The sequence below is a fragment of the Furipterus horrens genome, unplaced genomic scaffold (genome assembly GCF_987537825.1).
Source record: "Furipterus horrens unplaced genomic scaffold, mFurHor1.1.pri manual_scaffold_4, whole genome shotgun sequence".
NCBI classification, from domain to species: domain Eukaryota; kingdom Metazoa; phylum Chordata; class Mammalia; order Chiroptera; family Furipteridae; genus Furipterus; species Furipterus horrens.
In genome coordinates this window covers 24,979,308-25,123,486 of record NW_028327174.1, presented here as the reverse complement: position 1 = coordinate 25,123,486, position 144,179 = coordinate 24,979,308, and the positions used below count along the sequence as shown (strand labels likewise).

Here is a 144,179-nt window from a genome sequence, read left to right as displayed (position 1 = left end):
AACTTGATACTTTAAAAGAAATGCTGCTATAATAAAAACCTAAAATAAATGTATTTGACTGAACATTTGGGCAGCAGGTAGCAAAGAAACAGATGTCAAGTGCTAGAAAGATGGAGATCCATGTTATGCATTGGCAAAGCATTTTAAAAACTATGTCTATGATAACTTAAGAAGCTTAGTTCATTACTGCAGTGGACCGGTGACTGTTACATACTCCCAGTTCTTCTCTTTCTTAATAGGAATTTTTACTTTGATTATTTTGTCCCTTTTTTACCATCCTTTAATGAGAGATGCAGATAACTTCTCTATATGTTTCTATATCATAATACTGAGAATGAGCTTTAGATGAGAAAACTTCAGCTCACCCAAAGATGCCAGACTTTGAGCCATGTGCTTGAACTGATTAGACTATAATATGAGTCCTTCAAAGGAGGGAAAAAAAGGGTGAACATGAACATTTGGTCAAATGAATGGCAGACTGAGAAAGAGCCAACGTTTTGTTTCCTTTTCCATGTTATACACCAAATTTTATTGAAACTGGGATTTCACTGGTTGTCAAATACACAATTTAATGTATTACTGAGATAGGAAAATGTTGCCAAATAAATATGAATTTACACTGAATACGTATCCTTGATTGAACAGTACATTCCTATCATAGATGTTAAAGGATGAAAAAAATGTGTAGATAAGGAATAATAAAAAAATTACTTGCTCTCTCGCTCTCTCACCCCATCCTTGTGGCTTGGTGAAGGGGCCTTCTCCATGCGGAATAAAGAAGCTAAGTTCTCCATGTGGCTTGGAGAAGGGGTCTCCAGGCTGCTTTAAGAGGCTCTCGCCATGCAGTTTTGAGGAGAGGAGATCCATGCGGTTTGCAGGAAGAAGGCAGTTTGCAAGGAGGCTGAGAATCCGGGTGATTCTGCATTGAGAGCTGGAGGGCACCACAGCACAGAAAGGACCTCCCCAATCAGAACTGAGTGATTGGTAGCTGCTGGTAAAGCTGAACTGTGTTTGGAAAGTAGGGAAACGGTTTCTCTAACTTTTCTAAAACTAGCCTGGTTTGGTAGGGGGGAGGCAATAATATGTGTTTATGGGTGTTTTCAAGAACATAAGACTTAACAACAGAAATCCTCAAATAACTAAATCTATATAACTGTTAAATAAACAATTCTTTTTCTTTTTACTAAAAAAAAAAATTAATTTTTTTCTGATGACTATCTCATCTGAGACAATATTTCTTTATCTCTTTTGCACCCAGCTGTTGCCTTGAGACTGGTTCTTACCAATGAAGTATGAATGGAAGTGAGGTGTGTCATTTCTGGCCAGTCTTTAATATGTGAGTGCCTTATTTGTAGTCTCTTTTTTCTTCTGTAGCTAAGAGCAGATGACAATGAGATCTAGGAGATGGCAGAGCCACAAAGGAAAAAAAAAACTGGTTTCCTGAATCATCAAATGGAAGAAAGCCACCCACAGACCAGAGACATCCTTAGTGGCTTGTGATGTGACTGAGAAATAAACTTCAATTATATTTAATGTATGTCTTTTCAGCATTTATTTGTTACCACAGTTAATATGATCTTAATTAACAACTCTCTTACAGAGGTTGTTGCAATGATTAAAGAAATTATATGTAAAGCACTCAGAAACCTGTCTGGCATATAAGAAGCACTAAATGGATGTTAACTATTATTATTTAGAATGCTCTTGAAAAGTGAAAATAGCCTCAGCTTTTATTTTTGAAAGTTAGAAAGTTACACTAGAAGATAACTTAGGAGTCAATTAGTCCAAGCGCTGTCACTTTAGAGATAAGTAAATGAAGTCACTGGTAGGATGAATGGCTTGCTGTAAAGTCACTTTATCAGTCATAAGTACTTCAGTACAAACTGGTTGTTTGTTTCAGCCAGGAAAGAACAGGCTGCAATAGGAATGAGACTATAGTTGGAAAGAAGTGCAGATGCTTTTGGAATTGGGTTACTACCTGTGAGGGAAAGCCTGGGTTTGGGGCTCTCAGCAGCCAAAGTAAAGACCAACAAGATATTAGTGAGAGGGTTGGGAGAAAGAGAAGGAAAACTACACAACAACATTTTCATCCTGTTACTAAGTATAATAATATGTCCAAAGCTGCTTAGTAGAAGACAATAAATATATTTTGGATACTTGTTAGTACAAAGTTCCTTTCTCTGGAAATGACCCCCCAGAAAAGCTTCTGTAGAAGACGTGAGCGTAGGCAGCCATGTTGATAGGATGCATCCTGGTGCCTCAGCCATGGCAGCCTGGAATAGGCATGTCCACCTCACTCAAGCTGAGGCATCGGTAGCTTCTCTTGGAACCAATGTGGAATTGGTTCTCTGAGAATTAGACATGTTAGCTGTGTGGAGCCTATCTGTTATACATAACATCAGGCCTGGAGTCATTTTTATGGCCTGGAAAAAGCCCTGTGCAGGCCAAAATCATAGAAAAACAGAAATTATGAATAAGCGAAAGGGCCTGGTCTGTGGAGATAAGAATGGGGCAGATACTCAGAAAATAGCAAAGAAGAGAGGCCATGTGGCTCTAGGATTTATGGCGCATGACCTCCAGCCTGACAGCTTACCAGTTCCTATCTTCTGCTCCCATAAGCCTGGACTGAATAGTGTTTTCATGATTTTTCTCTGTCCTTAAAAATAAAACCGCTTAAATAAAATCTGAACTAACTGAGTTGGTGTCTGTTTTTTTCAATCAAGAAATTGGTAATAACATAGTCAGTGACTAAATCAATTAAAATTAAAATCTTCTAACCATTCTCAATTACAAATTGTCAAGTGACAATAAAAGTTCACCTTATGCCCAGAACAAAGGAATAATTAAAGCCACCACTACTGTTAGTACTATGTCCTCCAGGTTCTAGTTCTAAGAGTCTGAATCTGATGCTCTTCTGAAGATTCTAATATCTTAGAGATCATCTTAGTAATAATTTCAGTTGATGGGATAAAATTTTGCATAGTAATACCACAAAAGATCAAATAAACCAAATTTTTAGATGATATTTCAAAGAGGAAGAACGGTGGAGAAGATATGTTTATTTACCATAATAGCAGTGCATGTTCATTGTAAGAACTTTTTTTTAATCCTCGCTCGAGAACATGCTGATTGATTTTTGGAAAGAGGGGAAGGAAGGGAGAGAGAGGGAGAGAAACGTTGATGTGAGAGAAACATTGATTGGTTGCCTCCTGTATGTGCCCAGACTGGGGATCTAACCTGCAATCTAGGCATATGCCCTGACTGAGAATCCAACTGTGACCTTTTGGTTCATGGGATGACACTCCAACCAACTGAGCCACACCAGACAGGGCCATTGTAGAAACTTTTGATAATATAAATAAATAAAAGAAAAATTCTAAAAATCATAGTTTTATCATTAACCATTAGTAACTTTTAGGACAAAAACCCCAACAATAATGAAAATGTAATAACATCAGTATTGTGAACCTTGAAGGAGAAGAGATACCTACTAAGAAGGGCTCTTGGTGGTTAACTGGGCTCAAATAAAATATCTGATCTTAGAAAACGAGTAGGGGTCTCTCAGGCAAACTGCACTTTTGTAGAGAAACCTCTGTCCTGTTAAACTGCCTACCTGCACTGGGTTTCTGCCATCTGAACCAGCCTTTAAAAGGGAGTTCCTGAAGTCCTATTTCAGCCAATAGGACTGAGGCTTTCCCCATCTGATTGTAGCTGCACAGCTCTGACCAATCAGAGCAGCTCTGTTCTGACCAATCAGGACAGTGCCTTTGAACCACTCAAATTGTGTGGATTTGGAGTCCTCATTTACATGAAGACAGAACAATTAAGGACCAGGGGGTGGGGGCGTCTGTCCATATAAGCCACATCCCCTCCAACTCCAGAGTACAGTTTCCACTGAAGACTGTTTTTTCCTGGCTGAGCTAACACACCAGAAGACTTGCCAGAACAGAGTGAAGCAGACCATCACAGAGTGTAGTAGACTAGTGCAATGCCAAGCACAGAGCAGAGCAGAGCTGTCTAGCCTCCTGGCCCCAGAGCTATTCTACAGCAGTATCACAATTGAACTGAATAAAGTTTTGCACTGAATAAAGTTTTCTTCTTAACTGCATCCCAAATTTGGGATTTTTGTTGGTATTGAACATTAATGATCATTGGTTGACAGTATCTTGAATTGTCTTCAAGAATACATGAAATTTTACTGGTTATATTTCTTCATGTGCTCAAAGATATTTTTTTCCCCTGGGAGTTCACTGAAGACCAGGACTTGAATAGTTGGAAAATAGTTTTGGAAATCAGACTTCTTTATTTTTTCTGGTGAACAATAAATGCATTTACTTTCTTCAGTTCTTTTGTTCTTTAGGAAATGAAATCATTATCTAATTGAGATATTCTGTATGTTATAGAGACAAGAAGATTTAAACCATGTCCCTAGTTCTTTATATTCCCTCACCTGCATTTTATCAGCAAGTTAATTGAAGCATATTTTTTATTCGCTAGCTGTCCACTTGTGTTTCCGTTAAGGCACCAAATCTAAAATGACTTCAATTCCAGAAGGGTCTGCTTGACCACTGTAGAATCATGATCTCTTTTATCACCTCCTTATTTTGGGCTTTCACTGAGTTCATCTCTGTTCATTTTCTTTCTTTTTTTAAAAAAAATACGTTTTATTGACTATGCTGTTACAGTTGTCCAAATTTCCCTTCCCTCTGCTCCCCTCCACCTGGTGGCCCCCTCCCTCCAGATGTCCCCCCCTTTTAGTCCATGTCCATTGGTTGTACATAGAGTTCTTCTCAACCTCTTCCTGTCTATTCCATTCCCTCCTACTATGCTTCTTAATTCCTGTACCATCTCCCTTCCTCTCCCCCTTCTCCCTCCCTGCTGACCTCTCCCCAGTATGTTCCCCATACTTATAGTTCTTTTTCCACTCTCGTTGCCTATTTAGTTTGCCTTTGTTTCGATTCCCTAGCTTCTGTTGTTGGTTTTTGTGATGCAGTTTTCATTTTAATGTTCATAGTTTTGATCCTTCTTCTTCTAAACAAGTCCCTTTAACATCTCATATAATAGTGGTTTGGATCTAATGAACTCCTTCAGTTTTATTTTGTCCTGGAAGCACTTTCTCTGCCCTTCTATTCTGAATGACAGTTTCGCTGGATAGAGTATTCGTGGCTGTAGGTTTTTGATTTTAATTCCTTTGAATATTTCTTGCCAGTCCCTTCTTGCCTGCAGGGTCTCCCTTGAGAAGTCAGCTGATAGTCTAATTGGGACCCCTTTGTACATGATTCTTTTCTTCTCTTCTGCTGCTTTTAAGATTCTCTCTTTATCTTTAATTTTTGACATTTTGATTATAATGTATCTTGGAGTGGTTCTCCCTGGGTCCAGTTTTTCTGGAACTCTCTGTGTTTCCTGGACCTGTAAGTCTATCTCCTTCCCCAAGTTAGGGCAGTTCTGCTTCATTATTTTTTCACATAATTTTTCAATTTCTAGTTCTTCTTCTTCACCCTCTGGCAATCCTATAATCCGAATGTTCAATCTCTTATAGCTGTCCCAGAGGTTTCTGATCCTCTCCTCACTGTCTTTTCTTTTTGTTTCCTCTTTCTGCACTGGCTGACTGTTCCTTCTCTATGTTCCGGTTTGTTGATTTGATCTCTAAATTTTATTTCCTCAACACTTGTCTCGTGTGTGTTTTTGTTCTTTTCAGTATGAGTGGCTTTCTTTCCTTTCCTGTCCTGTTCCAAATCTTTGGTTAATTCTCTAAGCTACCTTATGACAATAGGTCTGAACTGAGCCTCTGAAAGGTTTCTTATTTGTTCGTCTGTCAGGTTCTTCACCTGCTGCCTGGTGAGCTGCGTCAACGGGATTTCGATCGTTGTCTCCTTCATTTTGACAGATTTGTGTTTTGCTTTGCTTCCTGGGCAGGCTGTGGGGGGCGGAGCCCTGTGTACTCGTCACTATCCAGAGACTGGCGGCAATCCCAACCTTTTTCACCGTGCTGCCGCGCTTTGTGTGGGGGCGGGGGTCCAAGATGGATTCCTGCCGTTATTCTCCTCTCCGAGACCGGATCCGTCCTTCCACCCCCTGGGCCTCTCCGTCTGATACAGTTGGGGGGGGCAGCCTTTCCCCGCGTTGGGGTTGCAAGCTGCCGGGGCTCGACTGCAGCTGGGATTGCTCCTCTGGCATTTCTCGCAGTCCCACCGCTATTCCCGAGGCTACCATGGACAGCTCAGCCCGGCCTTTCCGTCCCCATTCCAATTTCACGCCTCCTACCCGTCCAGGCGAGCACTGCTGGTTTATAACTTTATATGTTGGGCTTCCATGTAGTTTTATTTTCTGAAATTTCTAGTTATCTTTTGTTTTGAGGTAGTTGTGTTCTTTCTAGTTATAGGAGACCGAGCGTGTCTGTCTAAGCCTCCCTCTTGGCCAGAAGTCTCTGTTCATTTTCTAAGATCAGATATGTCATTCTTTTTCCTCTTGAGACTAACAGTTATGATCTTTGTTTCCTTTATTATTTTCTCTTGTTAGATTTAATTGACCCTCTTTTGTTTATCACATTTTGAAAATAAAGTATCCTAATCCCATGTTACTTGCTCCTAACACTAAGTATTTACCTCCTTAGTGAAATCCTACTCTTCTGATAACCAAAGTAGGAATAAGAGTGTTAGAGGTGCTTTGCTTTCTTTCACACATGTGATTTTAGCTATTAGCCATATTTATCTCTGTTTTCCAGTAATAAAAGAGATACAATTAAAATACTAAATTTCTAAAATCTGGTAACTCTCCACTGTGGTTTTCTGAGTTCTTTCCATTTTCAATTCCAAAGTTTTTGGGTGGGGCCATTTTAGGAGGACAACATTTTCTTGATTGGCTGCCAGGGGCTTATGTTTCCATTCTGCTGGATTGTGATCTTTTTTAACTAAGAAAGACTAACACTTTACTTGTTATATGAAGATTCAGGTAAAGTTTTGTTGAGGGAGTGGAAGAGTATGTACTTACACATGATTGGCAAGCACCATAACTGAATTTCAGAAATTTCAGTTACCCTCAGTAACTGGAACAGGTAGAAAAAAGGAGAATTAACAAATATTTATAAAATTTCTACTATGTCCTGAGCACAATTCACCTATGAATAGGATAGATATAACCCCTGACTATTATAAGCCTCCTTATAATAGTCCAGGAAAGCATATACCATGTTGCACTGGGTTATGGTGAAGTCCAGTAAAGGCACAAGTCCCAAGAGAGTCCTTTCCACATGTAAAAGTTCGTAAAGTCCAGTTCTGCAAAGAGGAGTCCTTGGCAGCTTTGGAGTCTGCTGAAGCAGGTATGATTAAAGTAGCAGTGTGCCTGCTTTCTCACTAGCCCAGGTCATGTGGCCAGATCATTCCTACAAACTGCATAGCTGCTCCCTCCTTCTCTCAGACCACATGGCCCTCCCTGAAAATGGCTGCCACTTTATTTTTAAATCCTTGATCTCAGTCTGTGATGCAGTGGGTAGGGTAACCGGTTCTGTCCATTAGCAAAACCTTGCACAGGCCCCTGAAACTCTTTTTGTCACCATCCTATGGTCAAAACCCCTCCCATCTCCTTGGCACCTTGGAAGGTCCAAAGCCACTTGCATAACTAAGACACTAGCTGTTGTCCATAGATATGCAAAAGCATCTCTTAGGAAAAATGGCTGTGCTCCACTGAGTCCCATCCCCAAATTTGGGAGCCGGTCTTTTATTACCCTGTAATACTTCCACCTCAGCCTCCTCCTTCTCTCAAGAATTCTCTTGAGAAACTCTTAAAACTTGAATAGTGTATGGACAATTTTAAAAAGTGCCAGTGAAAACTTTCCAATTTAGTTGTGAATGTCTTCTGTCCTTTTCTCCACAGTCAGTGTTAAATTATTTACTCACTGAATTTCCTTTCATGGATGCTCAAACCTCTACTTTCCCTTTTGCTATCTGTAACTCTTTATCACTATCCATTATCACCTTCAACATAGGAAAGGGAAAAATAGAAATTTAAGTAAATTGATTTTACTACTGACTTGTGGTTCTGATATAATGGAGTGCGGGGGTTGATCCCCAAAGTTCCCACAGCACATGGTTTTGGGAGGTAGATAGTGCAGCTTTTGGGGTGCTTTGTGTGTCTATGGTGGGCTGGTAGCCAGATCATAGCTTTACTACAGCCCAGATAAAAGGCCTGTAAAAAGGCGAGTGATACGGTTTGAGATATATACTTTGCTTACCAATGACAACGCGATAGCCAAGCCTTTCCTAAAGGGAAGCAGTGCTACTTCCTGAGTAAAAGGGTGGATGATGCAGCTTAAGATACTTTCCATGACAATGAGGTATGGGGCTCTGGGTTTGCATTTAAAATTAGGGGGAAATATGAGGAAGGGGCCCATGCTGTTTGAAAGGATGAAGAAGGGCCCTTCCATCTGCCATGTGAAGGAAGGGGAATTGCCATTTGAAAGGATGTAGAGAGAACCATATGGTTAGAAAGAATGAAAGAAAGGGTTCTGTCATTGAGTTCTGGTGTGGAAGAAGTAGCCATGCAGTTTTGAGGGGATGAAGAGAAGCCACATGGTCTGAAAGGGGGTAGATGGGAGTCAGCTACAAGGTCTGAGGTCTGACGTGTAAGTGAGAGAGCATGTTGTAGCAGCTAAGTAGTTTGTAGTCAGTATCTGGCCATGCAGTCTGAGCTAGTAAGAAATCAGGCATGCTACTGCTTTGATTGTTCCAGCTCCAGCTGACTCTGAAGACACCATGGACTCCTCCTAGTATACCTGGACTCTCTCTGGACTCTCTCTGGACTCTTGGAACTTGGGGCATATGGAGAGGACACTCTTAGGACTTGTGTCTTTCCTGGATTCACCATGATCCAGTGTAACATATCACGGGCCTTCCTGGACTATTATACAAAGGCTGATGACAACATACCCCAGATCTGGAAGGAGAGAGCTGATAGATAAGGAATGGGGGATTATTTGGCTTGGTTTTGGTTTATAGCCTTTTGTGGAGCAAGAGAAGTCCTGGGTCTTGTGGGAGAATAGGGCTCTAAGCAGAAGTGCTCCCAGCCCCTTCAAGGTTGGAATATTGTAAATAAAGACTTGCTTTCCTCAACACTAATTGTTGGGTCATATACCATGGTGCCACCTGAATGAACCCTTCTTTGCTTGGTGACACTGATAGAGAGTTTATTAGTAGAATGTGAAAACTTCAGGTGACTCATATGTAGGTCATAAAATCAATTTGGTGGATCATAACCTACATAAGAAAACAAGAGAGAAAGAAAAAAAGAAAGAGAAAAAAAAAGAGAGAAAAAAAGCAAACAAGCAAGTAGGCATAATCTACTAGAACAAAATATCAGAGTGTGCTGAATAGACAGTGTCAATATTTTTTATGAAGTTTTTGTTTCAGTTATAGGTATACATTTATTCATGTAGATAATATAAAAATATATCTCATTATGGATGGTAATAAAAAATTAAAATTTGAAAGTAAAAAGCAAATTTTTAAAAGTTTGAAAAACCCTTCTCAAGATAAACATTTTAAAATTATTTTAGTTTGAATGGAAATAGTTTTGTTTTGTTTTTTAACTAAGGCTTCTTTTGAAAAATTCTGAGTGGATCAGGCACTGTGTTCCATGTTGAGAATATAATGGTGAATAAGATAAGCATTGCCCTCTCCTCAGGAGGTTCCTATTCTAATGGAAAAGGTGACAAAAATAAATTATCAAAAGAAATTAATAAAATATCTTTAAACTGTGATAAGTATTATGAAAAAAAACATGGTTTTGGAAATTACAGGGAAGAATCCTTTTTATATAGAGTAGTCAAGAAGACTTCTCTGAAAAGGTAACACTTCAGCTGTGACTAAAAGATAAGGAAGTGTTTGCAGATAAAAAAGAAAGGAGAGGTGTTTGTGTGCTAAGGTTTTATAGCAGGAAAGGGTGATATGTGGTTTAGATACTAAAAGAACAAAGTTAATACAAGAACATCCAAACCTATAGAAAACTTTATGAGTTTATTTGAACCAAACTGAGGACATGCCCAAAGGTAAGATCTTGAAATGCTTCAGAGAATGGCAGTTTTACAGTTCTTTGTATATATTTGGAATCAAAGAAAGGACCATAAGGAAGATTACATAAAGTCCATTGGTGGTAGGTTAAGGAGGTGGAGAAAGCAAGGCAGGGAAATCCCTATGATTGGATAAAAAGTAAAATGGAGATGCTGAAGACTTCTGGCCAAGATGGAGGCCTAGACTGAAACACCCCATCTCCCTCCAAAACTAAGAAGGAATACAGCTACTGCAAAACAAGAAATAACCAGAAGTTCCAGAAAATAAAGCTACATGGAAGTCCAACATATGAAGTTATAAAGAAGTGGTGCTTGTCTAAATGGGTAGGAGGGGAGAAGCTGGGGCAGAGAGGTCAAGCTGTGCTGGCAGTGGCAGCTGCGGCGATGGTGGCAGGATGGCAGTAAACACAGACACCTGTATTTAAGGGGAGACAGGAAGTGCCTGGGGAGCACCCCTGGCTGCAGACCAAACCCTTCAGCTCACAATCCCAACTCCAGTGAAGGCAGACCCCCACTGCCTTGGACTGTGAGGGCCAGAGGACGTGGGGATGGTCTCTCAGCGGAGACTGAATGGCAGGAATCCATCTTGGACTCCCGCCCCCACACAAAACACCACAGTGTGGTGAGAAGGGTCGCCCAGTAGTGATGAGTGCATGGGGCTCTGCCCCCTATAGCATAGGAGGTGTGACAGCCCCACCCAGGAAGCAAAGGTAAGCACAAAACTGTCAGGGTGGCACAGATCATGATAGAGATCCTGGTGACGGAGCTGACCAGCCAGCAAATATCTTATCTAATGGCTCAGCAGATAGGAAATCTTTCTGAGGCTCAGTTCAGAGCTTTGGTTATAAAAATGCTTACAGATTTAATAGCAGATCTTAAACAAGATGGGGAAGAAATGAAGGCTAGGCCTGCTGAAATGAATGAAAACACATATGAAACTAATGGTGAGGGAAAGAAAACCAGGGATTAAATCAACAAATCTGAACATAGGGAAGGAACAAACAGTCAACCAGTGCAGAAAGAGGAAATGAAAAGTGAGAAAAATGAGGAGAGGCTCAGAAACCTATGGGACAGCTATCAGCGAGCCAAAATCCAAATCATAGGGTTGCCAGAAGATGCAGAAGAACTAGAAATTGAAAAATTATGTGAAAAAATAATGAAGCAGAACTTCCCTATCTTGGGGAAGGAAATAGACTTACAGGTCCAGAAAGCACAGAGAGTTCCAAAAAACCTGGACCCAGGGAGAAGCACATCAAGACACATTATAATCAAAATGTCAAAAATAAGGATCAAGAGAGAATCTTAAAAGCAGCAAGAGAGAAGAAGAGAATTACGTAAGAAAGGGTGCTAATAAGACTATCAGCTGATTTCTCAAAAGAAACTCTGCAGACAAGAAGGGACTGGCAAGAAATATTCAAAGGAATGAAAATCAAAAACCTACAACCATGATTACTCTATCCAGCGAAGCTGTCATTCAGAACAGAAGGGCAGAGAAAGTGCTTTCAGAACAAAGTAAAACTGAAGGAGTTCATCAGATCCAAACCACTGTTATATGAAATGTTAAAGGGACTTGTTTAGGAGAAAGAGGATCAAAACTATGAACATTGGAATGAAAACTATCACAACAACCAACAACAGAAGCTAGGCAACTGAAACAAAGGCAAACTAAGTAGGCAACAAGAATGGGAAAAGAATTATAGATACGGGGAACATTTTGGGGGAAGGTCAGTGGGGAAAGGGCAGAAGATGGTATAGGAATTAAGAATCAGTAGGAGGGAGTGGAGTAGATAGGAAGATGTTGAGAAGAACTATATGTACAACAAATGGGCATGGACTAAGGGGGGGACAACTGGAGGGAGGGGGTCACTGGGTGGAGGGGAACAAAAGGAAAAGAAATTGGGACAACTGTAACAGCATCATCAATAAAACATATTTTAAAAAAGTAAAATGGAGAGATATACTTCTTTTACATTAGTGGGTACAAGTTAGTTAATATTTAACAATTATCGTGAATAAGGATAGTATATAGGCAGTAAGATCGTGTGCTCCTTTGAGGGTGATTATGCCTCTGAGGGGTCTGAATAAAAGGATTATTCTGACATTTCAAAGGTGTATTAACCTAGATGCATAAGAACAATGGACAGGGCTTGCTTAAGGCAAAGGTAAACTTTTTGCTAAAGAAGCAATGGGCCTATACACCATGACCTGCCCAGTTAGGGACTTATGATCAGATCTCCCTGTGAGATTACTTTTGATCACTGAGCTTGCCTGATTTATTACATAACCCCTTTTTTGTTCACAACAATGTGCCTGGCACTTAGTAAGTGACAAAAAGAATGATGCAAGATGCAGTAGAACTGGTGACAGGGGCCAGATTATGTAGGGCATTGTAGGACGTGGTACAGGATTTGGGTTTTGTTTGGCAAGCCTGGCCTCCAAGTCCATACATTGCATTCAATGTATTATTACTTACTATACCCATGCATTGGCTATTTCTGTGCACTACTTCAGATCTCCTGGCGTCACTCTTCTCCAGAGACTGGCTATGAAGGGAAGAAAGTGATTTTTCCTCTACCTTCCCAGATTCACTGGCTGGGCCCTCTAATGAAACTGATAAAAAAACAGATTAGCAAGAGAGAGAAAATAACAGTTAGTTACATATACACCCAGCATGGGTTCACAAAGAAATAAAAGCTCAAGGAGGTGGCCAGATGATTGAGGCTTCTATATCATTTAGACCAGACAAAGGAAAAGGGGTTTTGAGTTTCAAAGAAGAGACAAATTATGGAGGAACTGTCCAGTAAAGAAGGGCTATCTTGCTAGGCATATAAGAGCCTGCCAGGTGACAAGAGTTGCCTCTGGGTGTAGCTCTCTCCCTGGTAAGAGACACCTTTACAAATGGAAATTTCCTTTTTAAATGTAAATTTACTTTACAAAAGAGGAAATTTATACTCTATTTTTAGGCAGTTAGAGGGCGGTAAAGAGCTTTTCTTGCATCTGCTGGTTCTCAATTGCCATTAGCTCAAAATAACCCTTATGCCAAATAGGTATATTTTAGGGTGACATATCTTGGTACCCTATAGTCTACACTTTGAAACTTTTTTTTTCCCAACAACATGCATTTCCATGGAAACAAAAGAAAAACAAAGTTAATGGATGAAGTAAACTATAAATCCAGTTTTGGAGACCAGAAGAAAATCAGCCAAAAAAGATTTCTAGATGTTGGGCTCACAGCATTTTTAGGTGATGCAGTGAGAATGGCAGTGACAATCCAACTTTTAATGTCCTGATTTACAGTTTGAATGTCTTTGGTGATGGGATATACATCAGTGTCACAATCATGGTTAACAGAAAAGAGAAAAAATGTTTTTTAATCTGGAAAATACAACTTTAAAGAACAAGCAAACAAAAAGCTATACAAAAACCATAATTATCCTCATGAGTTCATTCAGTCCTATTAAATTAATTCTTGTTTTGCTTGATTTTGGTTAGCAGTTTTATGAATCCAGCAGTTTCTGCATTAGTGTTTTGGAAATCTTTACCCACTCAGGTGGCATGATCTTAAAGTTATCAGAAACCTGTACTCCAGAGTACTTACCAGAGTCTTTTCCATGTATTTCCCTGAAGATGAAAACATTTTTACCTGTAATTGATTTCAAAAGCTTTCAGGGAAAAAAAAAAATCAGAGCAAAACATTTGCTGTGTGAATGACAAAAGACTTAAAAGCGGCCATGGTTAAAGATCTGATGGGAACTCATTATAGCACAATTGACAAATAAATTAGGTTATTTCCGCAACATGCAACATTTTATAATAACTGGAATTGTGACTAATAAAATTATACAAGGACATCATGAATAACAAAGACGATAAATTTCTAGGAATCTCACACAATGTCTGAGACACATATTAGTAACACATATCCATACAAGTGTAACTTAAAGAAGGTTAAGCATCACTTACTTCTTACTTGACAACGTTTCCCATATAACTTAATATATCAAATAAACTGAAGTAGTTTAAATCTCTCTTTGACAAAGTGATAGAACAAATCCTCTGAGATTTGCCAGGTGCCCTCTGTCTGGGAAGGCTCAAATTTATTTTGAGGAAAAAAACAGAACCTATTTAGATTTTGATTTTCAGAAATTTGTCATAATGTCAAAAAGTTTAAACACTTTGTCCTGTCCAATGTGGCTTAGTTCGTTGGAATATCATCCCATAATCCAAAAGTTGCTGGTTTGATTCCTAGTCAGGAACCTAACATGCCTAGGTTATGGGTTCAGCCCCCGGTCAGGGCAGGTACAAGAGGCAACCCTTTGATGTTTCTCTCTTGCATTGGTTTCTCTCTCTCTCTCTCTCTCTCTCTCACCAATAAGCATGTCCTTGGATGAGAATAAAAATTTAAAAAAAGGTTGAACACCTGATTAAACAGGATCACAGGCCAGTATGAAATAATACTTAGTTATCTGTTTAACCAAAGTGACAATAAAATATTTTATAACTGTAAAAAATAAGCCTTAGCAGTTTTAATATTAAAAAGACTCGGTTTTCTTAAGTAATCAAAGACATAATAAAGACAATACAAAGCACAAGAAATTATTTTGTTAAGACACAGAATCTTTGTTTCCTAGGTGGATTACTCAACAGGTAAAGGAAAACCTTTTACAATCACTTATTAAAAACAGAGCAGTAAGCAAAACTCCAGTTCTGTGTCAGCATGTTACCAGCATTGTGGTTCTTGGGTTCCCCAAGATAGAAATCAAGAGGAAACCCCAGAGAAATTTCCAGACAGATTTTATTTAGCTTATGCTTGGGCACAAGGGAGACAGCACAGAAGAAAGGAAGGTCTTGTGAATTGGTTTGGGACTGGCTCTACTTGGCTGCTTTTATAAGCTAGGGACAAAGGTGGGCTTTTGTAAAAAGGTGGGTTTTTGTGAAAGGTCAGGTTTGCAAAATTTTCCATTTAATTGTTGAGTGACTTTTTTCCTTCTGCATTGCCTGGTAATATATCCATGCCTACGCTGTAGGGGCAAGAAGGCAGAGTGCTCCTTACTGCCACCCTAGAAAGGTTGTGTAGCAGTTAAACCTCGGTCAGCTGTGTATACAGGTCAGTAGTTTAAGCAGGTATTTAGAAAGGAGATAAGATTAGTTACCTCTGTGTTTTTGAGAAGAGATTGAAGGGGTAGTGACATTTTTTCAGTCAGTTTTTACCTAGTGCCTTCTGACTACTTGGTCTTAACTTGGTTTCTTGGCCACCAGGTATTTTTCATTCCCCAAGACCCTATGTTGTCTCAAGTACTCTATTAATATTAAAGTTCATTTAATAACTTTATGACAAAATACATTTATTTTTAGCCAACTTGGCCACATGAGACAACATTGTCTTTCTTTTACAATTTCTTATATTATCTTGAGTTTTGTCCTTTATTTTCCTCTTTTGCATCAGAAACTACCTTTAAACAACCTTAAAGTACTTCAGGACAAAATTACTCTTCTTTTTCTTAAAAACAACACATCCTTCATATCTCATAACTTGCCTTAAGACTATCAGCTGATTTCTTAAAAGAAACTTTGCAGACAAGAAGGGACTGGCAAGAAGTATTCAAAGGGATAAAAAGCAAGGACATGCAACCTAGATTACTCTATCCAGCAAAGCTATCATTTAGAATGGAAGGGCAGATAAAGTGCTTCCCAGACAGGGTAAAACTAAAGGAGTTCATCATCACTAAGCCCTTATTATATGAAATGTTAAAGGGACTTATTTAAGAAAAGGAAGATCGAAACTATGAACTTCAAAATGGCAATAAATTCACAACTATCAACAATTGAATCTAAAAAACAAACAAACTAACTAATCAAACAACCGGAACAGAACCAGAATCATAGGTATGGAGATCTGGAAGGTTATCAGCTGGGGGGTGGGGTGGAGTGGGAGAGAAGTGCAAGGATTAAGAAGTACAAATTGGTAGGTGCAAAATAGACAGGGGGTTGTTAAAAGTAGTATAGGAAATGGCGAAGCCAAAGAACTCATATGAACAACCCATGGGCATTGTGAGAAACGCTCACAATAAAAACTGGGACACAGGACTTGAGCAGTAAAGCGAGGCCTTTATTCGCGAGTCTGCAGAGCCAGGCGCACCCTCACAGCCAGGAGAATGTGCGCGCCAAGTAGACAAAGGAAACTGGTTTTACAGTCTTAGCTTCCCCACCCTGAAATTGCCACCCTAAAGTGATTATCTTTTCCACCCTGAACTTGCCACCCTAAAGTGATTATCTTCCTTGCCCTACAGTGAGAGCGATTAGCTTCCCCGCCCTAACGCAATTAGCTCCCCCTCCCCGCTCCTTCTTCCCCGTTTCTCCATTACTGGTTACTCCGGAGTTACAATCTAACATGGTTATCTAAATGCCCCTTCTGTGGTTTGTAGATATGCCAGTGCTGTCAACTCCCTTCTCAGAGACCCTCTAATTACATTTGCCCTTAGGACCCTTTAATTACATTTGCCCTTTGTTACTAATGACTTTTTACTGGTTTGGGAGACACTATGTCCTTGTTTCTAACAGCATGAACTAAGGGGGGTGGGATTGCTGGAGAGCTGGGGGGTACAAGGCAGAGGGGGGCAAAGGCAGAAAAATTGGGTCAAATGTAAAGCATAATCAATAAAATATACTTAAAAAAGAATCCCATTTAAAACTGCAACAAGAAGAACAAAATCCTAGTGTTACCAAGCAAAGTGGGGTTTGCTTACGTGGCACCTTGGTGTAAGACCCAACAATTAGTGTTGAGAAAAACAGGTCTTTATTCCAACCTGGGAGGGGGCAGGCTGGGAGCACTCCTGCTCAGAGGCCCATTTTCCCCTGAGACCCAGCACTTCCCTTGCTCCCTAAAAGGCTATAAGCCAAAAACATGCCCAGAAGCTCCCCATTGCTTATCTATCAGCTCTCTCCTTCCAGATCTGGGGTACGATGTCATTAGCCTCTGTATAACAGTCCACAATGTCATCAGCCTCAATATAATAGCCCAGGAAAGCATATGCCATGTTGCACTGCATCATGGTGAAGTCCAGGAATTACACAAATCCTAAGAGAGACCTTCCTGCATGTCCCGAGTTACAAGAGAGTCCAGATAGAGTCTGGGTCTGCAAGGTGGAGTTCTCAGTGGCTTCTCAGTCAGCTAGAGCGGGCACGATCAAAGCAGTAGCATGCCTCTTTTCTTTCTAGCCTAGGCGGCGTGGTCCCCTTTCCTTCTTTCAGACCACGTGGCTCCCTCTACCTCCTTTCAAACCATTGGGGCTCTGCCCATCCTTTCAAACCGCTAGCCTCTCTCCTTGCCCAAATGGCTGCCGCCTTATTTTAAACCCTGATTGTGGCCAGTGATGCAGTGGGTGTGGTAACCAGTTCTGGCCATTAGCAGAACCTTGAGGAGGCACCATAAGCTCTTTTGTCTCCATTCTATGGTCAAAACCCCTCCCATGTCCTTGGCACCTTGGAAGAACCAAAGCCATTTGCATAACTAAGAAACTAGCTATCAGCCATAGATATGCGCAAAGGTATCTCTCAGGAAAAATGGCTGAGCTCCACTGACCCCTTCCCCCATCCCCCAAATTCTGGGGCTTCTGGCCACTCTCTTACACTAGGAATAAATTTAACCAAGTAGATGAAAGACATGTACATTGAAAACCATAAGACATTGGTAAAAGAAATTGAAGAAGACACAAATAAAAAGATATTTTTTATTCTTGGCCTGGAAGAATTAATAGTATTAAAATGTCCATACTATCCAGAAAGTCGATGTGACCTCTATAAAAATTCCAATGGCATTTGTCACAGAAATAGAACATACAATCTTAAAATTTGTATCGCACCACAAAGGATCCTAAGTTATCAAAGCAATCCTGAGACGAGCGAAACTGTAGATATCACACTTCTGTATTTCAAACGATATTAAAAAGTTCTAACAATCAACATACTTGATTCCCTTACTCTCTCAAGCACACTAGACATGTCCCTACTTAGGACCTTCCATTTCTTTTTCCTTTAGACAGACATGGGATTGCCTCACATCTCCATGTGCATGGCTCCTTGCCCTGCCCGAGGCCTTTGCTCAGATGCTATATTCTCCATGAGGTCTCCCTGACCTCTCTCCTTCCCTTCCAACTATAGCCGGTGGTCTTTCCCTTTCCCATGTTACTTTTCTCCAGGACATCCTATTATATTATGTACATTAACCCCAGATATAAGGCACCTAGCCCTCAGCCTACGCCCAGCCTCTATTCTTGGCTCATAATCAGCTCAAGTTCTTGTGGGCAGAGGCAGAGTAGAGGTGGGAAGAATTCCTAAGTGACTCCCTTCTAATAATTTCTCAGCTCAATTTCTGTCAACTGTATGTATAGTTTATTTTATTGTCTTTATATTCTCAACTACGAATATAATTCTACATTAACTTAAAGTAACGTGACCACAGATTTTACACAAGTGAATTTTTGCAGTGCTCCTTTGTTTATAACTAGTTTGTTGATTATCTCTATTCCGTCCACGAGGACAACAATTTTTATCTGCTTTTTTCTTGCAGCTGTATCTCTAGCACTTAAAATACTTCTGGCACATAGTATGTCATTAATAAACATTTGAATTAGTGTTCAATTAGTGAATGGCTCACCCTCTTCATACATGTACTATACATGACTCCCCTGCTCTCAGAAACTAGTAGATACCATTTGCTTAATCAAAATGTTAACAAGACCAAAGCCTAAAATTCATACCATCTTACATTGATGTAACACTTTAGAACTATTAAAATACTTTCACATACATTTTCTCATTTAATTCTCACAACTACTTTATATTCCAATTTTTCACAGGATGCTAAATCTGAGAGAAATACTGTTTTGTTCAAGGGCACAAGAAAATGAATTATGGAGAAACTGAGTGATTTGCTCCAAATCTACACAAGAGAACTGAGATTCAGATTCATGTTGCCCTGACCACAGATCTGATACAATCTCTACTCCAATATTCCAGGTCTTTAATTCTGTACTGGATCAGTTGCCTACATATTCTTTGACTCTATATCAGTAATATCTGTCTCCTCTCCTTGGCCAACCAGGCTCAGAACTCATAATCCAGTTGTTCAGGTTTGCTTCAGTTCTTATTAACTGCTAACTTAGCAAGACTGGAGTTGGCTGAATGACTCTGCTTGGTCATAAACCAGGATTAGCTAGTCAAAAAATGCATGGCCTCAATACAGCTCATTGCAAAAATATAAAGATTCAGGATGTAAATACCCAGAACCAAAGACTTTCTAAAACTCAGCTTATATTGAATTGAATGCAGATAAGAACTTAACCAAGTTACAGTCAAACATTTAAATATGTCATCTCATAGCTTTAAAAATATCATGGCTCTTTCAAAGACATAATTTTTCTTATTACTTCTTACTTCTAAGAAAGAAAGCCTATCTTTTAAGCATTATCCAAAATCCTTAAGTAAATGCTTATTAAATACCTACAATGTATGTGGAAAGTATGATGCTGTATCTTTCCTTGCTATCCATTCATAAGCAAATACTTAGCTTTCTTTATAAACTTTTATTGCTCGTAGTCATGCATCCTCAGTCTTCTTCTCTCTCATCTTTCATAACCTACTTCCACTCACAGAAAACATTATTATTGGGGGTTCACTCTGTTTTTTCTTTCCTTGTGGCTTCCCCACTTCAACTATAGTCAGTCTAGAGTTCAAAATTGATTTTCTTTTGTACTACCACAGATTGTAAATATTCAAAAGCTGGTGAATAAGATAAGGGAGAGGATAAGGGAGAAGAGCCCCATTAATGACTTTAACCAGAGAAGGGGAACAGATATTATCAGATGCCCCATTTTAATGGCATACAAATAGCATGACTCAAACTGGTTCTGGTGCAGTCTGCATGCATCAGAGAGGAGGAGATAGGCTGCTGACTTGGCAAAGGGGTGTAAATAAAAGCTGACTTTGGCTTGGCACCTGTAATTACACCCAAGCCATACCTTGAATTTTGATTGTCTCTTAGAAAAAAAAAAAAAGAAGAAGGAAGGAAGGAGACAGGAAGATGAGATTTTATTTTTTACTAATGGGACAGACTCAGACTTTCAGTGTTTTTACAGAATGTATTTTAAAGTGAGGTTTCTCTTACAGAGGACATCAATGAGAACGGTAGAATAGAAAACAATATAATTATCCAGACTTTCATAACTGTCTAACAGATTCCGTAGGAAGCATTAATTCCAACACTGAATTAAAATTTGAAATAATTAGAATAGAAACAATTCCTCTTCCCAAATCTACATGTCATAGCTAGATCAATTTAACAGATGTTTGGTGAAAATTTACTAGGTAGAAAATTCTATGTTGAGTACAGTAGAGGAGGAAAAACTTTTTTCCTTCTACCCTCTTAGGTTCATGGGCTGCCCCTAACCCCAATCAAATTGATAAGAAACAGATTAACAAGAGGAAGGTTTAAGTTAGAATTTTTTAAATTATAGAAGCCCAAGTTGATTCATCTAAAATGTAAAAAAGGGAAATTTGTTTACGAAATTAAGTTACTAACATCACTTTGGGAAGGACAGAGATAAAGCCAGGGAGTGACAATTGAATTCGGAGCTCCGATATCATTCTTCTTCCATAGCCTGTCTATGAAGGTAGCCTTTATAATTTCATATTATACAAAAGCTCTCTCCATGCTTGAGGATCATTGCCATAGCCAGTTTTTCTAGCTGAGGAACTAAAGAAGAACAGGGTCTTCTGCTGGGCCGGCTAGAACTTTCGCAGAGATGGACATCAATGGATGAACTTGGGTCACATATCTACCTCTTGGATCAGTCACTAGACCTGATATATGAGGTGCTGCTGATTTTGGCAGCTCCCACCAGAAACTTGTGGTTGGGGGTAAGGGGAGGTATATTAGCATGGTCATAGGGGGACTCCTTGTGGGTTGTGGAGTCACCTCAACTTTCCCAATGGAGGAGGCATAGAGAAGAGGGCAGAGGATTACAAAGTGTGACTGGGGTTCTGGGAGGGTGGTGATGTTTTTAACAAATAAATAAATAAATGGGTTTGGGTAAAGTGATGAGTTTTATTTTAGACACCTTATTTTTAAGGTTTATCAGGCTCTATATTTGGCATTGTGTCGGAGGCTCTTAGAAATTGGGGTCTGTAGTTCTTGGGAGAAGTTGCTTTTAAAATCATGATTTGGGGGTCATTAGCATTAGGTTATGATGAAATGAAATGGATAAGACTGTTCAAGGAGGATGTATTCAGAGAATAGTGTAGAGGGCAGATTCTGGGAAATTTACACTATTTGAATGCTGAGTCTGAAAGGGTGAAATGGAAAAGTAGACTGAGAAGAAGCTATCAAATAACAATACCCAAGAGATGAAAATGGGTAAGAAAGTGTAAGAAAATCACTGAGTATTTTGCAAGTTCCTTTTTACCTTCTTTATCAAGTCAACGGGTCTTCTCTGGAGGACCTATTATGATCTTTGCACTTTGGTAGGGCACCAAGGGAGCTAGAAAAGAAAAAGAAGACTCAGATCTTTCCCTGAAGTGAAGACAACTTACCTCTTCTCAAGGACAGGGTACGGTAATGGACTGAGGTAGGGACCAACACAGTTTTCGCTGGCCAGCACACTGGTAGTATTTGGCCCACTGGCCACCTTTGGCATATGTGCCAGAAATGGCGATAAGAGAATAAGGGGTGAAGTGAATGTGATAACCCGTGGAAGCATTTGCTTGTTAGTTTATTGTAATAGAAAATTACACATGGGACACGGTGCCTGATGAATAAATGGATGATTTCAAAGTATTCCTCCTGGCTCACAACAAGGCCAGGCTTAAAAATAGCATGTAATAATGGTCATTATTTTAAAGAAAGTAATCCCCTTAGTTTGGGCAGTTATTATTATTATTATTTTGGTTTACATGTATTTTTCCGGTTGTATTTCTTTAGTAAATGATAATAGATTAGTAAGAAGTGTCACTGTGTGGTGGAAAGATCACTGTATAAGAAGGGAGGGAACCAGGATTTTAGTTACAACCACCATGCTCTCCCCTTCCCATCACACATACACACTGTATGCTCCAGCTTTGCAAACTTAAATAAGTCACTGAATCTCTGTGTTTTAGTTGCCTCAACTAATAAAATGAGAATGATAATACTCCAGGGGCCTAAGGGCAGGGACTATATGAATGATTTTTTTGAGTTTCTATCTGCTATGATTATGATCATTCATCCATGTGACATGTGTGCAAGGGATACAAAGCTCAAAGGATTTTTCCTGCCTTCACTCTGCTCTTGGAAACAGGAAATGTATGCCTTAATACTTAAGTGCTGTGGTGGAGGCAAATGAGACAGACACAGGGCATGCACAGTCCAGGAGTCCCATGTCAGTACAGGGAATTTCGGGGACTTCCTCAGGGGAAGTAACGCTTGAGCTGAGCCTGAAAGGAGTTTCCATGATAATACAGAGAACAAGGGTTTCAGGCAAAGTGAACAGCACATGTTTTAAAAAGGAGATGCGTTTTGAAGAAGAACAAAAAGTAAACTCACAGTAATGGGATATAAAGAACAAAGTATGAGGTTGTGAAAATTCGGGGCTGGACAGATGGTCAGATATTACCGAAAAGAGTTATGGAGCGCTCCCTGGTTGAAAGGCAGTGTGCTAGCAGCTGGGCTGATGAGGAAGGAAAGGATCCTGGAGAATGATTCGAGAAGGCTTCAAACTAGAATTGCAAAGACTGGAAATGAACCTGTTGAGAGAATTCAGGAAAGACATAATAAAAGACAGTGGCTGTGGAGAAGGAGAGATATTTATGAGGTTGAGTCAGCCTTAGTTTATTGAATGAGGCATAAAGACAAGGGAAGAAAAAAGGATCACTTCCAACTTCCTGGCTTGAGAAACTGGGTGGATGATGGTGGCGTTCACCGAGATGAGAAGCAGCAGGACATTTTGACATTCATAGATTTTATCCTGCTTTTGTTTTATGGACGCAATGTCATTCTTAATATTTCTGAAGATACTAAAGTACTTTGGTTTTCTCATACTCTTGCCTTCTGTAAAATTTGGAGTCTGCAAATTGAGAGCATTTCTGGGTTCGTTCTGGGCAGTCTGACTCCTCCATTGGCTGTGCTTCTGTTTCAGGTGCCCTAGGGTGTAGATTACTTCCCTCTGATCATAGGCTACCCCTCTTCATCCATTTCCTGACTTCTTTGTTGGAATCTCCACTCCTCTCCATTCTCTTTGTTGAGGGCGGTTGAGCGTGTCCACACCTCTTTATTTCCTTACCCTGATATTGTGGTTTTTGATAAAAAGATAAGTCGATATACTCAATCTGTCATCTTAAACCAAAAGCTCCCAAATTTGATCTTTGATGTGATCTATTTAAAATAGCTACAGAATGTCTAGGTTGAGATGTGTAGCAGGCAATTAGCTGTGTGTATGGACTTGGAATCAGGAGACAGATCTACATTATAGGTAAAGAGCTGGAGTTACTGGTATAGAAATGATGGGTGGGGATGAGATTGCCTAAAGAAAGCATGCAGAATGAGAAGAGAATAGGAATTAAGCTTGATGCTGGGGACCATCTCTATTTAAGATAATTGTTTGTAGGATCCAATATTCCTCTACCATTAGGGAGACTAATAATAACTCAGTAGTTTCCCCTTATGGATAGAAAGGACTCAAATGGGCTCTTTGAGTTTAGGAAAGTTGCATTTAATATACGGGGTGGAGTAAATGGAGATTTACACATTTTTTTTGTATGGAAAATAATACAATAATTAATAAATAAGAATAAACTCTTTCACATACACACAACTGTAAACCTACTTTTGCTCCATCTGTATAATAAAGCTGTGAAAGCAGTACTAAAATGATTAGGTGTAACAACTTTGAACAGAGTAGAAATAGGAGTTCCAAAGATGAGAGAGATAATTAAGGGTGTCATCATTTCCTGATGATTCTATCTGAATTTTTTCTTTTTTTTTTTTTTTTTTTTTTGATTCTGAGCCCATTTTTATGAGTCTGCTGAATGCTGGCACTCATAATCTGCTCTCCTATTTTCTTCTGCTGAGAACATGGCTCTGATTCAAGTACCATTGTTTAGTGAGATATGTCTTGATAGTCTCCACACATTCAGTAAATATTTATTGAGGCCCTAAAATATGCCAGACTCTGGGTAAGGTGCCAGGGATATGAAAATATATAAGATGACATTTTTGCCCTAAAAAGCCCATACTCAACTCAGGGGTGCTCATTATTAGCAAGGTTTTGTCATTAGCTTGTAGGGAAAGCTTGGCCAGAGGAAGCAAGCAGATACAATGGGCTAAAGATAGTTTATTCAATAAATGGTGTTAGGAAGATTAGACCAATATGTGCAGGAAAATGAAATTAGACCACCTTCTTATACCACACACAATAGTAAATTCAAAATGGATCAAAGACTTAAATGTTAGAGCCCAAACCATAAAAATCATAGACGAAAACATAGGCAGCAAAATCTCAGACATTGTTCATAGCAATATTTTATCAGATATGTCTCCCCAAGCAAAGGAAACAAAAGGAAAAAAATAAACAAATGGGACTACATCAAACTAAAGTTTTTATACACCAAAGGAAATCAACAAAATAAAAAGACAACCCACTTTATGGGAGAACATATTCACCAATACATCTGATAAGGGGCTAATATCCAAAATCTATAAAGAACTTACAGAGCTCAACACATACATTGAAAAAAATAAAGTGGGCAAAGGACATGAATAGACACTTCTCCAAAGAGTACATGCTAATAGACATATGCAAACAGGTGTGTGAAAAGCTTCTCAATTTCCCATCAGGATGGAGGTGTGGGTAAACATGGCTTGCCTCTTCGCACAACCAAGCAAAAATTATAGCTAGACTACAAAATAAATATCCCCTAAAACTGTCAGAAAATTGAGCTGCATGGAAGTCTGACAGCCAAGGAATTAAAGAAATCACATTCATCCAGATGGGTGAAGAGTGGAGATATGGAGACATGTGGAGAAGTGTGGAGACCCGGAGACATGGAAAGGGCAGTCCCATCCCACTTGTGGTGGATAAAAATCAGGAGGGATATCTCAGGAGTAAGGGATACCAGCCCCACATCAGACTATCCAGCCCAGGGTTCCACTGCCAGGAAGATAAGGCCTTACAGTTTCCGATCATAAAAATGAGTGGGATTTGAGATGGTGGAAGAAACAGTGAGATTCTCAGTGTCTCCTCTTAAAGGGCTTGCAATGGGCTTAAGACTTACATAGACTCACTACTTCTGGGCTTTAGTACCGGGGATGCAGCTGGAAGGACACCAGTGGCATACGGGCAGAAATTAAAGTGTCTGGCATCAGGACAAGTGCCAGGGGACAGCTCCCACCTGGACAAAACTCCAGAGGCCAGGGAGCAGCATTGTACCCTTTCTGAGCCCTCCCCCACACAGAGCCATGGAGTGGTGATAGCATGTAGGAGACTTCATCAACCTGGTTCACAAGGGTTGCCTCACCCTGGCAATTATGTAAGGCTCCATCCAACTAAATGATCTGGTTTTCTACAATAGGCTATGCTACTAAGACAGAGAGTCAAAACAGCTCTCCTTAATACATAGAAACCACCACAGAGAGACTGCAAAAATGAGGAGACAAAAAAATATGGCCCAAATGAAAGAACAGAACAAAACTCCAGAAAAAGATGCAGAATTCAAAGCACTGGTTATTAGGATGCTCAAGGAACTCATTGGGTACTTCAACAGCATAAAAAAGATCTAGGCAGAAATGAAGGTTACATTAAGTGAAATAAAGAACAATTTACAGGGGACCAACAGTGGAGTGGAAAAATTCAAGATTCAAATCAATGATTTGAAAAATAAGGAGGGAAAAATATATTTAATCAGAACAGCAAGAAGAAAGAAGAATCTGGGGCTGGGGGTCAAGCACAAGGATAGGCTAAGGAGCCTTTGGGACAATTTCAAACATACCAACACTTGAATCATAGGGTTGCTGGAAGAAGAAGAGAAAGAGCAAGAAATTGAAAACTTATTTGAAAAAATAATAAAAGAAAACTTCTTTAATGTGGTGAAGGAAATAGACATACAAGTGCAGGAAGCACAGAGAGTCCTAAAGAAGATGGACCCAAAGAGGACCACAGCAGGACACATCATAGTTAAAATGCCAAAGGTTAAAGATAAAGAGAGAATCTTATAAGTGCAAGAGAAAAGCAGATAATTACATACAAAGAGAGCCCTGGCTGGTTTAGCTCAGTGGATTGAGCGTCGGCCTGCGAGCTAAGTGTCGCTGGTTCGATCTTCCAGTCAGGGCACATCAGAGAAGGAAAACTCTGACTCCAAAAAACCTCCGCTGCCTTGCGGCATATCTCTTCAGGGGAAAGGCTAAGGGAGTAAACCCCGACAGAAAATCCGGAGCCGGAGTCTCTAAGGCGGTTTGACGTTGTAGTCAACACCGGCAACTCCTGCGGCGCACCTGAAGCCAAGCTGTATTGACTCCGTCTTTCCCTTGGACCCTTCAGCTGCGAAGAGAGGGGGGGTCTGCTGCACGGGCAACAGCAGACCCTCCATATCACCCTGCCCAGGCTCTGTAGCTTCAGCTTCACTGGAGAGGACACTCCAGCGTCATCGCAAGATGTTGATTCAACACGAGAGGAGACAGATACCATGTCACTCCCGAGTCGAACTGCACAGCCATTCTCGGCAGTGCAGATAGACTCTTAAGAAGCTACACCATCGTCTCTCGAGACGGACGGCTGACGACGACGACGACGACGACGACGACGACGACGACGACGACGACGACATACAAAGAAGTTCCCATAAGCTGATTTCTCAAAAGAAACTATGCAGGCTAGAAGGAACTGGCAAGAAGTATTCAAAGTGATGAAAAGCAAGGACCAACAACCAAGATTACTCTATATAGAAAATTATCATTTAGAATCAAAGGGCAGAGATAAAGTGCTTCCCAGACAAGATAAAGCTAAAGAAGTTCTTCATTACCAGGCCATTATTATAGGAAATGTTAAAGGGACTTATTTAAGAAAAAGAAGATCAACACTATGAACATTAAAATGGTAATAAATTCACAACTATCAACAACTGAATCTAAAAAACAAACTAAGCAAACAAACAAAACAGAAACAGAATCATAGATATGGAGATCATTTGGAGGGTTATGAGTTGGGAGGGGGAAGTGGGAGGATGGGGGGAAAGTTGCAGGGATTAAGAAATACAAATTGGTAGGTATAGAGTAGAAGGGGGATGTTAAGAACAGTATAGGAAATGGAGTAGTCAAAGAATTTATATGCATCACCAATGCCCATGAATTAAGGTGGAGATTGCTGGAGGGAATGGGGGTACTGGGTGGAGGAGGACAAAAGGGGAAAAATCAGCACAACTGTACTAGCATAATCAATAAAATATATTGAAAAATATAAGATAATTTTATATATACACAAAAACAAAAGCTGCTCAATGTCACTAATCATCAGAGAAATGCAAATTAAAACCACAATGAGATATTATCTCACACCTGTCAGAATGGCTATTATCAATGAATCAATAAACAAGAAGTGCTGGAGAGGATGTGGAGAAATGGGAACCCTTTTCCACTGTTGGTGGGAATGCAGACTGATGTAGCCACTGTGGAAAGCCATATGGACCTGCCTTTTGATTCAGTGTTCCCACTTCTTGGACTATATTTGAAGGAGCCCAAAACATTAATTTGAAAGAATACAAGTACCCTTAATGTTCATTGCAGTGTTATTTACAATTGTCAAGATATGGAAGCAGCCCAAGTGTCCATCAGTAGATGAGTGGATAAAACAGCCATGGGACATTTACATGATGGAATACTACTTGGCCATAAAAAAAGAAGAAAATTTTACCCTTTGTGACAGTATAGATGGACCTGGGTACAATTAAGCTAAGTGAAATAAGCCAGTCAGAGAAAGACAAGTACCATATGATTTCACTCATGTGGAATCTAATGAACAAACTAAAACAAGGAAAATGGGGACAGACCCCTAGATGGAGAGCACATGACAGCTAGTGAGGCGGGGCAGGGGACTGAGCAAAAAGGAAAAAGAACTCATAGACATAGACAACAGTGTGGTGGTATAATGGGACTCAATGGTAGTGAAAAAAATATAATAAAGATTAAATAAAAAATAGTTTGGCTATTCCTCATTCTGATAGGTAAACATGAAAGATTTTATTTTTGGTGCCCAATGTGGCCATTTTGTGCCCCGGGTTAAGCAAAGGATGAGGATTTTTTTACCTTATCGTGTGTGATAGTCATCACCCTGCCCAAATATAGCACAGTGTACATGGTGAACTCTCACTACATATTTAGTCTTTCTTTATTTTTATTACCTTAAATTATTATCAAGCAAGGATTCCAAAAAGGCACAAGCCACAGCATAAAAGCATATTTCAAAGAAGTCAATGAGCCCTGGATAGTGTGGCTCAGTGGTTTGAGTGCCTGCTTGTGAACCAGAGGGTTGCGGGTTGCGGGCTGAGTCTCCAGTTGGGGGCATGTGAGAGGCAACCACACAGTGATGTTTCTCTCCCTCTCCTTCTCCTCCCTTTCCCCTCTCTCTAAAAATAAATAAATAAAGTCTTTAAAAAAAAAGGACAATGAGAGAAGGTTTTTTAAAATATTTATTTTATTTTATTTTTATTTTTAGAGAGAGGGGAAAGGAGAAAGAGAGGGAGAGAAACATCACTGTGCGGTTGCCTCTCAGTCACGCCCCCAACTGGGGACCTGACATGCAACCTAGTCATGTGCCCTGACTGGGAATTGAACCAGCGACACTTGGCTCACAGGTCAACACTCAATCCACTGAGCCACAGCAGCCAGGTGAGAGAACGTTTTATTAAAGAGTAAATTTAAAATAATCACAGTTGGCCAACAGGTCATTGCTTAAAAAAATACAGCTAATCAAAAAATGACTGTCTATTGCCTTCCTTACAAACATCGACATCCAAACATAGGTGAATTCTTTTAAACATGGAATTTTAGCTGTTGTGTCTCTCATCTCTGGTTTTTAAAAACCCATGATTTTTTAAAGTCTTCAAAAGAGACAGGGAAAATTTAATTAAGTAAAGAATAAGGATGTAGGCTGCCACAAGGGTGAGTAGAGAATTAATCTAGTATCGTGTTATTATTGTTACTAAAACTAATTAAATTTGTAATTAACATGACAATAGTAGTGATGGGATATGAAGTAGAGATCAGGACCACTTCAAATGATGGCTTTTTGTAGTTTAGGTGAATTTTCAAAATGTCTTCATTCATTCATTCATTCATTCTCTCAATCGATCCACTCACTCAACAAATATACCCAGCGTGTCCCAGACACTGTGCTAGGTACTGAGAATACAGAGGGGAACTCAAGGCCTCCTCCTTCTCATGGAATAGCCTCTGACAACTAAACGAAATCCCTCCCAAGGAAATTACAGTGCAGACGGAATGAGCAAGATCAACTGGAGTGTGGCCTTGCAGCCTTGTTTTACTCAAGTGATCTGGTGCTGCCACCTGCCGGGTGTTTTCTTTTTCACAGCCTTTAATCTTAGGCTTGGACAGAGAAACCAGAATTTCCTTGGTGGGCAAGGCTCCCATTTCCATGTTTGCACGCAGGACCATGTACTTTTTCTTCATGAGCACACCTTCCCTCTTCTTCTCCATCAACACCACGCAGCACCAACCCTAAGTCCTCCAGAATTGCAAGCTCCTTTTTTGCAGGTGTGCTGAGTCACCTGTGAAGTGTGCCAGGGTAATGGCCTCAGTTCTCTCCCTCCCACAGTTTGGCCTCTGAACTTCTGTTTGAAGGCTTTGGTCTTTGGTCTTCTTCCTGCTCTTGGGAAAGATAGAGTTTCTCACCAGGACACTAGTATTGTGTGTCTGAGTAGCTTAAATATGCACAGGAAGAGGCTGAAGGCCTTTGCAACAAACACTTCTGTACAGGGGAGCAGTGTCATGGGTGGGGGTAGTTGACTTACGTCCTCTGGGCTGCTTCAGCATGCTGAGCAGAAGCCAGGGCTCAGAAGATTAAGCATTAAATAGGTCATTGGCTTTGCATCATCAGTTCTTGAATTGAGTCAAATGGCTTAGCAAGGGTGTCATCACTGAAGAGGAGCCCAATAGTACCAAGTCCACCAGTGCTCACATGGCCTCGTGCCTCATTTGGCTCTACTTCCAGCCAAGGGCTTCCCATGAATTGCTAATGTTTTGCCCATAAAACATTAACCTACTTGGTTAGTAGACTTCTTGGTTGAGCACAAAATCATGGAAACCACAATTATTCTGGATTTTAGTAGATAAGAATGATTATTGAAGAATTAAAAAAAATTTTTTTAATATGATGCTTACTTTATTATTATTTTTAATCCTAAATTAATTCACAAAGTGGAAAATATACTAAGGCATGTACATATTTATTTCTCTCTGGTTGTCCAGCTACCCCCCACCCCCCAGATAGTTCTTCTTTAGAAATACCAGGTTTATTGTTCTTGACGGGTTTATTCTTTAAGAACATACCCTGAGCTCAGTGACCTGCACTGAACCCGAGGAAGAAGACCTGAGTGGACACAGTAAATACATTAATTGCCAAATTTCTTTTCTAACACTATTCCTTAGGGGCTCTTTTTCTCTCCTTGTTTAGCTTGAGAAACCATTCCGTCAACTACTTTAGTTCTTTCTCCTCATTCTGATCTTGTCCCAGGCTCTAATTAGTGTTCTTCTATCTTCCTCCTCCTTGCTAAAATTAGTAGCAATATGGACTCCTTCAACATAGCCTGGAACATTCCATACCTGAATTGTACTTGGACATAGCACAGCTCAGTCAGCCATGCCCCATTTCTTTATCCCATTTCTGAGAATGAAGTGATTTTTGTGGAAAAAGTAGTGCGGGAGTTGGTATGGACTCCAGGCCCCTCAATGTTCTGTCCAGGAGACTAATGTTCCCCATGATGGAGTTATGATGTCCAGCATGTCCTTGAGGACAAAAGAAGACACTGAGGAAGGGGAATGAGGAAACCGGGTGGGGATGGCAATAAGAAACAGGAGACAAGGAGACCAGGGGATGCGATTGTGGGTGACATGGGAAATAGGAAGGCAGGAGATGGGTGAAGAGGGAGGGTGAGATCATGCAGAAGTATTGAATCTTGAAGGTGAAAAGATGTTATCAGAGAAAAAAGGAATCAGCTCCCCAAACTGAAAGTGGCCCTTGAAAATTAGGACTAAGAAACAGTCAAGATCAAATCCTAATTCTTCAATATATTCCATAATGTGAAGGGTTTAGTTTAAAACTCCCCCCAGCCCATTTCACATTTCACATTTTATCACTTTCAGAGAGTTACAGTTAAGGGAAGAGAGGTAGGAGGAAAGCAAAGGTTAAATCTTTCAAAATCATTTTTGAATGTATGCTTTTGAGAGTATTATTTGAAACTTATTGCTAAACTGACATCAATTTTTTCTTTTTACATTTTTATTTTATTGCTTAATATATTACAAAGTTGGGACAGTTTCTTGGTTTCAAGTCAAACAATATTAAAATACATAAGCAAAACGTGATAGTCTCAGTTTCTTCTTCCAAAACCACCCATTTAAGAGCTCATGTTAACAGTCTGATGAGTCTTTTTATATTTTTATGACATATATGAGAACACTCTTTTTTTTTCTGAAAAAGAGATAATATATATACTCACATTATAACTCGCTTTTTCACTTAATATATTCCAACGTATTAATAGCTACATAATATTTCAAGCAATAGATACACAGTTCTTTATTCACCCCACTCTATACTGATAGACATTCAAGCAATTTTGGCACTACAAATATTGTCAAAATAAAAATCTTTAGGGACTTCTGGCCAAGATGGAGACCTAGACAGACATGCTGCATCTCCCTCCACAACTAAGAAGGAATACAACTACCTCAAAACTAGAGACAACCACAAGTTTCAAAAAATCAAACTGCATGGAAGTCTAACAAACAAAGATATAAAGAAGAAATACTCATCCAGACAGGTAGGAAGGCAGGAGCCCAGGTGGAGAGGATGCGGTGTGGTGGTGGCAGCAGCGGTGGCAGTGGCAAGCTGGTAGAAAATGCAGTCACACATTTTAAAAAGTTAGGAGGGACACCTGGGGAGCGCTCCCAGCACCAGACTAGACCATACAGCTCATGGTCCCAGCGCCAGGGAAAAAAAGAGCCTCATTGCTTTTGACTGTGCAAACCAGTGGCAGTTGGGTCAGAGGAAGAAACTGCTGGTCTTTCAGCAGAGTCTGCTGTTTAAAGGGCCCCCATAGTCCTAGAATGTCTGCAGGCCCACCCACTCTGGAAATGACAGCCAAGGCAATAGATAGAGAGGTGCCAGACCCATACAAAGTGGGAGAAGTGCCTGGAAAAGGGGCAAGTGCAGAACAAGTTGCATTGTTCTCTCTCAGACCCCTCCCCACAAACAGGGCCACAACGTGGTGAAACAGGTTGCCCTCTACTGATGAATACCTAAGGCTCTGCCCCTTACAATGTAACAGGTGTGACAGCTCTACCTAAGACACAGAGGCAAACAAACATAGGAGCCTGTCAAGATGAGGAGACAGAGAAATATGGCCCAAAAGAGGGAACAGATCAAGGTCTCAGTGGGAGAACTAAGCGATGAGGAGATAGCCAACCTAACAAATGAGGAGATAGCCAACCTAACAGTTGCAGAGTTCCAAACATTGGTGGTAAAGATACTCACAGGCTTGCCAGATATACTTAAGTATGGCAAACACATAAGGGAAGAAGTGAAGGCTATGCTAAATGAAACAAAGGAAAATCCACACAAAACCAATGGTGAAGGGAAGGAAACTGGGGTTCAAATCAATGATTTGCTACATAAGGAAATAAAAAACAGTCAATTAGTACAGAATGAGGAACCAGGAATTGAAAAGAATGAGGAGAGGCTTAGGAACCTCTGTGACAACTTTAAACATGCCAACATCTGAACCACAGGTGTGCCAGAAAGAGAAGAGGAAGAGCAAGAAATTGAAAAATTATGTGAGAAAATAATTAAGGAAAAATCTCCAGATTTGGTGAAGGAAATAGACATACAAGTTCAGAAAGCACAGAGAGTCTCAAACAAGCTAGACCCAAAGAGGACCACACCAAGACACATCATCATTAAAATGCCAAAGGTGAAAGATAAAGAGAGAATCTTAAAAGCTGCAAGAGAAAAGCAGAGAGTTTCCTTCAAAGGGGTACCTATAAGATTCTCAGCTGATTTCTCAAAAGGAACTTTGTAGGCAAGAAGGGACTGGCAAGAAGTAGTCAAGGTGATGAAAAGCAAGGACTTACAACCAAGATTATTCTATCCAGCAAAGCTATCATTTAGAATGGAAAAGCAAATAAAATGCTTTCCAGACAAGGTAAAGCTAAAAGAGTTCATCATCACCAAGCTATTATTATATGAAATGTCAAAGGGACTTATTTAAGAAGAAGATCAAAATTCTGAACGTTAAAATGAACACAAATTTACAACTATCAACAACTGGATCAAAAAATAAAAACAAAATCCAACTAAGCAAACCAGAATAGGAACAGAATCATAGATATGGAGATCATTTGGAGGGTTATCAGCTGGGAGCGGGACAGGGAAGAAATGGGGAAATGGTGCAGGAATTAAGAAGCATAACTGTTTGGTACAAAAATAGACAGGGGGAAGTCAAGAATAATATAGGAAAGGGTGAAGCCAAAGAACCTATATGCATGACCCACAGACATAAACTAAGGAGGGTGGGATTGCCGGAGGGAAGGGGGATACTGGGCAGAAGGAAACAAAGGGAAAAAAAGAGGGACTACTGTAACAACATAATCAATAAAATATATTTTTAAAAATTAAAAAAAAAATTTATACACATATTTTTGCATCCTGGCTCATTTAAAGAACAGGTTCTTAAAATTGAGATTGCAGGGTTAAAAGGATTGTGCATTTTTAATTTTAGTAGCTACTTCCAGGTAACTCTCCCAAAAGATTTGGGAGTGCAAACCTTGCATTATCACAGGATGGTTTATATAAAAATTTAGTAATTTTTCTATAACTGAACTCAGCTTATCACACAAGCCTGTGTTTTCACTTGTTTTTGATAACTTAATTTACTCTCAGTCTTTTACAAGGAACTCAAGTTAACCATCAAACCCTACTGTTCTAGTTCTTTTGCTCCTGGAAGGCCTCTGAGTTTGAGGGATGCTTTTCTGATATGGCAACATTAGGGCTGGGTGTGTGAGTTTGGGTCATGGTTCTCTGTCTGTGATGACCTGTGTAATTCATTTCTTCAGGCCTCGAGCTCTGCTCTCTGTTTCAGCTGAATGCTGCCCTGGCCCCCAGTTGTCAAGGCAAAAAACTGTCTCTTCCTTGTCCTCATCACAAAGGCACTTCTGGTGCACTCAGCTAGTCTAATGCCACTTAGGGAGGCTGGCGAATCCAGCTCCTTTCCCTGCACCAAGCTGGGGTGTAAGAGACTCTGTTAAAAACCCCAAGGGCCTATGTCCAGCCCCAGCCCTGATCCTTGCTAATTATCGTCCTGCTCAAGCAGACTCAGGTTGCCATCCGAGGTCTACAGTTACTCAGGTTGTCTGCGAAGGCAGGCAATAATTCTCTTTGCTCTGGAATGCCTCAGAATTATCTAAACCTGTTAGACCTTTGCAAAGATTTGGCCTTGCAGGAGGGAGCAGCATCCGGCAGAAGGCTCCACAACTAAGGCCTCAGCACAGCCCCACAATTCTATGGGAATTAGTGTAGGGCTGACACACAAACCCCAGCCATCACCAATGTCCAAGGCAGACCTTTTGGCTCATACACTCTTAGCATGTGGCTTTTATCTTTCTGGTTTCAAAACCACTGCTGCAGCTCCTGGCAGTTCATGCAGGAAGCAGGTAGAATTCGGAGAATGCACCAGAAGACTTACTTTTTATATCAACAAGAAATGGTGGAAATCAAAGTTTAGCTTTTGCCTCCTCCCTAGTAGAGTCAGGTAAGGGAGAAATATGTTGCAAAAGAAGATTGAGACTACCAAAATAGAGTGTCAGCCATATAGACACAGAATAGAGACAGAACATGGATAACATAAGAAATTAAAAGATATAGTCATCCAAAAATAATCGTCGTCGTCGTCGGCAGCCGTCCGTCTCGAGAGACGATGGCGTAGCTTCTCGAGAGTCTATCTGCACCGCCGAGAATGGCTGCGCAGTCCGATTCGGGAGTGACAATCCCTGCCGCACTTGGTACAGGTGAAGGCAGATGGCTGTTGTTGCTGCTGCTGACGCTGCTTCCGCCTCGATCTTTTCTGGTCTGCCTCCTCGTTGCGCGCAGCCTCCGCACGTGACGTACCTTGCCTGACCGCGAGCCTCCAGGCTAGGCGGTCGTCTGCTTGAACTTCCCATGTGTTGAGATTGATGGAGCATTGTGTCATGTCCTTTTTGCAGATGTCTTTGAACCGCAGTTTTGGGCGCCCTGTCATCCTCTTGCCTTCTGCTAGCTCGCTGTAGAGGAGGTCTTTGGGGATACGGCCTGCATCCATTCTTTTGACATGGCCGAGCCACCTGAGGCGTCTCTCGCTAAGAACTGCATGCAAACTGCTCATATTGGCTCGCTTCAGCACCTCGGTGTTGGGGACCTTATCCTGCCAGGCGACATGCAGGACGCGTCGCAGGCACCTCATGTGGAAGCTGTTGAGTTTCCTTTCGTGCCTTGTGTAGGTGGTCCACGTCTCGCTGCCATAGAGGAGAGTGCTGAGTACGCAGGCTTGGTAGATGCGCAGTCTGGTTTTCTCAGTGAGGCTGGAATTGTTCCACGCTCGCCGGTTCAGTTTGGCCATAACTGTGGCTGCCCTGGCGATTCTCTGGTTGACCTCCAAGTCGACTGACAGAGAGCTCGAGATGGTGGACCCGAGGTAAGTGAAGTCGTTGACAACCTTCAGGGTGAATCCGTCGATGGTGATGCATGGGGGAGTCCCCGTGCCTTGAGCCATAACATTCGTCTTCATCAGGCTGATGGCTAGTCCGAACTCCTTGCATGCGTGGGAAAGGCAAGTGACTAGCTGCTGGAGTCCCTCTTCGGAGTGTGATGTCAAAGCTGCGTCGTCGGCGAAGAGCATCTCACGGATGAGCACCTCTTTGACTTTGGTCTTGGCTCGCAGACGGGCCAGGTTGTAGAGCTTGCCATCGGATCTGGTGTGAATGAAGACACCCTCGCTGCAGTCCTTAAAGGCGTATTGGAGGAGCATGGAGAAGAAGATTCCGAACAGCGTAGGCGCGAGGACGCAGCCCTGCTTTACTCCGCTGCTGACTGGGAAGGCCTCAGAGGTTGCGCCGTTGTAGGACACCGTGCTGTGCATGTTGTCGTGAAAGGACATGACCACAGCAAGCAGATGTGGTGGACAGCCAATCTTCCGTAGCAAGCTGAAGAGTCCGCTTCGACTGACCAGATCAAACGCCTTCGTGAGGTCAATAAAGGCGAGGTAGAGTGGTTTATGCTGCTCGTGACACTTCTCCTGCAGCTGGCGTAGGGAGAAGATCATGTCCACTGTTGATCGGCCAGCTCTGAAGCCACACTGGGACTCTGGGTAGATGCGGGAAGCAAGGGTCTGCAGGCGGGCAAGAGCGACCCGGGCGAATACTTTGCCGACGACGCTGAGGAGAGAGATGCCCCGGTAGTTGTTGCAGTCGCTGCGGTCTCCTTTGTTCTTGTACATGGTGATAATGTTGGCGTCTCTCATATCCTGGGGGATGTAACCCTCCTTCCAGCAGAGACAGAGTAGATGGTGGAGCGGCCGTAGCAGGACTGGTTTCCCGCTCTTTAGGATTTCTGGAGGGATTCCGTCGCTTCCTGGTGCTTTCCCGCAAGCAAGGCGGTCGATGGCTTTGCCGAGCTCTGCCGCAGTAGGTGGGGTGTCTAGCTCCTCCATGACTGGTAGGTCTGGGATGGCTTTAAGAGCAGTGTCTGTTACGGTGTTCTTCGTTGCGTACAGCTCGAGGTAGTGCTCGGTCCACCGCCGCATTTGCTGTTCCTGGTCAGTGTTGACCTCACCTGTCTTGGACTTAAGGGGGGCGATCTTGGAGGGGATTGGGCCTGTTGCCTTCTTGATACCCTCATACATTCCTCGTGCGTTGCCTATATCGGCGGCTTCCTGAATGCTTCTGCACAGGTTTAGCCAATAGGTGTTGGCACAGTGGCGGGCGGTCTTCTGGACTTTGTTCCTGGCAGCCCGTAGAGCTTGAAGTGTACTGGGAGTGAGCGTGACCTTGTAAGCCAGTAGGGCCTTCCTCTTAGCCTCGATCACGGGTTCCATTTCTTCCCAGTGAGCCTCGTACCAGTCAGCGTTCTTCCGCTCTTTCTTCCCGTAAGCAATAATGGCGGAGTTGTATATGGCGTCGCGGAGACGTGGCCAATTGGATTCGATAATGTCATCTGCCGCCACTCCCTCGCCGAGTGCATCTTCCATCTTGTTGATGAATTGCTGGGTCTTAACTGGGTTGCTGGCACAACTGGTGTTGATGCGTGGGCGACCCTTCATCTTGGAGTGGTGCAACCTCTTCGGCATTATGCGCACCTTGCTTACCACGGGGGCATGGTCCGTGTCGCAGTCTGCACTGTGGTAGCTGCGGGTGAGGAGGGTGCTGCCAATATCCGTTCTTCTGGTGATGACGAGGTCAAGCTGGTGCCAATGACGGGAGCGGGGGTGCCTCCATGACACCTGGTGGATCTCTTTGCACTTGAAGAATGTGTTTGTCATGCACAGGCCGTGGTGACACAAAAGCTCAAGCAGTCGCTGACCATTCTCATTGATCTTTCCTCTCCCAAAGTTTCCAAGGCAGGTGGGCCAGGCCATGTGGTCGGCTCCTACTCTTGCGTTGAAGTCTCCAAGGAGATAGAGAGCGTTACTTCTGGGAATCTTGGATAACGCTTCGTCCAGTGCATGGTAGAACTGTTCTTTCTCTTCGGTGGTGGCGCAGAGAGTTGGGGCATACGCGCTAAGAATGCTGACTGGGCCGAAAGTTGTTGACAATCGGAGGGTAAGTAATCTCTCTGTGCCTCCTGTGGGTGGCTCTATGGAGTTAACAAGCGTGTTCTTCACAGCGAACCCAACACCGTGCTGTCTTGGTTGGTCCGGAGACTTCCCTTGCCAGTAGAAGGTGTAGTTGGTTTCTCTGATAGTTCCGTTGTCGGCCAACCGGGTCTCCTGTAGAGCCGCAATGTCGATGTTTAGTCGTGCCAGTTCCCTATCGATGACAGCGGTTTTCCTGGCACCCTTGATCCACGGAAGGTCTGCAGTAAGTCCGGGGCACATGGTCCTGATGTTCCAGCTAGCGAGGCGAAGAGCCGGAGGCTTCTTTCTTGTTGTTTGCTTGGAATTAACTGGTGCGGGTGTTTTGTGGCCCACTTTTCGAGAGGTGCCTCTCTGATCCCCACGCACCCAGTGGGGCAGGCGAGCCATGGTGAGACGGTAGCTGTCCAGTGAGGTGCAATGACCTCTCCCACCTTCAGAGGAGACCCCTGGCGCTCGTTTCCTTCGCCAATCGGATGAGCTTATAACCGGTATCTGTCTCCTCCCGTGTTGAGTCGACATCTTGCGATGATGCTGGAGTGTCCTCTCCAGTGAAACTGAAGCTACAGAGCCTGGGCAGGGTGATATGGAGGGTCTGCTGTTGCCCATGCAGCAGACCCCCCCTCTCTTCGCAGCTGAAGGGTCCAAGGGAAAGACAAAGTCAATACAGCTTGGCTTCAGGTGCGCCGCAGGAGTTGCCGGTGTTGACTACAATGTCAAACCGCCTTAGGGACTCCGGCTCCGGATTTTCTGTCGGGGTTTACTCCCTTAGCCTTTCCCCTGAAGAGGTATGCCGCAAGGCAGCGGAGGTTTTTTGGAGTCAGAGTTTTCCTTCTCTGATTTTAGAGATGTCCTTCCTCTTTCCTCCTTTACAGTCTTGAGGGCAGCATTTACAGGCTAAAATAGAAAACTGGCAGTGTAACCTTCTAAGCAGATACTACCAATACCCTGCTTGGGTATACTCACCCAACAATAAACATCTCTTAAATGTCCTCCAAGTGCCATGCCTCGAATTAGTAAATGGCAGTGCAATGGCAGCCAAACATTTGGATCAGTTTCACTAAGTAAACCACCAACACAAGTAGGTTTTTAAAACAATAGAATAGTGTTGTTACGGCTACATAGGCAAGATTGAACACTCTGAAGCGGTGTATAAAGTTAAGCAAACGATTTTTAATATTGGCCAGGAGTTGGGCAGACCCTGAGCAGGTCTCTAACATGCTCCAACCTACAATGGAGTCTAAACGCTGGGCTTTTATACTGGTGCAGTCTCTTTGTTTCTTCTTTGGCGGGAAACAGCCTTAGGAAGAGGGGGCTGGGCAGGACTGCAGGAATGTCTTGGCAGTAACAGGAACAGAAATTCACAAGGCTAAAGGTTATCTTCGACGGCAGCATAGCACTTCAGCCAGGGACGAACTCCCTGTGAGGCAATTTATTTTCAAAGGGCTAGACATTCTGCAAAGCACAACCTTCACAAATGTTATAAACCAGACACAAGCAAGCAAATGGGAGGTGATAGAGGCTGAAGTCCTTTTAGCTTGTAAATCACTAATTGCTATAACACTCCTTCTTACATCCTTTTTCCAAGGCCTTTTAGCAAGTCCTTGCTACTTCTTACAAAGAACATTTAAAGCCCTTACATACTTACATATTGAAACTTTTTACAGGGAATATTTGGTGCCCCTATATAATCCCCCCTCTAGTCCCTGGACTAAACCTATTAGGGACGTCTAGGGACTATAAGTAGGGTTTTTAAACCCTGGTTTTCAGGAGGGGCTTAGTAGCAAGGATAAGGAGTTGGGTATTTATAATGCTAGCTTTCAGGAGCTGCAAGGAAGAAATTAAGTTTTCAGAAACAAATGACAATGAGTATACAACATCCCAAAACTAAAAGGGACACAGCAAAAGCAGTTTTGAGAGGAAAGTCCATAGCAATACAGGCCTACCCAAAGAGGATAGAAGAACTCCACACAAAAATTTAACCCCACAGCTACAAAAACTAGAAAAACAATAATAAACAAAGCCCAGAGCAAGCAGAAGGAAGGAAATTATTAAGGTTAGAGCAGAATTAAATGACACTGAGACTAAACAAACAACTTAAAAGATTAACAAAAGCAGGGGCTGGTTCTAGGCTTATAAAGAAAAAAAGAATCCAAATAAACAAAATTAGAAACAAAAGAGGAGATATTATGACCGATAACACAGAAATACAAAAAATTGTAAGAAATTACTATAAACAACTATATGGCAAGAAACTTGACAACCTAGATGAAATGGACAAATTTCTAGAAACATATAATTTTCCAAAACAGAATTAAGAAGTAGAAAGTCTTAACAGACCAATAACAAAGAAGGAAATTGAAACAGTAATCAAAAACTTCCCGGCACACAAAAGCCCTGGACCGGATGGCTTTACAGGCGAATTTTACAAAATATTTAGGGAAGAACTAACTTCTACCCTTCTCAAACTATTCCAAAAATTCAAGAAAAGGGAAAAATTCCAAACTTTTTCTATGAAGCCAGTATTACCTTAATTTCAAAACCAGGTCAAGACATAACAAAGAAAGAAAACTACAGGCCAATATCGCTAATGAACATAGATGGTAAAATTCTGAACAAAATATTGGCAAACAGGATCCAGCAATACATCAAAAAGATCACACACCACGATCAAGTGGGATTCATCCCAGGGACACAAGGATGGTTTAATATTCGCAAATCAATAAATATAATACATCACCTAAACAAAATGAATGATGAAAATTACATGATCATATTAATAGATGCAGAAAAAGCATTTGATAAAGTACAACACCCATTTATGATGAAAATTTAGCAAAATGGGAATAGAGGGAGCATACCTTAACATAATTAAGGCTATATATGAGAAACCTGAAGCCAACATTCTACTCAATGGACAAAAACTGAAAACATTCCTTCTGAGATTAGGAACAAGATAAGGATGTCTACTTTTTTCCTTTTTTTTTTAAAACAGTGTTGGAAGTTCTAACTACAGCAATTAGACAGGAAGAAATTAAAGACATTCAAATTGGTAAGGAAGACAAAACTGTTACCACTTGCAGAAGACACGATAGTATACATAGAAAACCTTACAGACTTTACGAAAAAACTACTTGACCTAATAAATGAATTTGACAAAACAGCAGGGCACAAAGTTAATATTCAGAAATTAAAAGGGTTTCTATATACCAACAAAACATTAGAGATAGAAACCAGAAAAAAATTCCATTTACTATAGCAACAAGAAAAACAACAGTATTCAGGGATAAACTTAACCAAAGAGGCAAAAGACCTGCACTCGGAAAGCTACACAACCCTGAAGAAAGAAATTAAGAAAGACACAAATAAATGGAAGCATACACCACATCCACGGATGGGAAGAATTAACATTTCCAAAATGTCCACATTATTTAAAGCAATTCATAGATTCAATGCAATTTCTATTAAAATACCAGCAACATATCTCACAAACCTAAAGCAAACACTTACAATTTAATTTAGCAGACATTTGTTAAGCACTTGCTATGTGCCATGCATTGTAGATTCAATGATTAATAAGAAGAGCAAATGGAATGTTAGCAAGATGATGGAAAACAAATTTCCAGACCCTTATGGAAACATTAAATTAACAACTAGGAACTGACTAAAATAAGTTTTTACAGCTTTGAAAACTAGTCAAAGATTAATAGCAATTAAGGAAATGACCAACAAAGAAAGCACTACATTCAAAATGATAGAAAATTTTATGGCACTGTACTTATTTTTGCCAACATATTTTGTATGTTGTTTATTACAGTATTTAAAAAAAAAAATTGGATCCAACCTAAGTATTTGTCTGTGCCAGTTAGCTTCTTCTTTTTATGTATTGTTATTCTATTACAGCTGTCACAATTTCCCCCATTGCTCTTGTCTGTGCAGCCCACTCCCTCCCTCCAACAGTCAATCCCTACCCTGTTGTCTGTGTCCATGGGTCATTTATACATGTTCCTTGACTAGCCCCTTCTCCTTCTGTCCCCCTTACCCCACTCTCCCCACCTCTCTGGTCACTGTCAGTCTGCTCCTTGTTTCCATACCTCTGGTTCTATTTTGCTTGTTTGTTGTTTTGTTCATTAGGTTCCTCTTATAGGTGAGATCATATGGTATCTGTCTTTTACCTCCTGGCTTATTTCACTAAGCACAATACCATCTAGTTTCATCCATGTTATCGTTAAAGTTAGGAGTTCGTTCTTTCTTTCTGTTGCATAGTATTTCATTGTGTAAATGTACAGTTTTTTGATTCACTAATTTACTGATGGGCACTTAGGCTGTTTCCAGCACTTGGCTACTGTAAATAATGCTGCTGTGAATACAGGGGTGCATAAGTTCTTTTGAAGTGGTGTTTCAGGATTCTTTGGGTGTAATCCTAGCAATGGAATTGCTGGATCAAAAAAGGCAGTTCCATTTTTTTGTTTTTTGAGGACATTCCATACTGTTTTCCATAGTGCCTGCACCAGTTTGCATTCCCACCAACAGTGCACTAGGGTTCCCTTTTCTCCACATCCTCATCAGCACTTGCTGTTTGTTGATTTATTAATGATGGCCATTCTGACCCGTGTGAGGTGATAGCTCATTGTGGTTTTAATTTGCATCTCTCTGATGGTTAGTGATGTTGAGCATCCTTTCATTTACCTATGGGCCCTCTGTAGGTCCTCCTTGGAGAAGTGACTGTTCAGGTCCTTTGCCCATTTTGTAATTGGATTCTTTTTCTTCCTGGTGTTGAGTCCTATGAGTTCTTTATATATATTGGAGATCAAACCCTTTTCTGAGGTATCATTGGCAAACATGTTTTCCCATACGGTTAGTTCCCTTTTCATTTTGATGGTATTTTCCAGTCACCTTCTTGTAGGCTGCAAGTTTGCCTTAGATGATGGCTTGGGTTTTAAGAACATATGAAAAGCAGAGAAAGAACAAACTAATCTCATTAGCCACAGACCTAAGGAACAGGATGCACAGGCCTGAAAGAGCACTAAAATCCTATTGTGATAAGAGGTAGTTCTATCAATCTTGGTATCTTGTCCCTGAAGAGTAGATGTCCACTGCCCTTTAAGCAATGCCCTGCCACTTATGCAGTGGTTCAGCTTCTTGTTTCTGCTGCTTCTGTTTCTCTTCTCTTCCCACTGCCAGCTCAGAGTTTCTAGGCCAGCTATCGGTTCGTTGCAACCCTCTATACCTCGTTGGTGTTTGCTTACTTCTGCTTTTTGGTCTCTTGATATGTTTCTCATCTTTAGGAACTCAGATTCAGGGGCTGTTTGCAGCTAGCGTAATAAAGAGATTGAAATTAAACACAGACCAGATCAAACTGCTTATGTAAGTATGAATGCTCTTGAAAGTATTGCTCAGATTTTAGGCTACTATCTTAAGGTCTTTTATAATTTTATTTCAAATTTTTCTTAAAGAAGCAAGCCATGATAATTAGAGACCACTTGACAAATACAAAAAATATCCAAGAGAATAAAATGACCCACAATATACAATCCAAAGATAATCATTATTGATATGTTATTGTTTTTCTTAGGGCCCTTCTATATGAAACAGCTTTTTTCCTATTTCTCCATAATATAAGGGGGGAAATTTCTGTTACTTGAGAAACCAAAGATTAAAGTATTTATGACCAAACATAAAAATGAACTAACTAAATTCTTAGAGAAATGTTAAGGAAGTCACTCAAACTCCCTGGCTCATTATATCTTCATTTGTAAAATTTGGGAATAAAAAATAATTTTCAATTTCTCTCCTTGTTTTAGCAAGTAACCTTGGTTTTTACTCACCAAGAAGAGATGTTATCAGGCAATAAGATTTGAACTTCCCATTTTTACATCTATATATTTAGCTGCATCAACTTAAACTCTTCAGCTACACCTCTCTGTGGATTCCACCAAAATAAATAGATAAATAAAACTGGAATGGAAAGGCATGCAATTGGAAAGCAATCCAGCAAATCCTTGTAGGATTGCAAACAAAAAGATAGAAAGAACAGTAAACACAAGGTAAGACCTTAAAACTCCAGCTAAATTCTAAGAATGTGTCCCCCAATGTATTATGAGAACCACACCCTTGGAAACACTATTCATATTTAAATAAAATATTGTAATTGAAGAACGATTGCAGATAAATTATGCCTCTAAGCACATATTAATGGTTGTGATTAAGCATCTTTGTCCTAAAAAAAACAACAAAAAAACCCCAACCCAGCTGCATGTTATTAGAATAGAACAGGCTATTCAATGTATGAATTAACAAAGAAATAATTGTAGTTGATTTGCTTTAAGCTCTTTTTTATATATTACCCAAATGGAGCTCTAAATTAAATAGATGTGAATGCTGTCTCATTTAGTAAAGTCATTTGTAGCTCAAAACAATACAACCAACCACCAAAGTTTCTCAGTTTTAAATAGTGGAGTTATTATTCTACTGATTTTGTGTATGGGAACTTGTGTGATGTTTTGGTTTAGATGAAATGATCTAGCCCTTGCTGGTGTGGCTTAGTGGATTGAGTGCTGGCCTGCAAATTGAAAGGTCGCCTGTTTGATTCCTGGTCCCCACTGGGGGTCCGCGAGAGGCAAACAATAGGTGTTTCTCTTGCACATCGATGTTTCTCTCTTTCTTTCTCTTTTCCTTCCCCTCTCTTTAAAAATAAATAAAATTTAAAAAATCTTTTAAAAAATTATCTGTCAATCATTTATATTAGATGATTTTCAAAAATTTAGAAAGGTTACTAAACACAACTCTAAACCCTGGCTGGTGTGACTCAGTGGTTTGAGCATCAGCCTGTGAACTGAAAGGTTGCTGGTTTGATCCCCAGTCAGGGATCAATGTTTCTCTCACATATTGATGTTTCTCTCTCCCTTTCCTTCTCACTCCCTTCCCCTTTCTCTAAAAAATAAATAAATAAGATCTTAAAAACACATACACAGAGCTCTATTTTTTCTTAAGTATCCAGCAAAGTTACAATCACTGAATGAGAATTTCACAGTTGGAAAGAACATGGAAGAACTATTTAGTGTCACCTCTTTGTTTTACAAAGAAGAGAATTGTACTCCAGATCACTCCAGATTGGTTTAGTGACGTATCCAGGCACAGTGAACTACCTTCTTCAATCAAAGAAGTGAATCTCCTAAAAGAGAGTTGGGAAACCTGCTAGGATGATGTAAATCCATTTGTCCCTGGGATGGTGAGTGATAGGGACATGCACGTGATGGTTTGTTGAGGAAGTTGAGGAAGTACATAAATCTCTCCAGATAAATAGATAGTAGAGGACACTCTCGAATGTACAGGAAGAAGTAAAAAAAGGGAGAAGCTCCAGAGTCTGGCTAGAAAGATGGGGTGGGCAAGAGCTCTTGAGTTGTACATACTGTCAAAGTCAAAAGCATGGAGAAACATCTGGAAAGCAGGTAGTAAGCACAGGTGCAGAAAAACAACAAATGCACGGGGAGGGGGGGGGGTGAGAGGGGGATCAGTTACCAAGCACGGCCATGACTGCATGACATTGTTCAATTTTAATTAATTAGTTTATTTTCGACTCACCAACATTTGGAGCTTCTTACATTTGGGTATTTCCAAACATATGGATCTTGGTCTCTAGAAGCTGGAAAGTCTAAATATTCTTTACCGGCCCTGTGACAGTTAGGATGTAGATGCATGACCCTACTATATTTTGTACTTTTTAAAGTACTGTACATCTCTTTGTGAAAGATACATCAGCAAAACGTAGGGTTGAGAGTATAAACGGATGAGGGAGTCACTTGTGCTTGCCCGCAAGTGTTATAAATCCTCATCTATCGCCAAGCTCTTCTGAAGTCCCCCAAGGATTGAGTGGGCCACAGCTCTCCTCGCTCCATCTGGAGGAGTTTTCCTAAAATAACACCGCCAGTCTCTTTCTGACCCTGCAGGGGCTCCTCCCCTAGCGGTCGCTGTCTGCAAAGAGCATGTCTTCTCAGTACCTCGTGGCCATGCACTGAGCCTGTGGTCCAGGCTCTGGCTCTCTGAGACAGGTTAGTTATTTTAGAAAGTTAATTCCTTTCATCCAATTCAAAGGGGCCTTAGCAAGCTCACATTGATGGCCCCTGTTTTGTACACCTTCTCTAAATAGCTTTATCAGGATTAAATATGATATTTTAGCCTCTATATGCTTTACTCTTAGATGTTAATTAGTTTTGAGTTGGGACATAGAAAAGGTGTGTTGCGCACTACCCACTGAAACCCCTGACACATTGTATTATCTGTAAGCATTTAAAGTTAGAACCTCACAAAAAAATGCCTTTTAGGCTTATGTTTTACTACCCTGCAGGTGACAAGCTTTAAGCTGCAAAGGCAGTCCCATTCTAAGTATGCTTTAGTTTTGCTAAATGTGGTCGAGCACTGGGGACATCCTGGGGAGCTTTTTAGAAAAGCAGAATCCCCGATCTACAGGATCAAAATCTGCATTTTAACAAGTTCCCTGGTTGATTTGTGTGCATGTTAAAGTTTAAGAAGCATGGTACTGTAGAACCTTTTATGTGAGTTCTTCCATGCAGACTGTTTACAGAGACTAATTCTTCAGTCACTTCAAACTCTGCACTGACTCCTCAGATGAACAACTGAGCTGTATTTGTAACATCTGTTGACTCATCAAGAGCCAAGGAAAACCACTCAAATCATTTGTCTGTTTTTTAATTGACTATTGATGTTGCTCCCAATGTCCTCAACTCTGCCAGCAACTGTTAATAGTTTTGAAGAAATTTATTTTCTCTGGACACATTTCCTTGGCTGCTGCAAACAAATTTGATTTAATTAACTCACCATCAGTGCCCAGCTTCCCTCGCTAGGTTAATGAGTGTGTCACTCAGAAAGTTACTTTGATTGCATAGTCTCATTTTCCTGTTTAATTTTGTGACATAATTCTACTGTGATAAGAAATTCATTATAAAGTTTTAATTTTCTTTTTCTGATCATTGCTTTCCTGTGAGTTGGAAACACCATGATGTGAGCTTGACTGGATAACGTCAGTGTACAGGATAGTCTTTTGGCAGAGCTATAATGTCATACTAAACACAATGCTTTGCCAACTAACACAACAACAAAACAATCTTCCCTCCACTGTACCTTAAATGTGTGCCATTCAAAGCCATAGTTTACCAGCCTTGGAATAGACTCTTCAGTTTTGCCTATGGGTGGTCTAGCAGCATGGGAAGAGGGAAAGCCAGTTTTTCCTCATCCTGTTGGAGTTGTGATAAAACCAATAGTGGGAAGAGAGGGAGGTGCATGAGAGCAGAAACTATGGTTTGACTTCCTCTCTCATAGCTTTGGTCCAGAGGTAGAAGCCATAGGTTAGAATGGTGTGACTAAGGATAGAGTGGGTTCTAGCCTCACATCATCAGTCACTTGCACAATTTCACCTCCTGCATCCTTACTTACTCCTGTTTGAGGATGCTGCCTTTCAGGTTGCCTTGTGCTGAACTGATGGACAGCCGTACCAAAGCCAACTTGCTGATACAGCATCGTTACGCAGAGGGAGATCCCGGGGTTTTACCTTCCTGCACTGATGTATGTCCCCATGCTGCACAGGTCAGACGCAGGTAGAATCAACCAAGCCAAAAGAACACAGATCATATGACTACCAGCCAGAGATCCGAGCACCAGGTCCCTGCAGGGCACCAGTGACCAGATGGACCAGAGAAAACCTGATGCCAGCCAGCATGTGTCAAGAATTGTCATGAGACCAGGGCTTCTCACTTCTCTCCCCAAAGCTATAATACAACTGAGAATGTTCTATAGGGATTGTTTAAGTTACCAGAGCAAACTAAACTTTAAATCAGAATCTCACTTCCCCATTCCCGCTGATCAGAGGGCGGGTACGTGAGAGGGAACCAGAAGAGATAAAATCAAGTTAAATTATTGTATTTCCTTGAGAGGGTCACTGTGATTGAAGATATGTGACTTTGTTTATGGACTGTCTTTAATAGGTTGACACTCACCTGGAAGATTCTCCTTTTGACCCATTAAAAAAGCTTCCTGTTGTCCGGGCTGCAGATCCAGGTGAGGAGACGGAGAAGGCAGGCTCCCTGGGATAATGGTCGTTTCTCACTTTAATCAGTTTCCTCCTGAGTTAGGGAAATAAGACTGTTATTCTCAGCTGTTGACACATGAAAATCCTTTAATTAAACTCAGTCTGGCTATCGCCAGTCATCTCAAGCCAGTGACAAGGCAACAAGCTTTAAATAATCTAGATGTAACTTTTTTTTTTAATCGAGGGAATAATTAACCTGTGCAATTCATGGTTATAGAATCTCATAGAGATAAGGTAGCTATTTTTTTTTTTTTTTAAAGCCAGCTTTCAGCCTTACTCTGGATAAGAGTGGCCTCCACTGGGACACAGCATGCCAGGAGGATGCTTCCCAGTTCTGTAGATGCTTATGGTAATTGTCAGAAAGGAATGTGAGAACAAGGAATTTCCTCCCACTGGGCAAGCACAAAACACAGTTGAACAGAAACACTGCAAGGGACGTGGGAGGGGACCATTGGCCTGAAACAGGCTGCAGGACCGTGCTGAGTCAAAGATATCATAAGAGGAAGGAAGTAAATATGCACCAAAATCTTCTCCTTTGGTTCGTCCTTGGCAAAACAAAAAGGCCTGCCAAGTCTTGGTTAGCAGACTGGGCTAACCACAGACCTGCTTTCTCTGCTGACCTCAGAACTGAACGGGGCTGGGAAGTCATTAGGGAAATGTAGCCCTAATGGCCTAACTCTCCTATCTCCAGGTCAGCAGACATGGAGCATGGACCACAGACCAAGTTTTCCTCCTAAATATAGGAACTTACCTGTCCTCACAAGAGACTTCTATTAGGAGGACAGTGCCTTCAGTTTGACATGGAAGTTACAGGGCTGACGAGGAGAATTCATAATTCCTTTACTTCTGCCTTGTTTGCTGAACCACAGGAGGTAACAAAAGGGATCATCCACTTTACAAAGACCTGGAGGAAAATTTAGATATATTGTTCTCCACATTCGTGTTCGCCTTTTTTGCTCTCTTAAGTGAAGGGAGAGCTTCCTAACGAAGCATTTAGATCTAGCTACCTTGATAAGGATTGGCTGGAATGAATCTGGCATTCGTTTGTGGGTAGGAAAAAAAACTCTTAAAGAAACCCTCATTCCATGTAGCTCAGAGTATTCACTGTCTGCACCATCTCCTTAAAACAACAATAACAAAATCAGGTCTTTGTTGCTGTGGTGAGAGCCAGCCTATGAAGTCTCACAGACACCTTTTCTTTCTCTAGTTTGGGCTGGGAAGAATAGATCTTACTTACCCTTTAGCAATTGGATTGCCTTCCTTGCATTGCTTTTTGTCAATGTTTTTAAATGATTTTTCCTTATTTGCTGACTAGTGAGATTAAGTAGCATTGGGCTATTTATGACAAGTGACTGTGTGTGTTACTGTGCAATCCCCTGGCAGAGTCTTCTGTAGTGGGCAAAAAAAGAATCATAGTAAAAAGAGGGAAGACAAAGAACAGCTCTAATGAGGATGGAAGAAATTGCTCCCTAGCTTCATGATTACTCACCTGTGTGTTTAACCTGCATTAAGGCTCAGGTATTCAATCCTCCTCTTTACCTTGGTGTATTGGAAAGAAATGGGCTTGAAATCCAGAGACCTTGGTTCGAATTCTGGCTTTGCAACTTGTATCATTATTACATCTCTTACTTAACATCTCTAAGATTTCTTCATCACCTATAAAATGGCATTAAAAATGGCCATTGACAAAAATGTTGGGAAAAATAAAGGATTTAAAATCCCTGCCAAATATTTTTTCATTAAATGTTTGTTGAATCTGAATGATATTGAACACAGTCTTATCACCATCATTTAGCATTCTGAAATATCTTGATTTTCTCAAAAACAGAGATTTTTTTTTGGCTGTTAAAAGTTCACAGTTGAAGGAAATACCCAACTCCCCAGAGACACTGAAGCCAGTTTACCAAGAATTTTGAATGATTCAGCCAGAAAGGTCAGTGGTAAAAGGAAAGGATTACATTGGGGAACACAATTTTTGTTCAATTAGATCTGATACTTGTCTTTGACTAACTTTTGGCATCTGAATCCGAAAATGACCCCAGTTTTTCTCTATCACGTCAACTTTTTAACGTACAGGATACCGTCCCTTTGTCCCCAAAATCATACAAAATGTACATACAAAGGAAAATAAAGAAAAAATTACCTGAATATAATGTTTATTAGAGTTATTTTATTCATATAAAGGCTATATATTGTTACTATAAGTCAAGTTGTGTACAAGTAGTAAAGTTCTGCTACCAAACAGACATATTAAGGTATTTTATCTTTTCAAATGACAGGCTAGGAAATGCCAAAATGAGATACTTGAAACAGTCTCCTTCAGTTGGCAAAGCTTTAACAAATTGCTTCATAAGGCCCAGTTTTATGTGCAGAGGTGGGGATATAATGTTCTGTCAACAAATGGCTCATGTAGAATGTTTGGATCACTAGATTTGAGGTCAGATCTTGGAGGCTAGTCCAACTTCACCCAATGCTTCTCATGAGCTCTGCTGTCCCACATTCACGGAAAACAGGGATACTTGGTATATCTGTGTTGCTGACCAAGAAGGAAACAGACCATTTTAAGGTCAACACAGATGATCCAATTGTGCTTGTGATATTGCAACAGATCAATGACTCTCTTTATGTCTTTATATTCTTCACAAAAACAAACTGAATGGCCAACTGGGACTGCACCAAATAAATTGCCATTGTGGATGAGGACACACTTCAAGCTCCGCTTTGAGCTAACGATGAATGTCGCCATTCAATTGTGTTATAGATTGGAATTCCCAATTCCTCCATTAAACCATGTATGTTATGGCAATTCACAAAGCCACCATCACTTTGAAAGTACTGCAGAAATGCACTCTCTCTTGATCAAAGGTAGGATGCCTTCGCTCTTTTTTCAAGCAAGTTTTTCTCGTGTAGTCTTGATGCTAGGAGTTCTGAAGCCTTTTTTGGATAGTCCCAAATCTCATGCCAAATCACTCAACTATTGCTGATCAAATCACTTACAAACTGAGTCATCTTCAATTTCAAAATCTTCATCGTTGTTGTCACTTAGTTCTTCACCACACTCCTGTTTTTTGAAAGAGGGTAGTCCAGTGAAAACTGGCATTGGGATTTCAGCTGAATGAGGCACTGGGCATACAGCTGATGGTAGACTAGGATACTCTATTTTACATTTATTTTTCATGTTATATCCTGACATTTTCACTATACAAAAGTAACAGTCACTTGAATGATCTCTGGGCTCTCGCCAAACCATAGGTATACCTAAAGGCAATTTATCACGTGTTCCCTTTGTCCACATCTGTAAACTCTTGACACACTGCTTGTACACCTTGTGAGGGGCCCAAGACTTATCTTGATCACCCAGTTTTACTTTAAAATATGCAAAATAGGCTTGCCTGACAAATGTGCTCATGTTTGTCCTTTGGGAATGGTGAAACTGCCACAGATACAACAAAATGAATCAGGGTTGTTTAGGCACTTACAACAAGAAATAGCAGAAGCAGACATGATCTGAAGGAAAGGAAATAAGTATGCATGTAAATTAAAAAATAAATTCTGCTAACTTCTTGTATACAGACAAGAACTCGGACTACACTTCTGAATATAATTTACTATATAGAGCGGCACACAACCTCTCACTACACTTTCTCATGTGTAACTGAATAGCCTAGACAAGTATAAACCTGTCACTAGTTTCTAAGGTCGTCCCCCTCCCCTCCCCACTTGAGGGAGGTTTGCTCTCAGCGAGTAGGAGAGCACTAGTGCCTCCCTCAATCCAGGCTCAATCCAGCCTAGAGTGGTCGCATTAAGATAAGCTGTACACACCAGGGACCCGCCGACATGGTCCGCGTTCGCACCAAGACCGTAAAGAAGGCGGCCCGGGTCATCATCGAGAAGTACTACACGCGCCTGGGCAATGACTTCCACACCAACAAACGCGTGTGCGAGGAGATCGCCATTATCCTCAGCAAGAAGCTCTGAAACAAGATAGCGGGCTGTCACGCATCTGATGAAGTGGATTCAGAGAGGCCCCGTGAGAGGCATCTCCATCAAGCTGCAGGAAGAGGAGAGAGAGAGGAGAGATAATTACGTGCCGGAGGTCTCAGCCCTGGATCAGGAGATCATTGAAGTTGATCCTGACACTAAGGAGATGCTGAAGCTCTTGGACTTTGGCAGTCTGTCCAACCTGCAGGTCACTCAGCCTACAGTTGGGATGAATTTCAAAACACCACGTGGAGCTGTTTGAATCCTTCTGTTGTGCTGTAATATTATCAATAAACCATTGACGGCCAAAAAAGAAAAAAGATAAGCTGTACAGAAAAACTTGACATGATAGAAGAAAACTAACTGCAGTTTTGAAATCAGCATGCCTATTTAAGTCTAAAACAGCTGAAAAATCAAACTCAACAGGATTATGTTAAAAATTGTTCCCCTGTGTTATTCAGGGGAGCACATGGTATGTTACTTCTTATGTTTGTGACTTGTAGACACTTATTAAAGAATCAGCCATACTACAGTGAAGGGACCAAAATTCTGCCACTCTGAAGCTGCTTTTGAGGATATTGATTTTAATCTGTTTATTAAGAAACAAAAGACTCAGAAAGATTCTTCAATCCTTCCCCCTTTTTTGCCCAAGAGATTGAGACAGAGAAACATGCTTCACTCAGGAAGGAAAGTTCAGGACCTTAGCCTGATTTGAATTAGGTATAGTAAATAGAGAGCTTCAGACAGCTTCCTGTTAGCTAGGTACCTCCTGTCCCATTGTTTCTGAGTTGCATAGCAAGTCTTTCCCTGCCATGTATGTTCTCCTCTTCCTCAACTACCTGAAACTCGCCCATTCTCATTTTTAAAATCTAATATCCCATTCATTCCACCCTTTTTCCTTTGTCCAGGAATGTCTTATATGCCCAAGGCTGCCTCATTGTTTTGGTGTTTTCATGAAATTATCTGCCTGTATGAATTCCTCATGTGCATGTATTAAATTTTGATTTTTCTCCTGTTAGTTTGTCTTTGTTAATTTGATAGTTAGCCCAGACAAAAGAACACAGAAGGTGGGAGAAAAAGTATTAATATTTTCTTAACTCCCACCACAGCTTTAGATACTTCTATCTTCAAGGTAACAGAGTCGATTCATTGGCATACAAAAAATGACACAGAAGTAAGTTATTCTATCTTCTTATGTTGCTTGATAGTTTTTAAAAAATTCTCACCCATTTGGTGAATCTCATAGAAATTTTATTTTTCAGATTAAAAAAATCTATTTCTTTGCAACATCTTTTAATGCCTTTGACACTGTTACTGAGACCCTAATGTTAGTGTCTGCCTGCCCGCGTGCACCGGCTCAGAGAAATGCATGAGCACAAATTTGCAGTATAGAAAGAAAAACAGTTTAATATTGATTCAGCCAATCCAGAGATGGGGAGCTTATGCTCTAAAGACCCAACTCCAGGATGGTGTGTAAGCTACAGATTATTATATAGGGTGAAGTCAAAAGACACTGTGGGTTGGGGGACTCCCAGTTGTGTTGGGAGCTGATTGCTCAGAGGTGAGGTAAGAGTAATGAATCATTTTTTCAGGTCTTGAGGGCAGTTCTGAGGTCTGTGGCCAGGTGACTCTGTCTGGTTGTATGGGAAAGTAGTCAGGGGATTGTTCCACCTTAGGGCTCAGGAGCTGAAACATAACTTAGGTCAAGATATTATCTTTAGCCTGCCAGGGATTGGGACCTGTGACCTCGTCAGGTCTACTGCCTGGGGGTTGCTGATTATGGGGGGGGGGAAGGAGGGAGGAGAAGGCTAGGTCTCTGAGGCTGAGGGGAGATGATTTATAGAGCTAAGATGTAAAGCTAAATTTAATCAAAGTCATAATGACCCTTGGTTTCAACATATGTGACTAACATCCTCTTTCTCCCAAAACAATATTCATTTGAACATATTTGGCTAAGAGCATGTGGAATTCTAAATAAGTTTCACTTCAGATCATACAGAAAATCATACAGAATTTGTAGACTTCAAGAGCCTTGGAATTTAGTAAAGAGGAAAACAAAAAATGTCTATGACTTGTACTTTGGCCTGACTTCCCCTGATCTCTCATTTTCTTGCCCAGATGTTAAAGACACAAGAGCACTGTTATCAGGGGAACAACTTCTCTAGCTGTTTGTGCATCAACCACAGGATCACCTCTCAACTGGTACTTTCTGGGCTCCCTGCTGCCACGGGGCCTCTCCTGGGAGCCTAAGTAAGGACATAGGTTTGGGGCTTCCACCTACTGGTCACACTGATAATCTAAAAGTTACAGGTAAATTATATGTCATATGGTGAAACCTAGGCCTAAAGAACCAAAGCAAAGAATTCTTGGCCCATACCCTGACTCCAGCTCGCTTTCTCAGCCACATTCGCTGTGTTCCGCACCTGTCCCTCCTCCCTGGTTTTACCCAGGTAGGCACTGTAATGCTGTTCAACAATATTATACTCTCCAGAAACTTAAATGTCTTGACATTCAATCCTAATATAAAAAAATAAGCAGGGAAATAAAAACGGACTTTTACAATGATTATAAATACAGCAATAGAAAAAAATTATACCTTTCCATTGTATGCACTGTAAGGTTAGTATACTTTAACATTCAACAATAAGATTTGTTGAAGGAATGAAAGACAGCAGCAGCTTTCAGTGTGGGAAGAATTCATGGAGGAGATGGGAATCCCTTATCTTCTTGAATGTGAAGGAGAATAAGATGGAGGAAGTCTGTGGTAGGACATTCTGGGAACATGGAAAAGCATGACAAGAAAGGTACTCACATGATAAAGAAGAGGTTGCTTGGATTCCCTAAGCAGATATCAGGAATTTTACAAATATTTTTTCCTATTATTTTAGTTTTTAATAGTTTTTTAAAGTATACAGTGTAAATTTTGACATATGTTTATGCCAGGAAAGCCATTGCCACAATAAAGATAATAAACATATCCATCAGTTCCCAAAGGTCTCTTGTGTCCCTTTGCAATTCGAATTCTCTCTGGTCCCTCCCCACTCAGACAACCAGTGATCTGCTTTCTGTCACTATAGATGAATTTGCATTTTCTTAGAATACTAACACATTTAAAATGTTTTATTTTAAAATAATCTCAAACTTAATAGAAAAATTTTAAGACTAGCACAAGAATTTCCATACATTCTTCATCCTGATTCTCCAATTGTAAAAATGTTACCACCTTTATCTTATCATTCTATCTATATACTTATACATATTATTGTTACTATTTTTTCTGAACCAGTTGAGAACAATGATGCCCCATTACCTTTTATTACTTCAATGTAATTTCCTTAAAGCATGAACACAATATAACCAGAGTGAAGCCCTCAAGACCAGGAAGTGAATATTGCTGTAATACTGCCATCTAATCCACTCAGCATGGATTCTCCCTTGGCTCTGGAGGTCATCCTTGACCTTAAAAGACAGGTCCAGCTGAATCCCCTAAGGGTGTTCTGTCTCTTGGGCGTACTTTTCCAAATCCAGACAATGGCCTTTAGTCTCTCAGGCTGCTGCTTTAAGAGGCAGAATCTGTTACTACCTCGGAATCCTGAAAAGGTGCTGCTGTGTGGACAAGGCAGGAGGATCTGGGGCGTGGCTAAGGTGCACAGCGGACGGGGGCTCTGCATCCCCTACCCACCTCCAACCTGGCTGTGGCCCAGGAGCAGCCGGCTGCTCTATGCCACTCACTGCTACCAGGAACACAGGAAATGGGGGTGGGTAACTTCTGATTTTTGACTGAGGATATGGAAAGTCATGCTGCAAGAATCAAAAGTAGAGAATTTTCTAAGCCATTTGCGAACTGCATTTCCAAGGCATTTGCTAAATGTATCCCAGTAGCAGCAGTGCAGCAGCAGAAGCCCCCAGAAAAATCCAAAGAAGCATTAGTCTGTGCAGTGTTAACACCTGTTCTATGAACACTTTCCTAAAGAAGGCTGGAGGCTGGTGACTCCCCACCATGGGCAGGGAGCAGTAGGGAGAGGAGGGTCCGAAGCTGTGCTTTGTGTATGGCTTGCTTATAAAGACTCATGCTGTTTCCTGCCTGAAGGAAGCTATGTGGTCTCTCTGGGGTACTAGGAAGCCTTGGATGGGACTAGTTCAGCTTAACCCTTGTTCATCATTGAGTTATTGCTAGCTCTATTCAGTTTGCCACATTTTTTTGGTGTATGTTTTGTTTTTTTTAATGTGTTTTATTGATTACAGTGTTACATTTGTTCCAATTTCCCTTCCCTCTGCTCCCCTCCACCCGATGGCCCCCCTCCCTCCCCTTGTCCCCCCCTTTTAATCCATGTCCATTGGTTGTGCATATAGTTCTTCTCAACCTCTCTCTGTCTATTCCATTCCCTCCTATGATGTTTCTTAATTCCTATACCATCTCCCTCCCTCTCCCCCTTCCCCCTCCCTGCTGACCTCCCCCCAATATGCTCCCCATACCTACAGTTCTTTTTCCACTCTCGTTGCCTATTTAGTTTGCCTTTGTTTCGATTCCCTAGCTTCTGTTGTTGTTTCTTGTGATGCAGTTTTCATTTTAGTGTTCATAGTTTTGATCCTCCTTCTTCTAAACCAGTCCCTTTCACATCTCATATAACAGTGGTTTGGATCTAATGAACTCCTTCAGTTTTATTTTGTCCTGGAAACACTTTCTCTGCCCTTCTATTATGAATGACAGCTTCACTGGATAAAGTATTCGTGGTTGTAGGTTTTGGATTTTCATTACTTTGAATATTTCTTGCCAGTCCCTTCTTGCCTGCAGGGTCTCCCTTGAGAAGTCAGCTGATAGTCTAATTGGGACCCCTTCGTACATGATTCTTTTCTTCTCTTTTGCTGCTTTTAAGATTCTCTCTTTATCTTTAACTTTTGACATTTTGATTATAATGTGTCTTGGAGAGGTTCTCCCTGGGTCCAGTTGTTTTGGAACTCTCTGTGCTTCCTGGACCTGTAAGTCTATTTCCTCCCCCAAGTTTGGGAAGTTCTGCTTTATTATATTTTCACTTCATTTTTCAATTTCTAGTTCATCTTCTTCGCCCTCTGGCAGTCCTATAATTCGTATGTTGGATCTCTTATAGCTGTCCCAGAGGTTTCTGATCCTCTCATCATTTTCCTTGCTTCCCGTTTCCTCTCTCTGCACTGGTTGACTGTTTGTTCCTTCTCTATGTTCTGGTTTGTTGATTTGAACTCTGGATTTTATTTCCTCACCATCTGTCTCGTATGTGGTTTTGTTCCTTTCAGTATGAGTGTTTTTCAATTCTTTCTCATCTTTTTCCAGATCTTTTGTTAATTCTGTAAGCCACCTGATAACAATGGCCCTGAACTGAGCCTCTGACAGGTTTCTTATTTGTTCATCTGTCAGGTTCTCCATCTGTTGCCTGGTGAGCTGTGCCACCGGGATTTCTATAGTTGTCTACCTCATTTTGACAGATGCGTTTTGTTTTCTTGGGCCGGCTGTAGGGGGCAGTGCCTGTGTACTCGTCACAACCCAGTGACGGGCGGCGATCCGCAACCTATTTCGCAGCCCTGTGGCGCTTTGTGTGGGGGCGGGGGTCCAAGATGAATTCACACAGTTATTCCGCTAGGAGACCGGGATCCGTCCTCCCGCCTTCTGGGCCTCACCGTTCGAGGTGATGCGGTGGTTACTTTTCCCAGCGTTGGGGTTGCGAGTCGCCGGGGTTTGACTGCAGCCGGGACTGTTCTCCCTGCTGCTGTCCCTGGTGCGACCGCAAACAGCACCGCCCACTTTCGCCCCTCCTACCTGCCCAAAGGGCGCCGCTGGTTTATAACTTCATACGTTGGGCTTCCGTGTCGCTTTATTTTCTGGAATTTCTAGTTATCTTTTGTTTTGAAGTAGTTGTATTCCTCTCTAGTTGTAGAGGGAGACCGAGCGTGTCCGTGTAAGCCTCCATCTTGGCCGGAAGTAGCTGGTGTATGTTTTTACTGTTTTCTGGGCTTGTGTTTAATCTTAAAGGGTTGATAGATGGGAGCAAGTCTGTCTTTGTCCTAAAAATGCTCACAGTCTGCCTCAGGGTTAAGATCAATGCTGGCTGAGTACCCACTAGACACACTAAGAATGCACTTGAGAAGCTAAGAAAGCACAGGAATAAAGTTTTTTGTTTGTTTTTGTTTAAAAGAATGACAAAGCATAAAAGCCTTAATTGTAGAAACTCTGAATGTTATTATTTAATTTTTAGTACACCAAAATATTTTAAGATGTGTAGGTTTCAACCTGGCCCTGTAGCTGGTATGAAAAGTATGTACACAAATAACTCTAACATAAAACAGAATGTGATCAATACCACAGGAAGTACCAAAGTGCCAATGTATTGAGAGATGTATGGAGGAAGCAGTATTGAAGTGGACCTGATGGTTAGGTAGGAGGGGTTAGAGCACATGATCTCTAAATCTATTTGAATTCTTTACTACTATTTGCAACAAGGGGGTGGGCAAGACAGGCAAGGATACTCCAGGCAAAGAGACTATCTTGGGACCCCAGAGGAATTCTGGGGGAACTATGAGGTTTTTCCTGTGCTGGGAAAAAAAAAGAGTCAAGGATCTCAGGGCCCAGGCTGGTCTAGTTTGCTGCAGCAGAAGAGGTCCTTAGATCTCTTCTACTCTCCTCAATCCCAGACATTGCTTCCAATAGGAATGTCAGGATAGACTGCTTTCTTTTTCAAAGGGCAATTGGCCAAGGGGGAAAGGTCAGGCTTGTCCAGCCTGTATGTGACCCTCCTAGGGAACAGGGGAACCACAGTATGGCTTTCTTGTTTAATGTGCCTAGTGCCCAGATCAACAATCTGTGTTCCTAGACTGCATCTGTTTACTTAGATTTGACCTTTAAAGGATGACATTTGAGCATGCAGAGCTGAGCTTCCTGCGCAAAGTACAATGAGTTCATAACTGTGTCCAGAGCTACAGACATTCCCTTTTGTGTGTGAACTGCATGACCAATGTGGCTGGCCTCATTAAGAATGAAATGAGGACATGGGAATGTTTTCAAGGCATCAACTAGTATTGCTTGGACAGAGGAGAGCCACCGTGTGAAAATACCCCAAAGCTTCCTCTTGGGGCAGGGCAGACTAAGCTCCAGGGGTGGCTGTCCTCAGCACCTCCCAGATATTCACTTTATGCATCCTGGTGCTGACAACACCTGTGTCTCCCTTGTGCCCTTACACATTACTGAAATTTCCATGTGCATTTTATTCACGGGGTTATGATGGTTTCTTCCTATCCAAATTTACTTCCTCCTTGATCTCATTCCTTTGGCCTGTTTCCATCTAGCACGAAAGCCAATATTATTAACATAGGGAAATTGGTAGTAACTCAAGGGGTACAGTCCTAGGAGCCACCCGACCTGTTGACAGAAGTCATGTGTAGTCACTGCAAGGGAAGTATATGTAAACACACCACAACAAACTCAACAGAGCCATTTAAAGATGAAGATGAATAGTGTTACCGGATAAGAAGTTCAAACATAAAACATTTGCAAATTTAAAACATACATACCTCTTCCTCTTCGGGACTTGCAAACATAGGTTTGCATAATAATTCTAGATGCAGTTAGCTCAGGAAGAAAGTGTTAGATATTAAAAACTGTTAACTATTCATGGACCAGCATAAACTGAGTCACTGGGAGGAGGGCGTTTTTAGGTTTGCTATGTTTCTTATCTCCACTGCTCCCCTGAACATACACATTTACTCCAGGTTAATATTTGAGATTATCCAACACTTGTATGTGTATGCAGAGACTAGGGAAGAAGAGCTTGAGTTGGTAACAAAAAGCCCTCTGTGTGACCATGGGAAATTTACTTGACATCTTTCAATTTGTGTTTTCTCACTTTTAGAATGAGGAGGTTAGACTACACCTTCTTCCCTTTTTAACAGTCAGGGGTTAACAGAAGAAAACACGGTGTAGAATAGTAAATACTGCCTCAGGATTGAGTATTGGCTATGATCCTCATAGTTATGTGATATGAACTCCATAATTTCTTCTCTGGACCTCACTTCATCTGTCATATTATGGGATAGGCCTCTTTATTTCTAATTGTTCCACTGAACCCTAATGTTTTGTATTTTTCCTCAGGGCACAAATCTTATCTTTCCCTTTTTTTGTGTGTTCTATTCCCTGGTTGGGAGCAAAGGGGTAGGTGTGGGGAGAAACCTAATATTCATTATCATTAATTTTCTCTCTCTCACTCTCTCTGTTTTACCCTCTCTCTTCTTTTTCTTTCTCTCCCCTCACCCACCCTCCCCAACTTTCTCTCCCATTGTTCTGCTAGATAACTGGGAAAGTTTCCTCATAAATGAATTTGCAGACACAGCTTCTTCCCGAAAGGTAGCTCTGGATCAGGGCAGAAGTGGCAGATATCCTTAGATCTGTACCTTGTTTGTTTTTAAGACAGTTTACCTTAAGCCCTTTGGCTTGCAGGTGGTTAGGCTCCCTAGCTGCCAACACATTGAGCTCTGTATTGCTTAGGAATAGGTTTTTATGAGAATGATATAAAAAACCTAAAGTAACAGTGGCTTTAAAAAATAGTTTCCTCCTCCTTCTCAGGCAATAGTCCAGAATTTGTAGTCCAAGCCTCGGGTGGCAGCTCGGAGCCATGAAGTCCTTGGGGTCCCGAGCTCCTTTGGCCTCCCTGCTTCTGCATCCCTAGTCTATAGCCCCCCACCCTTTGATTCAGGCTGGATAATGAGGAGGGAGAAGAGGTTTGGGAACTGCCATACTACCCTTATGTTTACATCCCACTGGCCAGACTGTCAGTCACATGATGATACCCAGCTGCAAGGGAGGCTGGGAATTGAAGTCTCCCTTCTGGAAAGCGATAGGTCCAGGAAAAAAATTGAAGACCCCATCACCTTGCTAGAAAGGAAGAATGGGTACTGAGAACAACTAGCCATTTATGCCACTCACTCAATTTTTTTAGTGAGGGTGAATATGTTCTTTTAATAGTTAGAAACCAGAGGGGGGGAGGGAATCTTAGAACCTCCAATATCTAGCGTCCTCTTATTTCTCTTCATTCTTTCTTATCTGAAGAGACTTCTCAATACTCCTATTAGGCATGCCATCTCTCAAGAACTCCAAACCATTCATGTATGTACTTATCTATAAATGTTTGCTGAATACATGCCCTATAGTTGTATTAAACTGAAGAACTAGAAAGGTAAATGAGATATGTCCTTTCCCTAAGGAGCCCACAGTCTAGCAGACAGAAGCAGACATATAGACCGATTGCCCTGAATTGTTATGGAAATGCTGACAGACACTTGAACTAGGTATACTGTGTTCTAATAAAAGTAGTTTAGTCTAAACTTCAGAAATAGATGGAGAAGGGGTAAGGAAAAAAAGAAGTTTCTGTTAAACTAAGTGCATAAAGTTGAATTCCTTGGACGAAGGAGACAGGGCATGGTGTCTGCTTTTCTTTTCTTTTTTTACTTCCTCCTCTGTGACTAATGTTTTGCTTCTAACAACTTGCACGTAAACAGATCAACTTGGCTTCTGTTCTATTAAAAATATTGTATCCTTGGCTAAGCTCAAGTTACCAACTTGCAGGTTCATATACTTTGTGATTCCTATAACCTTGCCTCTTTGAGAAATTAGAAAAAATAAAATTAATTAGTGAAGGCAATGAATTGCAGAAATGCTTTAATTCTAGGTACAGGTTACAGAATATGGCACAATGTGAACCCTGGTGGGAGTCTGGAGAAGGGGTGAAGCAACTCTTTTTCCATGGAGAAATACTGGATTCTGTACAAATGTAGTTGTAAATAAAATAATGGAATATGGCTTCACATTTACTGAATTGTTGAGCCATTGTTTAAAGAGTCTATTTTCCTCCTCTAGTTTCATAGAGGGAAATTAAGGGAAAACTGAGACATTTATGAGCAATAAAATTTGATGTTTAGAAGAATATTATTTATCATGTATAGTGTATAACTATAAAAAAGATTTTAAAATGTTCAATTCACCACAAATATTCAAGACTACTTAAGTTCTTTCAGTTAGACCACCCCACGTGAACTTTCCAGTTCTTACAAATTCTTTCCCATAGATTTTTGTTGACTAAGTTAGCAGAAAATTCTTCATTTTTTTCTAGGTTTTCAAATTATGCATTTTTCCATATATAAATCTCATCTGCATTATTTTTACTTTCCAATTTAAATTCCTTGGAGAATATCTTTTTTCAAGTATAAAATTTAATTTTATAATAGGTGTTCATTATTTAATAAAGCAAGATGAACCATATAAAGCAGAGTTTCATAATTTTTTTCAATAAAGGACCAGAGAGTAAATATTTTAAACTTTGCGGTCCCCTTACAGTCTTTGTTGCATATTTATCTTTGTTTCAGTAGTCCCTCTATATCGTGGTTCACTTACTGCAGACTCACTGTATCGCAGGATTAAAAAAAATATTATATTTAATTATTGATCACGGATTTTTCTCTATAAGGTTAATAAGGGACTGGGAACGGTTTATAAGTGTGTGGGAAGAGTTTATAAATCCTTAAAATATATATAAATACAAAAATAAATGTAAGGTTCCTACTTCACAGATTTTCACCCATCGCGGGGTGGGGAGGGTGGTCTAGAACGTAATACCCGCGATAAGTGAGGGAATATTGTACTCTTTTAAAGCAAACCTTAAAAATATAAAAACCATTCTTAGCTTGTGGGCCATACAAAAATAGGCTTCCTTTGACCTGTGGATTTTAGTTTGCCAACCTCTAAAAGCCTTTGAGATATTAATTTAAAGCTGTTTATTAAGAAACAGAAGACTCAGAAAGAAACTTTGACCCTTCCCCTCTTTCTGCCCAAGAGATTCAGACAGATAAACCTGCCTCAGGAAGATCTTAGCATTTTTCTTGCCATGTATGTCTCCTTCTTTCTCAACTACCTGTAAATCGTCCATTCTCACTTCAAAAATCTAATACTCCATTAGTACCCCACTCCCCCTGCTTTGTCCAAAATTATACCCAATGATGCCTCACTGTCTTCGGAATTTCCATGCTTATGTGTGAATTTTCTATGTGGATGTATTACACTTTGATTTTCTCCTGTTAATCTGTCTGTTAATTAGCCCAGTCAGAAGAACATAGTGGGTGGAAAGAAAAGTATTAATATTTTTCATCCCCACACCCTGATTTCAAAATCATGCATACATATAAATAACTATAATACAAAGCAGATACATTAATGCTATATAACAGAAGTACATGTGTGGATATGCAGAATTTGGCTCTCTCCCAGTGTTCTTTTTCCTAGCAATGGTATCATTTATTATCCACGCAAATATGAAGTCAGAGACTTTCTCATCCTTGAAATGACCCTTCTCGTTTCCCTCACTCCTTGTAATCTACTATCAGATGCAGCTCAGAGAATCAGAGAAATGTGAGCACTACCTGCTTCATGATACTAAGGAATTGTTTATATTTTAGGTGTGGTCATAGCAAAAATCATTTGGACTCTGTTCTATCAATCTAATTTGTCAGTATGATACTATATCAGTTATTATAGCTTTATTTTATTTAACAATGAACACAAAAATTTAAATTCATGAGTGCTATAATTTGATACCTTTCCTTGCAGCTCAGGAATTGCTTGATGGGTCTGTCTTCATAGATTAATTTAAGGCTCTCCCCTTAGTCTTTTATTAGTCCCAAACTTCAAGCTCTCCTCTGGTGATGTAATCCTCTTCCATAGCTTCAACTATCACCAATATGCTGTCAGTTATCAAATCCATCTGTCCTGTGTCAATAATCAAATACCTGACCAACTACTAGCATCTTCACTGGAATGTCACCACAGACCCTAATGTAATATGCACACTTCCTGTTATCTTCCGTGAGTGATAGCTCAAAGATCACTCCCATCATCAAAGTCAAACAACTGAGATTCATCTATCTTTCCTCCCTTTCTCTTACCCCCTTTGTTTAGTCAGGTTCCAAATCCTAAGGAGCCTGACTCCTTTATATTTTAAAACATTTGCTCCCATCCAGATTTATACTTTCTTGTTCTGGTCCCCATTATCTCTTACATAGATGATTAAAATGTTTTTCTGCCTATTTTATCTGCCTGTACTGCACATTTCACTTTTATGTTTTGACCTTTCCAGAATCTAGCCCCTCACTTTCTATTTGGGGGATTCTCTAATTGTGCCCCAATATGAGTTTGCTTTCTTCAATAGTAAGAAAATTTTAAATGACCAGATGGCCGCACGGTATCCTGATTACATCTGTCAGCTTTTCCTGCAGCTAGAGGTGGTTACGTCACCAAGTTATGGACATTGGCTTACAAGTGGGAGTGAAATATGCAACTTCCAGCTTGTACTCTTAAAAGAAAGAAGCATGCTGTCTCTCTTATTCTCTCCTTCTTCCTGTGGCTAGAATGGCAAAGTGGTGGTAGGAATTGGAGCAGTTCTCTTGGACCACGAAGTGGAAACTATGTGTGGGGGATTGCAGAGTAAAAATCCAGGGAGTTGGGTCAGTGCTGGTTTCACAGAGAAGAGCTGCCCAAACAACCTGTGCCTTCACATGAAGAGAAATGAGTATTGTTTAAGTCAATATTAATTTCGATCTTTGTTGCTGCAGCCAAACACGTACCCTAAGTAATACTTTATTTATGAGGTCACAGCTCCCTAGCAACCAAGGCATGGGCAGATGGCTGCCACTGGGGTGACTAGCGCTAACTCAGGAAAACAGTGGCAGTGATGTCCTCCAGCAGCCATGTCTTCTTGGTGGGACTGTGTCAACTACGAGAAAACTGTGTCTCCTCCAAACTGCCTCTGTTCCTGTCACTTCCAAGCCTTCTCTTCCAGTCTCTTGAGATTGGCGTACTCCTGCTATCCTCCCAATAAATTCTCCCTTTTAATTTAAGTGAATAGATTAGATTTATGTGTCTTGCAACAGCAACAATAAATTTCCAGATCGATGCACCAAATTCCAATTTCTCTTTCTTTCAAAGAAAATGTACCGCTGCCGGTGTGGTGTTTGTAAACAAATGTCTAATCCTGCTTTCTCCCTGTTTAATACCCACCAGGAGTTCTTCAGTTGTTTCCTGCATGTGAAGCCCCCTAGGATGTGGCCCCAGCACCCGCCCCCCCCCCAGCTTTCTCTCTTTGTGCCTGTCTTTACACCTTGCATTACAAGGCTCAGCCATACTAAGTCACTTGGCAGGCACTCACCTCTCCTGTCTGGAACTCCCAGCTCCTTCTCAAACCTGCCATCAACTCACTTTTAAGGGATACCTTGGGTTTCCTCACCAATAAAGTTTTTCTGACGTCCCCTACACTGGCCGCCCCTAGTTGATTGCACATCTGTCCTTTGGCCTGCACACTGCACCCTATGTAACCGCGCACCAGGACCTCTTTGTGCTCACCTGTCTTCAGGATGCTATCTCCATCTTGTGCTGTACCTCTATTTCTAGCAGCTCTTATATGGTTGGTGATTACCCTACATGTTAAATGAAGGTAAATCATCTTTCTGTAAAAATTTTGAAGAGTTTCAAAATAAATCAGTAGGTGGCACCCAAGTCCTTCTGCTAAAACCCACTATTGCACTTAAAAAAACAACAAACAAAAAACCAGGAGCCAGTAGGTGGCACTCAGTGATAGAAAAGCTTTCCTTGCCCACTTAGTCCCCCCCTCCTTCCTTCTCTCCCTACTGACACATTGATTTTGGACTTCTGGGTCCCCAGAACTGTGAGAGAATACATTTCTATTGTTCTAAGCCACCCAGTTTGTGGTACTTTGTTATAGTATCCTTCGGCAATGCGTATCATCTTTTTTCTGCAAAGAAGAGTTCAAGAACATAAACAGCAGTAGAAAAAATAAATATCCATTGAAAATCACTCAGCCAGAAGGTTCTTATTTTGAAGTTTAAATTAATAAAGCATGCTAAATATATGAAGACATGATAGATGGTAGAAAGAGGGGCTGTTTTACTGGTGCTACTTTTCTCTGCCTGAATTAAAGTGGTAGCCAGACAACAATTGAATGATGTGATGTAATTGAAGTATTTATCTCAGAGGGAAGCAAGGAAGATCTCCTAGAGGAGTTGACATCTACGCTGGATCTTAAAGCATGAGTAGAGGTTTCTCAGAGAATAGATTGAAGTCTGGGCACTTGACTAGTTCACAGAAAATATAGCATGTCCAAAGGCACAGAGATGGAAATGTATATCATATACTTGGGACTAATAACTGGTTCCATGTGACTGGTCCCTTCATGGGTTGTTATGATAAAAAATAAATTAGGAAAAGTAGGTAGGGAGTGGATTGAGATGAGTCTGTTAAGCTTTTCTGGCAACAGAAAGCCATTGAAGAGAGGAAGTGCCATGATTCAATTTACTGAACATGCAGATAAAATAGCAGTCCTTCAACTCCGGAACTTTGGATGAGATGCTGAGGATGCTGGGCCATACAATCTCCCAGTGAGCCTGGGGCTTAAGAAAGGCCTTTTTCCTGGTATTCCTGCCACCTGTGCTTAAAGACATTGACTGTGGTTGGAGGAGGATTATGTGTGTTGGAATAATCATAGTCTTTCTTTCTGAATGGAGAAAATAAGATCCACACATGGAAAATAGTTCTGAACTGGTACAAAGGTTAGATATCATACATACATGCATGCACACCTTATGTGTATATGTAATATTTTTTAAAAATATCACTTTATTTTTTTCCATGCTTAAAATTTTTCCAAAGATCCCCTTGATCTAGCCATTGTTACTAAACCTTATTTAGGAATCACCTGGGAAGGCAGTTAAAAAAATGTAGATTCCTAACTCTTACTCTGGAGTAGGGCCCAGAAATTCCTTTATTTATCAAGTTTCCTTGTAGATCTAAAGTAAGAGGCATTGGCCCATGGAGTCACAGGATGGAGCCCAAAGTCTCTAGCATGACATTCAAGGCCCTTTATCTCCCGCCCACTTCCCAGCATACCTTCAGTCCTGAAATGCATGCTTTTGTTTCACTGAACTCACCACTTTGTTTTAAACCCATTTTGCTTTTTGTGCTTCCAATGTTCTCCCCATCACTCTTCTACAGTCACCCCATTCCTTACTGGCAAATCCCCTCTCTGTGAAAAGTCTCAGGCCAGACTATCCTCAAGATCTTTCTTCCCTCAACCCTGTAGATACTTCATTTTCATACTCTCCTCCCATGGAGTTTATTCAGGCACGCATTCTTGCTCATGGTATGTTACTTGCCATTATTTCTTTGTATGTCTCTCTCTCTCATGAGTCTGAAGTCTTGAAAGGGAGAATTCACGTATTTTAAATCTTTTTATGAGCATTGTTCAGCACACCGCATGACATCTAGTATGTGCTCAGGAAATCATTGATGAGTGAGGAAGGTGGACCTGGAGTCAGATGGAAAGGGTTGAAGGAGAAATAATCTCTTTTCTATATCTTGGACAGAAGAAGCACAACAGAACTTTTCCTTTCTAAGTAGCAGCAATTACATAAACAATTCCTGTCTTATGGACTCAAGGAAACATAAGGACTTCTTATCCTTGCATTGGGATCTCTGAAGGGAAATTAGGAAAGGAGTAAACAGGAGCAGACCCTTTCCAACCTAGAGGCTAATTACTTACCTTTTCTTAGTGGTTTGACATTAACGGCAGGCAAAGCAGGGCTTCGGGATCAAAATGCCTTTTCCATCTGTGATCTCCCACAGTTGAAAGTTCAAACTAAATTTTATCTTCTCCAAAGCAAGCTTCTCAATTCCTGATTTCAGTCACATGTCCTTATGAGCTCTTGTAGCATTGTTTCTTCCTTTTATTTTTTCATTGTATACCTGCCTCCTAAACTAGATTGTAAAATCAAGGCCCAGGACCCTATATTTGCCCCTTCTTATCATTTTTTTCTCTCAAATGAGAATGGGAGAAGGTAGGAGGAGACTATTCTTTCCTGTTAATTTTGCATAAGTGCTCAATGAACATTTCTTTGGGGGGATTATGTGCAGTATTTTGGGTTATATTTGTCTGATTCTAGCCTTAGGAGTGACCATTATTGTGTAAAGCTAGATTGTTACTGAATCAAACTATAAAGGGTTATTAGTATTAACGGTTTTGCTACCAGACCACTTCCACGCTGGGGGCTGCCCCTGCCCCTACATGGTCCAGGATCTTGTGCATGTCAGGTGACCTCCAGGTTCTTGACTCATGCAGGAAAATTTCAAGATGTGAATCCAGGTGAAAGTGAGAGTAAGTTTATTAAAGCTTGGGACAGAGAGGCAAAGGAAGGGCCCCTGGGGACAGGTTCAGGGGTAAGACTGGGATGAGCTGCCATTGCCCATTGCTCCCCTGGGTACAGGTCTTGTTGGGACTCTTAGAGCTTAGGATAAAAGTAGCAAAGGATATGCCTCAGGAAAGGGAGGTGCAGGTGTGCTCGAAGAAGAATCTGCTTTGCTGTCCTTCGTCCTGGGGTTTTTTTTACCTGTTTTCTATAGGGGGTAATTCTAGGGAGGTCTCAGGGGAGGATCTCAACAGAATATTAGTTAGATTTCCAGGTGTGTCATTTAGTATGCTGTTGTATACAACTGAATGGATAGTGGGTGCAGGGGTTATTCTCCAGTTAGTTTCACCTCTATCTTGGATTAGTCTGGCTCTAAGTAGCTTTTCTGTTATTTATCTCTCTGACTAAGGTGATTTAAAACACCAGTTCTTAGCTATTATTGGTTAGGGAGGATAGAGTCTTGTGTGTTATTAGCTGGCTGTTAATTGCTCAGGTATTCTGGCCACTTACTCTCCCAGCGGTTTGGTTCAGGCATTCATCTGTTTCCTTCTGCTCTTAGTTATCTTGAGTTAGGGAGGATTAGCTGGCTATTAATTGCTCAGCTATTCCAGCTGTTTGGTTCAGCCATTTGTCTCAGTTTCTTCATTCACTTGCCAGGGAATTTTCTAGTTTCTTACTAACCTGCCTCAGTTTACTTATTGCTATTTTGAGCAGAAGAGGTACGAAGAATTCCTAAGCCAAGGAATGTGTTACCAGTGAAAGCTAGTGATGAGCCAGTGGAAATCCATACTTAAAATAATGTAAATGGAGATGATTCTTGACACAAATGAAGTGGATTATAGGATATTTTTGAATAATGATATCCATGGAATTGCTACTGTTGGTATTTATTTATTAATACAAGAAAGTGGAGCAAAGGGACTTAGACATTGAGCTTAATAAACTGGGGAACATAAGCCTGCTTGCTAGCCAAGAAGCTACAGCTTCACATTCCAGGGGATTACAGCATTGCTCCAGCAAGGAGAAGAACACTTCTTTCTTCTCCTCTCCAGTATGGGATTCTTGCGGGGGTGGTGTGCAAGACCATAGAATTCTTGCGGGTGAGGTACTGGACCATAGGAGCCTGTCAATCTAACTGGGGGGTTGGGGGTCTATGAAAGCTTGGGAATCAATTGGTTCTTTTAAAAAGCCACCTGGTCTGTCCCAAACCCAAACTAATATAATCCCAGGGGAACGAAGAAGCTACCCCCTCTCTCCCCTGATGCCAATGACCTGCACTTGCACCATGTACTCATGTGTCCTCTCTCCATGGCCACATGGCAGATGGCTGTGCAGACTCCACACGCAGGCTCCAGGCTGGAGCCTGAATATCTCAGTACAGCAATAACTGCAGGCAGAAACACAAGCTAAACTAGCCAGATGCGAGACTGAACTGGACTTTAGAATAGAGCAGAAACTCTGGACACTGGCTTTTTTCTTGGGGAAGCTGAGGACAAGATTGGATCTTTTCTACGGTGAGACTGATGGAGATGGGGCATTGGAAAGTCATCATTAATAAAGTTTACCATAGAACCCCATCCTCCTGTGCAGGTATCAGAAAATTCTTTTCCTTGTGACACCACAAGAACTTGTTTTCCACTGATAGTATGAGTTTAGCATTGTTGCTATGGTCTGAGTCTTCTCCAGTCTTTCTGGAATATTCTTCTTATTTCTTTGTTTCTATTGTTTATTGCTTTCCTGGGTAATACTCCTTCATGGCCTTCTCTATTTATTCTCAGTCTTCATGAGTGCATGTAGCTTTCTCCGTTAGCTTCAGTTAGCCTATTCTTCAGCTTACCTCAAAACTACTGAAAAGTACTAACTATAAACAAATTAGGTAATGACTGCATTAATATTTGCTTCCTGTTGCTATCATTTTGGGTCTTAGTCCTTTGTGTTAACACTTAACTGCTTTCTTCATCTGCAAGGATTGTGTCTCACTCTTCTTTGTGGTTTCCACAGTACCTAGCCCAGCAACGCACAAAGCAATTCATAACAAATACTTGTCATGTGAGAGAATCACAAGTCAGCACTCACCTGGGTGGGTGGTTCTTATTACATATGAACATGCAGCCTGGTTCTCAGACTGATTCTGTCGGACACTTGATTGCCTTGATTCTGCTCATAAGCAGAACTGGGGCTCCTGTCCAATAAAAGGTGTTTATCTTTTATATTTAAGGAACTAAGAGCAGTGGGGCTAGAAGAATTAAAGACCTATTCACTAGATTAGAACAGTAATATTTATGGGTCTTTAGAATATGCATTCTATAAAAACCTGGCTTCCTAAGTACTAAAGGTCCCATACACCCTGCTAGGAATTTTGTTTCTCTGTTCTCTTTAAGCAAAGATGTGATTTATAGATCTCGATATTTAGTCATAAACAATGGCTAACACAAACATATTGTTTTGAAAAAGACCAGCTTGGGAATTAAAACCCTTGACACTTACCTGGCTTTGGGCCATTCATTGTGGGTGTCTAAAATCAGGGTATATGACAAGAGTTCTAAAGTCATTTCAAGTTTTAACACTGTGATTCTAAGTCATCTTTGTTTTACTTTGACAGTCATTCTATGTGTGTTTCCTTTGTTTTGATAGCAGAAGCAGTGTGTTCAAAGTTTGACCCTAGATATCAGATACATGGGTTTGTGTGCCAGGTTCAGTCATTCATTGACTGTGTGACCTCAAACAAGTAGTCTAACTTTTCATTTTGTTTATTTATTGTGTTTACAAATTGGGGGTGATAGTATCTACTTTACAGAGTTGCTGTGTAGAAAAAAATGTTTTATTTACATAAATTATATACATTCATACATAAATTATATATATATATATATATTCATTCTTTGGAACTGTGATTGGCACAGGGTAAATATTCAATAGATGTTAGCTGTTATTCTAGCAGACGTGATTCCTTGATTATGCTTTGCTTAAGCTAAGGTTACTGTGCGTTGGCATTCCTTGAGTACATGCCAGTTGTTCTGTGTAGAAGGAGAGAATAACTTGAAACATGGTCTTAAATTGAATTGAAGAGCATTGTGGCTGTTTTGAAATTACAATTCTTATTTCTCAATCTTAAGCCCTATTGAAACATCAGTTTCAGTACATAAAAAACTAGCCATGTGTTCTTTCACTTTTTTTTTTTGACTCACCTGTATTTCTTGCAGAACCCACCTAGGTTCTGTGACTCCTTCCTCACCAACATACACAGTCTCCATCTCTCTCCCCTGCTTTTCCTTCTTAGTACTTGCACTGTACAACATACAAAGTTGTTTTTTTTTTTACTTCTTTAACTTCCCAGTTGTTCCCTCTACAATGTCATGCTTCATTAGGGCCAGGAACTTTGTTTTGAATTTTGCTTGATCCCTAACACGTAGAAGAGTGCTTGATATCTTACAGGTAGTTCACAACTATTTGTTGAATAAATTATATTATTTATATATGTTTAACTGATGAAATTTTCTCTTTGGTGATTTTTGATTTTACTCATATGATATTGGGAAAAGACTAGACAACAATGCATGGAGAAAATTTACCAATTTCATGTCTCCTCGGGGCCTTTGTACTTACTGTTCCTGCTGCCTGGAACACTCTCCAGATAACATCTATCTCACTCCCTCACTTTGTTGAAAGCCGTTCTCAGAGCCCCTATATAAAATAGCATATCTATTAACTTCCTCCACAGCTTCCACATCAACAATATTTGTAATCTTACTTTGCTGATTTTTTCCATACTACTTATCCCACCTAATTTATTTATATTTACTTGTTTTTTTATTGATGTTTTTCTTTCTTCATCACAATGGCAGGAACTAACCCTATTTTACTTTCTAGTTGTACTTAGAATAATATCTGATACTCAATATATGTTAAATTTCAGACCACATAAAAAGAATGACAGAATTATGTATTTTTAAAATAATTATAACCTCTTATTATAAAGAGGATCTCATTCACTCAATACAATTATTATTAAAATAAATGAGAAACATCCAAAATTTTATTATACAAGTAGAATCACATACTTGGTAACTTGATAGTGTTTCCATCACAGAGTTTTATATGTGCTATTACACCCCCCCATTTTTTCCCCTAAATTCAGTTATAGGCAAGTTGTATATATAGTTTTGCATTTTGCTTCTCTCCCCCCATTACAGATTATTGTATTTTAGGTGTTGACCATTGCTTTTAAAATCAAGATGGTGTCGTCGTCGTCGTCGGCAGCCGTCCGTCTCGAGAGACGATGGCGTAGCTTCTTGAGAGTCTATCTGCACCGCCGAGAATGGCTGTGCAGTCCGATTCGGGAGTGACAATCCCTGCCGCACTTGGTACAGGTGAAGGCAGATGGCCGTTGTTGCTGCTGTTGACGCTGCTTCCGCCTCGATCTTTTCTGGACCGCCTCCTCGTTGCGCGCAGCCTCCGCGTGTGACGTACCTTGCCTGACCGCGAGCCTCCAGGCTAGGCGGTCGTCTGCTTGAACTTCCCATGTGTTGAGATTGATGGAGCATTGTGTCATGTCCTTTTTGCAGATGTCTTTGAACCGCAGTTTTGGGCGCCCTGTCATCCTCTTGCCTTCTGCTAGCTCGCCGTAGAGGAGGTCTTTGGGGATACGGCCTGCATCCATTCTTTTGACATGGCCGAGCCACCTGAGGCGTCTCTCGCTAAGAACTGCATGCAAACTGCTCATATTGGCTCGCTTCAGCACCTCGGTGTTGGGGACCTTATCCTGCCAGGCGACATGCAGGACGCGTCGCAGGCACCTCATGTGGAAGCTGTTGAGTTTCCTTTCGTGCCTTGCGTAGGTGGTCCACGTCTCACTGCCATAGAGGAGAGTGCTGAGTACGCAGGCTTGGTAGATGCGCAGTCTGGTTTTCTCAGTGAGGCTGGAATTGTTCCACGCTCGCCGGTTCAGTCTGGCCATAACTGTGGCTGCCCTGGCGATTCTCCGGTTGACCTCCAAGTCGACTGACAGAGAGCTCGAGATGGTGGACCCGAGGTAAGTGAAGTCGTTGACAACCTCCAGGGTGTATCCGTCGATGGTGATGCATGGGGGAGTCCCCGTGCCTTGAGCCATAACATTCGTCTTCGTCAGGCTGATGGCTAGTCCGAACTCCTTGCATGCGTGGGAAAGGCAAGTGACTAGCTGCTGGAGTCCCTCTTCGGAGTGTGATGTCAAAGCTGCGTCGTCGGCGAAGAGCATCTCACGGATGAGCACCTCTTTGACTTTGGTCTTGGCTCGTAGACGGGCCAGGTTGTAGAGCTTGCCATCGGATCTGGTGTGAATGAAGACACCCTCGCTGCAGCCCTTAAAGGCGTATTGGAGGAGCATGGAGAAGAAGATTCCGAACAGCGTAGGCGCGAGGACGCAGCCCTGCTTTACTCCGCTGCTGTCTGGGAAGGCCTCAGAGGTTGCGCCGTTGTAGGACACCATGCTGTGCATGTTGTCGTGAAAGGACATGACCACAGCAAGCAGATGTGGTGGACAGCCAATCTTCCGTAGCAAGCTGAAGAGTCCGCTTCGACTGACCAGATCAAACGCCTTCGTGAGGTCAATAAAGGCGAGGTAGAGTGGTTTATGCTGCTCGTGACACTTCTCCTGCAGCTGGCGTAGGGAGAAGATCATGTCCACTGTTGATCGGCCAGCTCTGAAGCCACACTGGGACTCTGGGTAGACGCGGGAAGCAAGGGTCTGCAGGCGGGCAAGAGCGACCCGGGCGAATACTTTGCCGACGACGCTGAGGAGAGAGATGCCCCGGTAGTTGTTGCAGTCGCTGCGGTCTCCTTTGTTCTTGTACATGGTGATAATGTTGGCGTCTCTCATATCCTGGGGGATGTAACCCTCCTTCCAGCAGCGACAGAGTAGATGGTGGAGCGGCTGTAGCAGGACTGGTTTCCCGCTCTTTAGGATTTCTGGAGGGATTCCGTCGCTTCCTGGTGCTTTCCTGCAAGCAAGGCGGTCGATGGCTTTGCCGAGCTCTGCCGCAGTAGGTGGGGTGTCTAGCTCCTCCATGACTGGTAGGTCTGGGATGGCTTTAAGAGCAGTGTCTGTTATGGTAACAAGACGGTGTATTGCCCATGTAACCTTAAAGCACTCTTCATTCTGTCTGTGTCTTTTCTGCCATTTTTAAATGAATTAAAAAATTCTTTTTTATCCATGAACTACATGGTACACATGACATATAGGAATACTTTGTTTTACTGTACTTTAATTTCTTGCACTTTATAGCTATTGTGGTTTTTATGAATCGTGGGTTCATGACAACACTGCATTGAGCAAGCCATTTTTCTAATTGCATTTGCTCACTTCTGTCTCTGTGTCATATTTTGATAATTCTCACAATATTTCAAACTTTTTCATTATTGTTATATTTGTTAGGGTGATCTGTGATCAGTGGTCTTTGATGTTATTATTAAAGTGTTTTGAAGGGCCATGAACTGCAAACATATAAGACAACAGATTTAATTGATAAATATGTTTGTTTTGACAGGTCCACCAACCAGTAGTTCCCATGTCTCTCTTTCTCTTCTCAAGCCTCCCTATTTCTTGAGACACGACAATATGGAAGTTAGGCCAATTAATAACCTTACCATGGCCTGTAAGTGTTCATGGAAAAAAGAAAAGATGAATGTCTTTCACTTTAAATCTAAAGCTAGGAATGATTAAGCTTAGTGAGGAAGGCATGTCAAGAGCCAAAATTGGGTAATAACTAGACCTCTAGCTTTGGAAAAGTTGTGAATTCAAAGGAAAATTTCTTGAACAAAATTAGAAGTGCTATTTCAACAAACACACAAAAGATAAGAAACCAAAACACCCTTGTTGCGATGTGAAGAAGGTTTTAGTCGTCTGGATTGAAGATCAAACTAGTCACAATATTCTCTTAAGCCAAAGCCTGATCTAGAGCAAGGCCCTAACTCTCTTCAATTCTATGAAGTCTGAGAGAGGTGAGGAAACTGCAGAAGAAAAGTTCTGAAGCTAGCAGAGATTGGTTCACAAGGTTGAAGGAAAGAAGCCATCTCTATAACATAAAAGTGAAAGGTGAAGCAGCAAGTGCTGATGCAGAAGCTGCAGAAAGTTATGCAGAAGATCTAGCTAAGATAATTAATGAAGGTGATACACTGAGTAGATTTTCAATGTAGATGAGATAGCCTTAAATTGGAAGAAGAAGTCATCTAAGATTTTTATAGGTAGAGAGAAGTTAATGTCTGTCTTCAAAGCTTCAAAGAGAGTCTGACTCTCTTGTGAGGGACTAATGCAGCTGATGACTTAAAGTTGAAGCCAGTCATCCTAGGGCCCTTAAGGATAGTGCTAAATCTACTCTGCCTGTGCTCCATAAATGAACATCAAAGTCTGGATGACAGCACATCTGTTTACAACATGGTTTACTGAATATTTTAAGCCCACTGTTGAGACCTACTATCAGAAAAAAAATATTTTTTCAAAATATTACTGCTTATTTACAATGCACATGGTCACTCAAGAGCTCTGATAAATGACTTCCGGCCAAGATGGAGGTGTAGACAGACACACTGCGTCTCTCTCTACAACTAAGAAGGAATACAACTACCTTAAAATTAGAAACAACCAGAAGTTACAGAAAATCAAACTGCATGGAAGTCCAGCAAACAAAGATATAAAGAAGAAATACTCATCCAGACAGGTAGGAGGGGCGGAGCCAGGGCAGAAAGGACTCAGTGCGGCGGCAGCAGCAGCGGTGGCAGTGGCAGACTGGCAGAAAGAGCAATCACATGTTTTAAAAAGTCAGGAGGGACACCTGGGGAGCGTTCCCAGCTCCTCATCAGACCTCGCAGCCCACCGTCCCAGCACTGGGGAAAATCAAGCCTCATTGATTCTGACTGTGCAGACCAGTGGGGGTTGGGGCGGAGGCAGAAACTGCCAGTCTCTCAGCAGAGTCTGCCTGTTTAAAGGGCCCCCATGGTCCTAGAACATCCACAGACCCGCTTACTCTGGGACAAAAGCCAGGGCAGCAGCTAGAGGGGTGCCAGTCTGGTGCGGAAGTGGGAGAGGTGCCTAGAAAGGGGCAAGTGCTGGGCAGGCAACATTATTCCCTCTCAGACCCCTCCCCCATATACAGTGCCACAACATGGTGAAACAGGTAGGTTGCCCTGTACTAATGAATACCTAAGGCTCCATCCCTTACAACATAACAGGAGTGACAGCTCTACCTGGGATGCAGAGGCAAACAAACACAGGAGCCTATCAGAATGAGGAGATGGAGAAGTATGGCCCAAAAGGGGAAATGGATCAAGGTTCCAATGGGAGAACTAAGCTACGAGGAGATAGACAACCTAACAGATACAGAATTCAAAATACTGGTGATAAAGATGCTCACAGGCTTGACAGATATGCTTGAGTATGGCAAATGCATAAGAGAAGAAGTGAAGGCTATGCTAAGTGAAACGAAGGAAAATCCACACAAAACCAATGGTCAAGGGAAGGAAACCGGGGTTCAAATCAATGATTCTGAACATAAGGAAGAAAAAAATAGTCAACCAGTGCAGAAAGAGGAAGCAAGAATTGAAAAAAATGAGGAAAACTTCCCTAATTTTGTGAAGGAGATGGACATATAGGTCCGGGAAGCACGGAGGGTCCCAGGCAAGCTGGGCCCAGAGGGGACCACACCAGGATGCATCATGATTGAGATGCCAAAGATGAAAGATAAAGAGAGAGTCCTGGGGGCAGCAAGAGAGAGGCAGAGAGTTGCCTACAGAGGGGTGCCTATAGGACTATCATCTAATTTCTCAGAGGACACTTTGCAGGCAGGAAGGGACTGACAAGCAGTATTCAATGTGATGAAAAGCAACTTACAACCAAGATTACTCTATCCAGCAAAGCTATCATTTGGAATGGAAGGGCAGATGAAGTGTTTCCCAGACAAGGTGAAGCTAAAGGAGTTTATCATCACCAAGCTATTATTATATGAAAGTCAAAGGGACTTAAGAAAAAGAAGATCAAAACTATGAACACTAAAATGACAACAAACTCACAACTATCAACAACTGAGTCTAAAAAATAAAAGCAAAATTCATATACGCAAACCAGAATAGGAACAGAATCATAGGTATGGGGATCATTTGGGGGGTTATCAGCTGGGAGAGGGGAGGGGGAGAAATGGGGAAATGTTGCAGGGACTAAGAAGCATAATCAGTTGGTACAAAACAGACAGGGGAATGTTACAAATAATATAGGAAAGGGTGAAGCCAAAGAACTTATATGCACGACCCATGGATGTGAACTAAGGGGGGTGGGATTGCTAGAGGGAAGGAGGTACTGGGCAGAGAGGAACACAGGGGAAAAAATTGGAACTTCTGTAACAACATAATCAATAAAATATACTTAAAAAAAGAGCTCTGATAAAGATGTACAATGAGATTCATGTTATTCTCACATGAACACAACACTTATTCTGTAGCTGCCTGGGTCAAAGAGTAATTTTGACTTTTTAAGAGATACAATTCATAAAGCTATAGCTGCTGTAGATAGTGATTTCTCTGATATATCTGGGCAAAGTAAATTGAAATCCTCTGGGCAGGATTCATCATTGTAGAGATGAAGATTATTCATGCTCATGGGAAGAGATAAAAATATCAAAATTCATAGGAGCTTGGAAGAAGTGGATTTTAACCCTCATGGATGACTTTGAGGGGAGGAAAGCTTCAGTGGAGAAGGTAACTGTAGATGTGGTGGAAATAGCAAGAGAACTAGAATTAGAAGTGGAGCCTTGAGATGTGCCTGAGTTGGTGCAACCTCACGATGTAACTTGAACTGAAGAAGAATTGTTTCTTATGGATGATGAAAGAAAGTTGTTTACTGAGCTGCAATCTATTCCTGGTGAAGACGCTGTAAAGATTGTTGAAATTATAACAAAGGATTTAGACTATTACATAAATTTAGTTGATAAAGAGGGATTGAGAAGATTGACTCCAATGTTGAAAGAAGTTCTACTGTGAATTAAATGCTATCAAACAGCATCACATGCTACAGAGAAATCATTCATGAAAGGAAGAGTCAAGTGACGTCACAAACTATTGTTGCCTTGTTTTAAGAAGTTGCCCCAGCCACCTCACCCTTCAGCAGCTACCCCCCTGATCAGTCAGCAGCCATCAACATTGAGGCAAGGCTCTCCACCAGCAAAAAGATCATGACTCAGATGATAGTTAGCATATTTTAGCAATAAAGTATTTTTAAATTAAGGTATGTACATTGTTTTTCAGACATAATGCTATTGCACACTTAATAGAATATAGTATCGTGTAAACATAACTTTGATATGCACTGGGAAACCAGAACGTTTGTGTGACCTGCTTATTGTCGTATTGCCTTTATTGCAATGGTCTGCAACCAAACTCACTATTCTCTGAGATAATGCTTGTAGATACATAGTTCTGGAAAAGAGACTGAGAAAGAGGGATTTCATGCCTTCATGCCTCCCTTGACTTCAGAGACAGTACCCCTCATGCATGCTCCCCCTTAAACAAATAGCATTGCAATTAGCTACCTGCTTGCTTCTCCTCTCTTCTGGATTGTAAACTCCCAAATGGCAATGGTTATGTCTAATGCACCATTGTATGTCTGACATATACCACATGTGATATTCAAGTGATTTTTGTTGAATGAATGAATGAAAGACCATCATGAGCATGCATCCTTTTATTTCTTTTTAAAAAATATTTTATTTGTTTATTTTTAGAGAAAGGAGAAAGCAGGGAGAAAGAGAGGGAGTGAAACCTTGATATGTGAGAGACACATTGACCTGTTGTCTCTGGCACGCCCCCAGTTGGTGACCTGGCCTGCAACCCAGGCATGTGCCCTGACCAGGAACTGACCTGGCAACTTCTTGGACCACAGGCCGGCTCCTAATTCATCGAGCCACACTATCCAGGGAGCATCATTTTATTTCTTAGACAACCATTCCTCTGGAGCTTTTCTAAATCCAGTTTCGATTATGCATTAAAATATGGAAAACAAGAATTACTTTTAATGCCTTTGGCACCTCAAAGAGAGCAGAAGAGCTCCTCCCACAGAAAGTGATAATGCTCTGTGGTGGACAAAATACTGGATTCACAGTCAGATTTAGTCCCAACTCTTCTATGGGTGCTTGGTAGATGATGATTGTGGTGTTGGCTATTTATTGGGTACTTATTAAGTACTCAGTACTTACTAAGTAAAGGCACTATCCTAATCCTCACAACCCTATCAAGTAACTATTCTTATTTCCATATTACATATGGAAACACTGAGGTATAGAGATGTTAAGGCAATTGCTAAGAGGCAATGTTGGGATTGGAACCCAGACAATCTTAACTTTCCATACCTCAGTTTCCTTCACATTAAAATGAAGGTAATAAGCCATAAGATCTTTGAAGTTATTTCTATTCTAAATTATTCTGTGCGATTTTACAGATGGGGGTCCTACTGTGACAATTGCAGGATGTTTTGGTTTCTTGTAGTAATCATGAAAAAGTAAGGTTGGGTGCCTTGGAGAGCTGCTTTTATCAAGACTGCAGACATTTTTTCTTTCTTTTTTTGGCTTGTTTGTTTTTGTTTTCTAGGGCATGAAGGTGGAATCAATTGAAACAAAGGAACCAAAATCTGTTGCTTCAAGGGAAGCATAAATCCACCCATTTTTTTCTCACTTTTAAAGAGCCAGTATAAAGTCCTGAAGATATTCAATAAAATAGGAATAACACCCACCCTAGATGGCTCTCCTGAGACTCAAATAAGATAATGCTTGGGAACTCTCCTATAACTTGTCAAATTCTATGTAAATGCAAGTACTTGTTAGAATTGTCTTATACTGATTCACAGTTAGAAACTGGGGAACTGGTTTTTCCACTTGATTTCCATGCAAATTGAATCTGGGAAGCCAACAGAAATTCTATCTGTTCAGGTTAGTGCCTGTGACAATTAAAGGGCAAGATACCCCCAGCTTTGCTTTAGCTTTTTTAGGGTCAAAACACAACAAGCTCTAGGATGTGTGGTCACTAGCCAAGGTTCGCAGGCCCACTGTGCCATTACATTTTCCATTAAATTTCCTTAACCAGTGAAAAATAAAAAGTGTAAGTAGGACAGAATTTTTGCTGGTGTCATTTAAAGTGCCCTCTGAATTGTGACTTCAAAATTCTGCTTGATTCTAGGCTTCTCACACCACTCCTCTTTACCCATCTTTATTTTCTTGCATGGAAAAGCAGGATACATTCCTGGATTTCTTCTGTTCTTATTTCTGGCTTCCTGGGTCTTTGGGTTTCTGTTATATACTTTTTTTTTTTTTTAATTTGGATGACCTATTGCTGAGTCACACAGAATGGCTGTCATAGGATGGTCCAATGAAGTGAGAACAGAGAATATTTAAAATTGGCTTGAAAAAATTAATTTCTTTATTGGCTTATTTATTCAATGAGTCTTTATTTTATTGACCTTCCAGTATATGAATAATATGGTTGGGGATATGGAATAAGGTATTATCTCATGAGTCATACGGGGGCTCCTTGCTGGCCCTGGGGGGCTGGAGGAAACACAGCAAGTTCTCTTAATCATTGATGTTGAATAACTGCTCAGAAGGTCACCAGCATCCCACATCCTAGTCATCATTACAAAACCGTGGAAGGCAAAATACCTATCTGGCTCCCATTCCAGAATAGTTTCCATGATTCAGCTTCAGTGACTTCTTGCTGTAGTTACTAAAAAGTATATGTATGGGTTAGACTCTGCCTTAAGCAGGAGAAAATGCAAGTGTACATGCTTACAGTAGGACTTCCTAGCTAAATGTGGAGAATAAAGGTGAATAATAAGCTGATGGTTGTGTAGTGGATGGGCTGCTTTTCATGGAAGCAAAGGGTGGAATAAGTTGAGAATGTATTGATCTTAATTCCTTGGAAACAAATCAGAAACTTTCTTGCCTTTTACTATTTACCACTTAGGTATAAAATAAATTAGGAGAATGTGCTTGTATGTATTCCTCCATAAGTGGTGATGAAAAAAAAGTCAATTATGAGTGGCTTTCAAAGAGGAAAAAGGAGGAATTGGATGCCTCTCAGTGTTTTCAGAGAACGGGTTGACTGAGGCTCTTCAGCAGATAGTGTCCATTAAAACTGGCATGATTAGATGTGGAAGGAATTCTAGGGGCATTTGTTCAACCTTTGGCATTGCACTAACTAGCTGTGATCTTGAGCAAGTCACTCACCATCTTTGATTTCCTTGTTTAGCACTTAATATTTAGCTATTTATGGAGGTGGCAATGTACTGGGTGCTCACTTTTAGGGTGATATTAATTTGTGCTCTGTCAACGACTTAGATTTGGTATCAGGAGATCTGTATTTGAAAATCCTTTGAACCATTTATAAGCCTCATGCATCACAGAATAAAAGGCTGCAAACCCAAGAAGGAAATCCTTGCCTCATTTAAGACTGGATTTATAATAACAAAGCCTTTCACTAAATGAATAGCAAAATGAAGCAAGATCAAATTGGAGATTTTCATCACAGCAGGCCTGACTTTGTACAAAAGATGAAAATACAGGGAAACAAAACTCTGCGCTTATGACTCAGTCAAAGCAAAATTTCTTTAACTTCCTATAGTCCTGCCATCACTTGCAGTGTTTCCTTACTGATACAGACCTTATAAATCTCGTCTTTCCTCCCCTTCCATCTTTATGAAGCCACTAATAGGAGCTATGCAAGGTGTTGGGGTGTGGAGTAGTCTGGGCCACACTAACAGCGTGTCCCACAGCAACACTACACCATCAGCCCCTTAAGAGGATAGATGTTTTTTTCTCTGACCTGGAGGGATGGCTGTGTTTTGCAACTATGAGAGGCATGCAGGGTTTTTTCTTTTATCTTCTCTGCCATCCGGGCAGTGCTGCCCTCATACAGATGGTTCGAGATGACTTACCACCATACCCACATCCCATACAGCAGGACGGGGGAACATGAAAGTGGAGGACATTCCTCTTCCCTTTGAGGACTAAGCCTAGATGCTGCTTGCGTTCCTTCTGCTTATTTTCTCTGGGAAAGGCTGTCTTCATGTGGGGCCGTCTTGTACACAAGGATCCTATTACTCTGGGACAAAGAGGCAGAATGGGTATCCGGGATAAGAAGTAATCTCTCTGGGGTGCAAATATGAAAGCTCTCGGTTCTTTCCTTAAAGTTGCTTACTTTGGTGGAAGAAAACAAGTGTAAATAGGGAATTAAGCATGTTTTTTTTGCAGCCCTGTGCTGTTAATTAGCCCAACACTTTTACCATCTAACGGTTTCACTCCCTTACTCCCTTTTGTCTCCTTTCCCTCCGCCTAAACTATGCTCTTGTCACGTGTTAAAAAACAAAATTGAACGGAGTAAGTTTTAAAGATCTTATTGACTTTATTCAATGATTCATGAATTGGACAGCACCCAATCTAGCAGATAGAAAGGAGCGCTGAGGAGATGAACAAAATGAAAGACTTTTATAGGCAGAAGGGAGCAGGAACACCGGAGTTGTAACAGCAAAAAAGTGGGTTGGTTACAGCAAGGATATTTTCTATTAGGGCGTCCAGGGTCTCGCAGGCAGGTTACCTAACCAGTGCTGATCGGGACACCTCTGATTGACTGGTTTGAGATCCCCTTACTGGGAGAGCTGAAACTGTAATTATGTCCTGGTGTGGTGACATGGAGCTTAGCACAGCAACTCCATTTTGAGCCTGTTATCTTATTTTAATGCTCTTTACCTGAAAACAAAAATAACTGCCCCCACCAAATAAACAAACGAACAAACCAAAAACCTCACTTTCTCTTGATCGTTTTCCCTTTTGCTTACTCCCCTACTTTTCTTCATTTTTGACCTCCCTCAGCTGTATCTGATGCTCCTTACCATCTCCTTATCTTCTGCCTCCATGTCACATTTTGGTTTTCTACTTATTTTTTTTTTTTCTTTGCTGATTTTTCTTCCATCTTCCTAAATGAAAGAATTGCCCGACACCAGGGTTCTGCCTGGTCCTCCCGTCTTTCCACCTCTCTCTTGGAGTTGTATCCACTGTTTGGTCACAGTCACTACTTCAAAGCAAATCAGTCACACATCTCTATTGAAGGGGACAGAATTTGCTTCTTTGGGATACTGATTAAGCTAGTTAGTTTTAAGAAACAAAAGACTCAGGACAAGCCTTTGACATTTCCCTAACTACCTAAAAGAATTCAGACAGAGGACTGGCTCCAGAACAGAGATATAATCACAGGTAACTGCAGTTCAATATGATGTGTATGATAGGGAGAAAGCTAGCAAGACAGGTTTGATCCAAGACCTCTGTGACCCATTGCTTTAAGACAGTCCAATAAACATCTCTCTACTAAACATTAATTCTTCATATCCTTGTAAATTGCCTTCTTGCCCTATGAAGTACCAACCTCTCCCCCTGCCCCCCACTGCCCCACTTAGTTTAAGATGGCATTTAAGCCTTAACTGCCCAACCTGTCCTTGGGTCTCATATTCTTGTGAACCCCTATGTGTACAAATGTGATAAGTTTCATTATTTCCTTCCGTCAATCTGTCTCGTGTTCATATGATTATTAGTCCAGCCAGAAAACTTAGAAAAGTAGAAAAAATTTATTTTTCTGCCCCCACTGTTTTAGCAAGGCAGCCAGGAAAAAAGAAAATTTACTGACTGGAACTCCATACATTCCCTTTAGGCTGCACCAAATGAAACCCTGGGGTATCTAACACAGGCTGCCAGAAGGTAAGGATTCTTATCACATTAAGCATACCCCCAGGTCTCTGTGGGATTCAGAGGAAGCAAAAGTTGTGAGAATATTTTTTGTCTTTCTAAATTTAGATTGGCAGGAAAAAATATTGGTGAAACTAGTTTCTTGGGCAAACACAACTGTGGTAAAGATTTGGTTTGAATCTCTTATTTTCTGTAGATCTCATTCCTTCCAGAGATGGTCATTATCTCTGCCAGCTTGAGGATGCATATGCAACTGGTGGGCTGTGGATCCAAGATTAGGGAATCTAAAACCTTATCCTGTTTAAAGGGAGGGAAATATGTGATTCCCTGTGTTTTCCAACAGCTGTTTAAAAGACAGTGCCCCACATCTTATTTAGACTACGATGGAAGTGAATTTTTGCTTCTGTATCCTTCATTCCCACTTGTGGAAGCCTCTTGCATCCTTAGTTAGGCCACAGAAGGGTTACTGGTTTGAATCACTATAGATCTTACCATCAATGGCCGGACAATGGATCCTCTGAACTGGAAACATTCTAAGTTAAAAATTTTTTGAAAGAAAGCCCTCATATTCATATAATGACAGCCATTATAACTCTCTTAATAAGATGGAAGGACAGAAATTAGAACAAAAAACAAAGTCCATTCAGACCCTTTCCTATTTGCCATCAGATATTGTAAAAAATCAGGACATTGAAAGTACAATTATCTAGCACTTAAGAAAAAAAAAAAAAGAGGAACAAAGTGGCAAAAATCTTGCTAAAGACAACCTAAAAGTTTCATGTCTGAATAACTTGGCTGGGTAATCAAGTTGGAAGCCCCAAAATATGGCTAGACAGAAATGTGGGCTAAAGTCCATTTTCAGCTAGGGTCCTACCAAACTCCTGCCGACCCTCAGGGAAATTAGAACTTCCGTCCTTGGTCTAGGGCCAGTTGAAGAGCCATACATTAAAAATGTAAAAAAACAAACAAACAAACAAAAAAAACCAGGAAGGATCCTTGAAAGTTTATCTATATTTCCTGAGCCCAAGAAAAGAAGGAAATAAAATTTCACATTGTCTCTTTCTTCTCAATCCAGAACAACTGGTTATTGATCCTTTTTCTCCCAGGGAGAGAGATGTGTGCCTGTGTCTGAGGACTTGCATTGGCTTTCTGCTTGCCTGGGACGTGTCAGTTCTTTCTTTTGACTGTCGGAGGGAATGACTCTGGAGAGTGATCAACTTTGCACCCTGTCGAGTCCATGAAATTGTTTAACATGGCCAGAAATAATTAGTTTGTCCTAGCTGAAACCTGAAAATATATTTTTAAAGAATTTAATAACTTCATGTTCAGAAATCTGGCAAAATTGGCAGTTCAGTTTTCAAAGTCTGATAGGAAAGTTTCTAAGCCTCCTCAGCAATTCCCCAGGACCTTCTGTGAATGATCAGGAATGTAAACAGCCCGCAGCTGCCTGAGACTGAACAGATCAAAGAGAAACAAAAAAAAAATGGAACAGAGTGCTTTTAAAAAGAACAAACTGCTGAAAATTCTCCCACGCCCAAGTCTAGTCCTCACTCACCCAGCTTCTTTAAAAATTGTTTGTCAAATGAACTGATGATGACTATAATTTTAATAGCTTTTTGCTTTAAATATTGATTTAAAAAGGTCTTTTGTTTCCTGCATCCAACAAAACAACACAAAACTGGTTTCTCTTAAACTACCTAGGACCTAGAGCATCTTGGCAAATTATACTGTTGGGAGCAGAATTGAAATATTTATTTTTTTCTCCCTACTTGATTCCTCCAGAATTTAGAAACTCTCAGTGAGTATTCTTATTTTCATTGCGATATATATAATTATTTGCATAAGTTCGGTAAGGATCTGTTTTCCTTATAGCAAGACACAGTTGGAAACTGATTATATACCAAGGCTTTGGTGGGAATGTCATGTGTGAAAGAGGCATGCATGCAATCAAATATGATGAGAGAGCTTTAAGGAATTAAGATGGACTTATGGAAGCCTCTTGGAAATGTTGGGCTGGTATCTCGCTTATTGGGTTCCCAACAATCTTACCAGGTAAGAAAGGTTACTTCCTGGCAGGTATAGGAACATCAGGATATTTTGAGAACCTCAAGAAGAGAGAAATTACTCCAAAGCTAAACATACTGTAGGGAAAATCTGATAGCAAGTAGGCAGCTTGCCCTCAGCCTCCAGATGCTGGTAAAACTTTAACCTGGCCCAGGGCAGGTAGCTTAGTCGTTTAGAGCATCATCCTGATACTCCAAGGTTGTGGGCTTCAACAAATCAATGTCTCTCTCTTGTTCTCTCTCTCTCTCAGCCCCTCTCTCCCTCTCTCCCTTCCTCTCTCTCTCTCTCTCTCAAATAAATAAATTAATTAATCTGTAGATTCCTTATGAAAAGTTCCAGTAAAGTAGATTTAAGAGCCTATATGATCAATGATTATTCTTGCTGTGCTTATATAAATAATCAGGTCAAATTTATTAAAACTAGACTTATTTTGCAAATAAATTAATCTTTATTTGGCTATCTGGTAAAAATGAGGGTGATTTAGAGAAGAAGAGTTATGTTTCAATAGTAACTATCATATATACTTATGGATATTAGATTCTAGTTCAGTTCATTGTCTTTGAGGTTTTGTTTTTCACCAAAAAACTGCACTGGATCCTGAATTTTTCTAGTTTTCTCAAATATTTGGCTGCAGTTCTTCAAACTAACATTTTCAATTTTCTCCTATTCTTTGACTTGAAATCACTGAGAACTAAAATTGCCATTTTTTTCCCTGAAGTCCTGCAAACTTCAGCTCAATGATTAGATATAAACTTCAAGAAATCACCACAACTCATGCTTAGACACTCCCATGCCTGATGCTGTGTAAGACACTTAGAAGTTTTTCTGGACACCTGATGACATCATTAGAGACATTGCAAACTGCAACAAATACATCAAGCCTGACATCTAGAAACATGGCAGCCCTCCAGGCTCAGAAACCATGTTTTTAACTTGATCTAAACATTAACCTTTGTTTGTTTCAATAGAAAGTTCTCTTATTAAATACCTGATTACTTGCTTATACAATATAGATCTACTTTGGGGGGCCCACCTGCATCCCCACTTCCTGAAATGACACAAAATTGTTTAACTGAACTGATCTACCTTCAGGACGAAGTGATTGCTCAATGAAATGTGGAACAATCTACCTACCAACTTAGGTTCTGGACTATAAAACTTCTTATTTGAACTTAAAAAAGTAGATAAAATTTTTATTTTTCCACCCTCACATTACACATATAGCAAAAATTATGATCATGAACCAAAAATCTCATGGACTTCAGCCTCATGTTTTCTGCTGCCTGTGGTATATTTTTATCAAGATTCTCTTCAAGCACCTAAATTTCCTCTAGTCAAACTCATCGTGCCCATTCCTTCTGCAAATCCCCTCCTCACCATCCTTCTACTCTCTCAGTACCAGTGAGAAACCGGCTCCTAGTTTGACCCCTCTGTTTATGTCACTGTAACAATTTGCTCTTTAAAAAGTTTTTAATTATTATTTTAAAAAATTATTTTATACTTTATTTAAAATTTTATTTTAAATAAATTTACTAAGATATAATTGACATACAATAAATTGTGCACATTTGAAGTGTACAATTTGATAAGCTTTGGTATATGTACACGTGTATGTAACCATCACCAGGTAAGAGAATGAACATATCCATCACCCCCAAAAGATTCCTAGTGTTCCTTTGTAATCATCCCCACTTCTCCCTCCCTCCCACTCCCGTGCCACCACACCATCCCCAAATATACTGCTCTACTTTCTCTCACTAGAGATGAACTTGCTTTGTGTACAGTTTTATAAAAATGAAATCGTATAGTATGAACTGTTTTTTATAACATACTGATAAGACATTTATATAACTTATGATGTGATCACCCTGATAACTCTAGTACCCATCTGACACCTTACGTAGTTATTACAGTATTATTGACTATATTCCCTATGCTAAACTTCACATGTCTGTGACTGTCTTGTAACTACTAATTTGTACTTCTTAATCCTTCACCTCTTTCTACCTATCTCCCAACCTGCCTCAAATCTGGCAACAGTAAAAATGTTCTCTGTATCTGAGTTTTTATTTCTGTTGTGTGTATTTGTTTTGTTTTATTTTAGACTCCACATTTAAGTGAAATCATCTGGCATTTGTCTTCCTGTGTCTGACCTATTTCACTCAGCATAATACCCTCTAGGTTCATCCATGTTGTTGCAGATGGCAAGATTTTATTCTTTTTTATGGCTGAGTCATAGTCTTTTGTATGATGTCTGTCTGGAAAAAGTCCAGCCATTGTTAATATAATGAGAATGATTTGCATGACATCGATGTAACCTGGCAGCTAAGGAGAGTGGACTGGAGTGCACATGCATGAACAACGATGACTTCATTGTACTAATTAATGGGGGCAGTAGATGCTATTGGGTGAGCGTGTGTACTGTGTGGCTGTTGCATTCAAAATAACTGAGTGAGCAGAACAACGAAACTGCATCAGATTTGTGTGAAGCTTGAACATTCCTCCATGGAAATTATTGGGATGAGTCCGAAGGCCACAACTATGGGCAACTGGTGACTGGCAGCTTTATCACAACAATGCATCATGTCTTGTGCAGTTTTTTGGCAAAATATCAAATCACCCAGGTGACTCGGCTCCCCTACAGCCCAGATTTGGTGCCCTGTGACTTACAGCTTTTCCCAAAACTAAAATCACCTTTTTAAAGAGAAGAGATTTCAGATTGTCAGTGAGATTCAGGGAAATATGATGGGGCAGCTGATGGTGATTAGGAGGACTATGTGAGGTCCCAAGTTGCCTTCTTTGACAGGGACTGAAGCACCGTTGTCCTATGTACAATGTTTCTTGTATCTTTGTCAATAAATGTCTTTCTCAGGCATAAGACCTGGGTTCTGGAAATTCAGGTCTGGTTTTAGCAAGCCCAGCAGTAACTGCTGGCGCCAGGGACTGACTGTGTCCTTCAAAAGCATCCTTATCTGCAGATAGGAATTTGGCAACTTCTCTGTTCTCAGAATCAACTCCCGCTCTCCCATCAGAGCCATCTGCAGGGAGTCCCTCCAACCTCCCCACTCAAATCAACTCCCCTGCGCCCCTTTAAAAACCCTTGCCTTACTATTGTTCCGGGATGAGACCAAAGGGCTGACACCTTCCTGCCTTCCTGGTCTCAGCTTGCCTGTCACTGCTGGCCAGATAAACCTTTAAAACTTATGGTCTGTTCTCCAGTCATTTCTCCTCTCGCTCTTGTGAACCTAAACTTAACAGTCTCTATTTTTCATATTACATGGATGGGTACTTTCTAGAGAGACCTCTTGTGTATATAAGCACCACTTCTTTATCCATTCATTTCTTGATGGACACTTATGTTACTTACACATCTTGGAATAATGCATATGGACGCATATGTCTTTCCAAATTAGTGTTTTGGGTTTCTTTTGATAAATATGCAGAAGTGGATCACTTAGTATCTTGTTATAAACTGCCTTTATATAACCCTACAAGATCGGGCTGGTTCCTCTCTGGGACCCACTATGTGAATTACCTAATAAATATTGATACTTAAGTGGTGAGAAAGAGTAACATGTCATGAAGGGAGACCAAATTGCTTCCATATTTCAATATATGTAGAAGTCATGAGGCAGCAGCTCTTTCACTGACCCTGGGGGAAACTGAGGCACATAAAAATGGTACCAGGATCTTTGGTACCATCTATTTTTAGGTGGTTGAGCTGCAAAACAAAAATTCTAGAGGAAGTTAGTAATTTCTGCCCCTTCAATACTTTAACTCCTAAGGCCAGCCCTCTGAGTTCAGAGCTTCTACACTGCACATTTGGAAGTTAATTCTTGCACTTTTCTGGGGTAAGAAATATTCTCATATTGTGGCTCATGCAGATAAAATTTCCCCTTCTTTCACTGGCCTATGACTTACTCCATTATTGTCTCATTTGAGTTCTGTTGTTTGCTCATGTTTTCTGCCCACCAGTTTTCCATGAGCTTCTTGCTACCCAAGCACTTGACTGCTGTGTTTGGGTTACACTTCATTGCACAGGGCTTGCCAAGGAAATTCAGTTTCCAAAAAAGCAAAATGTTTTCTCATGTGTACGTTTTCCTCCGCCTTTTTTTTTCAGTTTGACAAATTTATTAGTATTTTAGTAAAGATATACATTACACTAATTTCTCTCTCTCTTCCTGACCATAAGTTAATATCAATTTGAGTCAAGAAAGGAATATGCAGGAGAGGGCTGCTATTTTAACATAAACAGTAAGATGGACAAAAATGAAAAGTTTGCTTACATTAAAAAGCAAGTATCTTGATGTAATTAAATCATGTAAGGAAGAACTAATAGTTCTATGTACATTTCCATTGTTTTACTTGGGGCTTTCTCTAAACATAAGTGCAAGTGAACAAAGTGTTAGGAATAATACAGGTCGCTTCTCTAAAAGCATTACTTATGAAAAGAGCTGAGCACCTAAGACCTGGGTTCCTGGAATTTAGGTCTGGTTTTAGCAAGTCCCCACAGTAACTGCTGGTGCCAGCAGCTGCCTCTACATCCTTATCTGCAGATAGGAATTTAGCAACTTCTTTGCTCTCAGAGCCAAATCCCCCAAAGCCATCTGCAGGGAGTCCCTCCACTCCACCCTCCCACCCCCCCACCCCCGCCCCCGCTCTCCTTGCTATTGTTCAAGGCCATGTTTTGGTCTCAGCCTGCCTGTTACAGCTGGCCAAATAAACCCTCTGCACTCATGGCCTGTTCTATCATTTCTTCTCTTGCTCTTCCAAACCTAACAACAACCATTAAGATGGTCTGAAGCTGCCTGAAAATTTAACATTGTAGGAGTTTTCAAGGAAATCATCATACAGCACTTTTCTTTTATCTATGACTATGCCTTAAAAATGTGTTTAACTGTCATATTAGAAAAGAATTCATATACAATACAAAAATACACCTCCACCATAACACATAGTTCTGACAAAGTATATGTGGTCAAGATAGTCTTCTATCAGTCTTTAAAAAGGAAACTGTTCCTTTTTACTTTACCCAACCCACACCCCAGTTTCAAAATAGATCAATTAATTGTCTGGGTCAAGGGCGTTTCTAAGATGAGATTTTATATTTCACTCCCATAGCCTCTGGTTATCAGAAAATCCATGCTTTCCTTTATTGAAGGAGTGTGGTCTTGCTGATGTTGGTGTATCCCTTCCATTGGTCTTCACCCTCATCTTCGCTTCGGAAGGCATTTCCTCTGGTTCTCTATCTTTGTCTTAATTAAAAGTGGCTGCTACTCAAAGGCTTTTTGGAGCAAGAGTTGGAAGAGTTTCTCTAGGTTTATTTGACCCGAATTTGATGGCTATGGCTGAGGCTACCTATAGCAAACCCAAACATGGAGAATTTTGTAGGCGGTGCTGGGAGGCCTGCAGCTGCTGCTTCAGCTGATCAGTTCTCAGTTCTGCGATGGGAACTTCCCCCTTCATTACTGGAAGACACTGTCTTAGTTTTTACAGGTGTTCCTGCTTCCTCAGGCTTCTCCTCCCCCACCTTCCCAGCAGTGTTTTCGCCGTGGCCTCCATGTAGCTGCCCCAGCCCTACCTTTAAGGTGAAGTCTGTGCGGGGCCACACTTCACAGGACAAAGCGGCCATGAGGAGATTAGGGAGATAACTGGATTCCGAGGAGAAACCGTTCAGTGGCTGAGAACAGAGGCCCTAGCATCAGACTGCCCACTGGTGTGCTTCTTGATTCTACAACACTGGACTGTGTGATCTTCCGTAAATTCCCTAAGCTCTCTGTGCCATGGTTTCCTTAACTAAAAAAGGAGACTAATAAGATTACGTTAGGTTTGGTATTGGATAAAATAACACATACCTGTGGCACATAGTAAAGCACATTATAAATGTTAGCTGTTATTGCTGTGGCTGATGTTGCCAACCCTGTGGGTTCTGAGATACAGGAATCAGCAGAAAACAGGCCTAAAGGACTCATGGGAGTTTAATTCTGTGATGGGAGTTGTGCATATGTGTTAAACACCTGCTTCCCAGGTAATGGTCGAGACTTTTAATTGAACTCTGAGGCTCATTTATGTGCTCTAGTTCCCTTTGCATATTCTCAGCCCATTTTACATCTACTATGAGGATTAGAGTCTGTGCTTCAGCCAAGAATGCATTGCAGCTTAATCCTGGCTCTCTGGAGGACTGGGAAAGTTGCTAGCAGGATCCAAGTCTACACAGCCAAGAAGCACTTGATGATGACTTTCCTGCAGAATGGGAATATCGCCAGGTGAATCTGCAGTCATCGCACCTTTTGGCCTAGGTTCCTCATCAGAAAAATGGGGATTATAATGACTCCCTTATAGGACCACGGTGAAAATCAAATATAATAATAGCACATGTGAAATCGTATCATTTTATATACATCTACTATATTGTAGTACTAATGGTAGGGGTAATTATTATTCTCTTCAACAATTCTCTTTGAGAGACCAGCTTGGGCTAGAAGGCTGCTTGCAGTAGGACTCTCCCTTACAGTCTAAGCAGCCAGTGATGTCTGACTGCCATTCTGACTCCCACCTTCTGACACACAGCAGCACTTCAGAAGCTCAGTAAGGCAATATTTGGCTCCAACCTAGAAGACAAACTTGCCACAGTGGGCTAGGAAAGTTCTCTGTGAGCTAGTGGAACAAGAATTTCTCTGTGCTTTGAAAAGCAGATAATAAGTGCTAATGGTAGAGGGACAGCAGCAACCAAGGACCTTATCAGTTTTCCCCAGGTCCTTGCTCCAGGGGCATTCCCATTGTGTGAGAACAGGTGAGCCTCGCCTTTTTTTTTTTTTTTTTTAATAACCACCTAAGAATGCTGCTGCCTTCAGGAATCTGGGGCTGAGCATTCTATAAAAGCTGAGCAGAGTAGGTTCAGCACACTGCAGATCTACCACCTGCCTGCTCACCTTCTCCAGCGTCCTGTGCTCCCCATCGCCCACATCATGATCAGGAAGGCCCTTATCCTCTCTACCTGGTTCATCTTGGCTGGGGCTTTCCCCCTGATACTCCCACGTAAGTGGACCATTGGGAATTTTTTTGGAACACAGGGCTAAAATCCTCTCATGGTGTGTGCACCTGTGTATGGGGGAGGGGGTATCAGGGTGGGTGGTCGTTGAGAGAGAGAAAGGTATGCAATGAACATTGTAAAGTGAATTGGTTAAAAGCTTTACAGTGATCCCTCACTTATTGCGGGTATTTCGGTCTAGATGCGCCCCCCACCCCCGCCCCGCGATAGGTAAAAATCCGCGAAGTAGGAATCTTACATTTATTCTACACTTTTAAACCTACGTAACTTTAACAACATATGTATACAGTACTATGAAATCCCGCGATCGAGCAAAAAATCCGCGACAAATAATTAAATTTAACATTAAAAAAAATCCCGCGATACAGTGAGGCCGCAATAAGTGGACCGCGATAGGTGGACCGCGATATAGCAAGGGACTACCGTACCGCAAACTCCCGCAATATGGTGAGGCCGCGAGAGGCGGACCGCGATATAGCGAGGGACTACCGTACAGCAAAACCCCGCGATATGGTGAGGCCGCGATAGGCGGACCGCGATATAGCGAGGGACTACCGTACCGCAAAACCCCGCGATACGGTGAGGCCGGGATAGGCGGACCACGATATAGCGAGGGACTACCGTACCGCAAAACCCCGCGATACGGTGAGGCCGCGGTAGGCGGACCGCGATATAGCGAGGGACTACCGTACCGCAAAACCCCGCGATACGGTGAGGCCGCGGTAGGCGGACCGCGATATAGCGAGGGACTACCGTACCGCAAAACCCCGCGATACGGTGAGGCCGCGGTAGGCGGACCGCGATATAGCGAGGGACTACCGTACCGCAAACTCCCGCGATACGGTGAGGCCGCGATAGGTGGACCGCGATAGGTGGACCGCGATATAGCGAGGGACTACTGTACCGCAAACTCCCGTGATACAGTGAGGCCGGGATAGGCGGACCGCGATATAGCGAGGGACTACCGTAGCGCAAAACCCCGCGATACGGTGAGGCCGGGATAGGCGGACCGCGATATAGCAAGGGACTACCGTACCGCAAAACCCCGCGATACGGTGAGGCCGGGATAGGCGGACCGCGATATAGTGAGGGACTACCGTACCGCAAAACCCCGCGATACGGTGAGGTCGCGGTAGGCGGACCGCGATATAGCGAGGGACTACCGTACCGCAAACTCCCGCGATACGGTGAGGCCGCGGTAGGCGGACCGCGATATAGCGAGGGACTACTGTACCGCAAACTCCCGTGATACAGTGAGGCCGGGATAGGCGGACCATGATATAGCGAGGGACTAGTGTATTCCAGTATTTTTTAAAATATTATATTTAATTATTTATTGCGGATTTTTTGCTCTTTTGTGGGATTTTTCAGTACCGTACAGTAAATACTAAAATAAATGTAAGATTCTTTGTAGATTTTCACCTATCATGGGGGGTCTAGAACGTAATACCCACAATAAGTGAGGCATCACTGCAAACAGGGTTCAGATGTACCATTCTATAACACACCATGTGTATATGATGTTTACCGGCCCAAGTCAAGCCTTTTCCACCACCATGTATCCCTCCTTTATCTCTTCTACCTTACCCCACTTCAATTACGTTCTTGATAGGTACCTTGGAAATAGCCGTTTGCCTTGCTCTTTGCCTGTCTTTGTTTTTAAGTTTTCAGGAACCTGGAAGCATTATACAGGAGTTGTATTTGGAATGTTTATTCTGTCCCAGTTTGTCTCATTCACATTTAGAGGCACAATATCAAGTGTGTTTCCCCTAAAGTGACCCTTAGAGAGGATGATGTAGTGGGCACTGAGCAACCTCCAGGGTGGCAGTTAGTATTCTGGAATTTCTAACAGTTGGTAAAGAGAGAATTGTGGTGAGATCCCATTTGACTCAATATAGCAAGTTATGTCTGTGTTTTCCCCAGAAAATATCTAGCTGGGAATGGGAAGGATGTGGAGGTGGTGGAGATATTCTTGCTAGAAAGTGTTTGAGCTGTTTTCTTTTTTTCTGGACATTGACTATGATGCAGACATTTCCAATGACTCAGAGTTAAAAGCTGAACTACGGAAGCTAATTGCTGACCTGAAGTCAACCATTGACCTTGACCCCACTGGTGCTGCAGAGCTGACCAATTATGTTTACCAGGAGACTGTAAAGGCTTTGGGTAAGTAAGGGTTCTGACTTCAGAGGGTGCCTGAACAGGAGTAGGTGGGCTCTCATCTTTTGCATATCTGAAGGAAAGGCTGCTTTCTTCCACTGTACTGGATTTGCTGCATAAGGTGTGACCACACCCATTTCTCATTTAGTTTTTCTAGAATTTTCTGCTGATGTGGAATTAAACATCTCCATTGAAGAAACCATTGACAGCGCTACAGGTAAAAATTCTTGCCTTCAAAAAGTGCAGAAATTTCTCCCTGCCTCCCTTTCCTTATTTATAGCTCATTACATTGGAATGTCCCCTGATAACTTATACATTTGGGAATACTTTGCTGCTTTGTTCTCTGAGGTGAACTAAACTTTGCCAAAAATTCTTTGAAACTTGAGGAAAACTGAAGCATTTTTCCAGAGTGTCAGGAGATGGAACCATTTGAATACAAACAAGCTCTAGCCTGGATGCCACCCTGCTCTGGTAGCTGTCCTGCTGGCTTTAGAGAAGCCCAGTAGCCCAGCCCTACTGGGCTTTTCTAAAGAGGACCAGCTTCCTGTGTCTCCAAGGGGTCGATGGATGTGGTGGCAAGAAGGTGATTAGCAGTGTCCTTCCCTTTTCCAGTTGATTACAATTCAACTCACACAGGGAACTTTTTGAAAAAAGATTATGTAAGTATAAATCTTATTTGAATTTAGGCTGAACAGAAGGAAAGGGATTTAAAAGCTTCATAAATGAAGCATTGGTCCTATCTCTGCCCATCTCTCTCTCAGACCTTCATCTTCTTTCACTTTCCTGTCTTCCCCTTAGCCACAGAGTCATAAAATTTCAATGCCTCTGTCACAATAAACAAAACCCAACAGCTGTGGATGCCTTTATTTTTGCTAAGAAAGTGCCTTGGACTTTACTTAGAAAAATAAATTTTAAACAATCTGATTCTTATAGCTACAAGTAATAGCTAACATTTGTTGAGATTTACTATATTCCAATGCTGCCCTAAATGTATTGGGGGAATATACGTAGTAGTTGCAGGACTCTAGAAATTATATTTTAGTGGTGGCTGAAGAGCCTGTTAAAAAAGAGTTGGTTTCCTGGCTTTAAATTCTTCCTTCACACTACCTACTTACCTTCCTCACAGAATACACCTCATTGGCAAAATGAACCTTTATTTCAGTATTGTGCTCTAACTGCCCACCCTGTAGTGGTTGATTATAAATTAATGTAAATTAATGCTCTTACCCTAACCCTCCCATCCTTACCCCCATTTCACGGGGCACCAGGAAAATTCTAATGCTTGACAATAAGAGCAAGAAGCAGCCTCATGGCCCATATCCATCTTGTCATTTCTGCTAATGTACTGAACCCCATTGCCTGCTCATCAAGAGATGCTTTCTGGTTGCGGCAATTACTAATAAACTGAGAAGTACATTTTTATTTGTTTTTTTTCAATAATGCATTATTTTTTTCTGTTTTATTGAGATATAATTGACATATAACACTGTATAAGTTTAAGGTGTACAATGTAATGATCTGATAATATGTACAGATTGAGAAACTTTGGTGTTTAATAGAAAGAGAAAATTCATGGAGGCTTTAATCTTTGAAATTAAGAAAAATGACGCACTTATTTCTAGCAAGTGTCACTGATGATTATTCGGAAGAGCCAATCACTGGAGCATCAGCTAAGACCAAAGATTTTTGACTTTTTTTTTTTGCCTATTCTTGGTCTTTGAGGGACTTTTTTCTTCAAGGCTTTCAAGGACAGACTCAGGAAGTGGGGCTCTGGGAGGCCCTCTCCCCATAGTTGCACCCATCTCAGCTGGCACATGTTTGCTTAGCTGAGTCCCTTTCTGGGGAGAAGACAGGATAGGGCTCTTGCACATTAAGCTATGACTGGTCCATGTGATCTGCTCAGGAACTTCCAGGTGTGAGTGGAGACCAGCCCTTTATTAAATCCTTCTCATGGAATATGTGTTTTATTTCCACAGGCGGGATCAGGCATGCCAGAGTGCTGTGATGGGTAGAAGGGCAGTTTTGGTCACACCTTTCCTTGGGCTGCGTGATGCTGTTAGCTTAATGCCAGACACACTATGAGTGATACTTACTGCAAATGAATAAAAACCATTTATTTTCTCAATTGCAGATGACCCCGACGACTTCCCAGAAAGCGACGACGAGTTCATCTCAGTGATTAGTTGTAAGTATCTTCTCTCTTGCCCCTGATATCTTAATAGGGATTTGATACCATTTTCAATGCTGGTTTCAGTCCACTAGAAAAGAATTCCAAATTTAACAGCCTTCCAGGATGCTGAGACCAGCTATAAAATCTAATAATGAAGGTTAAAGTCAACCTCTTTTCTCTCTGAGGTTTAGCTTCCAAATCTAATTGTTTGGATTTTCAGTAACCAAATAGGCATAGGGTACAGAAGTTCTCTCTTTAGAGTTTTCCAGGACTTCTTTCTTCCCATCTTTCTAGGATGTGTAATCTTATGAATCCATCCTATGAAATCTTTTAAAGGGAGAGCCTGCAAAAAAGGCATCAGATTTTCCCATGCATAAATATATAATTCAGTTAAAAAAAACTATAAAGCTTAGGAGCTCTGAATCAGGATGTGCCAATTTTAATACTTGGCCTTACTCTTGGCTTTTTTGGAATTCACTAACGTGGTTTCTTCATATCATTAAATGGATAACTGGACAGTGTATAAATATCTCACTTAAGGCAAAAGGAGAGGGAGGGAGAATAAGCAATTAGACCTTAAAGAAATTCAGTCACATGCACAAGATCATAGTGGAAAGTGGGAATGATGGACCTAATCTTTTGGTAATGCCTGTTTTTTAAATTTTATTTTTATTTTTTATTTTAGAAAATGAAGCAGCCTCTCCATCAGCTGTGATCAATAAATGTTCATTTGAAATGCATTTTGAGAGGGGTTTTTATTTCATGAGACAACAGACTACTTAGTTGTCCTGTGTGAGTACCAATAATCATGTTATTCCTCTCCGACAGAGACTTTATTATCAGGCTCCAACTCCTCATGACCATAGGAAAGCATGAAATGAGCCTATGAAAACTATATTTGTTTTTCTAGTCCTGCAATAAGAATTTTCCCCAAAATTTAGTAGCTTAAGACAACACAGACCTATTATTTTTAGAGTTTCTTAATTCAAAGTCTGAAAGGCATCTCACTGGGTTAAAAACCATGTGTCAGCAGGGCTGAGTTTCTTTGTGGGGGGCTTGATGGAAGATTCCATTATCCTTTCCTTTTTCTTTGGCTTCCTTTCATCTTCAAAGCCAGCAATGACTGGTTGGTTCTCACATTATATCACAGAGTCACTGGCGCTGACTCTACTACCTCCCTCTTCCACACTTGAGGACATTCGGCCCTTTCCCATGTAATTTAACCTAGTCACTGTTTCTGGGAATTCATAGGTGAGGTAAATTCATTATACAGTGATCCCTTACGTTCTAGAACCCCACCCCCCCACCCCTGCGATAGGTGAAAATCCACAAAGTAGGAACCTTACATTTATTTTAGTATTTACTGTACAGTACCGCAAAATCCCACGATATAGCGAAAAATCCACGATAAATAATTAAGTATAATATTTTTTAAAATCCCGCAATACATTGAGACCGTGATAAGTGAACCGCAATATAGAGAGGGACTACTGTATATAAAAATCAGAATCGACAACTTTTTCACTTCTTAAAAAATATCGTACCACTTTCTTCTGTCATTCATGTTCAATGTTTCCTCCTGTCATTTGTATTGTTTCCCCGTGGAGATGTGTTGTTTTTCTCTTACTGCCTTCCAGATCTTTCCTCTGTATTTATTATCAGATATTTGATTATTATGTATCTTGATGTGAATTTCTTTGGGTTTATTTTAGTTGGACTTTGCTTGTCTTTTTAAATCTTAAAGTTTATTTTTTTGCCAGAATGGAAAAACTTGCAGTCAATATTTCTTTGAGTTCTTTCTCAGGTCCTTTCCATTTCTCGTCTCCTCAGATGACACACATATTAAGCCTTTTGCTATAATCCCATGGGACCCTGAGCTGTGTTAGGTCCCCCCTGTCCCCACTCATTTTCTCACTATTGTTCAGACTGGGTAATTTCTATTGTTCTGTCTTCAAGATCATTTATTTTTTTCATCTGCTGTTGAACTCAGCCATTAAGTTTAAAAATTTTGATTATTATAATTTTCAGTTTAAAATTTTCCTTTTGTTCTTTTATACATTTCAAGTTTTTGCTGGGACTTTTTCTTTGCTGAGATTTTCTATTTTCTTAAATTTGTTTTAAGCATGTTTATCATTGCTCATGGAAGTATTTTTATGACGACTGCTTCAAAATCTTTGTCAGATAATTCTAACATCTATCATTTTCATTGTGGCATCTACTGATTTTCTTTTTCATTCAGGTTGAGATTTTCCTGATTTTTGGTTTGGCAAGTGACTTTTTTCACTGAACAAGGATGTTTTTGGTATTATGAATTTTATTGAAATCTTCTGTCTTAGCTGGCTTCTTCTGACACCACTTCAGCAGGAGAAAGGTGGAGGTACTGCATCACTGCTAGGTGGGGCCGAAATACAGGTTTCCCCCTCAACCTCTGTTGGGGAGAGGGATTCCTCATTATTGCTGGGTGAGGAATGAAGTTCTGGTACCCCACTAGGCCTCCTCTGATACTACGTTGTCTTGGAAGAGTGGGAGCACCTCGTTATTGCTTCTCATGTGGTCTACATTGGTACCATCCCAGTGTAGAAAGGAGAGTGCTTCTTCATTGACTGAGGAAGGTGAAGTCCAGACTCCTCTTCTGGTCTCCATTGACGTCAGGGGTTAGGGAGACTCAGGCTGTCAGATGGAGATGAAAGCTCCAGTTCCTACTTGACCTTCTCTGGTACTACTAACCCAGAGGATTGGGGCACCTTGTTACAGCACAGCAAATATGGAAATCTTAGCTTCCTGCTTGGGTCATAGCTTTTTCTATGGTGTTTGACAAGTAGAGTGGCTATTGTCTAAATATTTTCTGTCTTGCTAGGCTCTTTCTGGGTCATTTGGAGACAGAGAATGGGCTTTTGTTAGGGCTTTTTCATTTGTATCTGTTGGTACTTCTGTGTCACTAGATTATTCAGTTACAAGTCAGAGATCTATAAACCACCACCCCACCCTCCCAGCCCCCAAAAAGAAAAAAAAATCTAGAGAACTTGCAATCAGGTCGTTTCTGGGTCCCTGGATTTGTACCTATCTCAAATGTCTTATTTTCTCCAACTTTCAGAGCCTTCTTATGTCCAGGGCTTTTACATGTACACAGTGGAAGGAATAGGGGAAAAAGTATATACTCCAACTTTTTGGAAGTGACACTTGGTTTATTTCAATTACGAATAAAAAAGAAACAGGTGATTTTTAGGTGAGACTGGGCTTTGTGTTTCCTTTATTGAAACATCTTAGGGAAGATTACTTGGCTATACCACACTTCCCTGTATAGGGAGAGGATAGGCTGAGCCTTTAGTTTATCAAGGTGCAGAATGATTGGCATTATAATGAAGAATGAGACTTAGATATCATTGATGCTCACAAGCCATCAGATGATATATCATGATAGATTCATCATTATTATTCCTTTTAGATGGACCTTCTGCTTTTGCTGAAAAGAGTAGCTACTTGTGAAATCATCCATTTTTTTGGATAATTCATTTTTAGGAGGTTGTCATGAAGAAAAAAAAACAAAACCACCTCTTTGAATAAAAGAATAAATAAATGACTTTGCATTTGTTGAACTTTATTGCCATATGCCATGATAGGTAATTTTACATACATTATGCACTTAACTCTTATAAATAACCCTGTTACATTATCTATGACAATGTGGGTTAAAATTATAAAACTTATATGAATCCTTAAGCTTTCTCATACAAACCAATTTTTTGATTATGACAGGAGAACACTTTTCAATGTAGAAAACTTGGATTAGTGTAACTAAAACAAAATTTTTAATTATTTTATTTAATATTAATTAATTTAAATTTAAACAACTGCATGTGGCTTATGAGTACTCTGTTAGACAGTGTAGAGCTAAAGAAAACAGGGCTATAAATCAAATAAATACATTAATGAATGTGTAATTACAATAACTTAGAAGAAAAGGAACATGATTCCATGCAAGTTTATAACAGAGGGGTCTGAGTAGGAGTTAACTAGGCAAAGAGAATGTGGAAAGTAGAAAACATTCTAGGGTGTGGGAAGAGAATACATGCTCTGGAGGGAAGGAGGAGGAATGATAGAAGAAGCAATTCTGCAGTAGGGAACAAAAGGAAGCATGAGATCTGAGGTGTGTCTGGAGAGGGGACCAGTTCATGCCAACCTTGATGGCCACTGTCAGAATTTTAGTTTTTATCGTAGGAGCTCTTGGGAGTTTTAAAGCTGGGGCTGGCAGAAGATTATTACACTATCACATATATGGTTTGAAAAGCTTACTCTGGCTGCAGACTTCAGCTTGGAGAAGGATTTGGAGGGAAAGCTAGAATGATTACAGGTCACCAGGTGCAATATTACAGTGTGCAGGTGAGCATGGAAATGGAGGTAGAGAACAGTGGATAAAATTGAGAAATACTTGGAAAATTAGAAAAGGGGACAAAAGTTGGTGATGGATTTTTTATGTCAAATGAGAGAGCCAAAGCTATAGATTTTGTATTACATTAATGGTTGAATGGTGGTCTCTAAAGTTAGCATCACCAGATTAATTTTGTTTTGGGAATATTGAGTGGTGCCTTTAAAATATTCAAATGAAGATGTCAAAAAGATAAAGATGTAAAGCTCAATAGAGGTCTTGGCAAGGGACATAATTTTGTATCATTGGCACATATATGATAATTGAAGTTTTATAAAGGTATAATTAACAAAATGATTAATTTAAAGCATGCAATGTGATGGTTTGATACACATATACATTATGAAATGATTGCCACAATCAAGTTAATTAACACATCCATCACCTCACACAGAGACATTTCTTTAGAATGAGTTTTTTAAGGAGATAGCATATAGTGAGAAGAGACAAGAATTTAAAACAAAATTGGAGAAATTTCATAATTTCATGGCTAAATGGAGGTAGATGCATCTGCAAAAAACACAGGAGGCTGTAGCTCCTGGATGGTGTTCACTGTGACTTTGTATTCATCATTGCACCCTAAACTCCTAATAAAATAACTGTCATAGAGAAGAAACCCAATAAATATTTTATAAATGAAATAAGTAATGAGGAACAACCAAAGAGTTAGAATATAAAACAGGTACAGGCCAGTATCAAAGGGAGAGAATGTTTTAAATAGGACAGAATTGTAAACAATGTCTACTGCTGCTGAAAAGCAAGTTAAGAGAAAGACTGAAAAATGTCCATTGATAACAACCTGGAAATTATTGGTTACCTAGTGTGAGCTGTTTGAGTGGAATAATAGGAACGGAAGTCTCGGTTTATAAGCCTTGGAAAGGCTTTTGTTTTGACTTCTTAGCATATTGCTAAAATTCTTTCCTAGAATATAGCTGAGAGTGACCTCTAGTTTAGTTGTAAAAACATGTTTTATTCCCTTTCTTCTCAAAGGCCATCCCCCCCAAAAACAACAAGAGACAGAAGTGGAAACATCATGTTTGATAAACCTTATAGGACAAATATTAGCCACAATACATGGAAGACTGAAAATAGGCAGAATGGTTAACTAACAACCTAACAGAAAGGAGAAAAGTAATACTCAAGTACCTGTGGAAGTCCGATTGGGGGCAAGTGATATCAAATAGAAGTATGCTGGTAGATCTTATAGACCCCTGGTAGGGCTCAAGGATTGTAGACACCAGGTGTTGTGATGATTAGATTGGAGGAGGGGTAATAATAATGGTGGTGAGACAGGTAACACAGAACAGTGAGGTTTACATCCTCCATTTTTTCAGCAGGGTAGAGTAGTTTTATTCTCTAGAAAAACTGAACCAGAAGGGTACTGGACTTGGGGGCAACTGCTACTGAAGAGGATATGAGAGAAATGCTGTTGAAAAAGAAAAAAACAGGACATAGTCCCATTTATTTATTTTTCTTTTGTTTCCCTTGCCTTGGGAGATATATCAGATAAAAAACTGCTAAAAGTAATATCCATGATTTTGCTGCCTGTGTTTTCTTCTATGATTTTTATGGTTTCAGGTTAAACATTTAAGTCTACGATCCATTTTGAATTCATTTTTCTGTGTGGTGTAAGAAGGTGGTCTAGTTTCATTTTTCTGCACATATCTGTCCAATTTTCCCAACACCACTTATTGAATAAACTGTCTTTAGCTCATCATGTGTTTGCTTCCTCTCTTGAATATTAATTGACTATTAAGGTGTTGGTTTATTTCTGGGCTCTCTATTCTGTTCCATTGATCTATGTGTCTGTTTTTATGCCTGTACCATGCTGTTTTGATTACTATGGCCTTATAGGATAGTATGATATTAGGTAGCATGATTCCTCCAACTTTGTTCTTCTTTCTCATCATCACTATTACTATGTTGGTTTTTTGTTGTTCCATATGAATTAAACTAAAAAGTTTTTGTACAGCAAAGTAAACCATCAACAAAATTAAAAGACAACCCACAGAATGGGAGAACATATTTGCCAATACATCTGATAAGAGATTAATATCCAAAATTTATACAGTATTTACAAAAATCAACATCAAAAAAGCAAACAACCCAATTAAAAAATGAGCAAAGGATCTGAATAGATACTTCTCCAAAGAGGACAGATGGCCAATATACACATGAAAAGGCGCTCAACATCACTAATCATCAGAGAAGTGCAAATTAAAACCACAATGAGACATCATCTCACACTTGTCAGAATGGCTAACATCACTAAATCAACAAACAACAAATGCTGGCAAGGATGGGGAATAAGGGGAACCCTTTTAAAGATTGGTGCAGTCACTGTGGAAAGCAGTATGGAGATAACCCCCCAAACTAAAAATAGATCTGCCTTTTGATATAGCAATCCCACTTCTGGGAATATATCTGAAGGAACCCAAAACACTAATGCCAAAGAACATTAGTACCCCTATGTTCATTAGAGCATTATTTACAATCACCAAGATATGGAAACAGCCCAAGTGTCCATCAGTAGATAAGTGGATAAAACAACTATGAGATATTTACACAATGGAATACTACTCAGCCATAGAAAAGACTTTACCATTTGCGACAGTATGGATGGACTTAGAGATGTTATGCTAACTGAAATAAGCCAGTCAGAGAAAGACAAATGCCATATGATTTCACTCATATGTGGAATCTAGTGAAAAAACTAAACTAACAAGTAAAACAGAGACAGACTCATAGATGGCAAGCAGATGACACTAGTTGTGGGGGAGGTGAGGGGGTAGAAGGATTAAGCAAAAAGGAAAAAGGACTCATGGACAGGGACAACAGTATGGTAATTGCAGGGGGAAAGGGGGTATAAGGGGACTAAATGGTAATGGAAAAAAATATAATAAAGATTAGGTAAAACAAACAAACAAACAGGACAATGTAATGAAAGCCTATAAAACAAATGAAGAGGTGCGCCAAATCTACTCTGGCTAGATCCAAATTCCCAGCAATGAGGATTATTCCTGTCAAGCAGGAGTTAGGAAGATTTAAGACTCAGAGACAGAATCGAGAGACATCGTCAACAAAAAAGCTACCCAACGTCCCTACTTTGAGGCACATGATTCTACAAAGCTCTTGCAATGCATGTAGAGTTCTAATTGCCTTACTGTCTAAATCTTCCATATAAATACAGAGGAAAGGCTCACCAGTTGAAAATCTCCCTCAAATAAGGCTGAAGTAAAGAAATAGTAAAAAGGATATTCAGAGAAAAGATAGTCAATATGAGGAGCAGAAGAAACCTTTAAGACACTCTAATTAATATATTCGGAGCAATATTGTATCCTTGAAACAAGAATAGGACACTATTAATAATCATTCAGAAAATAAAAAGAGATATTGGCTATTATTATTAAGTTGAATAGAAGACAAAGTTAAGGATTTCCCCCATAAAATAGAAGAAAAAGACAAAGAGAAAAATAAAAAGAAAAGTTCAACTAACACAAACTTCAAAGGAAACAGAATATATTAGGAAAGAAATTATCAGTGAAACACTACAAAACATTTCCCAGAACTTAAGAATGATTCTCCATATGGAAAGTGTCCAATGATTATCCATAGGCCTATGTTTGCAGAGTGCAATGCAGAACGACAAAAGGAGGCTGGTGTACTATATCTCTAAATATCTGAAAGTGAGAACTGAGCTAGAACTGAGGTTCAGGTCATGTTTCCTCCCAAATCCTCCAGCCCATTCCTTGGAGATTGCCATTTTGGCCAAGCTTGGAAACTAAAGGAACTATGTCTCCCTGTACCAACTCTGACCCTGCAAGCTGAGAAGTGAGAGGGACAGGATGTCTGCTGGAATAATAGGAGGTAAAAGCTGGTCTGGACCCAGGGTTTCCTAGAGAGCCCTCTAGGCAAGGTTTCCTCTCTCTTCTCTCACTTCTGATTTAGGATTTCCAGGACCTTCTACGCACCTTCCCAGACTATACCACTGAGCACAGGAGTGTTAGGAAATTCAGCTATGTGGTGGGTGGGACAACTTGTTTTCCTAGAGCTTTTGGTTGACCTGAGGTAACTAGGTTTATACAAAAGTAGTCATTTTATTCTCTGGTGCCCTAGGGCAGAAGCAGAGCATTTATTGTTAATGCATTCTTAAACCTCAGGCCTGGAGGGTCCCAGTTCAGCCTGAGCTCTTTTTCCATAATTCCTGCTTATTTTATTTACTTGTTGAACTTTAAAAATATTTTCTAATGAGATTAAAAGGAAAAAAAATGCCTTTGGTTTTGTTGTTGTGTGGGGTCCCTTCTAAAGCTCTGGCCTAGACCAGTGGTCTCCCTTGGAATCCTGAGTGTCCAGTACAATAAATGGAAAGAAGAAGTCCACATCAACATATATCTAATTAAATTGTAGGAATAAAATAATGATCCTAAACATTTTATGGAGAAAAACGGTTATATGCAAGGAATCAAGAATCAGAATGACAGTGAAATAGCAGCAGAAATCAGAAAACAGAGGAATAATATTATAAAAATTCTGAGCAAAAATAATTTCCAACCTGGAATCTTATATCCAGTAAGATTGTCAATTGAGCATGAGGCTAGATGAAGGTCACTCTCAGACATGAAAGATCTCAAATTATTTTGCCTCTTTTGCAGTCATCTGCAAGAAGATATGGTAGGCTATGCTTTACCAAACAAAAAAGAAAAACCAAGAAAGAGGAAGGTATTAACTCAAGATGTACATCAATTATCCTCCTTAAGAGGGAGAAAAGAAAATTTTCAGCACAAAAGCAAATGATTTGAGAGGGTGAGGAAAATTGTATTGGGAAGGACTTTACAGATCTGTTGGAGGTTGTAGGAAGTCTTAGATGTTTACAGAAAACTAAACAAATGAAGAAAAGTTCATTATTAACTCCAGGAAAAACAAAACAGTTTTGCAAGGAAGGAAATGCAAGTGTAATTAATAGGTAGTTTCAGATACAGAGCAGTGTTGACAGCAGTGACAAGAGGATAGAACTATAAACAAAAGGCAAAACCACCTCATTATAAAAAGTCACTACCAAAGATTCTTCAGAACCTGGATGTGAACACCTCATTGTAGGCCTTACTAGGAGGAAGCAGACCCATCGCTGTGATAACTTTTTATATCATACTTACTGGCAGGGCAAACATTTGTTAACTAAACATTTGCTCTTCTCATCTTCCTGCGAATTGTCTCCCCACCCCCGACCTTTGAGTAAATGTTTAAAACAGTAAATAATATTTAGCGGCATAAAATCAAAGCATCGTTTAGCAGGGACACTGGACTTGAGAGGCCTGGTGTGAGGCAGGACTGAGCAAAGAATGATCAGGCAGAAATTTGAAATGGGAAGTGGGGAGGAGACAACCAAAGGGAGAAGACTGCTTTCCTTCCTCATTACAAGCTCATTTTAAGATGGGTAATCATTGGGAAAAAGGCAACTTATGGGCAGTGTTTCTCAAAATTGGAATGATCTTGGACCACTTGTTAAAAATACAAGATCTTGCTACTTTATTCCAGAATATTTGAGTAGAAATCTCTAGAAAGGGGTTGAGGACTAGGCAGTTTCAACATGTTTCCAGTTGATTTATTGGCACACTAAAGCTTAAGATCTGTAGGAGTTAGGTCCTTTGATGGAGAGCGAACTTGAATCATACCTGTCAATGAATTCCAGATTATTTGGTTGGTTGGCCTTGGAGATGTCTTGCTCATCTACCTCCTTGAGGGGGTGGGGTGGGGTGGGGCGAGATGGTGGTGATGATCTTCTGGTGTGTGTGGTGTCTGCCAAAGACCACCATCTTGGGTTTCAGCGTCTAAAGGAGGTCTAGGTAGGGATTCTTCAGAAGGCGGTCCCTCAGGCTCCTGATCTGGATTCTTACTTATGTTCTTTATGTCTGAATAGGTGTGGCGCAAGAAGAGATGAGCTTAGTGATGAAAGATTCCCCTCCCATGTTGATCTCTGATGACAGAATTGGACAGTCCCTTTCTCCCAGAACTCATCTCTCAACTACTAATCTTCCTTCCTCCCCACTGTTTCCGTATGCAGTACTCCTCAAAATCTGCTTACTACTGATGGAAAGTCTTAGTTCTTTGTTCCTGAGACAAACATGTGCCTTTGAATTTGGTTATAAAAAAAAAAAAAAAAAAAGAGTTCTTAGATATCTTACAATTCCCAGAGGATGCATATCTTAACAATTTCCCAGGACAGAAAAGATGCAAAGGGATCATAAGGGTCAAGTTATGTTGCCAGTTACATTTCGTGCCACTGACATAACTTGCTCACAGTGACTCCGAGTCTGTTCACTACAGCCTCCTATGGAAACTAGAGCTGGTTACTCAAGCTCCAAGACCAAGGTAGAGAAATACTGAGAAAGAAAAGAAAGATCAAGTGATGGCCCACACAGGATTCACTAAAATAATTGTGGCAAATTTTTCTCAGCTACAGGAACACAGTCAAGTGGAGAAAAACAGAGAAAAGGGGCCCAGATCCTTCATTTTTGCATTTTTCCTTATACTATATACTTATAGAGAGGAACATCGGGGAAGAAGGAAAGAGTTATGGAGTTCTCAGTAGAATGGAAGAATCAGAATTAGGACTACTTTCCTTTTTGACCATCTCTCAGCAGTCATTTCTGGCCTGAGAAAACAGGCAGCATATTCCTGTTGTCATCCAAGCCAGAAACATCCCAGAATCAAGGTTCCCCAGAATCAGAGTTGCGTAAAGCTTTGCCTGTACGTTTAGGGGTACAAACATGAATCAATTTCTGATAAGAAAATGATGATGATAAAACACTGGAGAAATAAAAAGTTTCCAAGAAAAACAAGATAAAAGAAACGCTGATTGAGGATTCATAGGGATTTACCTAGTATTGCATTTGTAGAGTCTTCACAGATGACATCTAGGAAAAGAAGCACAAGATGAAATGAAAAGTTATGTCCCAAATCTTTCAAAGCTCACAACTGTTCTGCAGGGAAAGGAAGCTCCCCACCACAACCTCTATAACCTCTACATGAACTTGTCAGTCACTGTTTGTGATAGTGTTGGGAAGGGAGGAGATGTAAGGGGTGGCGGGACAGTTATTGTGCTGAGTATCAACCACACACTCAGAATAGAAAAGGTCCTTTTTGTCCTCCTTCGGATACCTCAAATTCTAATGCTAATTTAGGTTAAGTGTTGCAATATTTTAAGGTTATGTTTTAGTATACTTCAGTCATCCCTCTTTCTTCATTAAATACTTTACTTATATTAACATGCTTTCTCAAGACACATGACTAGGAGTAAACATTTGAATATAATTTCCCACATATTGGTCACAGCACATTGAAATATTAGATGTGATGGGAGAAAAGTGAGAAAATTGGGCCCTGAAATCTCTATATAACTATGTAGAGAAAGAGAGGAATTTATTATCCTAGTCTCTATGTCTGAATCGTCTCTGATGAGGGCTTATCTCCTTCATCTATATCATGCTCCCTAGTAAGGCCACCTTCATCCACTGCCCACTTTGATCAGCATAATAATATCTTCGTGACTGAACTTCCCTGTATCAGTCTTGCTGTCTCCAGTATGTACTTCACAGCACAGAGAGACCTTTCTAAAAAGGAGAATCTTATCTTCTTGTTGTTGAAATTCTTTACTGGGTTCCAATCGTACTCTACATAAAGTATACAGCTTTGGCATGAAATATGGACATGACTGGCCTTATCCTTGCCTTAAGAGCTCTGCAGCTGCATCTTCCCTCTCATTTCCCTTCCCTCCCTACTCCATTCTCGCCTGCAGTGTGATCTCCCCAGCCCCAGGCACAGTCACAGCCACTACCCACCCCCCAACCCCAATTCTCTCTCTCTCTCTCTCTTTTTTTTTTTTTTTAACCATTATTTGTGCTCTGAGCTGAGCTCAGGGCCACAAAGGCCACTAGAAGCAAGACCAGCAGCAGCTTGGAGGAAGCTCTGACTTCCTCCAAACTCTGTGCTGGGAGAAAGCTGGCAGCTTCCTTTATAAAGATGAGCAGAACAATGGCATCTTTGAGTTTTGTCCTGGATGGGCCTCAGCACCAAATAGACTATGTTATATAGTTTTCTCTCATCAAGTCTACTGTATCCTCATTTCTCTTGGGGACTTAGCACAACAGGATGGGGTGGGTAAGATGTTGTCATTGTCTCCTTTCTAAAGGCTGAAGCATGTGACTTAGGTAAACTTTTAAAAGGAACAGTATCTATGCAATGAGTACAGATACTAGAATTGTTCTTTCATTTGATTTTCAGTTTGTTTGGTGAGACTGTTTCTCTGTTCTTCCACTGTGTTGTGTGTGTGCGTGCATGCATGTTTGTGTGTTGGCAGTGATCCTATAGCCCAAAGTGAAGATGGTCAGTATTTCTGGCCCACATAGGTGAAGGGGCTTGTCTTTCAAATTCCTGACCATGTGGCCCTCCTTGTGATATCCCAACCAAGGTATCCTCAAATTACCACTAGCCCTACATAAACATTAAACAATAACATAAGATCTAATCTAGTTCTGAAATAAATAGCAGCTGGTAGTACTGATTTAGACCTTTAATGAAAAATGAAAAAAAAAAAAAAAAAAGAAAAGGAGCTGGCAACTACTAGATATAGTAGAAAAATCAGCAGCCAAAAAAGAGCAACCAAAAAAAGAGCAGGCGAGGTCCAGCTCCGGCCCTGTCACTATATGGGGCTCCCTGCACCATAACGACTGGATGCCGGTGCCTTTCACCTCCCAGTTGCCCTTGCTTTTAAGGAACAGTGAGGGTCCCGTGACCTGGGACTCGCACAGCCAGGGCGTGAGCGCAGGGGTAACCCAGACCTTCCCACAGCCACAGCGTGGCCTCCAGCCTTGGTCCCAGCCACCTGGGGGGGAAGGGGGCAGCACCTGCTGTGTGCTGAGCTCTGCACGGGGGGCTGGGGGGCAGTGGCTTTGAGAAGCACCTGCCTGTCCCAGAGCCTCTGAGGTGCAGAGGGTAAGGGACATGCTGAGGCTGGGCCCATGGGCACTGTCTTTGGTGAGCAAGTGACTGTCCCACCTGAAGGGTTGCAGGTGGTGGGACCAGCAGGGCTGCCTGCCCCCACCCCACTCATCCCTGCGGGGACATCCATGGGACAGGGGCCTGGGCACGAGGGAGGACCAGCATCCTGGTGGACGTCATGTGTCTGAGGCTGCGGAACACTGGCTAGTATTTAGGCAAGTTTTTGTGAAATGGAGTCAGCCCCATCGGGAAGTCTGGCTGTGGGGCTCTGGGCTCCTTTGTCCCTGCACGTCCCCATGCACACCTGTGTGTCCCTGTACATCCCTGTGTGGCCTGTGCATCCCTGTGTGTATCTCTGTCCTGACTACATTGGACAAGGGCTGTCCCAGCTGTGTGCAGATGGGTGGATGGCCCCCCCTCACAGGCCGCTCCATGGACGAACAGGTGCACAGGTGTGAGAGGGCTGGAAGGCCACCTGGCAGGGGCCTAGGAGGGGACAGGGGCTGGGGATCAGAGTGGACAGAGAAGGTCACAATGCCCGGGATGTGCCCTCATGGGAGTCAGCCCGGAATCCCTGAGGGGGGCGTTGTGGTGGTGGTCTGGGCTGTTGGGGAAAGGGGCGTAAGTCACTGGCATTGTTTGCGGCCCCAGTACTCCCTTAGCCATCCTGCGAGTCCCCTCTGCCCGCAGCTGCGTGGGTGCCGGGACAGGCATGTGGCTCCTCGCTGTAGTGAATCAGATTAGGGCGCTGGGGAAGGTGCTGAGCTTGTTCATCGCCTTCAGCACCTCCTTTGCCTTGAAACCAATTTGTAGGAAATACTCTTGGAAGCCGGGGCTGCTCAGAGGCAGTGCGGAGGGGTTGCTGAGGTCCTGCAGCCACTGGCTGCTCTGCCCAGGGCCTTCGGCCCATCTCTGCACAAGACACACAGCTACACTCCCAGCTCAGCCTGGCCCCATCAGTGCGGGTCCTGGCAGATTTCTCCCTGGACCCCAGGGTCCCTCATGGCAGCTCTGGCTCCCAGCTCACCCTCCTGGCTTCCGAGGTGTCAGGCCGACCCTGCGGCACATGGCCCGGAGCAGGTGGAGTCGCCCTTGCTGTTATGACAGACACGGAACTCAGTGGTGGCTCCATCAGCCAGCCTCCCCTGAGCCCAGGTGTGGGCCTCCAGGCTGGCTCAGCCTGTCGTTGGTCACCTAGCTCCCGTCTTCCGCTTGGCCATCCTCGGCACATGGCTTCTGCCCTCAGCCGCGTCTGGGTCTGTGAAGGCAGATGTGAAACCAGCTGGGTCCCCTGAGTCCCATTTCTCGGCCTGCTGATTGTTGAATGTAAGGACTGGCCACTTCCTGCAGGCGCAGCAGTGATGGCCATGCTGCCGCGCCCCATGGGGCTGGAGTTGGGGGTGAGACCAGAAGGGCCACATTGTGTGAGTCACAACAGGAGGCTCAGGTTTTGTTCTAAGTGCATTGGGCGCCCCTCTCCTGGGAGGTCCCTGCCCCTCCGGCCTCACTCTGACGTGTCCCCAGCGCCCCGCCCTCCTGGCTGCAGAGAGCTCTGTGCACCGTGAGTCTTTCGCCCTGGCACCCACTGCACAGAGCTACTGGCTCCGGGGTTCAGGGTAGTGAGTAGCGAAAGTCTGCACAGTGAGACCCGAGTCCCCTGCCATACCTTCCCTGAGCTGGGTTTCTGGTGAGGACTGACCTCCAGTCCCATCAAGCAAACCGTGGTGGACACTCGCCCAGAACCTCCCCAGTCAGGCTGAGCTGTGTGCCATGCCCCCCCAGCAGAGAGCCTGGCCCCTGGGCGCACCAACTTCCTTTCTTTGGCACTTGACCCAGTGAGGCTGCCCACTGCTCCTGGAAGAGCCGGTCCAGGCAGGAAGGCCACGTGTCTCCCCAGTATTTCCAGGACTGTGACTGTGGGGATGCGGGAGGGGGCATGGGCATCCCTTGTGGCAATGCCCACCCTCATGTGGAGCCTGGCCACAGACTGATGTTTAGAACGGCCTCCTGCAGCTCCTTGGCATCCGTGGGACGCCCCCCATCCCTCACTCAGCCCTTGGGAACTTGTGCTGCACACAGAGCTGGAACAGGCTCGACTAGTTACATTCCCAGAAACACCGGCAGAGACACCAGGGCTCTGTGGGAGGACAGGTGCAGGGACGGGGGGGCAACTAAACATGCAGGTTGGGCAGGAGAGCAGGGAGCGACCGCTCCGTGCCCTGGGTCCATCTGCAGGACTCAGCACGTGCTGGTCACGGTCGGGACCCAGACAGGGCAGCAGAAAGACCAGGGCTCTGGGCCTCTGGCCAGTTCGCTCCTCTGAAACCTGCCAGGGTCTGAGGTCCCCTCTCCAGCCAACGGCAGCTCTGGAGGTGGACGTGCAGACAGATAAACAGACAGACAGACAGGAAAGCCTCCCCCCTGTGAATACCCGCCCCTCAGGGTGCAGCCGGGCAGCCTCTGACGCCATGGGTGTTGCCAACAGTTCTGACCATTCACAGAACCCCACATAGGCCCTGTGTGCTTTCCATACCGTCCCCTGGTTCAAGACTCCTCCCATCCACCTGAGGCCTTGGAAGCATCCAAGCAATTTTGCATCATGAAAGACACCAGCCATCAGCCTCAGGCGTGTGGAGGCATTCTGAAAGCTGCTTCCTTCTCCCCATCCCCCAGCCGCAAACTCCGGGGATTTTTGGACTCCCCTGTTTCTGTAACAGTATGACTTTATTTAATCTTCCGTTCAGAAATCCTCGGGGGTACTTCTGAATGTTCCTGGTCCCAGGAGGAGCCAAGGAAGGTCAAAGCCGTGACAATAGGGAAGACTTCCTGCAGAGCACCTAGAATTTCTCATTTTTATTTTATTTTTAAATTATTTTTACTTTTTATTTAATTAATTTTTAAAAATTTTTATTTTTACTATTTATTGACTTAATTTTTAAATATTTTTATTTTAAGTTTTGTTTTAATTTAATTTATTTTTTAATTTATATATTTCATTTTTTATTTTTACTTTTTATTTTTGTTATTTACTTTTATGTTTTATTTTTATTTGTTAATTTTATTTTTATTATGTTTGATTTTTATTTGACTTATTTCTTCTTTCTATTTTTTATTTATTTATTTTTATTTTTTATTTACTCCTATCTATTTGTTATTTTTAAAAAATTTTTTAATGAGATCAACCTCTTAAGGACAAGTAGATTATACTCAAAAGGCTTAATCAGATGATCCTCTTAAGGTTTAATGAGCTTAAGTATTAGTGAGCTTAAGGCGTTAAAAGGCTTAAAGCATTAATAACATTAAGGAGTTAATGAGTTTAAAAGATTTAAGGCAGGTGATCGGGGCGAGATCAGTGCGTGTCGGGCACGTGATCCGGGCGTGATCAGTGCTTGCCGAGCACGTGATCGCGGCGTGATCAGCGCGAGTCGGGCACGTGATCAGTGCGTGTTGGGCACGTGATCAGGGCGTGATCAGCGCGAGTCGGGCACGTGATCGGCGCGTGATCAGCGCGTGTCGAGCACGTGGTTGCGGCGTGATCGCACTTGTTGAGCACGTGATTGGGGTGTGGTGGGCACATGGGTGGCACCTGCATTAACTCCTTGAGCTCATTAAGCCTCTTAAGCTCATTAAGTCTAAGCTCATTAATCCTTAAGAGGATAATCTACTTATCCTTGAGAGGATGATCTCATTAAAAAATATTTTAAGAGTAATAAGTAAATAAAAATAAATAAAAAATAAAAAAATAAAACAAATAAAAAGAAAAAATAAATAAAAGTAAATAAAAACAAGAATAAAAAAGTACCATTTGAAAAATAAATACATTTTAAAACATTGTTTTAAAGTAGATGGTTTAAATAACAGAATGTATACAGATAAAGATTGAATTAGTGTTTTCCCAGAATACATTGGAAAAAAGCAAAGAGAAAAAAGTATTTCTAAAAATTTTAGAAACAGTAGATTAGATTCAAAACTTTTAATAACTTTTTAAAAGGGGTTCAAAGTAAGAAAATATAAGAATAAATCATCAATAAAATAATAGAATGTTTTTCTAAAATGAAAAATATTTGTTTTAGAAAACTCATCACCTCGCTAAGTGATGAAATAAACTAATGTTAAAAATACTCCCAGAAAGACCTTAGAGAAATTTCTGAATTAAAACACACAAAAAGAATATTCTAAAATCCTCCACAATGTAAAGTACGATACCAAAAAACAGATATTGCCAACAAATAAATGAACACCATAGTGACCTTAGACTTCTCATCTGAAATTTTGGAAGCTAAAAGGTAATAGAGTGATGTTTAACTTATTTTTCTTTAAGGATAACTTCTTAAACTAAGATTTCTAACATTTGCCAAAGCAAATAAGGACATTTCAGACTTAAAGTTATTTTTGAAAGAATTTGTCCATTAAAACAAACACAAAAGGACAAAGAAAATAGTCATAAGAAAGCATTAAAAAATAAGAATTGAATCAATTATTACCAATAAAATGGCTATAAAAGATATCAGAAGTAATGTCCAAGACTACAAAGAGAAATTATTAACATGGAAATAAAATTCTAGCTGATTTTAATCAAACATGAGTAGGAAATGGAATGGTGGGGAAAGAGGGGAAAAAAACAGCCTTTAAGGGAGATTTGTGTTGAGTCTACAGGGGAACACAGTAGCTATTGGTTAGTTATCAATACTGACAGAAATGTAAGCATCTTAACCCAAACAAGTTGTCTCTGCATTAAAAATTCAAAGCTAAATTCCTGTGTCATGCCATAAGGAAATAAATTCCAGGTGGTTGCAAATAAATTATTAAATATCTCAGCAAAAATGGAATAATAACAATAGAAGAAACTTACAAGGGGAGGGGTTAAAGCAAGCAAGAAATCTATTACCCTAAATAGTAAAGTTTATTAAATGACATAATAGATAAGTAGTTAAAATGCATATGGAAATGCACAAAGGCATTACCACCCAGTTTTATATATATACTCAGATATATTTGTTATGTTACATCAGAGAAGGAAAACTCTGATTCCAAAAAACCTCCGCTGCCTTGCGGCATACCTCTTCAGGGGAAAGGCTAAGGGAGTAAACCCCGACAGAAAATCCGGAGCCGGAGTCCCTAAGGCGGTTTGACGTTGTAGTCAACACCGGCAACTCCTGCGGCGCACCTGAAGCCAAGCTGTATTGACTCCGTCTTTCCCTTGGACCTTCAGCTGCGAAGAGAGGGGGGGGTCTGCTGCATGGGCAACAGCAGATCCTCCATATCACCCTGCCCAGGCTCTGTAGCTTCAGCTTCACTGGAGAGGACACTCCAGCGTCATCGCAAGATGTCGATTCAACACGGGAGGAGACAGATACCGTGTTACTCCCGAGTCGGACTGCATAGCCATTCTCGGCGGTGCAGATAGACTCTTAAGAAGCTACACCATCGTCTCTCGAGACGGACGGCTGCCGACGACGATTTGTTATGTTAATACAAACAAAATATTTTTGAATTAATGGACTTATAAGACATTTTCAACAGGATCTCCTATGCTGAAGTTTTAAACCTTCAGTACTTTGACTCTCAGTAGCTATAAAAAAGGTTTTAGTTTAAAATCCTGTACTTATTTTTAATAGAAATCTCTTTAAAAATCAATTATTGGAGGGTAGTTCATGATAAAAAAATATCAGTCAACATATTTCTAATATTTCAGATAAAAAGGCAAAAAAAAAAAACCCACATTGTCACAGGGGAGTGGAATTAAGGAGCGTGATCAGTGCGTGTCGGGCACGTGATCGGGGCGTGATCAGCGCGAGTCGGGCACGTGATCGGGGCGTGATCAGCGCGAGTCGGGCACGTGATAGGGGCGTGATCAGCACTGGCCGGGCACGTGATGCACACGTGATTGGGGTGTGATCAGTACATGCTGGGCACGTGATCGGGGCGTGATCAGCGCGAGTCAGGCACGTGATCGGGGCGTGATCAGCGCGAGTCGGGCACGCGATCGGGCACGTGATCGGGGCGTGATCGGCGCGAGTCGGGCACGTGATCGGGGCGTGATCAGCACTGGCCGGGCACGTGATGCACACGTGATTGGGGCGTGATCAGTACATGCCGGGCACGTGATCGGGGCGTGATCAGCGCGAGTCGGGCACTTGATCGGGGCGTGATCAGCGTGAGTCAAGCACGTGATCGGGGCGTGATCAGCGTGTGTCGGGTACGTGATCGGCGCGTGATCAGCACGTGATATGGGAGTGATCAGCACGTGATAGGGGCGTGATCAGCACTGGCCGGGCACGTGATCGGCACGTGATTGGGGCCTGATCAGCGCGTGTCGAGCACGTGGTCGGAGTGTGATCGCTCTTGTTGAGCACGTGATTGGTGTGTGGTGGGCACGTGGGTGGCACCTGCATTAACTCCTTCAGCTCATTTAGCCTCTTAAGCTCATTAAGCCTTAAGAGGATAATCTACTTATCCTTGAGAGGATGATCTCATTAAAAAATATTTTAAAAATAATACTTAAATAAAAATAAATAAAAATTAAAACAAATAAAAAGAAAAAATATATAAAAGTAAATAAAAACAGAAATAAAAATGTAAAAGTAAAAAATGAAAAATAAAATAAAAATATTAAAATTTTAAAAAATAATTAAAAGTAAATAAAAGTAAAAATGAAAATGAAATAAAAATAAAATAAAATAAAAGTAAGAATAATGTACAAAAATAAAAATAGAAAATAAAAATAAAACATAATATTAAAAATAAATAAAAATATATAATGAGATGATCCTCTTAGTGGTAATGAGATGATCCTCTTTTTTATTTTTATTTTTATTTTATTATTTTATTATATTTATATTTTATTTTTATTTATTTTTTGTTTTATTTTTTATTTTTTTATTTTTGAACGTATTTTAGACGATCCTCTGAAGGCTATTGAGATGATCTTTTTTATTTTTACTTTTTATTTATTTTTAATTTTTAATTTTATTTTTTATTTTTCTTAAATTTTTTATTTTTATTATTTTTTAATTTTTTAATTTTTAGGAACTGTGTATCCTTGAGCAGGTCATCTGTTTCCTCTGTGCCTCAGTGCCCTCATTTGTTGAACTAAAGACAGTACCCACCACATGAGATGATAAGAAACAGCGGATGCCTGCACCATTGGCAAACTACAAGTGTTCATTTATTTAGACTGAGAAGTAAGCAGGAGTAGCTGAGAAATTCCCCTTGGACATCTGTGGTGGGAGGGCTGAAGGTACACTGGAAAATGACTGTTATTGAGAAGAGAGAGAGCAGGGAAACCCAAAATGGACAACAGGAGAAGTGGGTCCAGACTTGGTGCCTGCGGCTGTCTGTGGGGTGCACACACGTGTCCCATAGGTATGCAGCAGGACTGTTTCCTCCACGCTGTTGAAGCTCTGCATGACCAATCACATGTGCATGGAAGTGATACTGTCACTTCCGAGTGGAAGCTTGACAAGCCAGTGTGTGACCACCATTAGGCAGACTCCATCAGGGCCCCTCCGCCACGCCCCGCCATACCCTTGGATCTTGAGTGCCGACTTCCACCTGCAGTGTCTGCGTCTCTGTGCCTGAGCACGTTTTCCAGACCACAGAAAACAGCTCCGCCTGCACAGCAGGCAGGACGTGCTGGGGAATTACACACCGTCACTCCTGTCTGCCCTCATCGGTGACTGGGGAGGTGAGATATTAATACCCAAGGTCGCCCACCCCTCAAGTGGGCTCACCCTGGACCATGTGCTCCTCGCTGGTTCCTTGGGATTTCCCATGGGATTAAGTTCATTTCCCCCCCCCCCCCCCCCACAGTGGTTACTGGCGTGATTTGCATCCCTTATTAGCTGCCTTCCTTTTCCTGTGGCATTTTCCTACTCTGTACCAGTGTTCCTCGCTCCTCCCAGATAAACTATTTGCATCTGCACCATCATTTCTGGGTCTGTTTCTGGACAGCATTCCCCTTTCCGGCTGTCAGGACATTTCTCTGACCAACCCACTGACCACTGCCCAGAGAGTGGCTGTTCTGTCATCCTAGCCTTGCAGTGAGGACAGCCAGAAGCCCAGCCCCCAGGGGCCCCTCTGGGGACAGGCAGTAAAAAGACAGGGGCCTCCAGGTCACAGGGATCTGCTTGCAAGTCAATGCAGCAGCCACCGAAGGGAAGAGGCTCAGTGCACCATCCCGCCTGCGGCTCTGTGTCAGAGCCAGATGCTCCTGTGTCCTCAGTTTGGAAGAAGTTAAGACGAGCCTCTCACAAACGGAAGCTAATTTGTAACTCTATATACATAGAAATACACATCAGAACTCATCTGGACTCTTTGTGCTGTGTAATCCTAAACATATAAATCTGTATATTATAACATACACAAGGCAGGGCAAAAGTAGGTTTACAGCTGTGAGTTTGCGGAATATGATTTTTTCAAGTATTATTTATTAATTATTGCATTATTTCTATACGAACAACTGCAAACCTACTTTTGCCCCACCCTGTATATCTATATATATGCTATATACCTATATGTTTAAAAATATACCTCTATATAAAAACATATAACCTCTATGTTTAAAAATACTATTTTACCATTGCCTGGAGTGTGTGCTGAGTCCGAAAACCTGTGTCTAGGTCTCCTTTCCTTGGGTTGCTTAGGTCTCCTGCTGGTCTTATTTTCTGCATCTGGATTTTTTCCTGAATAATTGATCCAACCAATCTGGAATTATAAACAATTTTAAACACGTGGGTTTGATTTTTGTGTTGCTCTGGAATCAGGCGCACACACAGGCACAGAACTGACGCACACCGCGTGTCCCCCTGCCCACCGTCTCATTAGCCAACCACACTCCGTCTTCTGTTAGTCACCTGCATTGACTCGGTGACCCCCTCGTCTGAGTCTAAGCTAGGGCAAATGCTCGCCTCACTTTTCTCCCACCTTCCTGCTCAACAGAGTCTTGAACATATTATTGTAGTTACTCAGCAAAGTTCACGGGGGGGTGGGGTCCCAACACTGCCTTTCTGTTCAGCTTCATACCTTTCCTCTCCCTTCCCGCCAAGGTCTGGTGTGAAGCAGGGATTCAGTAAATATTCATTGAAGGGATTTAGAACATGAGGCGAGAATTAAGCAATATGTACAACATTTAGGGCAAACACTGACCACTTTGCACAAGTTTGCTCATTGCAGATCAGTATATCCATCTGATGAACCCTTGCATCCGTTCAGACCTGGGGACAGAGTCTTACTGAAGACCTGGAAGATGCAAGGCCCTGAACAACAGCTGGCTGAACAATGGACGGGTCCCTATGATGTTTTGTTAACAACACATTCTTCGCTGAAGCTGGTAGAAATCAAGCCCTGGATACACCACACACGGGTAAAACGTGCACCGCCTGAGGAGGACACAGACCCTGCTGCTGTAACTGACACCGAAAGGGAAAGCTGGACCTGCACTCCGCAAAAAGACTTGAAATTACTCTTTTGAAAAAGGACAGTGAGCCGCAACACATGTGCTTGCAAATCTAGAAAAAATTTTAGCTGCCAAATACTGAGTTTGGGTAGAGTCCTTTACAGTGTGGAAAAGAACAAGAATTGGAAAATAGGTGATGGTTAAATCTGAATGGGTCAATATATATGGAAAGTTTGTGTATGTTGCAAAAGGTCTAGAATTCTCAGACCTAGGAAAGGTCTGGAATTTTCTGTATTGGTATTGGCCAATACAAATCATTTTGTATTTCGAACAGCAATTTTGCTCTTTATCTTTAGTAGAGCTTGGTATTGTAGGTTTTTTTTTAATTTTTAATTTTAATTTTAATTTTAGCCATTCTAGCATTTGAAGTGGTATCTTATTGTTGTTTAAATTTGCAGTTCCTTGTTGAGATCTGATATCGAGCATCTTTTCATATTCTTAATTTCCTTCTGTTTATCTTCTACACTGAGATGTATTTTTAGATCTTTCACCCATTTTTTAATAGTGTTGGCTGGTTTTGTATGGTTGAATTTAAGGATAATTTGTGTATTTTGAATGTAGGTCCTTTATGAGATGTGTTTTGCAAATATTATTTTTTGATCTGTGGTTTATCTTCAGATATTTTAGTAGAACAAAAGGTTTTACTTTTAGTAAGGTCCAACTTACCAATTTTCTTCACAGATCATGCTTTTGGTGTTGTATCAGAAAACACATCACCTTGGTTACCTAGATTTTCTCTTATGTTCTCTTCCACAAATTTTATATATGTGTAGTTTGCATGTAATTTATGATTTATTTTGAATTAATTTTTGTGAATGGTTTGTGTTTAGGATTTTTTTCATTGAATGTCCAGTTGTTTCAGCACTACTTTTTGGAGAGTATCATTTTTTCATTAAATTGCCTTTGTTCCTTTGTCAAAAATCAGTTGACTATATTTGTGTGAACCTATTTCTGGGATCTCTATTCTGTTTTAATGTGTTTATTCTTTGTCAATACCATGCTGTCTTGATTATTGTAGTTTTATAGTAAGTCTTAAAATTAGGTAGCATAAGTCTTCCAACTTTTTTCTCCTTCAGTATTGTGCTAGTCTAGATCTTTTGACCTCTATAAAAATTTAGAATGTGTTTGTTAATTTTTACAAAATAGCTTCCTGAGCAATTGATTGGTATTGCCTTGAATCTATATATCAAGTTGGGAAGAATTAAAATCTTATCAATGGTGAGTCTTTCAATCCATGAACATGAAGTACCTCTCCATTTATATTTAGATGTTCTTTGATTTCTTTCATCAAGTTTAGTAGTATTCTGCATACCTAGCTATCTTTCCATGTAAAGTTTTGGCTTGTGGTCCTCCTTAGAAACATCAAAGGAAGTAAAATTATTCTGTCCACCCAAAGCTCATAGAGACACTAAAATTGTAATCTTCTTGTTATAGGCATTATTGAAACTAAAGTGTTATTTTCCAACATTAAATTCCTTCCCCCAAACCTATGAAGTCCAAAAAGCTAAGCCTCAGTAAGTTGGGCTAAAGCCAGTCACAGTAATCACTCATTAGTCACAGAGGATCTCATACCAGGGTCTGAGACACTTTCCCCATTAAAGTCATAGAGGTTCTCACTAAATCCACAGATATCTCTTACCAAGTCTCAAAGGTCTCACTCAGCTTCTTGGGTCCTATGTGCTTCTTGGTTTAGAGACCCGAGAACTTTCATATGACTCCCAAGCAGATTTTTCAAATTTCTACAGATAAAAATTATACAGTTTGCTTAGGAATGTGCTCTCATCATTTGAATACAGTGAAAATAACTGGATTATGTCATGTTGCTCTTATGCCTTACCTCTTAGACCAAACAGAGATTGCTAGTCAGCCTATAATAATTTCTGGTTTATGATAATGGGAAGGTAAAGAATCCCATGGAATTTTTTTTGTTTGCTTATTAGTTCTTAATATTTTACTCAGAGTATTAATTTGTACTCATTCTGTTCTAAAGATCTCACAGTAGATAGAAATAATATAATCTTTCATAAGGGAAGAAGCTGAGACTCAGAAAAATGGATCAGCAGTAAGGAGCTGGTTTCAATCCCAGGTACTACCCTATGCTTTCCATAGAACTATACATTCTGCCCTGCCTTTTTTACTGTAATGTCTTTGAATGGGGATATGACATTAAAGTGCCCAAAGAAGGAGTGAATAAATAAAAATGCCAGCAGAAATCAAGATCTGGTGCCACTGAGGGAGATGTGGTTCACTGGCTCTGACTCACTTGCAGGTGCCAGATGGCACAAAACACAATAGAAAAGTGGTATTTAGGCAGAGAGTGCCTGTTCTCCAGCTAGGAGGAAAGAAATTAATAAATTCAGTTCCAAATATCTGCCTTAAGTCAAGATTTTAGGTCCCTGTGGAATATAAAGAAAAAATGATATGCAAAGGGTCTTACTGAACCATGAAAAGTGGCATAACATAGGTATTAAAAGCCCATATTATAGAGCCAGATGGTCTGGGTTTGAAACCCAGCTCATATTTACAAGTTTTGTGCCTAGTTTTTATGATCACCAATTCTGATGTGTCAGGGTTTTTTTTCCACAGCACCAAGCAAATTTCTAACTATTTAACTCGGTTCTGACACTACCCATCCAGAGATGGCAGCAGATTCCACAGGTTAAGGGCTCATACCCACAAGGTTGCCCCTCACTTCAGATGGTGTTACTGGACTAATAAGGTCCATTTGCCTGCATGTATCAGAGCCCAATACGACATAAATAGGAGCTTGCAGCAAAGAAAGCCTGGAGACAGGTAAGCTAATGCTCAAAAACTTGGCTTCCTGACAGCTCCCAGGGAGTGGGTTACATGAAGGAAAAATCATTAATTATGGTGATTAAGAGAGTTAGGGTAATGGTCAGGGTCATGGTGTCTCCTGATTGGTCAGTGCTAGGGTTCAGGGTAGCTGACCAGTGCATCTGGTCTTGATGTCAGCCATAGTGTTGCTTTGTCTGGTTTCCCTGGTTTTCTGGGCCTGGAGCCGAAACACAACTGAGGCCTTGATGCTATCTTTAGTTTGATGGAAACTCTGTCTCTGGGTCATTAGACCTGAGGCTTTGTTCCTAAGATTGTTTGATGGGACTAGAACCTCATTGTCCTGTAGGCTTAATGATTAAGGAGTGGACATTCAAGGGAGGATGCAGGTGAGTCAGGCTGCTGAATGAGGCCAGTTTTCATCAAAAGGAAATAAAGGAGAAAATGTTATATTAAAATAATGAAGTTTCTGCGTGGTTACAATGGCAACTGGAAGTTCAGGTTGTTACCTGTGGTTCTGAAAGATTTGGCTACAAATCAGAGGTTCCCACAACTCCCTCCTTGGATTCCATTAATTTACTAGAGTGGCTCACAGAACTCAGGAAACCAGTTTACTCACTACATTCCTGGTTTATTACAAAGGATACCGAAGGATTCAACTCACCAGTCAGATGAAGAGATATATGGAGTGAGGTCCCAAAAGGAACTTCTATCCTCGTGAAGTCTAGGGGCCAGCATGGTAGCACATGGAAGTGCTTTGATTCCCCAACTTAGCAGCTAACTCCCTCCCTCTGTTTGTTTGTTTGTTTGTTTTTATATGGAGGCTTCATTATATAGGCATGATTTGTTAACACATTGTCCATTGATAATCAATTCAACCTCCAGCCCAGCTTCTGTCCCTCTCCCAGAGGGGTGGAACCAAAAATTCCAACCCTCTAATCATGTGGATGATTTCCCTGGCAACCAGCCCTGCCCTCCTCCTTGGATGCAGTCCTAAAGTCACATAACTAACATAACAAAAAACACCTTTATCACTCTCATCAGTTAGGAAATTCCAAGGGGTTTAAAGAGCTCTGTGCCAGAAGACCAAACATATGCTTCTTATCATAAATCACACTATCACAGTGGTCCTGGGCAGATTACTTAAACTCTTTGTACCTTGCCTTTTCTTTTCTAAAAAAATGAGACTATTAATATAAATAAATTAATTATATATTAACACATTAATTTGATCATTTAAATTAATTAACACATATAAAGCACTTAGAACACTACCTGGCACAAGCTATTTGTTGTTCTTGTTATTATTATTCTACTATGAGGGTTGAGGAGAAACATTGTACTAAACTGAAACAATTGATGAGATCAGAGAAAGTCAAAATTATTACCCTGGACTCTGAGAGTCTTATATAGATCAGTTTATGTAAATTAGCACATCAGTTATTTCAACACAGAATTTCCATCTCATTTCTATATGTACATTGTGCATTTCATTAGTATTAAAACTGTGTGATCTGTAAGGTTGGGGTGGGGAAGGGAATTCAGAGACAATTTAATACCACCCTAGAATATTATAGTGCAGGGACAGGTAAAATACAACACATAAAGGCTGTAAAACTAGTTGCTGAAATTGAAGGCAGATGTCAAAAATATGCTCTTTTGTGCCTGTAGGTCCTACTCTACAACAGAGGGAAGAACTATATTTAGACATCATAGCCTCCACTTTTACTTATATAGTGAGAGAAATAAATGTAGCAATTACAAACTAACACATTGTGTTATGAGATAAAAAATAAGAAGAGAGTGATTTTTTCAATTTTTAGGAGTGTATTTTGTCTAAGTTACACCTGCATTGTATAGTTGCACTTCCATGTGCCACCCTGGCATACAGATTATTTCAAACTGAAATCCATTAAAGCCCAACGAACTCAGGAAGACTTTATTTTCTCTTTTTCTTAAAGCTATTCCAATAGAAAAATCTGCTTTGGGAAAGGAGACTTGACTTACCTACCTTAGGAATTTACACCCTAGCATTTCATTAGTCAGGTAGACTCCAAGCATGTTAGGCTAGATACCCTGTGTCCCATTGTTTCTGAGTTGCCTAGCTAGAATTTGTCTGCCATGTGTTTGTTCTTCCTGGGCTACCTGTGAATCACCCAGGCTCACTTCTGAAATCTAATACCCTGTCTCCCCTTTTGTTCTTTGTCCAAAAATGTCTTATATAACCAATGTTGCTTCACTGTCTTTGAAATTTTTCATGCTCTGTGAATTCTTTGTGCACATGTGTTAAAATTTTGATTTTTCTTCTGTTAATCTACTTATATGTTGTTTGAATTATTCAACCAGTCAGAAGAACTAAAGAGGTAAGGAGACAATTTCCCCAGTCCTGACAACTCTGGAAATCAGGCTTTTTCATGCGATCACAAGAAAAACATTTCACGGACCCACGCATGGAAGATTGTGGTATGGCAAAATTTATTCGAGTGGAAATCTGTCCCTGGATTTCCAATGTCCCATCTCTGTCCATCCTGTCATGGAAAAAATCCAACTGTGTCTTTAGCAAGGCAAAAACAAAAGCCAGTGTCCAGAGTTTCTGTTTCATATTATAGCTTAGTCCTTTGGAGCCCATGCAGCCTGCTGTGGGCCCACATGCTGCTACCCTGTGTTCCTGAATGAGAGAGAACACATAAATGAAAGGGCAAGTGTGGGTCACCAAGCAAAAAAGAGCTTCTTTGTCCCCCTGGGGTTATATATCCTGAATCTGGCAAAGACCAGAAGCTTTCTCAAAATACCCAATCAACCCCCCAAGCTTTCAAAGGCTTATAATAGGTCCACCCCCTAGTTAGATCGACAGGCCTCTATGGTCAAGCGCCTCACCCCGAATCCCCCAACAATCTGGTACCAAAAGGTGACAGTGCTCCTTGGGAGACTTCTCTGTGGCACCTAGGATTAAGTCTCCTCAGTGGCAGTCCCCTGGAGTATGTGATTAAGTCTGTAAATGTTCTACCTTCCCATCTAAGCAAGCAGGCTTATGGTTCCATTTATTAAGCTCCATGTCTAATTCCCTTTGTTTCCTTCTTTATTAATAATTAGCAAACTATCTACAGTAACATTGGGATCTACAGAACAGAGGCTGCCCCAGTGACCCAGCCAATATTCTAAATTTAAACCTGAGTCAACCTGTATTTACAGGAAACACCTGTCAAGGAATCCTAACATACACCAATCACAACCTTCCAACTCAGCTTTAGCGAGCTTACCTTACCCTACAAAATAGGACCTCCTAGCCAATCATGCCCCATTTCTGAGTTGCTCAGAAGAGAATGCTCTATAATACTTGTTCTTGCCTCAGATCTCTTGGGAAGAGTGCCCCACTGCTTGTGAGGCACCAAACTCCTCCAACACATAGATCATTTTCCCTTCAATAAGGACATCAAACACGTTACTGAACTGTTTTAGTTTTGTCATTCAACAACTCCTTTAAGGAAAAAGCAGGCAAAAATCAGAATCTTAGCCATATGGATTTTTGAGTGGGGAAGAAATTATAGCAATCATTTAGTCCGATCACCTTTAAACAACTTTTTTGGTAACTTTTAATTTTGATGTAATTCCAAACGTAAAGTTGCAAGAATAGTAGGAGGAACTCCTGTGCTCCTCTGTTGCCTTTACCCAGGTTCACTAATTGTTAACATTTTGCCCCATTTGCTTTCTTATTTTTGTTATCTCTCTCACACACACATTTTCTGAAGCTTTTGAGAGTAAGTTGCAACTTGATGCTCCTTTATTCCATATATTTCAAAGTATAAATATTTAGGAACAAGGACAATCCCTTGCATTACCACAGTACGATAATCAAAACCAGGAAATCTAACATAGAAACACCTAATTATCTAATCCAGCGATCTCCAATCTTTTTGGCACCAGGGACTGGTTCTGTGGAAGACAACTTTTTCACTGACAGGGATGGCAGGATGAAGGCAGAGGGACAGGAGGTGGAGCTCAGGCAGTAAGGTGAGTGAAGCTTTGCTCTCCTGCACTTACCTCCTGCTGCGTGGACTGGTTCCTAACAGGCCTCAAACTAGTACCCATCTGAGGCCCTGAGGTTGGGGACCCCTGATCTAATCCACAGCCAAATGTAAATTTTAGTTAATTGTCTCAATAATGCCCTTTATAGGTAACCTTTTTTTCTGGTTCTGGGTCCAGAATCATTACATTGAGTTGCCAGCCCTCCATAGTTTTCTTCAATCTGGATCAGTTCCTTAGCCTTCCTTTGTCTTTGATAACCTTGTTGGCTCTGAAGAACACAGACCAATTATTTTGTAAAATGTTTCTCCATTTGAATAAGTTGGATGTTTCCTCATGATTAGATTCAGGTTATGCATTTTGGGGAAAAATACAACAAAAGTGTTGTGTCTTTCTCAGTGAACAGATTAGCTGGTAATGATGTTCGTTTGTATCTTTATTTGGTGATGTTAGCTTGGATCGCTTACTTAAGATGATGTTTGCCATGTTTGCTTCAAAATTTATTTCTTCCTTTGCAACTAATAAGTAATTTGCAGGGAAAACTTTGAAACTATGTAAATACTCTGTTGATTAAAATTTCACCTACTAATTTTTAGCATTCATTTATGATTCTTGTTAAAACAGAATGTTATTATGATAGTTGCAAAATTGTAATTTCTAAGTCTATCATTTCTTCCACATTCATTAGTTGGCTTTATAAGGTAAAAATTACTTTTATTTATTTATTTATTGTCATTAGGGACTTTAAGATTCATACTGCATTTGATAGACTATAATTCATTGCTATGATTATTTATATTGGTGCTCAAATTATCTTGGATTTAGCCAATGAAGGAACCTCAAGCTGGCTTCTATGTCATTTTGATGTATCTTCTTTTTTTAAAATTAGTATATCCTTATTATATGGCCTAATGAGGTATTTTAGAATCATCTTGTGCTTTTATTCCCTTAGGCTGGGAATCAGGTATTTTCCCCAGCATATCTACTTTCTTTTAGTGAAGAATGGTATTAGAAAACAGTATCTGAAATGTAGTTGGGCTCATTACTAATTGTGGTATTATTTCTGTTAGGCCTTCTCAGTAGACAGAGCTAAGAAACACACATGTGCGCACACACACACACACACACACACAATTTCTCTAAAAAATTATGAGTTTATATGGGCACCTACAATTCCAATGGAAGACCACACTCTAGTCTTCCCCTTTCTAAAATTACAACTCCCTCCTTCAGTGGTAAGAAATCTGGCTCCTATTATGCTCAATATATTTACTCAATCTTAGAATACCAGAAAATAGTTTGAGAATTGCTACTCTATATCACTTGGGGGGAAATAACACTAATTGAAGTTTAATATTTGTTTACAATTTGTTTTTGTGTTTAGATTGAGGGCATAGAGCCAAAGTATTATCTTGCAAGGTGAGTTCTGTTAGTTTTGTTATGTTATTTAGATATATAATAATGTTATTTAACATATAATTAAATTTGTTTTAAATTTCTATTTTATTTGATTTCCTTATCCTTGTTTTTATTTGCTTAAAGTATATAAAACATTAACATAATACAATTTGTAAGAATTATACAAAAAAGTTATATTCTGCCAATCTCCAATGCCTTCAAGCCCATTCCCACCCATCCTTGTGGGCAACTAATCTTAATAATTTTTGGTGTAGCTGTCCTGCTTCTAACTGCAATAATATGCAAATATATGGATATGTTCTTTTCCTTTTCCTTGTACAAAAATAGTGGCATATATGCATTTCCTCTTTAATAATATATCCTGGAGATTATTCTCTATCAGTTGACAGAGATTGTTCTCATTCTCTTTACAGCTGCTCAGTACTTCATTGTGTGGGTATATAATAATTTATTTAAACAATGTGTTATAAATGACCATTTAGGTTGCTTCTAGTATTGGTGAATACAAACACTGCTGTAATGATTAACTTTGTTCACAATTATTTTCTTGTTGGAAGTGCATCTTCAGGGTAAATTCCTGGGAGAGAAAATGTTGGATCAAAAAACAAGCACAATTGCAGTTTTATTAGATATTACTGAACAATCTGGCCTCCATAGGCGTTATACCAACCGGCAAACCTACCATCAATGGATGTTTCTATTTTGCCACAGCCCCACCAACAGAATATGTTGACAAGTTTTTAAAACTTTTTGCGAATCTGATAAATGAGGCACAATTTTAATTTATATTTTTCTTCTGAGTGAATTCAAATATCTTTTCATATGTTTAAGGGCTATATAGCCTGTTTATAGTAACTCAGAAGAATAACATCTTCTTTTTACTCCACACAGGAAGACCATCAGCACTCATTCATAAAGTTTTGGTTTTTATATGCTACTTAAATTTTTTTTCAATTATAGTTTATATTAAATATTATATTGTGTTAGTTTTAGGTGGAGAGCATGGTCAGACAATCATATACTTTACAGAGTGTTCCTCCCAATATTTCCAGTACCCACCTGGCACCATGCATAGTTATTACAGTATTATTGACTGTATTCCCTGTGCTGTACTTTACATCCACGTGACTATTTTGTAACTACCATCTGAATTTGTACTTCTTAATCCCTTTACCTTTACATGCTACTTTTATTCCTATTTACCAACTGACTTCTATTCTACTCAAGGGATTGAGTTAAACATTTGTTGAGGTTCTTTTTTGGAAACAAAAACATGATACTTTGACAAAAATCCTGAAATCATTCTGTTTAAAAAACCAGCGTATTAAAATTGGAGTTTTGCCACACTTGCCTACTTAATGCACGATGTTTTTGCTGTTTTTTATTGGATTGCCTAATGCATTAAGTAATGTCAGTATCAGAATCATTTGGATGTCTTAAGCAAAATAAAAGTCTCAGACTCTGCTTCTAGAGATTCTGATTTCCTGGATCATAGATTGGACTTTACAATCTGTATTTTTAATAAGGTAATGATTTTGCCAGGAGCCATGTTCGGGAGTTTGGGAATCACAGTTCTGGTGTGTGCCTTGAAAATACAATCTTTTGCAAATCGTAAATGGAATTAATAATTCTATCTAATTATATGCCAAAAGACAAGCTTGTGTAATCTCAAATTTTGTATGATATAAGAGTGTACATTATATATAATAAATTTATGTTGGTGTAAGACACTAAATTTATAGTAATTTGTTTCAGCAGCAACAAGAGACTAATAGACTGGCCAAATAAGTAAACCCATATTAAGTGTGTCTAGTGGTTTGATTGATTTTCAAAGACCACTTAAAGATAGAAAGTACAGATTATTCACCATTAATGTTTGTGACTTCCTGCATATCTCCCTTTACCATGAGCCCATCTCCCTCTCTTGCTGCTGAGAACTCCTCTGCTATCACATGGAGAAAAGCCTAGCTCCTCCGTTCATCCTGGCTCAGGCCTCTGAGCTGTGAGTCATCAGGCTATCTAAAACCATCGGACCACAGCTGAGCTGACCTGGATGAGGACAATTGCCCAGACAACTGAAAGAATCATGAAACATAGTACATGTGTGTTGTTTTAAGCTAGTAAGATTTTGTGTGGCTTGTTATTCAATAGGTGTTAATACATCCTCTCTGCAAAGAGGCCTTCTCTGACCATTCTAAATTAAAGCCTTCTGGCTGTTAAAATCAGTGTGTGCAATTATTGTGCTTTGTTTTCTCCAAAGCCCTTATCTTTCTCTGAAAGTTATTTTAAATTTATTTCTTTAGTTATTTTATTTATGTCCCACAAAGGATGGGAACTCCACAAGAGCAGGGACCTCATCTTGTGCACTGTGGAAGCCTCCAGTGCCTAGAAGAGTTCCTGACACTTAACAGGTGCTCAGTAAGTATTTGTTTAATAAATGTCTGAATTTAAGAAATGTATTCTACTACTTTCCAAGTATCTTCTATCTAATAAGCAGAGAGCTGAGTATACACTCATTGCATTATTAAACCAATGAATTATCCTTACAATGAATAAAACTTACTTCCAGATATTTGCAGTTGGTTTAAGCTAGTGTTGATATTTTTAATTTGTGATTTTTTTTTTAACTTTAAATTTGCTGAAGACTGGGAAAAACTCTTTAAAGATTTGTTTGGAAATTATAATTTTTAATTAGAAATTTAATTATTACTTTTTTTTTTTGCAAAAATAGTATCTTTATTCTCAAGTGTCAAAATTTAATGACTTAATACTTGAGATTATCTCGGCATTCATGTAGTTTTATAGATTCAATCTTGTAATTAATTCCTGTCTTTGAAAGCTATTCCTGTACTTAAAAATGTTGCCAATAGGTGGCACCCCTGACCAACAATCTATTTGTCTGAATTGAAATGAGAAGCTATTGCATATATATTTAAAAATTCAGCTTTGTTGAGCTATAATTGTTATATAAAATTGTAAAATATTTAAAATATACGTTGTGGTGATTTTCTACACATATTTTCTGAAATAATCCACCCCATCTAGTTAATTAATATAACCATCACCCTCATGGTGTTACTTATTTTTTTAGTGAAAGCACTTGAGTTCTCCTCTCTTCGCAAATTTCAGTTACACAATAGAGTGTTATCAACTATAATTACCCTGTTTCACATTAGATTCTCAGACTATATTAATTTTATAGCTTACAGTGTATATATATATATATATATATATATATATATATATATATATTTTTTTTTTTTTTTACCATTCTCTCCCTATTTCTCCCACACCCCCAGCCCTGGCAACCACTTTTCTACTCTGTTTCTCAATCATCCAGCTTCCATTCTTGCCCTGACTCCTAGATCTGAGGGTCACCCTTGGGATAGACATAATGTAAAGATGACATAGTTTTAAATGGCTCTATGAGGACCATGTGTGAAGTGTTTTGGATCCATAGCCTTTTTCTTTTTTTAAATTTATTTATTGTTTTTCTATTACAATTGTCCCACTTTCGCCCCCCCCACTGCTTCCCCCAACCCAGCCCACCCCTTCTCCCACAGTCAATCCCCACCTCATTGTACATGTCCATGGGTTATTTATACTAGTTCCTTTACTAAACCCTTCCCCTACTTACATTACCCCCTTTCTCTCCCTTGCCACCCCTCTTGGTAACTGTTAGTCTGTTCCTTGTTTATGTGCCTCTGGTTCAATTTTGCTCATTTGTTTGTGTTGTTCATTAGTTTCCTGTATTAGGTGATATCATATGGTATTTTTATTTCTTTGCCTGGCTTATTTTGTTAAGCATAATTATCTCTAGTTCCATCCATGTTGCCGCAAATGGTAGGAGTTCCTTCTTTCTTTCTGCTGCATAGTATTCCATTGTGTAGATGTACCACAGTTTTTTGATCCACTCATCTACAGATGGGCACTTATGCTGTTTTCAGCACTTGGCTATTGTAAATAACGCTGCTATGAACATAGGGGTGCATAAGTTCTTTTGAATTGGGGTTTCAGGATTCTTTGGATATAATCCTAGCAATGGAATCACTGGTTCAAAAGGCACATCTATTTTTAGTTTTTTGAGGTAATTCCATACTGTTTTCCATAGTGGCTGCACCAGTCTGCATTCCTACCAACAGTGCACTAGGTTCTCTTTTCTCCACATCCTCGCCAGCACTTGTTGTTTGTTGATTTGTTGATGATGGATCCATAGCCTTTTAATCTCTGGGAGAACCATAAGAGTATGAGTAGACTTCAAAGTTTCATTCTAAGAAAATTGTTTTGCCATCAACTGTGTTACATTTAGTGAACAGTACTCTTTCCACTTCCATTTGCTTCTGTTTGTGGAAACCAAACAAACTTTTCTCTGGTGCCTTTATTTATGACATAAGGGAGGGAAGGCCTAATTACTATTGGCTCAAGGAGCCATATATAATGACTCAAAGATTTATTTTTCTGGCTGTCATACAACCTGCACACATTTATTTTTTCATTCATCAAAAGAATGAGCCAACTTATACCCATTATTCAAATTCAGCTATTTTCAATGCAAACCAAGGTACTGTGGAAGAAAATTCCAGTTGTATAGGCCAATGTCCTCTTTACTTTTTTGTCTTCCTAACCAAGTTCTGGTAATCATAAATAGAATTTTGAAAATTATCTTTACCAGTTTAAATCAAGAGTATAAAATTATACTCTGGGTATAGGATATTAAAAAATCCTTAATAGCACTTGTTCAGAAAATTCATTTATTCGAAGGCTCTTTAAAACAAGATTTGGACCTATGACTGAACACTCAGTATGCGAGAGGCACAGTGCTAGGCATTTTAATACATGATCTCAGAACAGACCTTCAAAGTGGTGCTAGTAGCTGTTCTACAGAAGAGAACAGAACCATGCCAGGACCACGAAAGCTTACTTGATGTCTCTTCCTAATCACTGTCACCACTCATCTTCTAAGAGAAACACTATCCTGATTTCTAGCGCCATTGTTAGTTTTGCCTCTTTATAAAATGGATATGTAAACGTTTGTGTGTGTGTGTGTTCATGAAACTCATCCACATTTAACTTAATGGAAGTTTTTTATTTGCACTCCTTTAAAGTGTGAATGCTAATATAAATATTCTTAAATGTGTTCTTAGGTAATATGTACACAAATGCAAATAAATCATTTTACCCGGACATAAAGTAAGAGTTCTATAAATGCTATCTATTAGTTTTACTCTTAATGATTTTTATAATTAGTAAAATACATGATTAAAACTGTTTATAATTACCCCATTATATACTGAGTTCTCAACTAATCTTTTGGCTCACTTCCAAAATCATTCTGCTACTAAAGAAAAGACATACCTTTACAAGTGGACATATATATCAGTTACTACTCTAAATCTTAACAAGAACCACTCTAATTATTACAAATATTCTTTATGTTAACATAACAATGACAAGTTCTGGCAAACTACATTTCCTTTGCGGTTCAGTTCCTAGACTAACAAATGAGACAGTAGTGCGCATGTTTTATACCTTGATTCCAGTAATGCTTCAGATATATAATAGATTCTCCTGATACTTGTGGACAAAACAAATAAGAACAGTAGACTGGTGCGATTAGGTACATTTGTAAATGGTGAAATAACTGTGTTTAGTGGCAGGTGATAGGGCATGATGAACTTTGTTCATATGTTGGACCATCTTTCTGATCAATATTTTTCTCACATTCTTAGATGAAGATACACTTAGGTAGACTTTTAAAATTTACAACCTGCAAATTCTAGCTTTGATTATCTTTCAGAGCTAAAGATACAGACACACATCTGTTAGGCAAAGAAAATGCAAAGAGTGACAAAGTACCAGTCCATATTTGTAAATTAGCAAATAAGAGATAATCTTGTTATCTATTGCCTCACATGGAAAATTGGAGCCTATAATTATGGCAAAAAGAAAAAAAAATCAAGTTACTGGACTAGGTGAAGGGAACAGGGATATTTTTCATGGAGATAGAGAAGGCCAACATTACATCAGAAGTGGTTGCTCTTAGACTTGCAACAAATCTGTGATCTAGATACCAAGTAGGAAAATGTAATATATTCAATAATGCAGTCGAGAATTTAATGTCTTTGCATAACATACTTAAAATGGGAAAATGTGTTTGATAATGGTTTAATTTTTAAAAAAATCTAGAGGGTTTGATTATATTCATTATGAATTAATTATAGGCTAATAATATAATTAGTCATATACCTAAAAAATGCTAAGGCCATTTAAGACTTTTTAATATTCTCTATAAACATTTTGCATACTTTCTCTGTGTGATTTATTCTTAGATACTTAATATTTGTTGAGATTATGTTAATTTCATCTTTTGAAAGAATATTTCATTTTAACTGCAAGAAATGCGACAGATTTTTGCATTTATTTTCTATATAGAAATCTTGCTACATGGTAATATTTTAATGTATCTAAGAATATTTTTGGATTTTTCTATGTAAACTCAATCATAATCTGTGAATAATGACAGTTTTGTTTTGTACTTTACAATCTTATATCTTCTATGTCATTTTCTTGCCTTACTGTATTGGTGAAAACATCCAAAAATAGATATCATTAAATGTTTATGGCTTATTTTTCCCAAACTCAAGAGGAATAATTTCAATATATTATAGATTAGTATAATATTTGCTCCAGGTTTTTGCAGACAAACATTTCATCAGGAAAAAGAGTATTTCATTCTATTCTGTTTGGCAAAAACACTTATTATGAATAGATGTAGAGCTGTATCAAACTTCTTTTCCCTTGGTGTTTTTCTTTTAATCTGTTAATGTGTTATTACATTAATTGGTTTCCTAATGCATCATCATTGGGATCTCATTGCCTATGTAATCTACGGCAGTTTTGCTTTGATTCAGTTGAACTGTTTTTTGCTGTTTACAAAGGACCTCCTTAGTACCTCCTTGTAACTGCCCTTTTATTAATATCAGGGAGTACTGATTATTTTCTCTTTTTTCCACTCCTTGCTCTTGGTTGCTCAAAAGCCTCCTGTCTTGATTTCCCTCCTCAAAGTGACTGCTTTCTAGCCTTTTCTTTGGTTTCTTCATCCACTGGTGTTCCTTAGGGCCCTTTGAGTCTCATCCGTGGAATCAAGTATATGCTGATGATGATCAAGAAATCTTTGCTTGCAGTTCATATTCTTCTTCTGAGGTGTAATAACAAATACCCAAGTGCCCAATCCATCTTTTCACTTGGGTGACTTACAGATATTCCCAAATGTCCAAAACAGAACTGATCATCGTCCGACTATGCTTTCTCCTATCCCTTGGCTCCTAAACCTGCTCTCTTTCCAATGAGTGCCTCAGGTTACAGTACTCCATGCATCCAGTTGCAAAAGAAGCCTTAATGTCATTGCAGGCTTCTCTGCTTTTCTACAGCCCTCATAACCAAACATTACTGATTCTGCCTCCAAAATGCTTATTATAGCCCTGAATTTATTTCTGCCTCTAGACATTAATAATAGTCAAAGCTATTATTCTCCTCTGAAAAATACTACCAAATTTCTTTATTTCATTCAGCCTGGCTCTAAAAAATTCCTTTCTTCCTCCCTCCCTTCCGCTCTCCCTCTGTCCCTCACTGCCTCCTTTTTTATCTTCAACTGAGGACACTTTTTTTTTCATTGCTTTTAGACAGAGAGGAAGGGAAAGAGAAACATGATGTTAGAGAAAAGCATTGATTGGTTGCCTCCCCTATGTGTCCGGACAGGGAATTGTAATGGGCAAGTACACGCCCAGAGATTGAGGATCTAACCTGCAACCTAGATAGGTATATGCCTTGACTGGAATCGAACCCACAACCCCTTGGTTATGGGACAACCAGCTGAGCCACACCGGTCAGGGTCTTCCTTCCCCTTTTATTTTCTTCCTATAATTTTGATTATTTGTCCTAAATTAAAATAATTTTTATACATAATAATTTACCAATGGTTCCTTACACATAATTGTTCTTGAAATATACACTTTTCAAAATTAATTAATAGAATTTAATTGAAGGGTGAGACGGAAGCATTGAAAAGGACCAAGTTTTTAAATGATTTAATTCATCTTTTTTGGATATTGTTTGGCAACACTTGAACACTTAATACCAACAATAGAATATTTGTTTGCTGACACACCAGCACAAAGTCTGTAACTCTGAGTTCATGTCTGATGCATTAATGGCTTTTGTCAAAATCATTATTCCTAGAATGTAGAACAGATACTTCTGTGTACTATTTCCTTATTTTATCTGAAATGATTTTCTATCTATTTTCTGTCTATTAAGGCCAAAGTGACAGCATTATGCTGGCCAAAACAAACAGCACAAATACAAAGATAAAGAGCAAAACTGGGGAATATGTTTAATTGCGAATATGTTATTCTGCAATGCATGAGGAACATTTAATTGAAATTACGGTAAATTATCAGTTAGAAGACTTTAATTTTAGAAAAGTAGTTTGGGTTTTGGTATATTTTTGTATATTATTTGATCAGTCCAAAATATGACTTGCTGGTTTCCTCATGAAGTTCAAAGTACCTTCAAAACCCAAGGTGGATATCACCTCTCTTACTCTCCCTAACAGTAATGTTTGTAGTTACCTTTTCTCTGGTCACATTTTATCTCATTGTTTCTTTCTGTGTTCACTATTTTGTGGATTTCCCATGCTTGCTTTTTTTGTAGTAACCTATATTGCATTTGGAAAAAGTTCCAATGCATAGCAGGCACTCGCAAAATATGTTTAGTGAATAATAACTATATTATTTAGATTAGCTCTAGAACTTTCTTTGAAAAACAACCAAAATATATGAATCCAAATAGTACGTCAGGCGAAGAGTAAAGTACAAATCAATGCAAAAGAATCTGACCAATATTTGCATGCTAACATATTTGACTTTAACCTTTCCATTATTACCATGAGTGGATAATTTCCATCTGTGCCAATGATAAATGGATGCACAGACTAGTGTAGGAATTAGTAGTTCTTTCAAATAAATAAAAATATTTTCATAAAAGTATGTGAGATTGTATATTTTAGCAGCTGCTTCTAGATAAAGATTGGAATTACAATAAAAGAAGAAAGATTTTCTTAAGTATATATGAGATTGCATCAAACAGCAGGAGGTTCTACTTAAAGACTGGAATTGCAAACAAAAACAATGAAGAGAAATAGCAGAAATGGATGCTATTCTTCAACAGCTTGATTATTAATTTATCACTGAGATGTAGTATTAGAAATTTGGATTTTTTCCCCTGTGGAAATGCTCACTGGATTGGATATAATCTTTCTGACACTGTCAACAGCAGAATTCATAATTGGAATGTTGGGGAATCTGTTCATTGGACTGGTAAACTGCTCTGAATGGGTCAAGAACAAAAACATTTCTTTAGCTGACTTCATCTTCACCTGCTTGGCTATCTCCAGAATCACGCAGTTGTTGGTATCATTACTCCAATCACTTGTAATGGGATTACTTCCAGTATTTTATTTACCTTATATATCAGCAAAATCTATTACTTTACTTTGGAGAATTACTAATCACCTGACTAACTCTCTTGCTACCTGCCTAAGCATTTTCTACCTCTTTAAGATAGCTCACTTCTCCCACTCTCTTTTCCTCTGGCTTAAGTGGAGAATGAACAAAGTAGTTCTCGTGACTCTTGTATTTTCTTTGTTCTTTCTGATTTTTGATTTTCTCTTGCTAGAAACTTTTAATGATCTCTTCTGGAATGAAAGTAATTTTACTTCATATGTAGATGAAAGTAAAACTCTCTATGTTGAAACCATGATCCTTCTTAGCTTGACCTGTTTGTTTCCCATAGCTCTGTCCCTGACTTCACTGTTCCTTTTATTTCTGTCCTTGGTAAGACATATCAGAAATTTGCAGCTCAACTCCATGGGCTCAAGGGACTCCAGCACAGTGGCCCATAAAAGGGCCATAAAAATGGTGATGTCTTTCCTCTTCCTCTTCATAGTTCATTTTTTTGCCATACAAGTGGCAAACTGGATACTTATGTTCACGAAAAACAAGTTTGCAAAATTTGTCCTGTTAGCAGTATATGTCTTTCCCTCAGGGCACGCATTTCTTTTGATTCTGGGCAACAGCAAGCTAAGACAGACAGCCTTGAAGATACTGTGGCATCTTAATAGTTTCTTGAAAAGAAAACATCTGTTACAGCTTTACAGATACTTTCCAGAGTCTTTTCAAAGATAATAACTTAATGAGGAGACTTTGAGGATCAATTTTCACTTGCATAAGTGAATTTTCTCCTATAACAGGTTCCTTTTGATGAGAATTCACCCATGACCAGCCAATATAATTTTGAAAGTAATAATTTTTGGTTAGAACATGGTTGTCAGTATTTTAAAATCTCAAATATTTTTCAAAGGGAATCTAATTATTTAATTTTATATGTAAGAGATCTATGTAACTGCAACTCATATGTGAGGAGACACACAATTCTTTAGAAATCAAGATGAATTACAAATTTGACAAGCCAGAAGATCTATAAAATGTTGATTAAAAAGTTAATTGAGCAACAAGTCATACATGGGAAAAACATGACCTCATATCTTAAAGGTCTTTTTAGCAAATGAAAAAACATTGCATTCTTGTTATTAAAGGTCTTATTGATAACAAGGGTATGGGATGTTTAAGAACAGAAATAATATCTGTAGCACAAAAAAATCTTTAAGTAGAAACTGGAAACGCATGTTTATAATGCTAATCTTGATTTGAAACTCCCAACCATAAATATTTTTGATGTAGATAGGCATTTATCAGTTTTGCTAAATTTCAGGATATGTAATATACATTATGAGAGTGGCAAATATGGATATTTCAACCATATATGTAATAGGCTTAAAAATATATAGAATTTTTCCTTAATTCAAAATCACATTCATATTGTTACTACAAAAATATCAAAATTATATTTTGAGGGTTATGCTTGTATATGCGCACATATCTTTTGTTGTAATCTGATTACTAGAGTTCTTGAGAAACAAATAGAAACAGGTCAATAGGGAAGGCATTGAAAGCAATATTTATAACAGAACACTACTGTGTAAATTTTGGATATGCCTAAGTATATACTAATGATTTGCATTCATATAAGGTAGCTACACATTGTAAATAAGGCTAAGGATGGGAAAGTGTACTATAAAATTTCAAATATGATGGTATGGATTATAATATTGTACAGATGCTATACATGTACAGGTAAGGCAAATCTTTAAAAATGAAGAATTTTTTTTGTTTCACCTTTGATGTGTTCTTTAAATTGTGTTAAACAAAACAAAATTTAAAAAAAAAAGACCCTGCAATTAAATGCTGATAAATATGTGTGTTGTAAGTTAATACTAATGGAGCCATAAGCAAGAGCACTGCTCTAGGGTTGTTCCTTGGTGCTGGGAATGATATTAGAATTAACGTTTTCCCTGTCTTCCTGCACCATATGCAATAAACTAAACAGCAAGCTTGTGTAGGCTATATGGTACAATAGCAGTAATGATATTGATAATGGTTTTAATGATAAGAAATATAATGTCCATTTTACTAAGTAATTCACACTTTGCAAGATAAAATGTACATATATTATTTTGGACACCAACTTAGCATTTTAACGAAGCTTATCATTGTAATTATCTTGCCTTGGTACAAGGTGATATGCAAAACAAGCTGAATACGTTTAGATTCAGATATTGGGTTTGTTGGATATTCTTTCATGTAAATGACGTGAAGATAATCTTGTACTCTTTATAAGATTATCACCAAAAACATTATTTCATTTTTACTGTTACTGAACTTTAGTAAGTGAGCTAAAGTAATTGAGCCAATTTACGAGCAACTCTTGTTTCAAGTAAGTGGGCCTTAGATGTAAAAAAGTAAATGTGTAACTAGCAGTAAGTCCATACTTAGGCAGCAGATTTAGGGATGTGGAACTATAAGAAACAGGGTCCTATTTTTGACAGAGAAGTACAGCAATGGAGTAGTAAAAGGAGACCAAGTCATAGGTTGGGGTTTTTACAATTGGTATATCGTAATCTGCATATTTGAATGGCAGGTGAGATCAAGTTCTGCACCTCCATTTTCTCCATAACAAGAGCCTTTGTGGGGGACTCAACAGCAGCCAAGCCACAATCCAAGAAGAGCCTCTCCCAACGCATGCATTGCCAGTCCCATACAACCTGGAGAAGAATGACGGACATGACTATATCCTACCCTGGGACCAAAGTATTGGGGAGACTGATATTATCACTAATTTCTTGTTACCTACCCTCTCTCACTCACCAAATAAATGTTCATTTTTAGAATCGGTGCATAATCATTGTTTATTTCAATTTGTCCGCCCAGGTGATTTATAGTAGAGAAACAAATAACTCATTTCTACTGATGAAATAGTTGTATCTCTGATATTTTGGTTTAGTGCTGAAGACACCAGGTAAGACATATATCAAGCACAGCAAGGCACATTTTTTGAACCCGAGTGGGTGTGTATATCAGATAGAAACCCATATCTGTACAGTAGTCCCTCTCTATATCACAGTTCACTTATCGTGGCCTCACTGTATCGTCGGATTTTTAAAAATATTATACTTATTTATTACAGATTTTTCACTATATCGCGGGATTTTGCGGTACTGTATACGTATGTTGATAAAAGTTATGTAGGTTTAAGAGTGTATAATAAATGTAAGGTTCCTACTTCATGGAGTTGTCTAGAACGTAATACCTGTGATAAGTGAGGGAATACTGTACTGATCTCTGGGAAAGGGACATGTCATTTTCTTCAATGTCTCAGGTGGTTTATCTGCTCTCCATCACTTGGTGGCTTCTCCTTGCAAGATCTTGATTAGACCCTATCTCCTCTGAGCCAGAAACACTTTGTAAGGGCCATTTGTATCATCACACAGTTATTTTCAATTCCATCATTTGAGACACTGTATACATTGCTTAGAGTAATCTACATCCTATTCAGGACCTTAGGATCAATCTTCACAAGAACAGATTGATCTGAAAAGTCTGATAAATTTGAGAAACATATATAGGAAAACTTTTTGTTTGCTTGTTTATCAAATCCCATGTCAGACTATAGTTTTTCAAATTTTACTTAAAAAAAAAATCAGTATAAATGGAGCCTTAGTAGACTAAAGAAATGCCCAACCATTCTTATTTTGAGCATGAGACTCTAATGCCTGTAAGGGTTGGTGTTAGTAAGTTAGACTGGGCCTATCTTAGGTCTGTCATGAGAAAAAGCCAGTGGGGATATGTTTGCCCTCTAAGGATTTTGAGGGGGTGGGGAGTAGTCCTCAGTTTTGAAAATTAATAAGAGTGTGCTAGATTAAACAAAGATCTACAATGAAACATAAAAGAATGTTCATGGATACCAATGATTAAGCTGGGCAAATACCCTCCATTTGAGAAAGATGAAATCTGTGTCCCTTCGAGCAGAGGCCCTGGCCTCAGCTAATTGTTTCTTGTGCTAAAGTATAGCCAAAGAAATAGTAAACGTCTCTTTTACCTAAATGAACATCAAGGCTAGTACTTTAATAACTATCAAAGCAGTCTTGCATGAAAGTTCCAAGTTGTGATAAAAAAAGAATCAGACTACTTTACTGGCAAATAAGTGGAAAAGCTTGCTATTGATAGGATCAGACAAATCATCACAAATAGGGGAGCATTTGTTTGCTTGCTTCTCTGAGACTACTTGGGAGATCTTAAATGTGGGCTTGGGGAGGGAAAGGACAATAGAAAGAGTCAAAGAGAAAGCTCATGTATGTTATTTCACTGGAGATGTCATACACATAGGGAGGAAACTGGAAGACTTCAAGCTGAAAAAGGTAGCATTAATGATAGGAGCTCATAAGGCCTTCAGAATCACATATTTACATTCACATAAGTAGTAGTTCATCACTATACAAGTATATACTTAATATTATTCCAGAAGTCAGAATTAAAAAAAAAAATTATGCAAAGTAGACTTCTGAATGTATTTTCTCACTATTTCTTGGAAGAAATGTCATTCTTTCTACTAATAATTATAAATTCTGTGTTCAGTAATTTTATTTTAATTACAGTCATCATTATAAGTTTAGACTAATTATTTTGGACTGTCACTATAGCATAAATTTAACTAATTGTTATCTGCCCATTTTATAGTAATATACCTTATATGTACAATAACGCTCTTTCATGATAAATATATAATACAACCATTTTAAGAACAAAGCATGTAAATGTTGGGCCTCTTGGACTTGTCCCAGAGGCTGCTTATACTACCCTCATTTTTCTGAATTCTTTCTTCTTGTTCTGATTGGTTGTTTTTGCTTCCTTATGTTCCAAATCATTGACTTGGTTTTTGGCTTCATCCCCTCTAGTATTGTTTCCTTGTAAATTATTCTTTATTTTTCTTAGTGTATCCTTTGTTTCTGACTGGATCTTTTTTATGCTGCTGAGGTCCTCACTAAGTTCCTTGAGCATTCTTGTAACCACTGTCCTAAACTCTGCATCTGATAGACTGCTTATCTTCATTTCATTTAGCTTTTTCTGGAGTTTTGATCTGTTCTTTCATTTGGGCTATGTTTCTTTGTCTCCTCATGTTTGTTTCTCTGTATTTGGTAGAGATGCTTTGGCTCTGCATCTTGGTAGTGTGTTCTAATGTAGTAGGTGTCCTGTAGGGTCCATTGGCACAGCCTCCCCTATCACCCAAGCTGGGTACTTGAGGTATGCCTTTCTTGTGAGCTGAGAACACCCTCCTCCTGTAGTTGAGCCTTGGTTGCTGTTGGCAGATCAATGGGAGGGATTTACTTAGTCCAGTGAGCTGCAAGATTTGGCTGTGAACACTCACCATCAACCTCCACCCTCTGTGGAGGATCAGCTGTCCAGGGGCAGGGTGGTGGAGCTCCAATGTGGCCTGTAGCTGTCCACTGGGTGTGCTGACCCTGGGGTTTCCCAGATAATGCAGGCCAAGGTCAGCCCTCACCTGTGTTTTGCCCAGGGCCACTCTATCTGAGCTACAAAGCAATCTGAGATGGCTGCTACTTGTGCTAGGCTTGGAGATTCCCAGGTGATGCCAAGCTATGAAGCGAGGCTGGCTGCTGCTAGTGCCAAGCATGGGGCTCACTGAGGTGAGCTGCTGCTGTTTGAGAGGATTTAGGAAGTTGTGAAGCATGAGCCAAGACCAGTCATTCATATGGAAAAGCAGCTTGGGTTGGCCGATAAGTTGGGTAAGGCAGTCTCTAGGGATCTCCAAGGCAGGTCAAACAGTGTTAGCCAGGTTGATGGAGTCTCAGAT

General features: G+C 40.3%; 2 protein-coding genes and 1 pseudogene across 2 annotated transcripts; all 3 read left to right on the top strand.

The window, feature by feature from the left end:
* The first annotated feature begins 52,133 nt into the window (after positions 1 to 52,133).
* On the top strand, positions 52,134 to 52,590 carry LOC150011404 (small ribosomal subunit protein eS17 pseudogene; annotated as a pseudogene).
* Positions 52,591 to 55,817: 3,227 nt separating this feature from the next.
* On the top strand, positions 55,818 to 103,746 carry LOC150011403 (uncharacterized). The gene is made up of 6 exons (XM_090275107.1): positions 55,818 to 56,048; positions 93,214 to 93,397; positions 95,439 to 95,573; positions 95,716 to 95,784; positions 97,699 to 97,752; positions 103,742 to 103,746. Exons 1-6 carry the CDS (start codon positions 55,818 to 55,820, stop codon positions 103,744 to 103,746), a joined length of 678 nt encoding a protein of 225 aa, XP_090131233.1.
* Positions 103,747 to 138,142: 34,396 nt separating this feature from the next.
* LOC150011402 (taste receptor type 2 member 42-like) lies at positions 138,143 to 139,096 on the top strand. Its single transcript, XM_090275106.1, has one exon. It carries the CDS (start codon positions 138,143 to 138,145, stop codon positions 139,094 to 139,096), a length of 954 nt encoding a protein of 317 aa, XP_090131232.1.
* Positions 139,097 to 144,179: the final 5,083 nt, after the last annotated feature.

What these genes read in the sequence shown, in the direction of transcription:
- LOC150011403 (XM_090275107.1), top strand. Translation starts at nt 55,818, where the DNA reads ATGGCCTTTAGTCTCTCAGGCTGCTGCTTTAAGAGGCAGAATCTGTTA. An exon ending in GGAGACTGTAAAGGCTTTGG is followed by an intron (nt 95,574 to 95,715) that starts GTAAGTAAGGGT and finishes TTTCTCATTTAG; the next exon opens with TTTTTCTAGAATTTTCTGCT. An exon ending in AACCATTGACAGCGCTACAG is followed by an intron (nt 95,785 to 97,698) that starts GTAAAAATTCTT and finishes TCTCAATTGCAG; the next exon opens with ATGACCCCGACGACTTCCCA.
- LOC150011402 (XM_090275106.1), top strand. Translation starts at nt 138,143, where the DNA reads ATGCTCACTGGATTGGATATAATCTTTCTGACACTGTCAACAGCAGAA.